This window comes from Heterodontus francisci, chromosome 11 (assembly GCF_036365525.1).
Source record: "Heterodontus francisci isolate sHetFra1 chromosome 11, sHetFra1.hap1, whole genome shotgun sequence".
In the NCBI taxonomy this organism is placed as follows: Eukaryota; Metazoa; Chordata; class Chondrichthyes; order Heterodontiformes; family Heterodontidae; genus Heterodontus; species Heterodontus francisci.
In genome coordinates, this window is record NC_090381.1 from 31,232,210 (window position 1) to 31,366,528 (window position 134,319).

At 43.6% G+C, this 134,319-nt stretch overlaps 1 protein-coding gene across 1 annotated transcript; it reads right to left on the minus strand.

The window, feature by feature from the left end:
- Positions 1-655: 655 nt before the first annotated feature.
- On the minus strand, positions 656-110,479 carry LOC137375008 (serotransferrin-1-like). The gene is made up of 28 exons (XM_068041632.1): positions 110,351-110,479; positions 104,395-104,552; positions 100,400-100,502; positions 96,330-96,512; positions 92,338-92,482; positions 78,744-78,799; positions 74,563-74,735; positions 70,917-71,094; positions 67,943-68,079; positions 66,366-66,462; positions 65,568-65,612; positions 62,414-62,578; positions 59,239-59,395; positions 57,754-57,818; positions 56,679-56,863; positions 54,540-54,732; positions 40,672-40,839; positions 39,772-39,785; positions 39,567-39,648; positions 35,549-35,685; positions 33,639-33,735; positions 32,467-32,511; positions 29,960-30,118; positions 25,062-25,215; positions 8,882-8,946; positions 4,098-4,282; positions 3,204-3,396; positions 656-923 (listed from the first exon to the last, which is right to left on the minus strand). The coding sequence occupies exons 1-28, from the start codon at positions 110,388-110,390 to the stop codon at positions 877-879; spliced, it is 3,426 nt and encodes a 1,141-aa protein (XP_067897733.1). The 5' UTR covers positions 110,391-110,479; the 3' UTR covers positions 656-876.
- Positions 110,480-134,319: the final 23,840 nt, after the last annotated feature.

Below are 134,319 nucleotides of genomic sequence, written 5' to 3' on the forward strand. Positions count from 1 at the left end.
AATTCTGACGTTCATAGCCTCATTAAAATATTTAAATTAGGGAACCACCCCTGGAGAGCAGGTAAGTCACCTGCCCCACAACACGCTTCCATTAAATACGGAATTAGTTGCGTTGGGAGCGGTTTTCCAATTTTTGAATATTTAACACCCTCCACACACATCCTTGGTGGGGGGAGAGTTGAAATACCTACAGTGTCTCTATCTACACTGCCCAGTATTTCTGCTCACCAACCAGTATAAATAAATATGTTCAAAACCTAAGCATTTACAAATTCACTGGCACTAATGCATAAGGGGAAATATTGAGGCCTGACTAATTGAACAGGTATCACTGTCCTGTTAACTCAAAAGTTATAAATGCTTGTGTAATGGAGGAACAGAAATTATGTATGCAACAAGTTCTCAATATGTGAAGGATTTCTCCATATGTTTTGCTGGTTCTTTTTGAAGCAGTTTAAAGGTACAGGAATGTGACTGAATCTAAACACAACTGCTGTCACCCAAAGGAGATTTCATTGTATCTGTCTGGGCTGGATTTGAATGCAGAGTGTAGCACTGAATAAGGATCAGCTATGTCCCCGTCCATCTGGTGTTACTGGGTATGCAGCTTCCCACAGTTGCTAAATTTCACAATTACAAAATGAGTAGACTGAAATTACCAATGGAGGTAGCGTTTATTTCATGATAGAGAGAAACAGAACGAGATCCATGTTGCAGCATGTCTGTTAATAGAAAGTTTAGTACATACAAACAATTCAGGCAGACACAGAGGGGATATCATTGTACTGAGACTGATATCGGCTGGAGAGAGTGAAGAATGATTATCCATGCTACATCGCGAATCGCTGGGTGGTCAATGTGGAAATCAAGGCTGACTCACTGTGGGGCCTGACAACGACCAAGGCGATAGATTTCGGGAAAATCTGCAATGAAAGAAGATTTCGAATGAGGCAGCAATAATTTGGCATTCTGGTGCTCCCAACCTCTATGCTCATCAGTCTGTGATTTCCACCCATTCATTATTAGAAAGGGAAATTCAGCGGCTGACAAGAGCTGAGCAAAACCTAGCCTCCGTATAATTCTTTCTTTCCATGGCCTTCCACCATCTGTGACCCACCCTGAACAGGAAGATGGAAACTGTGACACAATCCATGGCTCACCCTGAACAGGATGGTTAGTGGAAATCTGGAACATGTTCCCTTAAAATCCATTGATACTAGGGGTCAATTGAAAATGTTGAGACTGATAGGCTTGTGCTAGATAAGGCTGTAAAGGGTTAGGGAAGCAAGGTGGATAAATGGAGCTGAGACTTAGACAAACCATGATCTAATGGAATGGCAGAACAGGCTCGAGGAGATAAATGGCCTCCTCCTATTCCTATGTGTCTAAGATGAAACTGTGACACTACTCATTGGACCATTCACTCACTATGATTAGACAGCATTTTTTAAAATAGTGGTTGAGGGAGAATAGGGTCAGATACTGTCCTTCCACACTCTGGACTGGGTGGTACAGTGGGTCAGACACTATCCTTCCACACTCTGGGACTGAGTGGGACAGTGGGTCAGACACTATCCTTCCAAACTCTGGGGCTGGTTGGGACAATGGGTCAGACAATGTCCTTTAACACTCATGGACTGCGTGGTACAGTGGGTCAGACACTGTCCTTTCACACTCTGGGACTGGTTGGGACAGTGGGTCAGACAATGTCCTTTAACACTGTGGACTGGGTGGTACAGTGGGTCAGACACTGTCCTTTTACATTCTGGGACTGGGTGGTACAGTGGGTCAGACACTGTCCTTTCACACTCTGGGACTGGGTGGTACAGTGAGTCAGACACTGTCCTTTTAACACTCATGGACTGGGTGGTACAGTGGGTCAGACACTGTCCTTTCGCACTCTGGGACTGGGTGGTACAGTGGGTCAGTCACTGTCCTTTCACACTCTGGGACTGGGTGTTACAGTGGGTCAGACACTGTCTTTTTCAGATCCACACCAGGTTCTGCTAACCCATCATCCCTCTCTCCATTGACCTGCATTGACTCTTGTTCCTCAAGACCTCCAATCTAAAATTCTCATCCTCATATTTTAATCATGTCTGAAAAGGCAGAAACCGTCTGAACATTTGAAAAGTACTTGGATATGCAATTGCCGTAATCTACACAGCTGTAGGTCGAGAGCTGGAAACTGGGATTAGGCTGGATGGCTACTTGTCGACCAGCAGGGATGCAATGGGCCAAATGGCCTCCTTCCAAGCTGCAAACGTCTATGATTCTCTGATCCCTTTATGGATTTATCCCTCCCTATGTCCCTAACCTCCTAGAGCCCTACAACTCTCCAAGAACTCGGTGTTCCTCCAACTCGTAGACCTCCCACTTCTGCCTCATCGCTGGCAGCCGTGCCTTTGGCTGCTGAAGCTCTCTGCTCAGGAATTTCCTCCTTCAGCCCTCTGCCTTTCCATATTCCCCATCTCCTTTAAAACCCTACTGAAATCTGATCTCTGTGACCAAACTTCTCGTCACCCATCCTTCAAACTCCTTCTTTGGCTTGGTGTCCATTTTCTACATTACAGGTGCGGTATAATAAAGCCTGGCTACCCGACCCAAACCCGACTAGACCCGACTACATGTGCCGGGTTTGAGTCGGGTCAGTTCCGAGTACAGCATTTGGGCTCGGGTCGGGCTGGACAGCGCTGCCTCCGGGAACTCATGGTTTCAGGCTTACACATGATTCCCCACAACTCCATCTGCAGGAATAGCCTGCTGCCGGAACAGATGAACAATATTTGTGTCAGGTCGGGCGTGAAAAAAAATTAAAGCACCCGGGCCTGGGTCAGGTTTGGGTTGGCTGTGGACGGGTCGGGCCTGGGTCGGGTTTGGGTTGGCTGTGGACGGGTCGGGCCTGGGTCAGGTTTGGGTTGGCTGTGGACGGGTCGGGCCTGGGTTGGGTTTAAATTTTATTCCTGAGCCAGGCTTTACTGTATAAATGCAAGCTGTTGTTATTTCCTTCTATAATGTCCCTCTCATTCACTTCCTTCCAAGGCTGAAGATACTGAGTTATTCTAATAAGTATAACAGACTGTGAAAGAGGAAATAAACTGCTCCTTTTCCTCGTACTCTGTGATTCCAGGCTCCCACAATGTGATAGTTTACTTTGCGCAGTCGTTGCGATGAATTAAACTCGGAGTTTCAGTAATATTTACCAGGTGGTTCACAGGTGTAGAGGCCTTCCATTGCTGTGACATATCCTTCACCCAGGAATTGTGTGAAATTTGCAGTGGGCACTTCAATGAGACACTGAATCGAGTCTGAAAACAAGAGCCTCTTGTGGTGAAACTTGGTTGAATTGAACATTGCGAACTTGTCCTCCTCGGATCCACCACGGCCGTGTTTCAGCTGCATTAAGAAACAACCCGATTACCAGCGGTGGAAGAAAACATGCTCCCATGGTATGTAGCTGAATTATCTTCTACCACCAGGACCTCAATATCTAACATGCTTTAATTAACCTCGAGGGTTCTGCATGATGCACCACTGGGATGCACCATTGTTGGCTGGGGTTTCATCTTTCCACAGCAACTCTCTATCTCTCTCTCCAATTTTTAACAAGGTCTCTTTTCTGAGGATTGAGAATGCATATCACTGGGCAGTGTCACATTTAAATGAACCACACTGCAATATTCAGAGTTGGAGCTAAGGTAAGTTATTTGCTCCACCAGGTCAGGGATACCCCAAGTCAAGTACAGCATGGGTTAGATACAGAGTAAAGCTCCCTCTACACTGTCCCATCCAACACTCCATGGTCAGGTACAACATGGGTCAGATAAAAAGTAAAGCTTCCTCTATACTGTCCCACCAAACACCACACCAATCTGAAACACATACGTTGAGTAGAGTACAGGTCGTTCCTAAACACTCGGAATGAGTACAGGTGATTCCCAAAGACTCATAATGAATATAAGTCAATCCCAAACACTGAATGAGTACATGTTGATCCCAAACAGTGCCACTGATTACAAGCAAACACTAAACACTCACAATGTGTACATGCAAGCTCCAAAAATTGCAATGTGTGCAAGTAAACCCCAAATACTCACTTGTTGCTCCTTCAAAAATTGCAGGACTTGATCCCTGTTCTCTGCACGGGATGCAACAGTTCGAGCTGCTACTTGTGCCAAGTGACAAGTCTTGTAATCTGTAACAGCAGCCTGAGTGCCATCTATGCACAGTAGCCTGAAATCACTGGACCTGAGACCTCTAGCCCACTCCTCCTGTGAATTACCTTGAGGGTTAAACATTGATTGATTTAATATACAGAGCAGTTGCACACAGATTAAAAGCCTTGCCTTCATAGCAACTGACCTTGATATGTTCCAAGCCTACTATCACAACATGGTTTGATTCCCTTCCTGTCACATGGTACAGAACCACTCAGGAAAGGGGCTCCAAGTATTTGTGCCAAAACCTCTACAGGAAGGCCTCAGAATAGTTAATAAGAAAACATTTAGAGGTTACTGTTGACTTTTGAGAATAAATTGCAAGAGGAGTGAGTTTGAGACTGTATAAAACTCTTGTACTGGATCAGAAGATGTTTCTGGATCAGGAAGGCCTGATCAGTTCACATAGTTCACTCAAACCAGACTAAAAAGGCCTCCATCACCTCGTGCAGGTGAAATTTGTCTTGGTTAGCAAAACAGAATGTGTGATTGTGAATTAGCCCCTTTCTTTCACACTGCACCTGCTTTTCATTCCCAGTTACTTGACAAAGGAGAATTTTGTCCCTTTGTCTTTGAATGAGTCTAAAACTTTTGCCTTCAATAATCTCATCAGAACCATTCTTCTGTTAGTTCTGTTCCTAACCCTACTCCCTCAGTAGTGCATGAGAATGTTAGCTGAGAATCTCTTCAAGTGTTTGGAGTGGGATTTGAACTCACAATATTTGAACTCAGAGGCAAGAGTGCTACCACTGAGGCAATGCCTGAACTTATTCAGCCCTTAAGGGTGCTCATTTACTTACTTATATTTGTCCAATAGCTCTCCTTGAGCTTGTCACTGACAAATCCCAAGCTGCAGGAGGGAGGGCTTCAGTTTTCTGAGACATTGGGACCGGTTCTGGGGAAGGTGGAACCTGTACAAGCCGAACAGTCTGCGCCTGAACAGGACTGGCACAAATATCCTTGCAGGAAGGTTTGCTGGTGCAATTGGGGATGGTTTAAACTATCTTGGCAGGGGGATGGAACCTGAGTAAGTCCTAGACAGGACAATTTCAGGGCAGGGAACAGGAGGCAGAAAATTAGAGAGTGACTCTGAAAGACAGAAGAAGCAAAGGTGTGCAGCACAGAAATTTGGCAGTGTTATAGGGTATTTATTTAACTGCAAGGAGTATAGTACATAAAGCTGATGAGCTGAGAGCACAGATAGACAAATGGCAAAACAATATTGTTGCTGTAACAAAAACATGGTTTAAAGAGAGGCAAGAATGGCAACTGAACATCCCTGGATATAGAGTTTTCAGGCAGGATAGAGGGGAAAATAAAAAAGGAGAGGGTGTAGCATTATTAGTTAATGAATCGATAACAGCTTTGAGGAGGGATGATATGCTAAATGAATCATCAAATGAGGCCATATGGGTGGAGCTCAGAAATAAAAAAGGGGCAGCCCCATTACTGGGAGTGTACTAAAGACCCCCAAATAGTGAGAGGGAGGTAGAAGAACAAACATGTAGGCAAATTTCTGAGTGCAAAAACTATAGGGCAATAATAATTGGAGATTTCAACTACCCCAATATCAACTGGGATACAAACAGTGTGAAGGGCACAGAGGGGACAAAATTCTTGCGTTCAAGAGAACATTTTTAGCCAGCGCGTAACAAGCCCGATGAGAGGAGGCACAATTCTAGATTTAGTCTTTGGTAATGAAGCTGGGCAAGTGGATGAAGTAACAGTGGGTGACCATTTTGGAGCCAGTGACCGTAATTCAGTAGGTTTTAGCATAGTCATGGAAAAGGACAAATATAAAACAGGAATAAAAGTTCTCAAGTGGGGGGAAGGCAAATTTTAAGAAACTGAGAGGTGACCTGGTGCAAGTGGACTGGATACAGCTACTTGAAGGAAAATCAGTGGCAAACCAGTGGAAGGCATTCAAAAGCGCGATAATGCAGGCACAGTGTTGGCACTGCCAAATCTAGAGCCCCTTGGTTATCTAGAAGCTTACAGGGTAAGTTAAAGCAGAAAAAGAAAGCTTATGGTGATCATAAAAATCTTAATACTTTAGAAAGCCTAGAGGAGTATAGAAAGTGCAGGGGTAAAGTAAAAAAGGAAATTAGAAAAGCAAAAAGAGGACATGAAAAATTATTGGCAGGTAAAATCAAGAAAAACCCAAAGATGTTTTATCAGTACATTAAGAGCAAGAGGATAACTAAGGAAAGGGTAGGGCCTATCAGAGATGTACAAGGGAACTTATGCGTGGATGCAGAAGATGTGGGCAGGGTTCTTAATGAGTTTTTTCTGTCTTCACAAAGGAGAGGGTTGATATAGATATTGTAGTTAGAGAAGAGGAGTGTGAAATATTAGATTTGATAGAGGGTCTGACATCCTTGAAAGTGGATAAATTTCCAGGGCTGGATGGATTGCATCCCAGGTTATTAAAGGACGCCAGGAAGGAAATAGTTAATGTGCTGACGATCATCTTCAAATCCTCACTAGATACAGGAGAGGTACCAGACGATTGGAGGTCTGCAAACGTTGTGCCATTGTTTACAAAGGGTGCGAGGGATAGGCCAAATAATTACAGGTGGTCAGTCTGACCTTGGTGGTGGGTAAATTGTTAGAATCTATTCTGAGGGACAGGATAAACTTCCACTTAGAAAGGCATGGATTAATCAGGGATAGTCATCATGGTTTGTTAAGGAAAGCTCATGTCTTACTAACTTAATTGAATTTTTTGAGGAAATAACAAGAAGGCTTGATGAGGGTAGTGCAGTGGATGTGGTCTACATGGATTTTAGTAAGGCATTTGACAAGGTCCCACATGGCAGACTGGTCAGTAAAATGAAAACCCATTGAATACAGGGGAATGTGGCAGGTTGGATCCAGAATTGGCTCAGGGACAGGAAACAAAGGGTTGTAGTTGACGGATGTTTTTGTGAATGGAAAGCTGTTTCCAGTGACGTTCCACAGGGCTCAGTGTTGGGTCCCTTGCTATTTGTGGTATATATTAATAATTTGGACTTAAATGTGGGAGGCATGATTGGGAAATTTGCTGATGACACAAAAATTGTCTGTGTAGTTGATAGTGAAGAGGATAGCCGTAGACTCCAGAATGATATCAATGGTTTGGTTGAGTGAGCGGAAAAGTGGCAAATGGAATTCAATCCAGAGAAGTGTGAGGTATTGCATTTGGGGAGGGCAAATAAAGCGAGGGAATACAAAATAATGGGGAGGATATTGAGAGGGGTAGAAGAAGACCTTGGAGTGCATGTCCACAGGTTCCTGAAGGTGGCAGGACAGGTAGATGGAGTGGTGAAGAAGGCATATGGAATGCTTTCCTTTATTGGCCGAGGTATAGAATACAAAAGCAGGGATGTAATGCTGGAACTGTATAAAACACTGGTCAGGGCACAGTTGGAGTATTGCGTACAGTTCTGGTCATCACATTACTGAAAGGACATAATTGCTATGGACAGAGCGCAGAGGAGATTTACAAGGGCAGGTTGAGAAGGTGGTTAAGAAGGCATACAAAAACCTGGACTTTATAAATACAGGCATTGAGTACAAAAGCAAGGAAATTATGATGAACCTTTATAAAAGAATAGATTGGCCTCAACTGGAGTATTGTGTCCAATTCTTTTAGGAAGGATGTGACGGCTTTAGAGAGCGTGTAGAAGAAATTTGCAAAAATGGTTCCAGGGATGAGAGACTTCAGTTATTTAGTTAGATTGGAGAAAATTGGGTTATTCTTCTTAGAGAAAAGAAGGCTGACAGATTTAATAGAAGTGTTTCAAATAATGGGGGGTTTAGACAGAGTAGATGGGAGAAACGGTTCCCGTTGACAGAAGGGTTGAGAACCAGAGGACACTGATTTAAGGTGAATGGCAAATCAATGATGACACAAGGATAAGCTTTTTTACACAGCGAGCATTTAGGATCTGGAATGCACTGCCCGAGAGTGGTGAAGGTAGATTCAATTGTGGCTTTTAAGAGGGAATTGGATAATACCTGAAGAGAAAAAAATCGTTGGTCTACAGGGAAAGGACACAGGAGTTGCTGAGTTGCAGAGAGCTGGCACAGACATTATAGGCTGAATGGCCTCCTTCTGTGCTGTAACCATTGTATGATTCTATGACTCTATAAATTATGATGGCAGGTTGCATAAAGTTGTCTTGTATTCCCTCTATAGAAAATTAAGGGGTAATCTGATTAACATGCTTCAAATCTTAAAAGGATTCAGTAGGATACAGAGAAACTATTTCATTTGATGAGGGAATCAAGAACAAGGAGATATAAAATTAAAATTAGAGCGAGGGAAATCAGGAAGCACTTTATCACACAAAGAGTGGTGAATATCTCAAACTCTCTCCCCCAAAAGGTTGTGAATGCTGAGTCAATTGGAGCTTTCAAGATAAGCAGAATTTTGTTGGCTAAAGGAGATGAAGAAAAGTCAGGTTAAATGGAGTTCAGGGGCAGATCAGCCATGATAGGATAGCCTAGTGGAGCAGGTTAATCTACCTAAATAAAACTGGATCACCACACAGAAGGTTCATGCATTAAATCACCAGATAATTTGGTTTGTCTCTTTATTACCAATGCCCAGCCTGAGCTGGGTTATCACTGAAAGCTCTATCAGTTCAATCAGCATTGTAGGACCAGGAACTCACTCATACCATCAGTGTTCTCAAAGATAGTTGTTTGTCTGATGAAAGTAACATCGCCCGTCTCTGCCAGGCACCTGAAAGAAATTCCGATAAATAATTTTAAAAAAAGGTTTTTATTTATTCATGCAGACCCCCACCTGCCAAGAATGAGACATATTAATTTTGTCATATGAACATTGATTTTAAACTGTTGCTGGAGTGAAGAAATGACTTGTTAAGAGATCACCAGAACTTTGACTGGAAGCCATTTCCCTACTAAGAGATGGTGCTTGTGGAGACAAAGTACGATTCCTTGGTCCAATTAACCCAAATGGATTTTGATCACCAGACATTGAAGGTGTAAGGAAGCTCACGTTCCAGGGTCTGCTAAGATGATACAAGCCACAAACACAGGACTGGTTAAACCAGCTGGTCACATGACTAACTGGCTGATCCAGGCTTTTGAATGAGACACAGGACAGTTTGAATTCAGACTAGAGTTTTCACCTGAAGCTGGAACAAGAAAGGCTCTCGCCTGGTTGTCTCTCTCTCTCACTTTCTCACAAGCCACAAGACCCATGGAAGACATGGAATTGTTTGACCTGTAGTAACCTGGAGCTCGGACACTGGCCTGTGCTGGTAAAAACCAGTTTGAACTAATTACTTTATGGGACAAGACAAAGAACAGGACACAGGAAAAGGGCCTTATTTGGACACGGTGTGATACCGGGGTCTAAAAATACGTAATAGCGAAGTGGCCGCAATACGGAGCGTATGCTGGTCACACTAGTGATAAGGGAAAACCTGTAGCGGAAGCCCTTTGGAAGACTGCACAGGCAAAAATGTCAGCTAGGAAATTTAAAAAGATACAGAAGTTAGTAGCTATCGGCTGCTTACTTGAGGAATGGATAGAATGCCAACAGCAGGCTAAAAATGAGCAGAACAGGCTCGAGGAAGAGAATAAAAAACTCCGTGAGGAGGCAGCCCACCTTAGTGAAAAAGTAACTGATTTGCAGGGACAGAGAAGTGCGGATTTGATGCATGTGAACCAACATCAGTTACAGTGTGAAAAACTAGTTACGGAAAAAAGTAGGCGAGAGGGAGAAGCCCAAACAGCTAAAGCTGAGGTGGAAGGATGGAAGCAGCAATGTAGTGATTTAAAAACTGCCATGAATGTGATTCAGAGAGCAGCTCAGGAAAAGAGAAGTAGTTCAGGTGATCACACAAAGTGTCAAAAATACATAGCAAGACTGCAAGAGCAGCTAGCCACGCAGAGAGGTCTAATCTGTGCTTTTGCACCCGAACGAAGTGAGGAGAACGGTGAAGGGGGCATAGATTGGAATGAGTTAGTAGACAAAGCGGCTAGATACGGCCATGATGACGGAGACCCTCTACCCGAGGATCCTCCGCCAGCATATGAGCCAGAGCCAAAGGAGTCATCGGCCCCCATGGCCCCCCTTGTGACCACTAGGGCAGCGATAGGGGCAGATGGCCAGGTGGCAGTTGGCCCGCGGATGACATATTCCACTCCAATGGGGGGACAGCAATTGAGGGATATTGCGAAAGATATTGGGACGTGCGCACCCGGGGATGATCCGAGGGAGCTGTTCCAAGCGGTCAGTCAACAGAGAGGAATACACGGCTTAGATGATGCTGAAGAAAGAAAATTAATTATAATGTGCCTACACCCGCACATACACTCCGCCCTACCAGAGGAGCAAAAACTCAGTAGAGGCACAAATGAGGATTTAAAAGAACAAGTATTAAATGTCATGGGTGCTAATAGAGGGGACCCGGTGGAGGCGCTAACAAAATGTTATCAATGAAAAGGTGAACACCCTGTCGCATTTGCAGCTCGCATCTGGGTGGTGTTTCAAGGGGTATATGGTGCGAATCTAGATAGAGCCAATCCAACGCCAGAGATTAGAAACCAATGGCTGAGAACGTTGGTGTCACATGGCACTGAGGAGTCAAGAAGGGCACTAGATCAATTTGATCCCTCTGATAACACACACACAGAGGCTTGGGTACTCAGGAGGATGGTTAGAGCATGGGAGAAGGAAACAACAAAATTCTCCAAGGCCCCTGGGGGAAAGGTGATGCCTGTAAAAGATCAGACAATAACCTGGAGAAATGAAGGGAGGGGAACTACACAAGGGGCACCCCACCCAGTCTTTCAGACAGGAGGAAGGGGTAGAGGCATTGGGAGAGGATCCGTCCTAGGAACAGGGAGAACTCCGGGCGGGCCGACCCACTGCTATAACTGTGGCCAGGAGGGACATTTCAAAAGAGAATGCCCAAACCTGAGACGAGAAAATGTAGGTCGGGGAGGAGGCCAGAACAAACGCCAGAGCCTACCCGTGGAAGGACCAAATAGGTCAAATCCTCAATGTGATATACTAGAGATAGCACCTTCTTCGGGGTTGTACCCTGAACCACAATGACGGTTGCAGGCCTCTCCATTATGGGTGTGTGACACACGGTGGGATAACACAGGGAGACCCCTAGTGAATGGTAGGGTTGGAGGCCGCCCTGTTACGTTCCTTTGGGACACTGGAGGATCCCGAACCACCATAAACACCACCAATGTTAGTAAAGTAGATTGGGAAATTCAAAGTAAACTTGTTTTACGTGGATTGACAGGACATTCAGAAGCGGGATATGTGAGCGTACCATTGGAAGTCAGTGTGGGGGACGTAGCAATAGAGCACTCAGTGGTTCTCATTCAGTTACCGAGAGAACAAGAACATATATTAGGGTGTGATTACATGGCTAAAGCAGGACTCTGTTTTGATCCTGTTAATTGCGCGATTTGGCACATGCCCTTGGGCATGGGTAGTATAGATCACACATCCGTCCTGGTGGGGGAATACCAGGATAGGATATGTACGTTCAGGGAACTGTGGACAAGACCAGAAGAAATGAGTAGCGATAGTGAAGTACAACAAATCATCACACGGAATTCAGTAGTATTTGCTCGACATAAACATGATTGTGGGAAAATGACCGGGAGTGTGTGTATACAGGGCCCAGACCCCAAACCACAGAAGCAGTATGGTTTTCCGAAACAGGCAGAAGAGGAGGTAGGAAAGGTGATACAGAGTTTGTTGCTACAAGGGATATTAAGACCGGTAGCCTCCACTAACAACTCACCTATTTGGCCGGTGAGGAAACCGGATGGTAGTTGGCGACTAACGATAGACTATCGAGAATTAAATAAGGTAACCCCGTTAACGGCCCCTACCGTAGTAACTAGCCCAGAGACGGTAGTTAAACAAAATGAAGATGCACAGTGGTTTTAGACATAAGTAACGGTTTTTGGTCTATTCCACTGGAGAAGGAATGCCAATATAAATTTGCGTTTACCTTTCAAGGACCGCCCTGCCACAGGGATTTCAGAATTCCCCGTCTATATTTCACCAACGTTTAAGGGAAGGGTTAAAAAGGTTCTCAAAGCCTGAATGTCTGGTGCAGTATGTAGATGACTTACTGCTACAAACTGAAGCGGAACAGGAACATTACCAGCTACTAAGTGAATTACTACAATTGTTACATGAATTGGGACTAAAAGTAAACCCTAAAAAAGCGCAGGTTATGAAACAGAAGGTTAATTACTTGGGAATGATCTTGACACCAGGAAAGAGAGAAATCGACCAACAAAGGGTAGTAGCGGTTAGCAGACTCCCTGTCCCGAGGGATCTAAAAGGGTTGAGATCTTTCCTGGGTTTATTGGGATATTGCAGGGACCACATTGATGGATTTGCTACAAAAGCAGCCCCATTAATGGAACTATTGAGAAAGAATGTGGCGTGGGAGTGGAAAACTGAACACACACAGGCCATTTCAGATTTAAAGCAGGCACTAGCTGCTGCGCCTGCTCTGAAAACCCCAAATCCAACTGAGCCATTTTCATTGGAGGTAGCTACCACAGACACCACCCTCTCAGCAGTTCTGTTACAGGAGACACACGGGAAATTGAGACCAGTAGCGTATGCCTCGTGTATGCTTTCACCGGTAGAGCAGGGGTATACGACGTGCGAGAAACATTTGTTAGCAGTTTTTTGGGCAGTACAGTATTTTACTTACATAGTGGGACTGAATCCACTTAGAATATTGACAGAACATACCCCTGTACAGTTACTATTAGACGGTAGGATCAAAGATGGGTCAGTAAGTCAGAACCGAATTGCTAGGTGGACACTAAAATAAAAGCAAAATACTGCGGATGCTGGAAATCGTTTATAATCTGTGACTTTTCTAATATTTGTCAGTTCCGAAAATTTCAGAGCATGACAGCCCCCCACTTTACTTTCATTTTTAGTCATTTTTAGTTATTTTTTCTTCCTTTTTTTTTTGCATTCCTTTTTACATTTTTTACAATCTTTTTTTGCATTTATTTCATTTCATCTTAGTTTGTTCAGTTTGCTTACCCACTGTTTTTTTCAGGTTGTTTTTCTTCAGGTTTGCACTTGCTGATGTTCAATATTCAGTATATTCACACCTAATCTGTACTGATGCTTTGTCTTTCAACACACCATTAACATATTGTTTGCCTTTGCTCCGTGACCTTTTGGTCAGCTATGTGGCCTGGTCCAATCTGCACCTTCTCCTTTGTTATCTTTTGCCCAACCCCCACCTCACTTGTTTATAATCTGTGACTTTTCTAATATTTGTCAGTTCCGAAGAAGGGTCACTGACCCGAAACGTTAACTCTGCTTCTCTTTCCACAGATGCTGCCAGACCTGCTGAGTGAATCCAGCATTTCTTGTTTTTGTGCTAGGTGGACACTGTTGTTGCAGGGAAGAAACATAAGCGTGAAAGGAGTAAAAACTACCACTATGTTGGCAGACAACCTAGTGTATCAAGGAGAGAAACATGAGTGTCAAGTTATGATAGTAAATGATCCCAAGGGACCATTTGTATCAAAACAAAAAGGAAGGGGTAGGAGTGGATTAGAGAAAGCAATGGGGACAGAAAGTAAAGATGCAAGGGAACAAGAAGAACCCCACTTAAAAATTTTTGTGGATGGTTCCGCATCAGTTCCGGGTGGCGAGAGGAGGACAGGGTGCGGGATATATGTAGAAGCCGAACATGGTCAGGAAAAGTTTAGCGCAACCTTAAAATTGCCGAAAACCATGAGTGCACAGGTGGCAGAATTAGCAGCCGTCGCATATTTGGTTGGCCACCCGGAATACTTCCCGCCTGGATCAGTTATATATTCTGATAGCATGTTTGTCAGTAATAGCCTCACGGAACATTTGCCCTTATGGGAGGCGAGGGGCTTTGTTTCAGTGGATGGGAAGCCCCTTCCATCGGCCCCATTATTAAGATACATCTTTGAAGGAGCACAGGGGAAAGGATATGGGATCACGAAGGTAAAAGCTCATTCAAAACTTACTCTGGAAGGGAACAGGAAAGCGGATGAGCTAGCCAAACAAGGTGCTGTTAGTGGGCAGGAATGGCAGCCACCGATTGAGGACATTGGGGAACAGAAAGGAAAACAGGTTAAGGTAATGGATTTGATAGAGGAGCAGAAGAAAGATGGAGAATTGAAAAAACTGATAGGAGTAGCGTCAGATACATACAAAGAGTACAAGGGCATAAATATTCAGGACGGAGTAGTCTTATGTGAAGGAAAATTTGTAGTGCCAGAGGGGGGATGAAACCAAATAATCCACTGGTACCATGACTTATGGGGACATAAAGGGACAGAGAGTACCCTGGAAAGGATAAAGGAGGTTTGCTGGTGGCCTGGAATGAAAGGTGACGTGGAACACTACGTCAAGAATTGTTTGATCTGTGCACAACACAACCCCGATAGGAATGTCAAGAAAGGGGCCCTCCGACATACTAGACCAGTAGAAGGGCCTTGGACTAATTTACAGATAGACTATTTAGGACCCTTACCCCCCACTCCAGGAGGGTTTAAGTACATTCTAGTAATAGTAGATACGTTTACCAAATGGGTGGAAGCTTTCCCAACCAGAACAAATACAGCCAAAGTCACCGCGGAAATTCTGTTAGAAAGGGTATTCACTCGGTGGGGTTTACCCTGAAGTATAGAATCAGATCAGGGAACACATTTTACAGCCCAAGTAACGCAAAATGTAATGAACCTCTTTGGGGTCAAACAGAGATTCCACATACCCAATAGACCACAGTCTAGTGGAATTGTGGAAAGGATGAATCGGACATTGAAAAACATGATAGCTAAAATGGTACAGCAGCATAAGGCGACCTGGCAGGTTGTTTTGCCCTATGTGTTGATGGTAATTAGGAATACCATAGCTTCATCATCAGGTTATACTCCCTACAAACTCATGACGGGAAGGGACATGAGAGGAATGGAGGGGTTGGTAGGTTTGGACTTGTCCGAACTTGAGGTGGACAGTATTATATCAGAAAAATGGGTACAACAATTAGTAGAAACAGTGAGGGAAGCAAATTACGTAGCAGCTCACCAACAGGGAAAGAAGAGACAGCAAAGTAAGGCTTATTTCGATGCGAAAGCCAGCCCGATAGAGTTGGACCCTGGACAAAGGGTAATGATCAGAATATACCAGCCCATCTCATTTCTGAGTCCAAAGTTCGCCGGTCCCTATGAGATCGTAGATAAAGCTAGTCCATCTGTATACAAAGTATTGACGGCGCCAGATAAGAGTGGCTGGTATCACATTATTCAGTAAAAGTTAGTAGGAGAAAAACAAGACAATCACAGTTGGCATGTGATGCTTGATGCTACCGATGTTCCGATCGAAGGTCAGGGAGATCAAGAGCAGGATCAATTGCAGATCCAAGCGGAAGTGTTTGAAAGACAACCTGATGTTGTACATCCACATACAGAGGGAAATCGTGGGAAAAAACGAAAGAAAAATAAAGAAAACAGAGAAAGTAAGTGGGCTAGGAGAAATGGACGGTTAGAATCAGTAACAAATTGGGAACAAGATATAGACAGTCTGGCTCAGTGTATGGAGAGATGGATAAGAAAGAAACTGTAAATAAGAGCAGAAATTACACTTGTATATTACAGGTCCAGCCCACAATGAAGAGGGTGATACATTGCATTGCAATTGGATTGACCATATTTGGGACTATGGGTGAATCCGCATCGGAGCTGTCACGACGAATGAACGAGCCTGAAGCAGTGGCATCGTGGGAAGACTATCCCGTGGCCAGAAACAACTTTGCTCGGCAGATCAAGATAGTTCGAACCAACAAAGGACAGCGAGAAGATTTAAATTTGTATTATGCGGGAGTAGATGGGTTGGCGTGCGCGGGAAAAACATTGGGTATACTGGAGGGACACAATGTAGCCATTCACAATGTAACCTCGGACTTGGTTGTTGGTGGACAAGTCCTGCCTAAGCCAATAAAGAGGATAGTGATAAAGGAGAATCTTACGGTCCAGCGTACTGATACAGATCAAGAGGTACGGGAATATATTGCCACTGAATTGCCACCCATCCCACACCTAACAGCAGAATGGGCACAAATAGCAGAAGAGGCAAAAGAGATAATTCATCAATGGAATAAACACACTAAAACAATTAGAACTCATGCTGACAAGGCAAATGAACTGTTGCGTGACCCAGGATTTTGGAGTAAGTTTTGGAATTGGGGATCTAATGTTCAAATACATCCATGGGTCAGAATTGTATCACATATTGCTGTCATAGTGACTCTATGAGCGCTAATAATTGTTGTATTCAATGTATATCAGCTTAGACGGTGGAAAAATGAACTTTTGCGAAGATTGGATGATGGGACTATTGAAACAGAAGGAACAGTTATCAATATAAAAAAAAACTGAGAAAACCAACTGTATATACTAAGTTTTATAACGTATCTTTTTATATGTAACAGTATAGCACACTCATTGGGGGACAATGACGTTCTCAGGAATGGTTCACAGAGAAGGGAAACTTGATGATCCTAAGATAAGTATCTTTGGATCATGAAGGGGGAGATGTTGGCCAGGGGCTGCAAGAAACACAGAATCAGTTACAAACTGCTGGAATTGTTTGACCTGTAGTAACCTGGAGCTCGGACACTGGCCTGTGCTGGTAAAAACCAGTTTGAACTAATTACTTTATGGGACAAGACAAAGAACAGGACACAGGAAAAGGGCCTTATTTGGACATGGTGTGATACCGGGGTCTTTGGGCCTGGGCCAATTAAGAGAAGCTATGAACGAGGTGATCAAGCTTAAACCAACCGGAAAGACACAGCTCAGATTTGGAGAGATAAGCAATAGGATAAGAATAGAGCTTTTTGGGCATAGAGCCAGTGAAAACTCCGGAGATCAACCATTGTGGAAGCGGAAGACCCTGCGTGAGCGATGCGGCGACAACGTAGAAGAGAGAGCGAGAGAGAGAGAGAGAACGGAACGGAACGCCACGCCTGGCCAGCGTTAACTCTCCCTTTTTCGGGTAATATCCTTTGTATTCTGTGACTAGGACAGGGAAAGGTCAGAGAAACCTAGTGGGTGTGCTTATGAATTCTAGCTAGTTTTGTTATTAACTGTATAACTCAGGGGAGTTGTAGGTTTTTGTCTAACTAAGTGTATAAGCCTTATTCTTACATTGTACCACAACGTGAATAAAGTAAATTGACAGTTAAAGAAAGGACTGAGGTCCCCCTCTTTGTACTAAGCCAGTAACTGTAGCTGTGGACAAAGGGGATTTGACTCCGCTCCACTGTTAACAACCTCAAGAGAGAAAAGACTCCTACATCGAAACAAGTTGAAGCGTGCACTGGGCCCCAACAAACAGCAAGATTTACCAGCAACCAAAGACTCCATATTGAACTTAAAGGACTGTAACTATCATCCAGATATTGCCTCAAACTTTTCCCCTTTATTCTTTTTCTGTCTCTATCTGCGTGAGTGTTTATCTCATATGCATGCTAGCATGGTTGCGTGGCATATTCGTAGTTGTTAACCGGATTAGAATTTAAGATTAATAAATTTCCATCTTTCTTATTTAAATCTAAGAAAACTTGTCTAATTTCTTTGCCTTACAACTGGAAGGCAGTGAATGAGGATTCACTGAGGGGGAGCTAAAAACGCTGTGTTTTAAAATTAAACCCTCTTATGGTTAAACTAGGCAAAGGCTGACAGGGAACCCCTAGACCCCTGCTCATCTGGTCATAACAGAAATTTGAGGGCTCATCTGGGATTTGACCCACAGACAAATGAGAAATTGGAAGTGAGAAGCCAAACTGATCCCAATCAAACAGGAGAAAAGATTTCAATACAGGTTTTCTTGTGGTTGTGTGTGTTAGAATACTAACATGTCTGTCACTGAAGCTGGTAGCTCCCCAAGCCAGGGTGAAGTAACTTGGGATAAGTTAGAAGCACTGTCTATGGAGGAGTTGAGAAAAATGGCTCACTGGAGTTGAGGAAAATGGAGAGAGACAGAAAGAGCCTTCCAGAAGGAATGTGAAGAAAAAGAGAGAGACGAGAGAGAGAAAGCAAGAGAGGAGAAAAAAAGAGAGACATGAAAGAGAAAGAACCTTCCAGAAAGAATGCGACGAAAGAGAGCTGAGGCGGCTCGAGTTAACTAGGGGGTGACAGAGTATCCCAGTGAACGTATAGCCAATATGGAGGAGAGTAATTCAGGGCTGGGTACAAAATTGTTAAACTCTCCCAACTGATCCCAAAATTCAATGAGGGAGACATGGAAGCGTTTTTTGTGTCTTTTGAAAAACTGGCAAGGCAGTTAAAATGGCCAGCTGAGGCTTGGACTCTGTCAATACAGAGCAAATTAATAGGAAAAGCCCATGAGGTTTATTCCCTGTTGCCAGATGAGAGTTCATCAGGTTATGAACTGACAAAAAATTCTATCCTTGGGGCATATGAATTAGTACCTGAAGCCTATCGCCAAAAGTTTAGAACCCTCAAGAAGCAAGCTGATCAAACTTATCTGCAGTTTGAAAGAAATAAGCAGCTGGCTTTTGACCAGTGACTGAGGGCTCTTAAAGTACAGCTCAACTATGAAAATCTCAGAGAAGTAATTTTGTTAGAGGAATTTAAAAACTCTCTCTCACTCTCCATAAAGACACATGTGGAGGAACAGAAGGTTCATAGAGCCCAGCAGGCAGCAGTCCTGGCCAATGAATTTGCTCTCATTTATAAGTAAGTTTCCCAGGGGAAAACCTTTCCTAATCACCTTCACAAATCCGAAAAGGACAAAGGGTGGGAAGGTGATAGAAGCCCTAGCAGTCCTGGGAGGGAAAGAAAAGCAGGAGACACAGGGGGCCCTCCTCTAGCCAAAAAGGAAGGTACTGTAAGTACGAGTGAGACCTGGAGACCTGTGTGCTTCCATTGTAATAAGGCAGGGCATCTAAGCGCTGACTGCTGGAAACTAAAGGGAAAACCTGTAGGGTTTTCCTATAGGCCAGGTGGCAGATCTATCGGTGGGAGAGCATTTCGGTGATAGTGATCACAACTCCCTGACCTTTACTATAGTCATGGAGAGGGACAGGAGCAGACGGGATGGGAAAATATTTAATTGGGGGAGGGGGAATTACAATGCTATTAGGCAGGAACTGGGAGCATAAATTGGGAACAGATGTTCTCAGGGAAATGCACGACAAAAATGTGGAGGTTGTTTAGGGAGCACTTGCTGCGACTGCTGGATAGGTTTGTCCCGATGAGGCAGGGAAGGGATGGTAGGGTGAAGGAACCTTGGATGACAAGAGATGTGGAACAGCTAGTCAAGAGGAAGAAGGAAGCTTACTTAAGGTTGAGGAAGCAAGGATCAGACAGGGCTCTAGAGGGTTACAAGGTAGCCAGGAAGGAACTGAAGAATGGACTTAGGAGAGCTAGGAGGGGACATGAAAAAGTCTTGGCGGGTAGGATTAAGGAAAATCCCAAGGTGTTCTACACTTATGTGAGGAACAAGAGGATGGCCAGAGTGAGGGTAGGGCCGATCAGGGATAGTGGAGGGAACTTGTGCCTGGAGTCGGAGGAGGTAGGGGAGGTCCTAAATGAATACTTTGCTTCAGTATTCACTAGTGAGAGGGACCTGGTCGTTTGTGAGGACAGCGTGGAACAGGCTGATATGCTCGAACAGGTTGAGGTTAAGAGGGAGGATGTGCTGGAAATTTTGAATGATATAAGGACAGATAAGTCCCCTGGGTCAGACGGGATATACCCAAGGATATTATGGGAAGCAAGGGAAGAGATTGCTGCGCCTTTGGCGATGATCTTTGCATCTTCACTGCCCACTGGAGTAGTACAGGATGGTTGGAGGGTGGCAAATGTTGTTCCCTTGTTCAAGAAAGGGAACAGGGATAACCCTGGGAATTATAGACCAGTCAGTCTTATGTCGGTAGTGGACAAGTTATTGGAGAGGATCCTGAGAGACAGGATTTATGATTATTTGGAAAAGCATGGTTTGATTAGAGATAGTCAGCATGGCTTTGTGAGGGGCAGGTCATGCCTCAGAAGCCTTATTGAATTCTTTGAAGATGTGACAAAACACATTGATGAAGGAAGAGCAGTGGATGTGGTGTATATGGATTTTAGCAAGGCGTTTGATAAGGTTCCCCATGGTAGGCTCATTCAGAAAGTAAGGAGGCATGGGATTCAGGGAAAGTTGGCTGTCTGGATACAAAATTGGCTGGCCCATAGATGTCAGAGGGTGGTAGTAGATGGAAAGTATTCAGCATGGAGCTCGGTGACCAGTGGTGTTCCACAAGGATCTGTTCTGGGACCTCTGCTCTTTGTGATTTTTATAAATGACTTGGATGAGGAAGTGGAAGGCTGGGTTAGCAAGTTTGCCGATGACACGAAGGTTGCTGGAGTTGTGGATAGTGTGGAATGCTGTTGTAGGTTGCAACGGGACATTGACAGGATGCAGAGCAGGACTGAGAAGTGGCAGATGGAGTTCAACCTGGAAAAGTGTGAAGTGATTCATTTTGGAAGGTCGAATTTGAATGCGGAATACAGGCTTAAAGACAGGATTCTTGGCAGTGTGGAGGAACAGAGGGATCTTGGGGTCCATGTCTATAGATCGCTCAAAGTTGCCACCCAAGTTGATAGGGTTGTTAAGAAGGCGTATGGTGTGTTGGCTTTCATTAACGGGGGATTGAGTTTAAGAGCCGCGAGGTTATGCTGCAGCTCTATGAGGCCCTGGTTCGACCACACTTGGAATATTGTGTTCAGTTCTGGTCGCCTCATTATAGGAAGGATGTGGAAGCTTTAGAGAGGGTGCAGAGGAGATTTACCATGATGCTGCCTGGACTGGAGGGCATGTCCTACGAAGAAAGATTGAGGGAGCCAGGGCTTTTCTCATTGGAGCGAAGAAGGATGAGAGGTGACTTGATAGAGGGGTACAAGATGATGAGAGGCATAGATAGAGTGGATAGCCAGAGACTTTTTCCCAGGGTGGAAAGGGCTATCACCAGGGGGCATAATTTTAAGGTGATTGGAGGAAGGTTTTGGGGAGATGTCAGAGGTAGGTTCTTTACACAGAGAGTGGTGGGTGCGTGGAATGCGTTGCCAGCGGTTGTAGTAGAAGCAGATACATTAGGGGCATTTAAGCGACTCTTGGATAGGTACATGGATGATAGTAGAATGAAGGGTAGGTAGTTAGTTTGATCTTAGAGTAGGTTAAAGGTTCGGCACAACATCGTGGGCCGAAGGGCCTGTATTGTTCTATGTTCTATGTTAATCAGGGCACACCCGCTCAGTGAAGAAGAAGGGACCTTGATGGAAAGCACAGCAGAACAAGCTGTGGCTTTAACTGTTACAAGAGTGAGACCCAGGAAGCTTAATGTAGAAAGTGCAGGAAAATTTAATAGGATTCCTGAAGATTATCAGGGTTTTGTGTCTGTAGGGAGAGTAACCCCATACCTTTTGAGTGGGGCAAGCAAGCCCACAATAATTAGATTAGATTAGAGATACAGCACTGAAACAGGCCCTTCAGCCCACCGAGTCTGTGCCGAACATCAACCACCCATTTATACTAATCCTACACTAATCCCATATTCCTACCAAACATCCCCACCTGTCCCTATATTTCCCTACCACCTATCTATACTAGTGACAATTTATAATGGCCAATTTACCTATCAACCTGCAAGTCTTTTGGCTTGTGGGAGGAAACCGGAGCACCCGGAGGAAACCCACGCAGACACAGGGAGAACTTGCAAACTCCACACAGGCAGTACCCGGAATCGAACCCGGGTCCCTGGAGCTGAGAGGCTGCGGTGCTAACCACTGCACCACTGTGCCGCCCTCAATTCTCAGGGACACAGGGGCCACTAGGTCCCTTTCACTGGGAAAAAGCCTGACCTTGCCTCCAGAGAGTGCAGTAAACACCAGAATGGTGAATGGCATTGGAGAGCTGTGCATTCCTGTACTTTTACACCGGGTGCACTTGGTGTGTAACCTAATTTCGGGACCGGTGACCGTAGGGATTGTCCCTAGTTTGCCTGTGGACAGGGTTGACCTGTTCCTAGGTAATGATCTGGTGGGGACAAAGGTGGTAGACCCCCTCAGTAGTGAAAAAGAGTCTGTAAGAGATCAGAGAGACAGGGCAGTGGCAGAAGACAGTCCCCTGCAGTTTCTCTGAATGTACAGTGAATCAGGCCATGATCAAACCAGCTCCCCCAGAGGAGGCTGAATTGGCACTGCAGATGGATGACCATGAGGTCTGTCTGTCTGAAACTTTCTTTGGAAAGTTAGAAGACCCAGGGAATGAATTAAATGAATCTTCCATAGCTGAGGTTCAGCGAGCTGACCAAGTATTGAGAGAGTTAGCACAGGCTGCCCAGTCTGAAATGGAAGCATAGGGAGTCCCTGATTGCTACTATTTAAAGAATGAGGTACTGATGAGGAAATGGAGTTCTCCTCACAGACCTGAGAGCAAGGAGTGGACAGTGATTCACCAGTTTGCGGTGCCGCAGAGGTACTGGGGAGAAATATTAAGAATGACCCATGAGATTACAGTGGCTGTACATGTCGGTATATGAAAAACCAAAGCCTTCATAAGACAGCAGTTTGACTGGCCAAAACTCCACAAAGATGTGCTGGAGTACTGCAGGAGTTGCCACATGTGCCAGGTTGAGGGGAAAACCTAACCTACAGTGAAATCTGCACCCCTAAGTCCTGTATTGGTGTTTGGAGGACCCTCCAGCAGAGGGCTGGTGAACTGTAAGGGAACCCTGCCAAGAACAAAAAGGAACAGGCAGGCACACGGCTGGCAACAGGTTAGAAAGGAATGGGGGAAAAGGGACAAGAGGGCAGGTTAAAGGAAGTCCGAAAAGAATCCCAGATGAAAATCCTTACTGTCCGGTCAGCCAACCCTGAAATATTTGAAAAGTTAGACCTCACATCCTTCTATGTAAATGCAGACAATAGAAGAACCCCACCAGAGTTGCTAACAGCATTTACAGAAACTGGCAGAGACAAAGAAAGTCCTCAAGAGGGCAGAGAAACTGTGAGGATGATGCCTCACCTATTCAAAGTGTCAGACGGGAGTGCAGCAGAATGTGGGCAAATACCTGCAAGCAAGAGTGTCCCAGAGGACAAAGGGAAGATTAGCATCCCACAGTCAGGAAAAAAGGGAACAAACCATCCCCTAATGTGAAAAGCCCTTGCATGACTCATCAAAGCACTGAAAGAGAGTTCAGAGTGGTACCACCCACTGCTGCTGCCTCTGAGCAGAAATCTAACCGAAGACTAATTAAACCTAACCCTCCCCCTGCAGACCTCAACAAGAACAAAGACACCTTAGGCAGTCATGGAAATGTGCAAACTGGAAAAACCTCCCCAAAAAACACATGTTTATTGGGATGCCAAAAAGGGCAGTTTAAAGCAGCACTGCTACCAAGAAAAGACAGGCTGTAACAACTGTTAGGATTTCTGAATGAATGAGAGAGATGTACGTGTGTCTTCCTTTGTACTTATCTTCTCTCTAGTCCCTTTTAATGATATGCTCCTTTTAAAAAATCGCATTTCATTCCGCTGGGTGTGGAGGTGTCATGCAGACCCCCACCTGCCAAGAATGAGGCATATTAATTTCATATGAACATTCATTTTAAACTGTTGCTAGGGTAAAGAAATGACTTGTTAAAGAAATCAGGTACTAGGTTCTTACAGCCTGTGTGGATGAGAGCAGGGACTGCAGGGAGGATGAGCAAACTGACCACAACAACGTATTGCGGGGGCCATTCAAGTTGTGGAATGTAGTTTCTATCAGGGGACCATACAGTTCTGTACAGATACTATTCCCTGCAGCCGAGTGCATGAGTCCCGGAGGCTGTGTTGCCTGCCCAGTGCCAAGGTTACAGACATCTCCTCAGGGCTGGAGAGGAACTTGGAGTGGTAGGAAAAGGATCCAGTTGTCGTGGTTCACGTAGGTACCTATGACATATATTGGATTAAGAAAGAGATTCTGCTAATAGAGTATGAGCAGCTAGAGGCTAAATTATAAAGCAGAACCACAAAGGTAATAATCTCTGGATTACTACCTGAAGCACAAGCAAATGGGCATAGGGTAAATAAGAGCAGAGAGTTGAACACGTGGGTCAAAGATTGGTGTGGGAGAAATGGGTTTCAATTCATGGGACACTGGCACCGTATTGGGGAAAGAGGGAGCTGTTCCATTGGGATGGGTTTCACTTGAACTGAGCTTGGGACCAGTGCCCTGGCAAATTGAATAACTAGGGCTGTAGATAGGGCTTTCAACTAAACAGTTGGAAAGGGAAGGATTCAGGTGAGGAGAAATTTAGAAACTTTAAGAGAAAGGACAAGGCAAAAGTGCAGGGTAGCGATATGGGTAATGATAACCAGAGTATGACAGAAAGGTTCATGGAGACACTCGGTTGCTTCAATCAGCCTCAACAACCCTGAATCAAAGAGGACGAAAACAGCCAGAGACCTTGCTGCTGTTGAAATGTATGTATGGACACTGGGCAAGCACATGGTGTACATGTCTTGGATGGCGCCAAAATCCACCAGCCTGCTCATATTATTGACAATGGTCAGCTGGTCAATGGACGTTCTCAAATGTCTGAGCATCTGAACCTGTCAGCAAGAATTCTGTTAAAAAAAAATGATACATTGGCTAGATTGTGGTTTTGTGCAATTGCCTAAAATGGGAGCCAGCCCTTTTTACAGCTGTCCCAATTTTTGACTTCTAAATGCAAAAATACGCCCATTTTATACTATTGCACAAAGTGCTCAGAAGCAACTGTGGACCTGAAGGCTCCGCTGTAGCCGCCATATCGCTCATTGTCGTTGAAAGCACATTTGTCCTTTCCAGGTATGGTGGAATTCCCCTGGCCAGCACACAGAGAACAGAGTTTTGAATCAGGATATGACCCCGGAGCACAGCTTTCACTGAAATAGGTCGCTTTGTTGAGAAGGAAAGAAGAAATTGCTTTTAGTTTTCAGCAGCAGCAACAGGAAAACAGTAAATTAACTATTCACAGCAATTTAGGGAGAGGTTTGTGTCCACATTAGAAAAGGAACAGGTATGTTTACTGAATGGAATAGCATCAGGTGCGTTTACTGAATAGAATAGGAATAGGTGTGTTTACTGAATGGGATAGAAACAGGTGCGTTTACTGAATGGGATAGAAACAGGTGCGTTTACTGAATGGGACAGCAACAGGTGTGTTTACTGAATGGGACAGCAACAGGTGTGTTTACTGAATGGGATAGGAACAGGTGTGTTTACTGAATGGAATAGGAACAGGTGCGTTTACTGAGTGGAATAGCATCAGGTGTGTTCACTGAATGGGATAGAAACAGGTGTGTTCACTGAATGGGATAGGAACAGGTGTGTTTACTGAATGGGATAGGAACAGGTGTGTTTACTGAATGGAATAGGAACAGGTGTGTTTACTGAGTGGAATAGCATCAGGTGCGTTTACTGAATGGGATAGAAACAGGTGTGTTTACTGAATGGGATAGGAACAGGTGTGTTTACTGACTGGGATAGGAACAGGTGTGTTTACTTAATGGAATATGATCAGGTGTGTTTACTGAATGGGACAGCAACAGGTGTGTTTACTGAATGGGATAGGAACAGGTGTGTTTACTGAATGGGATAGGAACAGGTGTGTTTACTTAATGGGATAGGAACAGGTGTGTTTACTTAATGGAATATGATCAGGTGTGTTTACTGAATGGGATAGAAACAGGTGTGTTTACTGAGTGGAATAGGAACAGGTGTGTTTACTGAGTGGGATAGGAACAGGTGTGTTTACTGAGTGGAATAGGAACAGGTGTGTTTACTGACTGGGATAGGAAGAGGTGTGTTTACTGACTGGGATAGGAACAGGTGTGTTTACTGGGTGGAATAGGAACAGGTGTGTTTAATGAGTGGAATAAGAACAGGTGTGTTTACTGACTGGGATAGGAACAGGTGTGTTTACTGACTGGGATAGGAACAGGTGTGTTTAATGAGTGGAATAAGAACAGGTGTGTTTACTGAGTGGAATAGGAACAGGTGTGTTTAGAATTAGAATTAGAACATTACAGCGCAGTACAGGCCCTTCGGCCCTCGATGTTGCGCCGACCTGTGAAACCATCTGACCTACACTATTCCCTTTTCATCCATATGTCTATCCAATGACCACTTAAATGCCCTTAAAGTTGGCGAGTCTACTACTGCTGCAGGCAGGGCGTTCCACGCCCCTACTACTCTCTGAGTAAAGAAACTACCTCTGACATCTGTCCTATATCTATCACCCCTCAACTTAAAGCTATGTCCCCTCGTGTTTGCCATCACCATCCGAGGAAAAAGACTCTCACTATCCACCATATCTAACCCTCTGATTATCTTATGTCTCTATTAAGTCACCTCTCCTCCTCCTTCTCTCCAACGAAAACAACCTCAAGTCCCTCAGCCTTTCCTCGTAAGACCTTCCCTCCATACCAGGCAACATCCTAGTAAATCTCCTCTGCACCCTTTCCATAGCTTCCACATCCTTCCTATAATGCGGTGACCAGAACTGCACGCAATACTCCAGGTGCGGTCTCACCAGAGTTTTGTACAGCTGCAGCATGACCTCGTGTCTCCGAAACTCAATCCCCCTACTAATAAAAGCTAACACACCATATGCCTTCTTAACAGCCCTATTAACCTGGGTAGCAACCTTCAGGGATTTATGCACCTGGACACCAAGATCTCTCTGTTCATCTACACTACCAAGAATCTTCCCATTAGCCCAGTACTCTGCATTCCTGTTACTCCTTCCAAAGTGAATCACCTCGCACTTTTCCGCATTAAACTCCATTTGCCATCTCTCAGCCCAGCTCTGCAGCCTATCTATGTCCCTCTGTAACCTACAACATCCTTCGGCACTATCCACAACTCCACCGACCATAGTGTCATCCGCAAATTTACTAACCCACCCTTCTACACCCTCTTCCAGGTCATTTATAAAAATAACAAACAGCAGTGGCCCCAAAACAGATCCTTGCGGTACACCACTAGTAACTAAACTCCAGGATGAACATTTGCCATCAACCACCACCCTCTGTCTTCTTTCAGCTAGCCAATTTCTGATCCAAAGCTCTAAATCACCTTCAACCCCATACTTCCGTATTTTCTGCAATAGCCTACCATGGGGAACCTTATCAAACGCCTTACTGAAATCCATATACACCACATCCACTGCTTTAGCCTCATCCACCTGTTTGGTCACCTTCTCAAAAAACTCAATAAGGTTTGTGAGGCACGACCTACCCGTCACAAAACCGTGCTGTCTATCGCTAATGAACTTATTACTTTCAAGATGATTATAAATCCTGTCTCTTATAACCTTTTCCAACATTTTACCCACAACCGAAGTAAGGCTCACAGGTCTCTAATTACCAGGGCTGTCTCTACTCCCCTTCTTGAACAAGGGGACAACATTTGCTATCCTCCAGTCTTCCGGCACTATTCCTGTCGACAATGATGACATAAAGATCAAGGACAAAGGCTCTGCAATCTCCTCCCTAGCTTCCCAGAGAATCCTAGGATAAATCCCATCTGGCCCAGGGGACTTATCTATTTTCACACTTTCCAAAATTGATAACACCTCCTCCTTGTGAACCTCAATCCCATCTAGCCTAGTAGCCTGAATCTCAGTATTCTCCTCGACAACATTTTCTTTCTCTACTGTAAATACTGACGCAAAATATTCATTTAACACTTCCCCTACCTCCTCTGATTCCACACACAACTTCCCACTACTATCCTTGATTGGTCCTAATCTAACTCTAGTCATTCTTTTATTCCTGATATACCTATAGAAAGCCTTAGGATTTTCCCTGATCCTATCCGCCAATGACTTCTCGTGTCCTCTCCTTGCTCTTCTTAGCTCTCCCTTTAGATCCTTCCTGGCTAGCTTGTAACTCTCAAGCGCCCTAACTGAGCCTTCACATCTCATCCTAACATAAGCCTTCTTCTTCCTCTTGACAAGTGCTTCAACTTCTTTAGTAAACCACGGCTCCCTCGCTCGACAACTTCCTCCCTGCCTCACAGGTACATACTTATCAAGGACACGCAGTAGCTGCTCCTTGAATAAGCTCCACATTTCGATTGTTCCCATCCCTTGCAGTTTCCTTCCCCATCCTACGCATCCTAAATCTTGCCTAATCGCATCATAATTTCCATTCCCCCAGCTATAATTTTTGCCCTGCGGTATATACCTGTCCCTGCCCATCGCTAAGGTAAACCTAACCGAATTGTGATCACTATCACCAAAGTGCCCACCTACATCTAAATCTAACACCTGGCCAGGTTCATTACCCAGTACCAAATCCAATGTTTACTGATTAGAATAGGAAGTGGTACTGAACAAATTGTTGGCGCTGCAAGCTGTCAAGTCCCTAGTCCTGATGGACTTCATTCCAGGGTCTTAAAAGAAGTGGCCAGTGAAATAGTTGATGCGTTAGCTTTAATTTTCAAAATTGCCTCGATTCGGGGAGGGTTTTGTTAGACTGGGACGGCACTGTGGCGCACTGGTTAGCACCACAGCTTCACAAATCCAGCGACACGGGTTGAGTTCTGGGTACTGCATGTGTGAAATTTGCAAGTTCTCCCTGTGACTGCGAGGGTTTCCGCCAGTTGCTCCGGTTTCCTCCCACAGCCAAAGACTTGCAGGTTGACAGGTAAATTGGCCATTGTAAATTGCCCGTAGTGTTGGTTGGGGATGTGGTCGGGATTATGGGATTAATGTAGGGTTAGTATAAATGGGTGGTTGTTGGTCGGCACAGACTCGGTGGGCCGATGAGCTTGTTTCAGTGCTGTATCTCTCTATGACTCTAACTCTGTGCCATTCTTTCAGAACAGGAAGACATGTGTGCAGTGAATATAATAGGAATGCGAATGTGTACTGAATGAAATACTTTGAGGGAAGGCAAATATGTGGAGTATAGAGGGAGAGGGTAATGTGAAGGGAGGCGGAAGACTGAGGTGAAGATGAAGTTGATAGGCAAGGGTGGTAGGTGACGGCTGAAAAGAGAAGAAAGGGACAGGCAACAGGGGAAGGGTGAAGGACAAGCTGGGGAAATTGGAGGAAGTGAGATAGACAGGTCATAGAAGAAAGGACAAGGATGAAGAGAGAAAGGGAAAGCCATTGTACTGTAGGAATGAGAAGGGCACAACTCAATTTGTTTGAATGGTTCCATAATCCATCTCATTATTTTTAACATCAACAATAATCTTCCAACTTGAAGCTATATACTCCCCCTGGGTCATGGGAAGTAGCAGAACCCTGTGAGAACGAGCTGGCTAAATGTTTGGTGGAGGGTTCGGTGGTGGGGCAGACCAAAACTGTGGCAGCAGTTCAACGCATGGCCGAGAGGCAGGGTTCCTGACAGGGAATCCCTCTAATCAAGGCAAAGAAACCTAAAGGAATTAAATGATCTGTGAGCTTTGCCTGACGGAATGGAAAATCTCCATGACTGGCAAAGAGGATGAGGGAAAGTGGCCAGTAACCACTTCAATAGTTATAACAGTCATAACACTGCTAAATGGACATTCATAGGAACTAACTTCTGACTGACCACTGCCCAGATCAAAGGTATTTAATCCTCATGCAAATCAAATGTTGTCTAGTTACTCACACCTCCAATCAAACAGACTGACTTTCACTTACAGTTATAAAGGCTGCAGTTTTTGATTTTCTCCTGTGTGATCAGCAGCCCCATTGGGATATTCCAACCAGTTCGTCTCAGAGCTGTGTAACATGCCTTCTTGCCTTTCAGGGTGTCCCAGGTCAAAGTCTGATCCTTCACAACAGCCACTATATACGCAACTGGAACAAAACACAACAGCAGTCAGCATTGGTTTGTGATTTTCAAGATCATTCGCGAAACAGATCAGAAAGGAACAGGAGTGAAATGGTTAAATTATGAGAAGTTGCATTGACCAGGCTTGCATTCGTTTTAGAATTGAAGATTAAGGGTGCTCTAATTGATCTGTTTAAGATGATTAAGATGACTTGATGGTGTAGAAAAAGAAAAACTATTGGCTCTGGGTATAGGAGGCCAGAATCGACAGGGGAGAATCTTAAATTTAGAACTAGCTTTCAGGGGTGATGTCAGGAAGCAATTCTTCACACAAAGGGTAGTGGAAATCTGGAACTCTCTCCCTAAAAATGTTGTTGAGTCTAAGGTTCTATTGAAAATTTTAAAACTGAGAAAGGTAGATTTTTGTTAGGTAAGGATGTTAAGTGTTACAGAAGGGAATAACCCTCTCCTGTTCCTTGAACAATTTGCCTATTTTCAATACTCCTAAGTCAGGTACAGCATGGGCCATTTTGTTTTCTAGTTGTTTCTCAGGAACAGCTGAGAACAAAATCTGCATTCATTTTCCATCCCTGGTTGTCCTGCGAAGCTGGTAGTGAGCTACCTTTCCAGAATGATTAGTTTCTAATGCTGAGTGCTGAACCACTTCAGAGGGCACTGACTTAACAACACAGTCTAGGACAGAAGTCACATATTGTAGCGTAGTGTACAATATAATAGGGATAATAGCTTCCTAATACAGAAGCCAATATTAATATTTTTTGTGTTGTGATAATATATTCTATGTGATAGAAGCTGACACAGTTCAGATTAGGTCATTTGGATTGTGTTAGGGAATGTTCAGCAAGCAGGTAGTGTCAGGTTAATGCATGTTGAAGCACTGGTGTAGCAGCATATTACACAAAGATCACGTGACAATAACCACAGAATTGATAAGTTCAGACTAATTTATTTGACATTGTCCATCCGAGTGCAGGAATAGTCTTACTTTCAGAAATGCTTTGATTTTCATACTGAGAAATTGCCTGGATTGATTAGCATCCTTCATAACCCTGATGGATATCCTAATTGTAGGTATAGATATATATCTTGCTTGTATTTCCTGTCATTATTAATTAACCAAAAAGTTGATTTATTACTGGCATCTGAACCTATGTAATTTGCTTGGTTGCTCTAACACATCTAGACTAGATTAGCTAGGTGAGACCGGTTCCCTGAAGAACAATAATTAAACCACTTGGGATTTTACAAGTCTTTCATGGTGTTTTTTATGCCAATTCACAAATTTAATATTATATATTAGATTTAGAGTAAAGCTTGTGGAATGGGTATTTTATGCAAAGCCAATTCCCAGTCATTTGGCTCCTTTTGAACTTGCTGCCTCTGGCTGCTGAGTCTGATGGAGCTGGTCCAGTGTTTTTTGGTTGATCATCCAGTAATCCAAGAAATGCACTTGTGAGGTCCATCAGGCTCTCTGCTTTGTTTCTTCCAATTTTTGGGGATTTTATTTTGCTCCTTTAAGGGTAACCAGATTCTCTTTCACAGCAGTTGGGGCCAGAATGTAAGCCTTTGTGCCCCTGGACAGCAAGAATCCCCAAATGTCCACAATTCTGCAGTCACTGCATTGGATAGTGGGCAGTCAGCCTCATGCTCTGCATGACTGTGGAACCTTGTAAAAATACTCCATTAGTACCACAGACTCACAGTATCTCTAATAATTATTGATAGGAGAGATCCCACAGAATCTGCAGCATTAGAAGTCCAGCCTGCAAAGTGAAAAGTCCAGCACCAGTGAGCAGCTACAGCCCAATCCCAGTAAAGGAAGATCGTGTTGTAATGGTAATGTCACTGAACTAGTAATTCAGAAACCCAGGTTAATGCCCTGGGGACACAGATTCACATCCAACCATGGCAGCTGCTGAAGTTTAATTTCAATTCAATAAAAAAAATCTGGAATTGAAGGTTAGTCTCAGTAAGGTGCCATGAAACTATCATCGATTGTTGTAAAAACTTATCTGGTTCACTAATGCCTTTTAGCAAAGGAAATCTGCTGTCCTTACCTGGTCTGGCCTACACGTGACTCCAGACTCACAGCAATGTGATTGACTCTTAACTGCCCTCTGAAATTCCCTAGCAAACCACTCAGTTATCAAGGGAAATTAGGAATGGGCAACAAATACTGGCCTTGCCAGCAACACTCACACCCCAGGAAAGCTTAAAAAAAGGAGATACCACCCAGTCTCAATGAGGAGGGACAGCTCAGTCCCAGTGAGGGAATACAGTCCAGCTGCAGTGACTGCACCAAGTCTACACACTTCATTGGAATTCCTAAAAAAATATAACTTCTGAAACTCACATGGCTCTGCGCGTGCTGCTGAGTCCCTGCAGCATTCAAGATTCTCTGTAGACAAAAATACAGAATTTACAGAAGATTGACACTTCTTCAGATTGGAGATAGGGCCTCAAACTTCTTCTTTATCGAGCAAATGAGCGGTGACCTGGGAGCAGAGGGTGGTGTTGGTTTTGGAAGTGTGTCAGAGGGGGAGGGGTTTTCTAACCACCCAGAGATCCTGCCTGATACACGCCTGGTAACAAATAGTGACACATACGCCTCCAGGAAGCAGAATTGCTGCAACCGAGACAATGCTGACACCTGCTCCCATTGCTCTGTACCAATGCCATGGAGGTGCTGGTGAAATTTCTAGCTTTAGACTAATCTGTCTAGCAACTAATCAGTCATTTGCACCCAACTGTGGAGCTGTTTTTACAGATGTTAGAGCCTGAAATTTGCCCTTAGTGCAGAAATTAAGGACAAAGGTGACCATAACAACCACTGTCATAGCAGTGCACATGGCGGAGGACGATTCACAGTCACATTGCTGTGTACTTGCATCCTTTGTGAATAAAGCCTTGGACACAGTCACTGCTCCTTGATCAAATGCAGATAAGAGTCGTTCTGTCTGTACACTCTGGTGTGGGGTTCCTCTGGAGGGGGGTGGGGTGCCACGTGTCTGCGGTGCGGCCGAGCATCTCTCCACAGCTGCTTCCCTTCATCCAACTAGCAAATCCACTGTTCTCTCTCCTGAGTAGCAGCAGAGAAAGGTAACAGGCAGCCTTTGAGAAAATGGCACAAAAGCAGATGGTAAATTAGGTGGTAACAGTGGTTTAAAAATAACCAAAAACCTGGATAAAAGATTTGACCAATAACTGCATAACTTGACCCTTTGTTCTTGCATCTGCCTTCAGAGTAGTGCCAGACAAGGCTGGATGCCATTTTTGTACAGACATGATTGAGATTCAGCATTGATGAGGTGTAGGATGATTACCTCATTTACATGTGGCAGAAATGCCAGCAGAGCTTTGGGCGACAGTGGAGGGGACCAGGGATCTAGCAGAACAGTTGTTCAATCAATCAGCAGCCCAAGATGAGGCAGAAAGTGTGGAGAAATCACGAATATTAACATCCATGAACACAGGGAAAGGAAGATGAGTCTGTGAGTCAGAGCGGGGACATACACACATACCCACCTTTGTTGTAATACTCGCTCATGACTGGCACTAGGCCACACTTTCCTGCAACAATCATTGTTGAACTGTGAAGAACAACAGCATCAGCTTCAGCCAACTGCAAAACAAAAGGCTGTGTTAGCAAACTGTCCCACTTAAAGTTGCCAGCTGCTTATTTCAATCTGTTCAACCAGTTTGTTACATGTTGCTGGGCTCGTGATCACTGTCTCCTCAGTTGGCAATCTCCTCTATCTCTCTCTTCCCTTCTTCTTCCACTGATTACAACTGAGGACGCTCGCTCACCTTTGTCTCTGTCCTTTCCTCTCGCTTCCTTCCTTTCTCTGTGTCTCCTTCTCTGCCTCCCTTGCTAATTTGTCAGCTCTATATGTGTCTGTTGCAAACCCTTCCTTTTACTCTCATACTTTCTCCTGCCCACCTGTGTGTGTGTGTTTGTGTCTCTCTCTCACTCTTTCTCTTTGTCTCTCATTTTGTATTTCTATTTTTCTTCCTTTTTGTGCCCAGCTGTTGGTGCAGAGCTCTTTTACTTCAGCCAAGCAAAAGGCCCAGATGTTTTTACAAATGTGAAGAGGGAACAAAACTACCAGTTGTGTCAACCAGAGCAATTTGCATAACCTGAGCTGCTTGTGTACACCTCTTGGTATAGCGAGATTACGGATTGGCATCTGAGTAGACTTTGGAGGGTGGTGCCCATTCTCTTAGCTTACAGATATGCTTGTGTTTTGGCTAAGGTCAATGGGGAGGGGCAGGGTGGGTGTGGAATTGAGGAAACTATTGAATATACTTTTTTAACTAAATAATATGTTAAAAATCTTTCATTTCCATGCATTTCTTGCCATCATTTTCCTTCATCAATTTCTATGTCCATGTTTTAAATGGAAACAGCCTATGTAAAACTTGTTAAAAAAAACAATTAGAATTCTAGGTTTTAATCACAGGCGATATAGATGATAGAAGCCAAAAGTCAAGTGGCAATTGTGCGCTCCCTCCAGTGAAAGCACCACTGCCCCACCAGTTGTAGCAGTGTGTAATTACAATATGTCAAGTTTGGAGTAGCAGTTGCCATTATGAATGTAAACATAGGAATCTATAACGGATATCCAAATAAGAACAGAATGTTTGACTTTAAAACAGTTAAAACACATCTAAAGATGACAGTTGGCCTAGACTCTCCATGTGCAACACTATTGGAAAACAGCCAGCATTTGAAAAGAATTGTAATGTGTTGATTTGTTTTCGGAAAATATTGTATAGAAAGGAATATCCAATCCCAGGTGACTTCACACTAACTTTCCATTACCCTATATTTGTTGTACTGTCTTGACCTTAGTTTACTTCACTCTTAGTACAGAAACCGCCAGACCTCATTTGCTAGTTCACTGTGTGGTGGTGGACCTTGGTAGCAGTTCTCTGTGTGGTTCTATTTCCTTAATTAATTCTATCCCCTCAAATTCCAAATAGACTCCTTACATTCCAAATATTCCCCTCACATTCAAAATATTCCCCTCACATTCCGAATAAAACTTCTCAAATTCCAAATATACCCCCTCACAATCCAAGTACATCCCCCTACCTTCCAATATACTTCTCACATTCCTTTCCATCTGTCCCCATGGCCTAGTTTACATTATTCACGCTGACAACTCAACCCATTTCTTTATTTATTGCTCCCCTGGTAAAAGGTGGCCTTTCTTGTCCAAGTTGGGGACAAGAGCCTGATCCCTGGTCTTGGCCAAAGCCCCTCTGTAACTTAAAGGCCGGGGCTACACAAGACCAGCTGAGGTTCCTTCACCCTGTGCAAGTGCCTCAAACTCATTTGATGTCCAAACAACCCCTCAGAGATTGGCTGGACAAGATAATGCAGTTTTCTTTTGATACAGTGACGTGTTATTAAATATGCTGGTGACATTTACCGAAACCTTCTGGATACAGTCTTCCATGGAGCCAGCCTGGACGCAGCTGACTGATGTCCAGTTGTTGCATTTATTCTGTTCTTCTGCACTGATGGTGCACCAACGCAGCCTTTCAACAGGAGATGCAGTGACCTCACCTAGGGAACAGAAACACGTTGACTTCTGTTTCATCACTTTATTCCCCAATGTTTATAACTTGTATTTTCAACACACTCCACCATAACATAGGAATCCCTGATTTGAGACTCAGGTAACAAGAGGTGTGGAAGAGCTTGTGCAGTCATTGTGCTTTGTTTCTTACTGTTCCTGTGTGTCGGAAAGCTGCTGCTCTTCTCACCAAGCTCCCTCTGATATATCAAGATTCTGCCCTCTTCTTGTTAATTACCTCAACAGAAGAAGTAGTTTCTTTGTAACTACCTACAAACATACAAATTAGGAGCAGGAGTAGGCCACTCGGCCCCTCAAGCCTACTCCGCCATTCAACAAGATCATGGCTGATTTGATTGTGACCTCAACTCCACATTCCTGCCTACCCCCGATAACCTTCCCCCCCACCCCCCAGCCCACCCCCCTTGCTTATTAAGAATCTATCTACCTCTGCCTCAAAAATATTCAAAGAATCTGCTTCCACCATCTTTTGATAAAGTGAATTACAAAGACTGACGACCCTCTGACAGAAAAAATTTCACTTATCGCTGTCTTAAATGGGTGACCCCTTATTTTTAAACAGTGACCCCTAGTTCTTGATTCTCCCACAAGAGGAAGCGTCCTTTCCACATCCACCCTGTTAAGACCCCTCAGGATCTTATATGTTCCAAGCAATTCACCTCTTACTCTTTTAAACTTCTGCAGATACAAGCCTAGCCCGTCCAACCATTCCTCGTAAGACAACCCACCCATTCCAGGTATTAGTCTAGTAAACCTTCTCTGAACTGCTTCCAATGCATTTGCATCCTTCCTTAAATAAGGAAACCAATACTGTTCACAGTACTCCAGATGTGATCTCACCAATGCCCTGTATAGCTGAAGCATAACCTCCCTACTTTTGTATTCAATTCCCCTCACAATAAACAATAACATTCTATTAGCTTTCCTAATTACTTGCTGTACCTACACACTAACCTTCTGTGATTCATGTACTAGCACACCCAGGTCACTCTGCATCTCAGAGCTGTGCAATCTCTCACCATTTAGATAATATGCTTTTTTATTCTTCCTGCCAAAATGGACAATTTCACCATTTTCCACATTATACTCCATTTGCCAGATCTTTGCCCACTTGCTTAACCAATCTATACCCCTTTGTGGCCTCCTTGTGTTCTCTTCACAACTTATTTTCCTCCCTATCTGTGTGTCATCAGCAAATTTAGCAAACATACCTTCGGTCCATTCATCCAAGTCATTTATATAAATTATAAAAGGTTGAGGCCCCAGCACACCACTCATTACATTTTATTTATAGAGATGCAGCACTGAAACAGGCCCTTCGGCCCACCGAGTCTGTGCTGACCAACAACCACCCATTTATACTAACCCTACATTAACCCCATATTCTCTACCACATCCCCACCATTCTCCTACCACCTACCTACACTAGGGGCAATTTACAATGGCCAATTTACCTATCAACCTGCAAGTCATTGGAGGTTGAAGGAAACCGGAGCACCTGGCGGAAACCCACGCAGACATAGGGAGAACTTGCAAACTCCGCACAGGCAGTGCCCAGAACTGAACCTGGGTTGCTGGAGTTGTGACGCTGCGGTGCTAACCACTGCGCCACTGTGCCGCCCATCTTGGGGACCAGCAAATACTCTCTGTTTCCTGTTAGATAGCAATCTTGTATCCATGCCAATATGTTTCCCCCTACACCATGAGCTTTTATTTTCCACATTAACATTTAATGTGGCACCTTATCAAATGCCTTCTGGAAATCTAAGGACAGTACATCCTTCAGTTCCCCTTTATCCGCAGCACATGCTATTACTTCAGAGAACTCCAATAAATTGGTTAAACATGATTTCCCTTTCACAAAACCATGTTGACTTTGCCTGATTACCTTGAATTTTTCTAAGTGCCCTGCTATAACGTCTTTAATAATAGCTTCTAACATTTTCCCTACGACAGATGTTAAGCTAACTGGCCTGTAGTTTCCTGCTTTCTGTCTCCCTCCCTTCTTGAATAAAGGAATTACATAAGCTATTTTCCAATCTAATGGAACCTTCCCCGAATCTAGGGAATTTTAGAAAATTTAAAACAAACCCATCAACTATCTCACTAGCCACTTCTTTTAAGACCCTAGGATGAAGTCCCTCAGGACCTGGGGACTTGTCAGCCCGCAGCTCCAACAATTTGCTCAGTACCACTTCCCTGGTGATTGTAATTTTCTTGCATTCCTCCCTCCGTTCCATTTACTGATTTACAGCTATTTCTGGGATGTTACTTGTATCCTCTATAGTGAAGACCGATGCAAAATACCTGTTCAATTCATTTGTCATCTCCTTATTTTCCATTATTAATTCCCCAGACTCACTTTCTAGAGGCACAACACTCACTTTGTTAACTCATTTCTTTTTAAAATATCTATAGAAACTCTTACTGTCTGTTTTTTTATATTTCTATCTAGTTTTCTCTCATGCTCTAATTTTTCCCTCCTTATTAATCTTTTAGTCATTCTTTGCTGTTTTTATATTCTGTCCAATCTTCTGACTTGCCACGCATCTTTGCGCAATTATATGCTTTTTCTTTAAGTTTAATATGATCTTTAACAGTTTTAGTTAACCATCGATGGTGGGTCCTCCCCTTGGAATTTTTCTTTCTCATTGGAATGTATCTATTCTGTGTATTCTGAAATATCCCCTTAAATGTCTACCACTGCGGCTCTATTGACCTATCCCTTAACCTAATTTGCCAGTTCACTTTAGCTATCTCTGCTTTCATGCCCTCATAATTGCCCTTATTTAAGTTTAAAATACTAGTCTTAGACCAATTCTTCTCTCCCTTAAACCGAATGTAAAATTCAATCATATTATGATTGCTGCTGCCTAGAGGCACCTTCACTATGAGGTCATTAATTAATCCTCTCTTGTTGCACAATACCAGGTCCAGCATAGCCTGCTCTCTGGTTGGCCTCAGAGTATGCTGTTCTAAAGAACTAACCCGAAAACATTCCAAGAATTCCTCATCTAGGCTATCTTTGCCCATCTGGTTTTTCCAATCTGTATGTAGAATAAAATCCTCCATGATCATCGTGGTACCTTTCTGATAAGCTTCCATTATTTCTACCTTTATACCCCACTCTACCATGTGGTTACTGTTACGGGGCCTGTACACCACTCCCATAATATAATTCTTGCCTTTATCTTTTCACATCTCGACCCAAACTGTTTCGACATCCTGGTTTCCTGAACTTAAGTCATCCCTCTCGATTGTGTTAATACCATAATTTATTAACAGAACTTCCCCTCCATCTTTTCCTAGCTTCCTGTCCTTCCTAAATGTCATGTACCTTTCTGTATTCAGGTCAGAATCTATGTCATCCTGCAGACATGTCTCTGTAATGGCTATCAGATCATACTTATTTATTTCTATTTGCGCTCTCAGTTCATTTGTTTTGTTTTGAATGCTTCGTGCACAGGCACACCAGATATACCTGTACTGTGGTACACAGATACACACATAGTTCCTGTACTGGGATACCTGTTCCTGCACTGGGGCACACAGGTACACAAAAAATATTTACATGGGATACATAGATATAGCTTAAACTGAAAAAAATAGTTAATTATCAACTTTTGCATTTGTAAAGAGCGAGTCAGGTGATGTTTGTTTTCCTTTGTGCTATTGCACTTGATAATTAAAAATTAAAATGCCTTCCCCATGAATGGACATTTCCCCTCTTAAGCAAAAATCTGCACAGTATTCCTAACGTGTTAACTTGAGCCATTCAGGATGAACAGGCACCAAACTGTGAGCACCCAATAAAAATAAACTTAATTATAAAAGAAAGAAAATAACTTACAAATAATTCCCAAGACCAAAGCTATGAACAGCAGCCTCATCCTGCCCCACATGTTCAAAGATTGGTGAAATTGAGAAACAGTCTGTCGCTAGCAGCTCTGAGGAGGTCTCGATTCTCTAACTTCCCTTTTAAAGAGCTCAGAAATGGCAGGAACACTGATGACCAACACTGATCTCTGTTATCTGAGTGTTTCACAAGAACTTACCAGAACTAACCAACCTTTGAAATTCAAACAAATGCTTTATTCAGGAATTCAGAATGATTTTGCTTTAACATTACTAGTTTTCTTATTTCCAAACACATCGTCAATTTAATCTTGGCCAATACAGAAATGTTTTATAAAGTATGTGCTCAGGAACTGATTTCCAAACTTTTACCTTTCCCAACACTTCCCTTGAATGATGAACCTTTTATTATCTTTCCAATAAATCTTATCCCTGCTTGTCCTGATCTTAGCCCAGTCACCAGTAGGGGCTCCAGAATTAGTTGCATTGGGCTGGGGAAGGGAAAAATCCTTGTGAATGCTGTTGCTTGTCCACTTGAGGACGGATTGAAGCCCACACAGCTCAGCCCATTACCTGAAGCAGCTGACCTGTCAGTGCTGGACAGCAGAGAAATCAGTCACTGCTCCTGCTCTTTATGCCGGCTCTGATGTGTGAACCTCAAGTAAGGACAGGTTTGGGCTCAGTTGTGACGACCCCCATGACTGACTGGACGGTTGACATTCACTGTCCGGCCTCACATTTGTAAAATGGCCACTTGTGTGAGATAATGTAGCAAGAAATCAGAATTCAGGAGGGAGCCAAAATATTGGAGGGAAATAAATTCTCCAATAGTTTGATTTTATTTTTATCCTTGGAGCAGATAGAAGTTTCCAGAATGAAAAGGTTCTTCCAATAAATGAGTCTGCTACCATTTTTTTGCTGTTTGCCCCTACTTCAGCTTGTCTGCTGTCAAAGCCCTCATTCATGTATTTACCATCTTCAGATTTTATTATTCAATACTTTCCTAGCCGGCCTCCTTTCTACCGCCTTCCACAAACTTCAGCTCATCCTGTCCCGCACCGCATCCCACTCGTATATCATCCTTGTTCTTCCTGACCTACTTTGGCTCCCTGCCATCTCATGTTTAAAATTCTCATTCTTGTGTTTCAGTCCCTGTGTGCCTTCACCTTCTCTCTCTTTGTAACCTCCTCCAGTGATGCAAGCCTCCCATCCCTGAACTCTCTGTTTCTTTGATTCTTTTCTCTTGTTCATCCCTTGCTCCCTTGGTCCTAGAATTAACATACAGATCCCACTCTCTGGAATTCACTCTAAGTCCCTCTGCTTCTCCAGCAGCTTTTAAGACCTTTCTTAAATGGACCTCAATGACAACGATTTTGGTTGCTGTTCTTAGTAAAAATCTGGAAATTCCATGCTATAAGAATTGACTTTGTGTCAGCTTGGCTCAATTGGTGGTATTTTCACCTCTGAATCAGAGGTTCAAGTGTCATATTTGTCCCCTGTGAAGTGGCTTACGTGGTGTTAGCCTTAGTTCAGTAGCAGCACTCTTGCCTCTCAGACAGTTGTGGGTTCAAATCCCATCCTGAAAATAGAGCACAGATTCTAGGCTGGTATTTCTCTGCAGTACTGAGGGATTCCTGCACTGTCAGAGATGCCAGGTTTCAGATGATTTGCCAAACCAAGGCTGCATGTGCTTTCTCAGGTGGATGTAAAAGATCCCAGGACACAATGTCAAAGAAGAGCAAGGGAGTTTTCCTTTGTGTCTTTATTAATATTTATTCCTTAACCAACATCACCCAAACAACATCAGGTCACGATCAAATTGCTGTTTGTGGGACCTTGCTGTGTGAAAAATAACTGCTGCATATTCCTACATTCAACAGCGACTACATTTAAAGTATTTCATTTGCAGTAAAGCACTTTGGAACATCCTGAGGTTGTGAAAGGCACTATATAAATGCAAATGTTTCATGGGGCATTTTTCCAAGTTAAATAAATACAAGTTGTTGTTGTTTGTTGATAGCCAGTTCTCCTTTCATTCACCATCTGAGTGAAGTTTTGTTGTAAAGATTGTACCAGTTACTGTATCTTAGGTCTGAAGAAATCTCAATACAACAACTTGCATTTACATAATGCATTTAGTGTAGGAAAGCATCCCAGGAACTTTACAGGACCAAAAGGAGAAAAATAATGAACACAGAGCCAAAGAAGGAGATATTTGGAGAGGTAACCAAAAGTCAAACAGGTGGGTTTTAAGATTGGTCTTAAAGAATGAGGAAGTGGTGGAGGAAGTTAAGGAGGAAACTCAAGAGAGTGACATAGGCAGCTGAAAACATGGCTGCCATTGGTGGGCTGAAGGGTGAGGTGGCTCAAAACATAGGAATGGAGAGTTAAAAGGGGAATATAACAGAGATGTGGTGGGGTGAGTTCATGGATGGATTTTTAAACACAATGATGAGAATTTTGTATTTGAGATATTGGGCACCAGGAGCCAATGTAGTTAAGTGAGAATAGAGTGATTGGCCAATGGAATTTAGTGCAGGTTTGGACAGAGGCAGCAGAGATTTGGATAAGTTTATGTTTATGGAGGTGCAGAATGGTTGTCCAGCCAAGAAAGCTTTAGAGTAATTAAATGTTGGTTTCAGCTGCGGGTGCTGGTAGAGGTGAAAGTAGCTGGTGTCTGTGATGGACAGAAGGTATTTTTGGAAGTTTCGTTGAGGTGATGAACAGTTTGATTTAGTCTGAGACAATGGACAGGGAGGGAAGTGGTGGTGAGAGTACGGAATTTGTATCAGGGCTGAAAACAAGTGCTTCAGTCTTCCCAGTGCCTTAGTTTGGAGGAAGTTATAACTCATCCAAAACTGTAAAGTGAGCACCTCACCTGACATCAATTGGATGATTGAACCACTGCCAAGAAATGTTCCTTTGTCACAACACACAATGAATTCATTCAACTCCTTGACAATATTGTATGTCTTGGGCAACAGGTTTTGAGATTGAGTACTTTTCCAGTTTGTGAAATATTGGACTGTAACACTGGGCACCCAGGTGCACTTGTGTATTGCTTACTGTAACTTATATTGTGGTCTGGAGTTGAAGTATCTGTCTGATGTTTCTCTGACTTAACCTCTTTATGTTGATATAAGTCTTTATTTTCCAAAATTTCCCTCTTTCTTTCTTGAAGGTACATTTCTATAAGAACGTAAGGAATAGGAACAGGAATAGACCATGCAGCCTCTCAAGTCTGCTCTACCATTCAATAAGATCATGGCTGATGTTAACCTTAACTCCGCTTTCCCGCACAATCTCCATATCCCTTGTGTTTGGATAAATACTTTTATACAGTTTGGCTTGTCATACACATGTAACCTCTGATGTCATGATATGTAGAAGCTTTTGGCAGAAGCCATTTTATACATTACATGAAACATGGTGTGAGAAATGAGTCCCCAAAATTTGAGAAGATTTTGATAGCTGTATGACAGACAGCAGATGTGCAAAACATCAGAGTTTAAAACAACACCTGTCTGCAACTTTGCACAGGACATCAACAGCTGGGTAAGTCATTATGGCTTAGAACTTTCCTGTACCTGCTCCTATGTACATGAAGGGAGATTTGAGAGGGAATTGACAATTCTTCCAGGCTCAACGGCAAAATTATGACATTGCAACAGATTTGGACAAGAAACCTGAAACAGATAAGAATAACAACTCTGTCATCATTGATGGGGAAGTAGTGTTACAAGCTGTTTTGCACCCTTGATCTCACTGAGGAGAAGAAAAGCAAGACTTGGGAGTTTTTGGAGCTTTTGAAGACCCACTTTGAACCCTCTACTAATGTAATTTATGAATGCTGTGTGTTTAACACTAGGCTTCAGGAAGAGAGGGAGATATTGATCAGTATGTGATTTGTTGTGCCTAATACGCAGTTACTCATAAAGAATCTACGGAATCCGATTGGTGAAAGGTATATCAATATTTTATTCACAGACTATATCATCAAATACAAGCTCTCACTACTTACACAGAATCAAACTCATCAAAGTACAAGCTCTCACTACTTGCACAGTATACTACCCGTCAAGGCACGAGGTGATCAGTCTTGGACTTGTGGCTGCTTTTCTGTTCTCTGAGCCCCTGGCTCAGGGGTATCTTCTCAAGTGTTCTTCCCCAGGGTTCTCGTACCTTCCCTAGTTTCAGTCAGGGGTTAAATCTTGTTTCCAAGACCCGCCCCTCTTACTTACTCATAGGGATCTGGTATAATAGTATAATGATAATTTCTTATTTGGCTCAGTGAGAACCTGTTCAAAACTTCACAGTTTCCCATTGTCTATTATGAGTCTAATCATATCTGGTGTCCATGATGACTCCCTTTATCTGCTACGTGCAAGGACAGTGTCTGGGATCATCAATATGTCTTATCTATACTGTCTACAATTCCTCGGCCATCTGTGTGCTGTGGCCCCTTTCTACCCATCCTCCCTATGCTTTAACACACTGTTCATTGTTGTGTGACTAGCCCCTTTGTTTTAACTAAGTTCTTATGTGTTTTTGCGATATGTGTTTTTACTGTATGTGTTTTTACAATATGTGTTTTTACTGGGTCTACAAATTGCACTGAAACATCTAGCAAGGGGGTGAAAGGTTATCGAGGGTAGGTAGTAATGTGGAGTGATTAGTTCAGCTATAAACTTATTGAATGGCGGAGCTGGCTCGAGGGGCCGAGTGACCTACTCCTGCTCCTAATTCGTATGTTTGTATGTCTTGTGAGTTTGGGCAACTGAAAGATGATCTCATTGGAGACACGATTGTCTTAGGAACAAGAGATCCCACTGTGAAAGCACATCTGCTGAGAGAAGCAAAGCTTACTCTCAAGAAAGCTATTGACATGTGCAAAAGATCTGAGGTTGCTAATCAACAGCTAAAGGGAAAACTGATGAGGCTGTGCACGAAGCTGAGAGGCAGCTCAAGTTTGCCAAGCTATTATAAAAGTGCTTCTTTTTTTTTGAGGACTCATATTTAAATTGTGGAAATGGATTTATTTTGGAAGGCTGAAGATTTCATAGATACTGGACTTTGTTTTAGAGTCATAGAGAGATGCAACACCGAAACAAGCTCTTCGGCCCACTGAGTCCACGCTGACCATCAACCATCCATTTATACTAAGCCTACATTAATCCCATTTTTCCTCTCACATCCCCACAATTCTCCTCCCACCTACCTACACTAGGGGCAACTTTTTTTACAATGGCCAATTTACCTATCAACTCAAGTCTTTGGCATGTGGGAGTAAACCAGAACACCTGGAGGAAACCCACACAGTCACAGGAAGAACTTGCAAACTCCACACAGGCAGTACCCAGAACTGAACCCAGGTCGCTGGAGTTGTGAGGCTGCGGTGCTAACCACTGTGCCACTTTTGTTAGTGAAAGGTCATTAACAGGGCATGTGAGATGTTGTGTTTAAAAACAACTTTTACTGGATATCACATGCCTTAAGATAAATCAACAGAAACCTTGGTGACTTAGGGGAAATGTTTACAGAGAAGTGACATATCAAGATTTATGAGGGTTAGGAGTTGGTTTGGCTTCTGAGAAATTGTTTTGGTTCAGCTGGGGTGTGGACAGTGTTGAAAAGTAGTTGGATATCATCCCGCCAAGAGAAAACTACCCAGCTCATCTCTTTCCTCCTGTCTGTGTAAAACCCTACAAAAATCCAGTGTGTGAGTGCTTAAAAAAAAAACCCTGATGCCGCATTTCTCTTGAGAAGCTGGAAAGCCTGCCAGATTAATCTTCAATGCTGCCTGAAAAGAACTGCTCCAGAAAAGATCCCAGTGGCTCGTCAAAGTGTACTCGGACATCAGACTAAATGCCATTTTGAAACACAAAGTATCTCAACCATTTTCTTCAAGAATGCACAAGTATTTGGTCAAAGTAATTTTTTGGCTTTTTTTACTCCTACACAAAGCTATGCTATGGTGTGAAGTCTTCTCCAAACATTTTCCAAGCTACAATGGATAAGATTATGCAAGGAGTGCGGCTTGCTTGTGTAATCAGGATCAACTGACCCAAGGCCGAAATTAGATATCTGGGGTCTGAGGAGAGGGAGAGCTGCCAACTACTCAGTGCTCTCCTTTCAAATGTAGGTTTAATGGGCCTTTCAGTGTTACCCCAAAGCCGCCCTACATTTTTCCCCACAATGCAGTACAAACTGTATGAAGCAAACTATGCTTGTGTTTCATTATAATGTGAGACTATTCCAAAGATGCCCGAATTTTATTTCAATGAAACTTCTTGGCATTTAACCTTAATGGCGGTAAAGTAACTTAAGCTTTAAACTTAGCAGATCCTTAGATTCAGATGAACCAGAGAGATCTGCCTCATGATTTTAAACAGTATACACCAAACCATTTTACAGACTGTCTTCCTGTCAATGATTTTCTTGAGCATAAATTTAGGACTTTGACTTAAGAGACAATTGCTCTGGTCAGAAATGATGTCCAAAGGAGGAGATTTTTCTGTTTCCAACAGGATTTAGGAAACATCCCATCTCGAAGATAGTTTTATCATCGTCTGCACAAGGTGCAAGAACAAGAGACACGTTGCTTGGATCTTTGAGATACACCACATCAAGCTTAAGTCGAGCATGTTCCTCACCTTCAGATAGTCAATCTATATTCTCAAGAGACCCAAGCAGAAATTCTTCTTCCATCCTTCGAGAAATTCTTCTCAATCCACACCCGGAGTTTGAACATTCTTGTACTGCAAACAAATGATTTTCTGTTTCAAGGAAAAATCTCTATCACTATCCTCCTCACATCGGGCTAGAGTTTGTTATCAGCCTGACGTCAGGTTTCGTGGTGGGGTTGGCCGGAGAATCGGAATGGCAGTGGCGGCCATGGAGACGGAGGCGGGGATTTCCGGGCCCTATCTTCCCAGTGGCAGCGAGGCTCCGTGACAGCATCTCCACCACTCAGCAACGGGATACCATTTTAAATATTTAAATTATCTCTCTGCATCAATTTAAATTTTATGTCCGCAATCTTGCCTTCAGTTCCCAATCTTGAGCATGTCCTATGGTACTCACGCGCTTTCATTTTCCCATTCAGGAGAAGCTGGTGTCACCAAGGTGGGGAAGGGGACAACTCTGCATGATTTGTATGGGGAAGGGGGGAAGGGGTCAACTCTGCATGATTTGTATGGGGAAGGGGTCAACTCTGCATGGTTTGTATGGGGAAGGGGGTGGAAGGGTTCAACTCTGCAAGATCTGTATGGGGAAGGGGTCAACTCTGCATGATTTGTATGGGGAAGGGGATAGGGGTCAACTCTGCATGATTTATATTGGGAAAGGGGGAAGGGGTCATCTCTGCACGATTTGTATGGGGAAGTTGGGGAAGGGGTCAACTCTGCATGATTTCTTATGGGGAAGGTGGGGAGGGGGTCAACTCTGCATGTTATGTATGGGGAAGGGGGGAAATGGGTCAACTCTTCATGATTTGTATGGGGAAGGGGGAAGGGGTCAACTCTGCATGATTTGTATGGGGAATGGGGGAAGGATGTAACTCTGCATGATTTGTATGGGGAAGGGGGAAGGGGTCAACTCTGTTTGATTTGTGTGGGAAAGGGGGGAGAAGGGTTGATATCTGCATGATTTGTATGGGGAAAGGGGGAAGGGTTCAACTCTGCATGATTTGTATGGGGAAGGGGGAAAGGGGTCAACTCTGCATGATTTGTATGGGGAAGTGGGGAAAGGGGTCAACTCTACTTAATTTGTATGGCGACGGGGGGGGAAGGGGTCAACTCTACATGATTTGTGTGGGGAAGGGGGAAGGGGTCAACTCTGCATGATTTGTGTGGGGAAGGGGGAAGGGGCCAACTCTGCATGATTTGTATGGGGAATGGGGGAAGGATGTAATGCTGCATGATTTGTATGGGGAAGGGGGGAAGTGGTCACCTCTGCATGATTTGTATGGGGAAGTGGGTAATGGGCCAACTCTGCTAGATTTGTATGGGGAAGGGGGGAAGGTGTCAACTCTGCATTATGTTGAACTGTTTGCAGGGTTGGCAGCCTTAGGAAAATGTTGCCAGCACTTGCTCCTGCATTAGATGATGCCTTGAACAGCGTCACCAATGCCGCCCCGGCCATATGATTGGGAAGGCGTCTGCTGTCAATGTGTTAAGTGGCCACCCACCGCGTAATTGTGGCAGCATGGCAGTGCAATTCCCATGCGTGCATCCACCTCCTTTCCTGGAGGCAGGACAGCCCATAATTACCATAGCAAATGATACTATCATTCCTGAACTGTAACCAGAATTGCACACAATACTCCAGATAGAAAAGTACCAATGGCCTGCATTGGGATAATATCAAACCTGTGACTTGTACTCTATTCCACACATTTTACAATCCAAGATCCCATTTGCTTTATTTATAGCTGCTGCACACTGTGCAAATGGTTTTTAATGATCTGTCTGCCAATGCCCAGCTCCTCTTCCTATGCTGTATCCTGTTGACTAACTCCACATAATTTATAGGTGCAATGTTTATTCTTTTTCCCTAGTCATCACTTTATACTTATTAGTATTGAATATCAGTTGCTATATTTAACTCCAGCTTCTCAGTCTAACCCTATCCCTCTGCACCTTATTTTTAAAATTTTATTCATGGAATGTCATTTTAGATTCCAAAGGGCTGGGCACGCCTAATAGAATTCTACATAAGTGGCCTAACCAGTGGTGCTTAAAGGCTGCTCCGAAAACATGAAGGTAATTTGGTTTATTGATGCCTCTGACTCCTGAAAGGAGTATAAGTGCCCTTCTTGGCTGCACAGAAATCATCCTGCCTGTAGCCAGACCCTTCGTCCTGTCCCACCCCCATCAGAAAATTCTGGCTTGGCTCCACGAACAAGCTGCCAGATTCCCTTCCCCTGGATCAACCAGCTTTCTTTGTCTAAGAACTAAGCTGATCCTTTTATAAATTACTTTTTAAAAAGGGGGTTTCCTTTCAGGATTGTTAACTGTTGATTCTGTTCAAACTCTCTCTTGGTTGCTTTTCTGAAATTTTTAAACGGCTCCTGCCAACTTCTCCCTTTCTAGAAATAACTTGGGAAAGAGCAATTGAGACTGCATGCCGAGTTATTCAAACAAACTCTCAGTCAAATGCAAACTGAACCAATCATAATCTCTGTATATATTTGAAAACAGTGTGTTCGGCTCCCTTTTCAGTGCGTTACCCTGTCACCATGGAGAATGTAATAACACAATTATTGCTACAGGTTTGATGCAAGACTTTGGCGTGAGCTGGCTGTTAAATTGCTTCTGCGCAATGGCCTAGTTTTAAAATTGCAAACTAAAACCTAGATAAAATACATACATTTAGTCACAACTGTGTACTAACAGTAAGGAATCACCCAGAACAAGCAATCTTCTAATGTTGGATCCTTTGTAGCCACCTTTCAACAGATGTGAGAAATAAGTAAATATGTAGAAAGGGGAGAAAGGAGAAACACCTTTTTAAAAAAACACTTGTCCTGACAGTTAAGTAGTTAACAGCACACTGAGGGTGGTCTTTGCTTACACATTCACGACAGTAAAAACTCTTTCTTGTGCTTTACATCATCTCAGACCTTTGACTTGCGTTGGAAAGAGTGCAAATGGGAATATTGGGAATGGACAGAATCCAGCTCAGCTCTGATATCTCCTGCTGCAAATTATAGATATGGGAATATTATCTCCCTGCATTAAAATATTCCATGGATACTTTCACAGTCTGGGACCAGACGTGAGGTCACTTGGTTGAGATAGCACGGGGAATCTGTGCCCACGGAGCTGTGCTCCAGCAGGGGTAAGAAACCTCGTTGGAAAGAACTATTTTCAAGAAGTGAAATAAATTGTATCATTGCTAAATTATTGATCAAGTCGAGATACTGTCACTGTTATAAAAATAGCCCAGAAAGCCTGAAATTACAATGTGTACTTTATTTTGTGTTACAGAAACAAAATCAACTTCCTTTTTGATAGCACTGTGATATGTAGCTCATCATATCTACAGATAATCTATTAAGTGCAGAAAACTATTTAGGCAGGTGTACAAAGATATCATTGTAATTGGACAGGCATCAGTGGAGAGAATAGAAGAATTCCAGGACAAGGTGTGGAAGTCCTGGTTAGGTCATCACTGTGGGGTTCAGCAGTTTTCAAAGGAACAAGCTTCCACGAGCTCTGGAATAGAGAGGAACAGATACTTAGAATATGGCTGCAAAGGTTCTAACTGTAAGCGTCTTCTGTAGCAATGGAGTTTTTACATTTATGTAGTTTCTTTTGTGAATTTTTGTGCTTTTCCAGCTGAGGAATATTAGTGGTGAGGAATGGAGTACTTAGATTTCAGGCATCCATGTTAATATCAAATACTCCCAGGTCAAGTACACCCTAAGTTAGATACAGAGTAAACCCGCAGCCCCATCCAACTACACTGCCCCATCAAGAACTATCAGGTTAGGTATCGTATGATTTAAATACACATTAATGCCCCTTCTACACTGTTTCAACACAACTCAGCTCCAAACTTAGAGGAACACTTCCTAATACAGCATTGTAACATTTTAACATTTCTTGCATCAGCCAACCAATGCCCTCTCTCAGTGAGATTGTCATCTTTTACCATGTTTGGACAGCTTTCTACTGGGGACCCAAGCTGGCAGGAACTAGGTTCCTAGGTTCCAACAATCCCCAATTCCCAATCCCATGGCTGTCGGATGACTGGCAGGCCCCAGACTCCCAGATCTCAGCTACTAAGAACCACAGAGATATAAAGGCTGCATTCAGTGAAGCTACAAAGATCTTGGGAGTGAGACTTGGATCCCAGAAAGTGGATCTCATATCCACAACACACACCAAAATATAATAGGCCACTGATAATCATACATTGAATGAACCACGTTGCACACAAACTCCATCGTTCTGGCAATTCTTCTTTTGATAGTGGGCTTGACATTCACAAGGGACATGACTGACCCCACCATCCCCTCTGTCCCAGTAGGGCTCAAAGAATGATGAGAAGATACCTGCATCCAACATTCCAGCCAAGCACCATTACTGCTTGTCTCAGAGTGTAGCAAGACCTGGGAGAAGTTGATCTGAACTGAGGCATTCCCTGCTATACAGCCCCAACAAAAATCCAACAATCTAAAGAAAACACAAATTTTCAAATCCTCTGAGGCCACAGGAGAGGTACCAGAGGACTGGAAGACAGCGAATGTGGTACCATTATTCAAGAAGGGTAGCAGGGATAAACCAGGTAATTACAGGCCAGTGAGTCTAGCATCAGTGGTAGGGAAACTATTGGAAAAAATTCTGAGGGACAGGATTAATCTCCACTTGGAGAGGCAGGGATTAATCAGGGATAGTCTGCATAGCTTTGTCAGGGGGAGATCGTGTCTAACTAACTTGATTGAATTTTTCAAGGAGGTGACTAGATGTGTAGATGAGGGTAAAGCAGTTGAGAAAGGCTTTTGATAAAGTCCTGCATGAGAGATTGGTCAAGAAGGTAAGAGCCCCTGGGATCCAGGGCAATTTGGCAAATTGGATCCAAAATTGGCTAAGTGGCAGGAGGCAGAGGGTGATGGGCGAGGGTTGGTTTTGCAAGTGGAAGCCTGTGACCAATGGTGTACCACAGAGATCGGTGCTGGGACCCTTGCTGTATGTAGTGTACATTAATTATTTAGCCGTGAATATAGGAGGCATGATCAGTAAGTTCACAGATGACACGAAAATTGGTGGTGTCGTAAACAGTGAGGAAGAAAGCCTTAGATTACAGGACGATATAGGTGGGCTGGTAAGATGGGTAGAGCAGTGGCAAATGGAGTTTAATCCTGAGAAGTGTGTGGTGATGCATTTTGGGAGGACTAACAAGGCAAGGGAATATACAATGGATGGTAGGACCCTAGGAAGTACAGAGGGTCAGAGGGACCTTGGTGTACTTGTCCATAGATCACTGAAGGCAGCAGCACAGATCGATAAGGTGGTTAGGAAGACATATGGGATAATTGCCTTTATTAGCCGAGGCATAGAATATAAGAGCAGGGAGGTGGAGCTGTATAAAACGCTAGTTAGCCCACAGCTGGAGTACTGTGTACAGTTCTGGTCACCACACTATAGGAAGGATGTGATTGCACTGGAGAGGGTGCAGAGGAGATTCACCAGGATGTTGCCTCAGCTGGAGCATTCCAGCTATGAAGAGAGACTGGATAGCTCAGGTTTGTTTTCCTTAGAGCAGAGAAGGCTGAGGGGGGACCTGATTGAGGTATACAAAATTATGAGGGGCATTGATAGAAACATAGAAACATAAAAAATAGGAGCAGGAGTAGGCCATTTGGCCCTTCGAGCCTGCTCCGCCATTCATTATGATCATGGCTGATCATCCAACTCAGTAGCCTGTTCCGGCTTTCGCCCCATACCCTTTGATCCCTTTAGACCCAACAGCTATCTCCAACTCCTTCTTGAAAACATTCAATGTTTCGGCCTCAACTGCTTTCTGTGGTAGTGAATTCCGAAGGCTCACAACTCTCTGGGTGAAGAAATTTCTCCTCATCTCAGTCCTGAATGGTTTACCCCCTATCCTTAGTCTATGACCCCTGGTTCTGGACTCCCCCACCATCGGGAACATCCTTCCTGCATCTACCCTGTCAAGTCCTGTTAGAATTTTATAGGTTTCTATGAGATCCTCCCTCACTCTTCTGAACTCCAGCGAATATAATCCTAACCGACTCAATCTCTTCTCATATGTCAGTCCCACCATCCCAGGAATCAGTCTGGTAAATCTTTGCTGCATTCCCTCTATAGCAAGAACACCCTTCCTCAGATAAGGAGACCAAAACTGCACACAATATTCCAGGTGTGACCTCACCAAGGCCCTGTATAATTGCAGCAAGACATCCCTGCTTCTGTACTCGAATCCTCTCGCTATGAAGGCCAACATACCACTTGCCTTTTTTACCGCCTGTTGCACCTGCATGCTTACCTTCCGCGACTGGTGTACGAGACGACCCAGGCCTCGCTGCATATTCCCCTCTCTCAGTTTATAGCCATTCAGATAATAATCTGCCTTCCTGTTTTTGCTACCAAAGTGGATAACCTCACATTTATCCACATTATACTGCATCTGCCATGCATTATCCCACTCACTCAACTTGTCCAAATCACCCTGAAGCCTCTCTGCATCCTCCTCACAACTCACCCTCCCACCCAGTTTTGTGTCATCTGCAAATTTGGAGATATTACATTTAGTTCCCTCATCTAAATCATTAATGTATATTGTAAATAGCTGGGATCCTAGCACCGACCCCTGCGGTACGCCATTCGACACTGCCTGCCATTCGGAAAAAGACCCATTTATCCCTACTCTTTGTTTCCTATCCGCCAACCAATTTTTTAATCCATCGCAATACACTGCATTCAATCCCCTGTGCTTTAATTTTACATGCTAATCTCTTATGTGAGACTTTGTCAAAAGCCTTCTGAAAGTCCAAATAAACCACATCCACTGGCTCCCCCTCATCAACTCTACTAATTACATCCTTGAAGTATTCCAGTAAATTTGTCAAGCATGATTTCCCTTTCGTATGCCTCTCCCTTGGAATTAATGCTATCTCTAATTTCCCTTGTAAGCCATGGTTTGGCGACCTTTCCTATTTTACTTTTGCGCCAGACAGGGATAAACAATTGTTGCAGTTCATCCATACGCTCTTTAAATGTTTGCCATTGCCTATCCGCCATCATCCCTTTAAGTAACGTTTCCCAATCCATCATAGCCAACTCGCGCCTCATACCTTTGTAGTTTCCTTTACTAAGATTCAGGACCCTTGTCTCAGAATCAATTACATCACTCTCCATCTTGATGAAGAATTCTATCATATTATGGTTGCTTGAACCCAAGGGGTCTCGCACAACTAGATTGTCAATTATTCCTCTCTCATTACACAATACCCAGTCTAGGATGGCCTGTTCTCTAATTGGTTCCTCAATGTATTGGTCCAGAAAACCATCCCGTATACACTCCAAGAATTCCTCCTCAATGGTATTGTGACTAATTTGATTTGCCCAATCTATATGCAGATTAAAGTCACCCATAATTTCAGATGTTCCTTTATCACATGAACTTCTAATTTCCTGTTTAATGCCATTCCCAACATCACCACTACAGTATGGGTGTCTATATACAACCCCCACTAACATTTTTTGCCCCTTCATGTTTCTCAGCTCTACCCATACAGATTCCACATCATCAGAGCTAATATCTTTCCTCACTATTGCGTTAATTTCCTCTTTAACCAGCAATGCAACTCCACCGCCTTTTGGTTTTTGTCTGTCTTTCCTAAATACTGAATATCCCTGGATGGTCATTTCCCATCCCGGTCATCTTGCAGCCATGTCTCCGTAATCCCGACTATATCATACCCATTTACATCTATTTGCGCGATTAATTCATCCACTTTATTGCGAATGCTCCGCGCGTTAAGGCACAAAGCCTTAAGGCTTGTCTTTTTAACATTACTTGCCCTCTTCCCAATATTTTTCACTGTGTCAAGATAGATCGGAAGAAACTTTTTCCCTTAGCGGAGGGATCAATAACCAGGAGGCATAGATTTAAGGTAAGGGGCAGGCGGTTTACAGGGGATTTGGGGGAAAATGTTTTCACCTAGAGGGTGGTTGGAATCTGGAACACACTACCTGAAGGGGTGGTAGAGGCAGGAACCCTCACAACATTTAAGTAGTATTTAGATGTGCATTTGAAACTCCATAGCATACAAAGTTATGGGCCAAGTGCTGGAAAATGGGATTAGAATAGATAGGTGCTTGATGGCCAGCACAAACACAATGGGCTGAAGGGCCTGTTACTGTGCTGTATAACTCTATGACTGCATGACTCTAAAAAGAACCACATTGATTGAAGTCCATAATTTACTCATATTTACCAGGACGTTCACAAGACTGGAGTCCTTCCAAAGTACTGATGTACTTCTCACCCAGGAAGCTTTTGTAATCAGTGACAGTGGCTTCAATGAGGCACTGAGTGGAGTCCTTAAAAAGAAGGTCCTTCCCTGAAAATGATGCCGAGCTGAACATTGCGAAGCTGCTTTCCTTGGATCCACCACGACCATGTTTCAGCTGGAATAAGAAACAAACCTGTCAATGGTGGTGACAGCATAATGGTCTGAATGTGAATTATATTTGGAACCAGAAAACAGGTGTCATGCTCACAATAATTGCAGCGATTGAAAACATAAGAACTCAACCTGAAAAGTTTTCAAAAATGGACTTTTCTTTTAAAAATGGCCACTGAAGTTCAAAAGACCTGACCTTGTATATTCAAACTGTCGTCTGTCTGGCAAGGGCAAAAGGATACATTCCAAATCTAAGAGGTGTCAATTACACCCATCCTGAAACCATCAAGAGATATTTTTGAATTGAATGGGTTCTTCTGAAACAATGGGCCACATCTGGGCCATTGTTTTTCACCACAGGGAACCAGATCCATGTCTCCCAACAGAGGCGACTTGTGATAGACTTTTTGCTTTAAATAAAGCTTTCTGGAGAGAGAGGGGAGACTGTGGAAGAAGCATCACCAAAGCTTGTCCAGCTGAGAGCTGGGAGAAAATCCAGAAAGCCAAAAAGGAAGGTGTCCTGCTGTGAATTCAATATTTCTACTTGTGCAGCAGAGAATTGGAAGTGGTTCCCTGTCTTTAAACTGAACTTTCAACCAACAGAGAAATTTACAAACACTCCAGGCATGAAACTAAAGAGAAATTTACCTCTGAGAGAAGTCAACAAGTTTACTGTGAACCCTGAGACCCTACCCTACTTCAAACCACTTACCCCTTTTCCTCTCTATTTGTCTCTTGTGTGTGTGCACGTATGTGCGAGTGAGTGGGTGCAATTGCAACAATTTCAGGATAAGGCATATTGATCTATAAATAATTAATCTTCTATTTTTAAACCCACAAGAATCCCTGTCGCTGTCTGTTTATTTGACAAATAAAACACAAAGGGGTCAAAACCCTAATAACAAAAACACTTGCTGCAGTCAGTTGGGAGTTGAACACTGGGAACCACCCACACCCGTCACCATGTGGCTGTAACACAGGAAATGCCCATTCAGCCCCTTGAGCCTGCACCCCCCACCTTTCAACTGAATTATAGTTGACCTATACTTCAACTCCATTTATTTGCCTTTGCGTAACATCCCCTGACAGCGTTATCTGACAAAAATCTATCAAACTCAATCTTAAAAACTCCAATTGTTCCAGCATCTACAGCATTTTGAAGGAGAGAGTTCCAGATTGCAACTATGCTTTTTGTGAAAATGTGTTTCTTGATTTCACTCCTGAGTGGCGTACATTATCACAAGGGTGCATAGGAATGTTGACATTCATTAATGTCTAACACACACTGAGTTACCTGGAGAATCCCCCAACTTCTATATTTGTATGTTGTTTGTGTTTTGACCTTTCTGCAACACCTCTCTATCTTCAAGGATGTCTCCTTTGTGAGGCTGGAGAACTAACAAGGCTGGGAACATTACTGAGCTGGTGTGAGCTTTTAACTGACTCCATTTGTAACAGAAGGAAATATAATACATTTCAATGCTTGCTTCTCTTCTGTAGGGACATGCAGAACTGAAGTGGAGATACCATCTTTTAATTCCCAAATTCAAGTGGTGCCCTGAAAATGATAGTCAATGACTTATCACCCTGTTGCCATAGAACTGTTCACCAGGCCCAATCACCGGATAGCTAAAGTAGGCCCTGGAGTCAGCTGGTAGATCCAGTTCAATAAGAAATTTGGAATCATTTATGTCAATAGGGCATTAATTGCCTTTGGCTAGAACCAGGCAGAATGTCCTGGACCTTGGCTGCTCCAACCAGTATCAGCCAGCAGCCCAACCAAAGAGAATCCTGAAGCAAAGTTCCCCTTTCCTTTTGTGCGGAAGGGATGAACTGTGAACCGTCATTTGGAGGAATTGACCTCTGGTGGTTTCTGACTTGCTACAAATCACTAATGAAGTTTGGAATGGCCCATTTGCATTTTCTAAAGCTGAACAAAAAAATACTCACCTGTTCACTTTTCAGTAATTCGAGAACCTTTGCTCTCTTGTCTGGTCGTGTTACAACAGCATGCGCTGGAACATCAGCCAAGTGGCAGTTCATGAACTGGTCAATTGGAGCTGTGGTGCCATCTTTGCACAAGAGGTAATAATTAGAAGAGGCCAGATTCCAGTTCCAGTCAAACGTTCCATTACCTAAGAATGAAAATGATTCCAATAATTATCTTCTCATACCATCTGTCTGATTTCCTATCAAACCTTTTGTGAGATATCTCATCAAAGTCTTTCGGAAAATGCATGCACACTACACTTACTGCATTCCCTTTATCTACCCAATTACTTCCGGAAAATGTATTTAAATCTGTTAAACACAATTTGTCTTTCACAAATCCAAATTGTTATCCTTAATTCGCCCATGCTGTTCTAAATGCTGACTAAATTTATTTCAAATTACAGCATTTCCTTCTCCATCTGGGTGATGATCTGGTGGAGCAGATCCCCACTTGTTGTAGAATGCACCCGATTTTCATCCCGTTCAAATAAAGGTATAACCTTCAAATAACCTCTTTCAACCACCTAAAGTACATGCCATCAAGGCCTAGTTACTTATTCACCTTGCATTCTGTTCATTAGTTCAGAACCAATTCTTTTTCCACAGTTAATTATCAATGGTTGTTTGATATCCTCATTCAGTAGACCTGCATTCTCAGTGCCATAAACATTTGTAAAAATATTTAATATCTCCCTCATACCTTTAAACTCCATAATTAAACTCTGCCATTCATTCCTAGGGGATCCTACCCACTCCAACTATTCTTTTTCTTTATAAATGCTTATAAAATCTCTTTCTATTTCCTTTAATATTATCTGCTAGCTGTTGTTTGTATTTCCTTTTAGGATCTCTAATCTCTCTCTCTCTCTCCACCTCCAAACCACAATTTCTTTATCACTCTATATCTTTAGCTCAGGGACTGATACTCCAGTTGAAATCAGCTAGCTCAGCACAAGCCAGAAATTGAAGTTGGAAACTTTGATGTGTGTGGTTCAGAGTGCATCAACTCAAGGTCTCTGAGAATATCACATACCGTCAGTGTTCTCAGGCACAGTGGTATGTTTAATGAAAGCAACGTCTCCCGTTTCCACCAGGCACCTGAAGGAGATTTAGGCAAGTTCATTCAGAAATCAGAATTACAAAAATAACTGCGTTCAATATTTCCTTTCTTCTCCAATTTTCTCCCCTCCACCCGCAGCCCTCTGGTGTCCCATCCGAGTGGCCTTCCTTAAATTGTGAGTATAGAAAATTAGTGGGCAATTTTAACCTAGCTCAGCCGGTGGGAAACACATGGGATCCGGTGGAACACTAATTTTACACCTGTAAAATATTATTTGGTGGATTCAATGAAGAACAATAATGGTTTGAGTGGAAAACCAACATTGCACCCTAACCCATCAGTCTCCCACCAGCCAAGTTAGGTTAAAATTGCCCCCTGAGCATCAGCAGGCGATTTGACCCTGCTGAATGTTACGGCCAAGTTGAATCCTGTCCGTAGTCCTAACCACAACCATACTTTCCAGCAGCAGTCACTGGCTGTCAATCAGGAGATCGTGATGTCCCCTCTCAATTGTACCAACATTTTTCACCCAGCCCAGCTTTCAGCTGCATGCTGAACTCCTCTCGTGTCATTGCTTCTGACATTTAATTTCTTTGTTCCACTATTTTGTTGGTGGGTCATTCTAATCAATACTCATCCTTTCACGCCCATATTTCTGAGTCAGGAGGTTCTGGGTTCAAGTCCCACTCCAGGGGCTTGAGCACAAAATCTTGGCTGACACTTCAATGCAGTACTCAGGGAGTGCTGCACTATTGGAGGTGCTGTCTTTCAGAGAAGACATTGAACCAAGACTCCATCTGCCCTCTCACGTGGGCCTAAAAGATCCACGCAAAGGGTGACAGAAATTTGGAACTCTCTTCCGCAAATAGCAATTGATGTTAGATCAATTGTTAATTTTAAAACTGAGTTTGATAGATTTTCATTAGCCCAATGTATTGAAGGAAACAAAAGCAAAATACTGCAAATGATGGAAATCTGAAATAGAAGCAGAAAATGCTGGAAATACTCAGCAGGTCAGGCAGCATCTGTGGAGAGAGAAACAGAGTCAATATTTCAGGTCAATGATTTCTCATCAGATAAGGAATGTGGCACAAAGGAATATGGAGCTAGGTCATAGATAAGCCATGACTTCATTGAATGGCAGAACAGACTCATGGGGCTAAATGGGTTACTCCTGTTCCTATTTTCCTGTGTTCATATCCAATGCCACTAGTTTGAAGAAAAGTAGAGGAGTTTGCTACCGTGTCCTGGCCAAGATTTATCCCTCAACCAACATCACTAAAACTGATAATCTGGTCATTATCTCATTGCTATTTGTGGGACCTTGTGCTGCACAAATTGACTACCACATTTCTTATATTACAGTTGTGACCACACTTCAAAAGTACTTCATTAGCTATAAACCGCTTTGGGAGTTTATGAAAGGTGATGTGTAAATGTAAGTCTTTCTTTTATTACCTGAAGGCTCCGCTGTAGCTGAAGTATCTCTCATTGCTGTTGGCCACACATTTGTCTGTTGGTGACATTGTACCTTGACTACCAATACACAGAGAGCACAGTTTGGGGTGTAGGGCAGCATTCGCTCCAGGTGCACAGCTTTCACTGAAAAATGTTGCTTAAAAGAAAAGAGATGTTAATTTAATTGCCAGATTCTCTCTGGACTGTGATACTAAAGGAAGTTTATAATATTGCTGATTGGTATGTCATATCGTGCAGTTACTCTGGATCAGTCTGAGTCCATGCCAATTGTCGCCACCATGAACGAATCAGATAATTGGAAAAAATACTTCAAACATTTTGCTGATCACGTTAATGCCTAGTAACACCCTCCATTAATCATCTACCCATTTAACCCAGTCTGCTTAGCAGCTGCTCTCTACCAGAAACCTCTCCCAGCCTCTGCTCCTGTGCCATTCTGAGTGCTGCAGCTCTGTTCTCCCCTTCTGGGGAAGTGTCCCACTTCCCACAGTTCCAGGCCCTGCTGCTCTTCTTCTTCCAGTCCTGCTCTCCAGGTCAGAAGCATAGTTAGATGCTTCTGCAGGGCAGAGGGTACATTTTGAGCAGCTGAACAGGCTGGATCAAGTTTGGGTCTGGCATATGTTGAGTGGTGCTCCTGCTCCGCTAAAGGTTAAAGCAGAGAAGCAGAAGGATTATAACTTGGGAAATCAGCAGCCCTGCTGGTCCCAGCATGAAGTGAGCCTGTGAACCCTCTTAAACCTCATGTTCTAGATCCACAGCAGCATCCTATTGTGCCTCCATTAGAATTCAACATGGGCAAGTGTGAGGCCATCCACTTTGAACCCAAGAAAGGTAGATTGGAGTTTTAACTAAACGGTGATCAACTAGGAATTGTAGATGAGCAAAGAGATTTTGGAACTAAGTGCACAAATCATTGAAAGCTAGCAGACGGTTTCATAAAGCAATCAAAATCGCTAATGGAATGTTGTGCTTTACCTCACGGTGGCTGGATTACCAATGGGAGAAAGTTATGCTTCAGTTGTAGAGTGTTTGTCACATCCCATCTGGAATACTGTGTGTGTTTTCAGTGCCATACCTCAGGATCGACACATTGGCCTTGAAGGGGATACAACTTAGATTCACCAGACTTGGGAATTAGAGGATTAAGTTATGAGGACAGGTTGCATAGATTAGGCTTGTGTTCCCTTGAGTATAAAAGATTGAGGGGTGATCCAATTGAGGTGTTTAAAATGATTAAAAGATTTGATAGGATAGATTGAGGGGTGTTTTGGTCAAGATGATGAAAATGTTAAAAGAATTCAATTGAGTAGATACGTAAAGATTATTTCCTGTCATGGGAATATAGAATAAGGGGGCATGATCTTAAAAGTAGAGCATTCATGAACAAAATCAGGCCAGATCACCAACCCCTAGTTTCTCACAATAGTAAATATTTGTAGCTCCTCTGGGATAGCCTTGTCCTCGCCTAGTTCTGGCCTACCTGGCCCAGATCCCCAACCTCTGACCAGGTGCATTTTGACTTTCACCTTAGTCCATGCCCTAGGTCTTCAAATAATAAAAGATACAGATTCAGTAGAGCAGCATATAAGAGATGCAGACAGTAGGAAACATACAATCGAGAGAGGATAACAAAAATGAAAACTTACATAGTGTTACGACCTGGTGAGAAAGGGGTCCAGGGTTCCCTCTCAGCCTTCACCTGGTCTTACTGTAACAGAGTTTTATTTTTAAAAACAAACTGTGTTTTTAGCTCCCCCTTGGTGAATCCTCCTTCACCTCTTTCCAATTATAAGGCAAAGAAACCAGCACAAACAGGTTTTCTTAGGTTGAAAGAAGAAAGGTTGAAATTTATTAAGGTTAAACTTAAACTCTTACTCGCTTAACGCCTACGTATACATGACGTGCCCACGCTAGCATGCATATGTGATACACACATGCAAATAGAGACAGAAAAGAGCAGAAGAAAATGAAGTGGAAAAGTTTGAGGCAATCTCTGAAGAGAGTTTTTGTTACGGTTCTTTGAGCTCACTGTAGAGTCCTTGATTGTTGGTAGATCTTGCTTTTCATTGGGGCCCAGTATTCTCAAATCTTGTTCGCTGTAGGAGACTTTTCTCTCTTGGGGTTCATGTGTCTTCAGTGGATTTGGAGTTCTGTGAGAAAGAGATGGAAAGCCAGACAGGAAAGGCTGTGGCGAGCCAGCCAGTCCAGGAGCAAACAGACACTTTCTGAGTTCAAACTGTTTGTACAATTCGGAAAAACCGGGTTACCAAGCAGGCTAGTCACGTGACCAGCTGGTCTGACCACGCCTGTTTGTGGATTCTCTGGTCTTAGCCAAACCTGGAATGACTCTTCTTACATACAATACCTGGTGAACAAAGTCCATTGTGGGTTAAATTGGATAAGGGAAATAACACCTTTGTCTCCACAAGCACTGTCTGTTAATATGCAAATATCTTTCCAGCCAAGGACTTGGTGATTTTTTTAAACAAGTCCTTTCTTCAGTTCAGCAACAGTTTTCAAATCAATATTCATATGACAAAATTAATATGCCTCATTCTTGGCAGGTGGGGGGGTTTAGCACGACAATAGTGTTAAAGGAATCAAAGAGAAACATTCTTCAGCATCACCTCCCAAGCCCACGGCTTGCACTACCCAGAAGAACAAGGACAGCAGGTACATGGGAACACCACCACCTGCAAGTTCCCTTCCAAGCCACACACTATCCTGACTTCGACATAGTCACCATCCATTAATCGTCACTGGGTCAAAATGATGCAATTTTCTCCCTAATAGCACAGTGGGAGTACCTTCACTAGACAGACAGCAGCAATTCAAAAAGGCGCCTCACCAACACCTTCTCTAGGGCAATTAGGGATGAGCACTAAATGTTGGCCTATATACCAATAATGAATAATGATAAAAAATATGCAAATTACAGGGAATGAATATGTGCGATAAGCACACAGAGAGGAAAAGAAAAGACAAAAAGAAAGACAGACTAAAAGACAGGAAAAATTGGAGAGCAAGAGACAGACACTCATAAGAAAAGAGAATGTTTAATTTTAACTTTACTCTAGAACAATTTAACAGGAGAAGCATTAGCTCGATCAGTTAAACATTTCACAAGGGGAGAGAAATGTGGAATCACACTTACAGTTATAAACGTCACAAGGACCGATTTTTTCCTCTTTAATCAGGAATCCCATGGGAACGTTCCACCCAGCAGTACGCCCGACAGCTGTGTGACAGGACGTCTTGCCTCTCAGCTTCTCCCAGTTCAGCAGCGGATCCTTTACAACGGCCACAGCGTAGTAAGAGGCTGTGAGAAAAATACAAGAAATGTAACATTTACAGGGGAAAAGAGGCTAAATATTTGTAGCAGAGCAGGATTCAGGGCAGTGGGAAGACACCAGGGCAATGGATTGGTTTTAGATTGCTCTAGCACAGACACAATGAGCCAAATAGCCTCTGAAGGAGAGGGGCGGGCTGGGGGGGAGGGTGGGGGCGGTCAAGCCCCACTCAAGGATCTGAACACAGATTAAGCCCAATCTTAACTGTACAACTGGATGGGTTTTGAATGAGTTAAAATCTCACCCATATTGTTTGTTCACCCACCAGTGTAGTAGTCAGAGGGCTAGATGATCTGTTTTGTAGAATTAGGTTACATCATAACCACAGTGACACCTCTGCTCAGCATAAGGACTCCCTGCCCCTGCCTGTCTTCCTGACTCTAACTTGGAGTAATTTAAGTAATTTTGATGATTTTGACTTAGAGTGCGTGTCCTGGAGAAGCAGAATGTGATGTGGAGCAGAGACTGGAGTCTCAAAGAAGGGCACTGCACCAGCAAAGAGTGGGACAGGTGACAATGCCTTGAGGAGGTCCCAGAGGTCTCGGTGCTGCAGGGAAAACATTTTACAAGATTGTTCACATTTTCAAAATTGGTGCAGGCTTTTTGGGCCTCTGAAATGCTAATCCCATTTTCTCCACCTATAGCAACACTGGGTACCAGATGTGCCTAAAATTCAACATTGCTATGATTCAACTGATGGGAAATAAGTTGGATGCCATTTATTGGTTACTTAGATATTAAAATATACTTGTGTGCATGAGGACATATCATTTGTCACCTCCCACTTCTGCTGGTAAATTGAAGGAATGCAAAAATGACCCTGAACTGGCAGAACAACGGCAGGTTCACGACACATTTCCCACATCCTTCCATCTGAGTGCCACCATAAAATCAGTGAAGGAAGGGTGGAAAATCTATGCCTATGAATGGTGCATTGTTGGAGGTGGTATCCTTTGATTGAGATATTTAACTGTGGCCTTGTCTGCCTATTCTGGACACCACTGAAGATCTCTTGGTAAAGAAGAGCTCTAGGTTGTGAATAAGTTCGGGCTTGCTCTGGTGCCTTGACCAAAGTTCCTCTCTCAAATGCACACACTAAAAATGGGTTTACCAATCATTCACCGAACTGCTATTTGTGGCATCTTCCTTTGTGCAAAATGGTTGCCTATATGAAAACCGTGACTGCACATCAAAGTACATGGAGCATTTTCCAAGAGTTGTGATGAGGTGCTATTAAATGCAAGTTCCTTTTTTCTCTCCTCAGCACAGAGGGGGAAATAAATCTGGAACCTTCTGTTTTGTCCAATACAACACCATAGCAGGTGGGTCTTTAACCATTTAGCCATCAGAGATCTGGCAAGACTATTGTTAACACTTGTTGTGTTCCTTCTATTGTTCAAACACAACTTCACCAATCACTCAGGTAGAACTGGTAAACTAAACTGTGAGTTGTTTATTCGAAGATTACAGTCGTACATACACAATGATGAAGAGCTCTTACTAGCACATCGTCCTTGGTTAACTAACACATGACAGATGACATTATATCCTGACTGGTATACAGGTTTATGGACATACCCACTTAAAGACATACTACAACAACACTGGTTTGTCTAAAGAACATTGAACCATGATCCCGCCATTAGATTTTAGTCTCTATCCAACATACTCTGCCTCATTTTGTTCCCACAACCCAGAGGAAGTGTGATGTTGACCTCCACCCCATTTGCTTGTCCCGAAGGACCTTGATGCAAGTCTACCTTTAGGAGATTTAATGTAACACTCTGCATTTAGTATGAGCCTTCACAAGCATGAAAAGATGTTCTGTTCAATTGCATTTCCAGTATTGGACCAAGATTGCATTATTCTAAAGGACCTCATTGCCCGGTAGCACTGATTTGATGTGGAAATGTGTGTGGAGCTCATTGGCAGCTAAGTGTGTGACAATTGTCATGAAGACCCCCACTTGCCAGGAATGAGGCATATTAATTTCATCATATGAACATTAATTTTAAACTGTTGCTGGAGTGAAGAAATGACATGTTTTGGCTGGAGGACATTTGCATACTAAGAGACAGTGCCTGGAGAGACAAAAGAATTGCTCACTGATTCATTTAACAGAGATTGGGCTGGGCAATGGTGATCCACATCTTGTTGGGGTAAGAGACAGCCCTACACCCCCCACCACACCCCCCCCCCCACCCCACCGAGAGCTTTGGAATCCACAAACACAGGAGTGGTTAAACCAGCTGATCACATGACTAACCTGCTGGTCCAGACTTTTTGAACTAGACACAGGACAGTTTGAAGTCAGACTGCAGACTACAACTGAACCTGGAACAAGAAAGCCTCTCTCCTGGCTGGCACTCTCGCTTTCTCACAAACCACCGGACTCACTGATGTCACTCAAACCTCAAGAGAGAGAAGACTCCTACATCGAAACAAGCATGCACTGGGCCCCAATGAACAGCAAGACTTATCGTCAACCAAAGAATCCACATTGAACTCAAAGGACCGTAAATAACTACCAGATATTACCTCAAACTTTTCCCCTTTATTCTTTCTACTTTTTCTGTCTCTAGCTGCATGTGTGTTTATCGCATATGCATGCTTGTGTGGTCGTGTCACATATTCGTAGTCATGAACCGAATTAGAGTTTAAGATTAATAAACTTCCACCTTTCTTGTTTAGATCTAAGAAAACCTGTCTGATTTGATTTCTTTGCCTTGCAATTGGAAAGCAGTGAACAAGGCTTCACTGAGGGGAAGCTAAAAACACAGTGTTTTAAAAAATTAAACCCTGTTACGGTTAAACCAGACAAAGGCTGAGAGGGAACCTCTAGACCTCTACTCACCTGGTCGTAACACAATGCTTTAAGTGGGGTGGAGTGGAGCTCGTCAATAGTAATCACATACAGTCAGTAAGATTTGTCTGAAAACTAAAGGTTTTAACACTTACGTATCTTGGTGTTCACTGCTGTGGGTTTGCATGGTTCAAGATCAGCTTAGGAAGAAAGGCAGAAAATTGATTTTCAACACTGATTATATCTTTACATCCTTCATACCTAAAGAGGCAGAAAAAGAACTTCAATGCACAATTTTGACATCTGCTCCACCCATGGAATCCAATGTGATCCAGGAAAGACCCTAACCATTAGACTTCTGGATCAAATCAATTTTAGATAAATCCTTTGAGCTTTCGAATAAATTATGATTTGTAGAATATGGGGGTGTGGTGGGAAGGTGGGGAGAGGGGTTTCTGAAGCTCCATTGAAACAGGGCACCAGAACTGTTTCATAGAAGTAGGCTACAGGAAACGTCTGTGAAACACCATGGACATTGTGGAACATTCAGGAATTCTATGGCAAAAAAGGATTACTATGCAAACCTTTCAGCCTTAAGCTTGTTGCAAAGAGTGCACAATGAGGACAAAGAGTGTTGTACGAGGTGGAAGTCCCTGCTGAAGAGTTTGATGACTAAGGCCAGGCCCAATGTTCCAGAATATCAGGAGAGGCTGGCGCTGTGCCACAGGCCACATTCCTGCCACTTCAAGAAGCCGGACTGAAATTCAACGTGCGTACATGGAACCATTTACTCCTTGTATAATGCAATGGATTCTCATGGGGAGTGAGCTTGAGTTGGGCCAGCTGAGCTCAGATCCCAGTGACTTGTACACAAGGATTCATTCTATATGCTGCTTAAACCCCAAATTCATGCAATGCTCAGAGCAATTTAAAATATTGTGAATGACACTTACTTTTGTTATAATACTCTGACATGACTGGAACGAGGCCACACTTTCCTGCAACATAGACCTCTCCTCCATCAAGACTTGCTGCATCGGCATCTCCAAACTGCAACCACAGAACTTAATTAGTATCTCTCTCTCTCGCTCCTTCTTTTCCTCCAGAGAATAAACTCATAAGTTTCTCTCCACACTTTAAGTTACTCATTCAGTATGCACAGGCAGGAAAGTTTCTACCTCTCCCTCCTGCTCTAGATGTAGCCAGGGATCACGACTTTATAGAATTGCCAAGAGGTTTCTTGATTTTTTTCCCCTAGCTATTCATTGCTATCAGCTGCTGAGACTCTTCTGAACCATACATGAGGTAGAGGCTTCAGGAGTACTGTTACCATGCATAAGATCCTTGTGTATCAAACCAAAGATAATTGAACAAGTTAAGGTTAGGGACCCTCTTGGAAACTGTAACCATAACATAACTGAGTTTGGTATCGGTCTCACCATGAGTAAGGAGACTAGGACATGTGGTTATTAATTTTAAGAAGATGGACTTTGGAGGAGTGAGGAAGAAGTTAATGAAGGTTGGATTAGAAAAGATTGTTAGAAGAACAAAGCTCTAAGGAGTGGTATACTCTGAAATACACAACGTAGGGATTATAAAATAAATTTATCCACTGGGTATGTTTACTTTATTCTTGGATTAGAGGTGGCATTGCCAAGACTGCAATTATTGTCCATCCCTAGTTACCCTGAAAAAGTGAGTCTTCTCCTTGAAACACTTGCACCGCTTGTTGCGATGAAACTCTAATGATGGTGTTAGGTAATAAATTCCAACATATTGACCCAACGATGAAGGAGGAACAGCAATATATGTCCAAATCAGAATGGTGTGTGACTTGGAGATGTTGGTGTTACCATGACATTATCGCTTTTCTTATCAGTTGTAGAAGTTGTCAGTGAGGGAAGTGCTGTCAAAGTAACCTTAGTAAGTTTCTGTGGTGTATTCTGTAGATTGCACATATTGCAGCCACAGTATACCAGTGGCAGAGGGGTTGGATATTGAGCTCAGTGATATGACAATCAGTCAAATAAAATGCTTATCTTGAATGGTATTGAAATTCTGGAAGCGATATTGCAGGAATTGGTGAGTATACCATTACAGATGTAGATAATGGCAAGGTTTTAAGGAGTTAGGAGGTGTGCCTGTCGTTGCAGAGTACCCAGCCTGTGCCCTGTTCTTGTAGCCATGGTGTTAATATGGCTCGTCCGGTTAGGCTTCTATCTATTGAACTCTGACAAACGGTCATGGACCTGAAACATTAACCCTACTTATTTCTGTCTACCAATGCTACCTGACCTGCTGAAGGTGTCCAGCATTTTCTGTTTTTATTTCAGATTTCCAGCATCTGCAGTATTTTGCTTTCTCTGCTTGATGGGACTGCACAGATAGAATTTTACTGTGTCTCTAACCTGAGCTGCGCTCAACCCCAGGATCCCAGTGGAAGAATGTTCCAGTTGTTAACGTTAATTTTATAAACACAACTTTCAATCAGGCCCTTACAAAAGTGTTGTAAAACATTAATGTCATTTACCATGATCTTTTTGATGCAGTCCTCAGTGTTGAGGCCCATAATGCAACTCACTGTTCCCCAGCTGTTACATTTCTGTTGTTCAAGATGACCAATGGTACACCAGCGTATCTTGCCAGGATTGAAGGTACTGCTCTTCTCTGAAACACAAACATTTTGAATGGGTTGTTATCCTTCTATAGTAAATTGTACTTTACAAACTGGAGCAGCCTTTCCATCTGTGAGTCCTTGTATAAACAGTCTGGTAATACTGCACAAATCGACAGCCTCAGAGCCCCATCATCCTACAACACAGTGAAGGAACAGGAAACTTCATTGTCTCTCAATAGCCCCATTGGTAAAAGTTATAGTGAAACTAGTTGTTTTTTTATTCATTCCTGGGTTGTGGGCATCACTGGCTAGGCCAGCATTTATTGCCCATCCCTAATTGCCCTTGAGAAGGTGGTGGTGAGCTGCCTTCCTAACCTCTGCAGTCCATGTGGGATAGGTACACCCACAGTGCTGTTAGGAAGGGAGTTCTAGGATTTTGACCCAGCGACAGTGGAGGAACGGCGATATAGTTCCAAGTCAGGATGGTGCGTGGCTTGGAGGGGAAATTGCAGCTGGTGGTGTTCTAATGCGTCTACTGCCCTTGTCCTTCTAGGGGTAGAGGTCACGGGTTTGGAAGATGCTATCTAAGGAACATAAGAACATAAGAAATAGGAGTAGGAGTAGGCCATTCAGCCCCTCAAGCCTGCCCCGCCGTTCAATAAGGTCATGGTTGATCTGTCCCAGGCCTCAATTCCTCTTTCGGGCCTGCTCCGCATAACCCTCGACTCCCCGAGATTTCAAAAACCTATCTACCTCCTCCTTAAATATATTTAGTGACCTAGCCTCCACAACTCTCTGAGGTAGAGAATTCCAGAGATTCACCACCCTCTGAGAGAAGAAATTGCTTCGCATCTCAGTTTAAAATGTGTGACCCCTTATTCTGTAACTATGTTCCCTAGTTCGAGATTCCCCCACCAGTGGAAAAATATTCTCAACATCTACACTGTCAAGCCCCCTTAAAATCTTATATAGAGTCATAGAGAGATACAGCACAGAAACAGGCCCTTCGGCCCAACGAGTCCGTGCCGACTATTTTCCCTCTCATATCCCAACCTTCCCTCAATTCTCCTACCACCTACCTACACTAGGGGCAATTTTTTTTTACAATGGCCTATTTACCTATCAACACGCAAGTCTTTGGCATGTGGGAGGGAACTGGAGCACCCGGAGGAAATCCGCGTGGTCACAGGGAGAACTTGCAAACTCCGCACAGACAGTACCCAGAACCGAATGTTTCAATAAGATCACCTCTCATTCTTCTAAACTCCAATGAATAAAGGTCTAACCTATTTAGCCATTCTTGATAAGACAACCCCTTCATCCCAGTGATCAGCCGAGTGAACCTTTTGTGAACTGCCTCCAATGCTAGTATATCCTTGGACCCCAAAACTGTATGCAGTACTCCAGGTGTGGCCTCACCAACACCCTGTACAGTTGTACCAAGACTTTCCTATTTTTAAACTCTAACCCCCTAGCAATAAAGGCCAAAATTCCATTTGCCTTCATAATTACTTGCTGCACCTGCATGCTAACGTTTTGTTTTTCATGTACAGGAGCCTTGGTGCGTTGCTGCAGTGCATCTTGTAGATGGTACACACTGCTGCCACTGTGCGTCGGTGGTGGAGAGAGTGAATGTTTGTAGATGGGGTGTCAATCAAGTGGGCTGCTTTTTCCTGGATGATGTCGAGCTTCTTGAGTATTGTTGGAGCTGCACCCATCCAGGCAAGTGGAGAATATTCCATCAGACTCCTGACTTGTGCCTTGTAGATGGTGGACAGGCTTTGGGGAGTCAGAAAGTGAGTGAATTGCCACAGGATTTCTCGCCTCTCAACTGCTCTTGTAGCTATGGTATTTATATGGGTACTCCAGTTCAGTTTCTGGTCAATAGTAACCCCCAGGATTTTGATAGTGGGGGATTCAGCAATCATAATGCCAAGGAGAGATGGTTAGATTCTCTCTTGTTGGAGATGATCATTGCCTGTTACTTGTGTGGTGCGAATGTTACTTGCCCAAGCCTGGATATTGTCTTGCTGCATTTCTGCACAGACTGCTTCAGTGTCTGAAGAGTCACGACTAGTGCTGAACATTCAAGGTAGAAGGTCCTTGATTTCACTATGTGGAGTTAGGAACATAGGAATTGCTAACAGAATAAGGTCCATCTGGTTTGCCATCTACTAGCCTGGTAATCAGATGATCCAACAATAATGGAGTTGTTGACTAATCATGGCAATCAATCTCTATCAATTAGACTAAAATAGACCCAAACATGAGGCATGGCAAACCTCAGTGGTGGGGAGCTTTGGGAACCAGAAGTCCAAAGTCACCTATTCTTCCTACGCATACTCCACATACCACATCATGTCTCAAATTATTCATATGCTGTACTCCTAAATGTTTTGATGTTCCTAAATGTTCCTATCTTGATGTTTCTTTACCTGCTTAAAATCTAATTGAGTTCAGAGCACACACTTGCACTACTGCAGCCAGTAGTTTGTCTCTGTTAATGTGAGCACTGTATGTGCAGCAGGCAATGTGTCTGTGCTGATGTCAGCACTGTACATGCAGTGGGGAGTATGTCTGTGTTGATGTCGGCACTGTACATGCAGCCAGCAGTGCGTGGTGTGTGCGTTGATGTCAGCACTGTATGTGCAGTGGGCAAGGTGTGTGTGCTGATGGCCAGCTATGCTCATGGTTCTGGGGAGGCCCCAGCACACTACAGCCCACCCAAAATCCCCAAAATGTGGCAGTCCTCACCACATTGTAGAACCTTCCCCGACCCTTGGTTATGTGGTGGATGCTACATGCTGGCACTTGCACTAAGAGATCACCCCGTGGATTCCCAAGGCTAGGATGTTTACTATTAATCTTTATCAAAGCAAAGGCCTACCTTTTTTAAGATTCTGTATAGCATTTGCATATTCACTGCCGAGATACAGAAAGGAATCTATCCCTGTGGGGAGGTGAATGAGGTTTTGTGTTGAATCTTTGAACATCAAGTCTTTTTGTCCATATTTTGTTGAATTGAAGAGATTGAAAGGCATATTACTCTGTAGCCCAAATAATTCCTGAAAAACACATTTGAAAATTCAGTAGTGCTTGTATGAAACCTCTTAAAACTCAAGCATTAAAATGTTTTTTAAACTCTAATAGGAATACGTCACCCTGCAACATTTTCAATGCTAATATATTGCAGCAATGCTTAGAGGCATCTGATGCGCTGCTGAGCCCCTTCTGCAAACTAGGCCCAGTACCAAGAGTCAAACGTTCCCCTGGCTGTCAACAAAAATTCCAACCCGTAGTAAACGATAAAAGTATAGAAGCTGGAAATTTGAAACAAGGAAACAGAAAATGTTGGAAACTGACAACAGGTCAGTCAGCAATTGTGGAGAGAACAAACTGAGTCAGAACCTCAGGTGAGGCGCCTTCATCAAAACTTGTGCCACTTTGAGAAGAGTACATTTGGACATCTGAAGCTGGTCCTCGTCTATGGTCACAAAATGCAACTTGTCCAATATTGTCTCAATGCTCTCATCCCATCCCAGGACAAAAAACTTGCATTTAGATAGCGCCTTTAACATGTCCCGCTTACTTAACACCCTTGTCCTTGTTAACCTTCATGACTGGCATCTCCCAACTCATTGATTTCAAAATCCTCATCCTCCTTTAAAATTTGCCTTATAGCCCTGCCCTTCCCCACCACCACAACCTCCTTCAGCTCTATGTTCCAGCAACACTCTTCACTCTTTGCCATTTCTCCCCTGCCCATGTAGTGGTACAGCCTTGAGCTGTTTTGTTCCCATGCTGTTGAATGCTCTTCCTAAACTCACCTGCCTTACACCTTGTCTGCTCCTTCAAACAGAACCTCCTTCTTTGATCCTGCTTCCAGCCACTACCCCTGTCCTTCTCTCACCTCCCATAACCTGTCAGCCACCGTTACTTGACATCTGGTTATTTTTTTTTAAGTTTTACCTCTGTGAACAGCTCTGGTGACTACATTACAGAAAGGATGTGTTCGCACTAGAGAGGGTACAGAGGAGATTTACAAGGATATTACCAGGAATGGAGAACTTCAGCTATTTGGAAAGATTGGATAGGCTGGGGTTGTTTTCTTTGGAACATAGGAGACTGAGAGGAGGTTTAATTAATGTGCATAAAATTATGAGGGGCTGAATAGAGTAGATAGGAAGGATCTATTTACCTTAGCAGAGAGGTCAGTAACCAGGGGTATAGACTTAAAGCGATATTCAAGGGGGTAAAGGATTATAGGGGGCAGCAGGAAAGTGGAGTTAAGGCTACAATCAGATCAGCCATGATCTAATTGAATAGTGGAGTAGGCTCGAGGGGTCAAATGGCCCCCTGCTGCTCCTATTTCTAAAATAAAAGACTAGAGGGGTGTTGAGGCAAAATTCTTTCACCCAGAGTATTGTGGCAGTCTGTAATTCACTGCTTGAAAGGATGGTAAAGGCAGAAAGGCTCATCGCATTTTAAAAAATATTGGGTATGAACTTGAGGTGTTGTAACCTACAGACAAACAAACCAAGAGCTGCAAAGTAGGATTAGGCTGGATAGCTCTTTATCAGCCAGCATAGACACAATGGGATGAATGACCTTCTTCTGTGCCCTAAATTTTCTATGCTTCTGTGTGAACCATTAACCACACTGGGGAAGGTGCCACTGTCTGCAGTGATGCAACAGGGCTGACCATCTCTCTGATGCCCAAGAGGAGCAGCTAGAGACCTGGTTGAAGGTAATAGGTAAATAGCCCTTCTCTTCTCGTTCAGTGTCAGGCATATTTATTATTTGATTCCTCAGTGGTGGGGCTCATGTGTGCCTGAGAATGTTACCTACATCGGCACTCCACAGACATGGTTACTGCTAGGCTGATTAGAGATGAGGAATGCCCCGAATATGCATCCCATACAACTGTTGGGATGCAAGGGTAAGGTAGGCAGAAGCAGCACAAAACTAGCATGGAGAGACAGCGCCTTGGTTAAAGTCTCTACTGAAGGATGACACCTCCAATTTGCAGCAATCTCTCAATGCTGTACTGAAATATCAGCCTAGATTATGTGCTCAACTCCTGAGGTGGAACTTGAACCAATAAAATCAATGTTAGCATTGAGTTAAGACAGGAATGCAAGATTATAGCTCTGAAGAAAGGACTGAAGATTTTTAATTGCAGCAGACACCATTGAGGGACATAGAATCTGACAACACAGAAGGAGACCATTTGACCCATAATCCCTGTGTCAGCTTTGAAAGAGCTATCCAATTCATCCCACTCCCTCCAACTTTTCCCATAGCCCTGCAAATTTTCCCTTTTCAAGTATTTATCCAATTTCCTTTTCAGAAGTTATTATTGAATCTGCTTCTACTAACCTTTCAGGCGGTACATGCCAGATGACAACAACTAGCTGCCTCTGGTTCTTTTGTCAATTATCTTAAATCTATGTCCTCTGGTTGCCAACCTTTCTGCCACTGGCAACAGTTTCTCCTTAGCTGCTCTATCAAAACCCTTATAATTCTGAACACTTCGATTAAATCCTTCTTTAACCTCTCTGATCTCAGGAGAAGAATCCCAGCCTGTCTAGTGTCTCCACATAATTTCAGTCCCTCAGATTTGGTAGCATTTTGAGAAATCTCCTCTGTCAGGGACATCACAGGTTTTCAGGCAGATTTTCAAAGGTCAATTCTGAAAAAATTACTTTCTCCAATTAGTGAATCAGGAGCAAGAGAGCACAGAGTGAGAATTATCATTGGAAAAAGAAAAGGACACGTTAAAAGAAATGCTTTTACACAGAGGGTTATTAGAACAAGGTTTGTTTTACTACAAGGGGCTACTGAGGCACAGGCTGTAACATCAATTAAAAGGGAATTGGATAAGTATCTGAAAAGGCAGCATATTAAAACTGAGAGGAAAATTAAATGGAAATAGATTAGAGTAGGACACCAGTTGAAGACTTCAATGGATGCGATAGACCTCCTTCTGTGTAGGAATCTCTATGATTTTGTGAACCAAGAAATTCAGTCACCTTATTCCAGAATATTCTTACAAGTTGTATTTAGTGTCTGTCTACAACTCCAGCACTCTTTAGTCAATGACAAATCATGTGGTCTGAATTTAAGAGTTTGTATAAGATCAGAGCAAGGTAATATTGGAGGGATGTAGCACAGTGTAGAGCACTCTATGCATGATGCCTCTGCTTCAATATATCTCCAATCACATTTCCAAGTGGCTATGAAGTCAAGTTAATCACATTTCGGAGCAAATGTAAAAAAAAATTAGAAATTACAGAAAAGAGAAAGGAAATGGGATTAGCATAAATAATTCTGCTATGCAGTTAACACTGGCACAGACACAATGGGCTGAAGTTGCTACAATTTTATGATCGATATCAAAGGCTTTTTTGAAAGTCCAGCTACACAATACTGTGCATATAAGTCATTCTTTCTTTTCAGAGTTACCAGCACTGGATCTGAGCGAAGACAGGGGCTGACACTGAAGGACAAGTTCAAGAATCCAGCTTGCAAACCTGAGCTTTCGAAAGGAATCTCCAAATCGCCTCATTCTTCTCATCATCAGCAGCACCACTTCTCGCCACCACTGCATGAGATGGCACTCTTGCCCAGTGACATTCCTTATAATTTTCAATGGGCTTTCGGGTACCATCTAAGCACAGAATCTCATAGTTTTGCCTCTCAGCAGCTGTGAACAACAATGCAAAAAAATACATTACCAGAGGTTTGTGCCCTCCTCCCTGTCCCTCGTCCCAGTCCCAGCTCAGGCAATACAAGTTATATATCAGCCTGAGGTAAAATGAGAGTGTCAATGTAAATATAAACAAATAGGGTGGTGGCACAGTGAATCAGATGCTGAACATTCCAGCACAGTCACAAACACAACACAACGACACAGTCACAAACAGAACATCTTGATACAGTCACAAACACAACATACAGAAACAGTCTCAGACCCAGCAAACTGGCACAGTTACAAACACAACATACTGACACAGTCACAGACCCAGCAAACTGACACAGTTACAAACACAACATACTGACAGAGACACAGACCCAGCAAACTGACACAGTTACAAACACAACATACTGACAGAGACACAGACCCAGCGCACTGACACAGTCACAGACCCGACACACTGACACAGTTACAAACACAACATACTGACACAGTCACAGACCCAGCAAACTGACACAGTTACAAACACAACATACTGACACAGTTACAAACACAACATACTGACACAGTCACAGACCCAGCAAACTGACACAGTTACAAACACAACATACTGACACAGTCACAGACCCAGCAAACTGACACAGTTCCAAACACAACATACTGACAGTCACAGACCCGGCGCACTAACACAGTCACACACCCGACACACTGACACAGTTACAAACACAACATACTGACAGAGTCACAGACCCAGCAAACTGACACAGTTACAAACACAACATACTGACACAGTCACAGACTCAGCAAACTGACACAGTTACAAACACAACATACTGACACAGTCTCAGACCCAGCAAACTGACACAGTTACAAACACAACATACTGACAGAGTCTCAGACCCGGCAGACTGACACAGTCACACACCCGACACACTGACACAGTTACAAACACAACATACTGACAGAGTCAGAGACCCGGCGCACTGACACAGTCACAGACCCGACACGCTGACACAGTTACAAACACAACATACTGACACAGTCACAGACCCGACACACACACACAGTTACAAACACAACATACTGACACAGTCACAGACCCAGCAAACTGACACAGTTACAAACACAACATACTGACACAGTCTCAGACCCAGCAAACTGACACAGTTACAAACACAACATACTGACACAGTCACAGACCCAGCAAACTGACACAGTTACAAACACAACATACTGACACAGTCTCAGACCCAGCAAACTGACACAGTTACAAACACAACATACTGACACAGTCACAGACCCGGCGCACTGACACTATCACAGACACAACTCACTGACACAATCACAGAGCTAAGATACTGACACAGTCACTGTGCCAAAATACTGACAGAGTCAGAGCCAAAGCACTGACACAGTCACAGACCCAATGCAGTGACACAGTCACACAGCCAAGATACTGACACAGTGACAGACACAATGCACTGACAGTCACAGGCCCAACACACTGACACAGTCACAGAGTCAACATACTGACACAGTCACAAACACAACATACTGACACAGCCACAGATCCAGCACCCTGACACAGTCACAGAGTCAACACAATGTCACAATCACAGACACAACACACTGACAGTCACAGGCACAACGCACTGACACAGTCACAGAGTTAACACACTGACACATTCACAGAGTCAGCTCACTGACACTGTCACAGACCCAACAGACTGACACAGTAACAGACCCAATGTACTGACCCAGTCACAGAGCCAACACACTCGATTATGGACAGATAAATTAGTGAGGACGAGGTCAAGTAGGTTTTCCCTCTTGTTGGTTCCCTCACCACGTGCTGAAAACCCAGTCTAGCAGCTATGCCCTTTAGGACTCGGCCGGCTTGGTCAGTAGTGATGCTACCGAGCCACTCTTGGTGCTGGAAATTGAAGTCCCCACCCAAAGTATATTTTGTGCCCTTGCTGCCCTCAGTGCTTCTTCCAATTGGTGTTCAACATGGAGAAGCACTGATTCTTCAGCCGAGGGGGAAAGACAATAGGTGGTAATCAGCAGGAGGTTTCCTTGCCCATGTTTGGCCTGATGCCATAAGATTTCATGGGATCCAGAGTCAATGCTGAGGACTCCCAGGGCAACGCCCTACTGATTGTAGACAACTGTTCTGCCAGTGGGAGAGGACAGTATTGGTAGGAGTGACCACTGCACAGTCCTTGTGGAGATGCAGTCCCCCGTTTTCACATTGAGGATATCCACCATCGTATTGTGTGGCACTACCATTGTGCTAAATGGGATTCGAATAGATCAGCAATTCAAAACTGGGCATCCATGAGGCGCTGTGGGCCATCAGCAACAGCAGAATTGTATTCAACCATAATTGGTAACCTCATGGCCCGGCATATCCCCCACTCTGCCATTACCATCAAGCCGGGGGACCAACCCTGGTTCAATGAAGTGTGCAGGAGGGCATGCCAGGAGCAGCACCAGGTATACCTACAAATGAGGTGTCAGCCTGGTGAAGCTACAACACAGGACTACTTGCATACCAAACAGTGGAAGCAGCATGCAATGGACAAAGCTAAACAATCTCGCAACCAACGGATCAGGTCTAAGCTCTGCAGTCCCGCCACACCCAGGGATGGTGATGGTGGTGTCTAGGACATTGTGAGGTATGTTTTCATGAGCATGACCATGTCAGGCTGTTGCTTGACTAGTCTGTGGGACACCTCTCCCAATTTTGGCACAAGCCCCCAGAGGGGTACAGGGCTGGGTTTGCCATTGTCATTTCCAGTGCCTAGCTTAATGCTGGGTGATCTGTCCAGCTTCATTCCTTTTCTTAGGTTTTGAAGTAGTTTGATACAACTGAGTGGCTTGCCATGACATTTCAGAGGGTAGTTAAGAGTCAACCACATTGTTGTGGGTCTGGAGTCACATGTAGGCCAGACCAGGTAAGGATGACAGATTTCCTTCCCGAAAGGAAATTAGTGAACCAAATGGGTTTTTACAACAATTGACAATGGTTTCATGGTTAATTCCAAATTTATTATTTGAATTCAAATTTCACCATCTGCCATGGTGGATTTGAACCCATGTCCCCAGAGTATTAGCCTGGGCTCTGGATTACTATTCTAGTGACATTACCACTACACCACCACCTCCCCTCCTTACTCTTGCATTTTATGCCTCTATTAATAAAGTCGAGGATGCTGTATGCTTTATTAACCGCTCTCTCAGCCTGCCCTGCCACCTTCAATGACTTAAGCACATATACACCCAGGTCCCTCTACTCCTGCATTCCCTTTAAAGTTGTATCCTTTATCTTATATTGTCTGTCCATGTTCTTCCTTCCAAAATGAATCACTTCACATTTCTCCACATTGAACTTCATCTGCCATCTGTCAGGCAATTCCACCAACTTGTCTATGTCCTTTAGAAGTTCTACACTATCCTCCTCACAGTTCACAATGTTTCCAAGTTTCATTCAACAAGGCCAATAAATAGCTGTAATCTATGGGTGGAAGGGCCATCACTCCCAGAGCACTGCTGTTAAACAGGGGCTTTGTGCGGTGTAATTTTGTGCCAGCAACACACACAAGAGCATCCTTAGCCTGAGGTCCCTTCGTTAATGTATTGCAGGTATACAATTTGTGTGGCTGGCTCAGAGTACAGAGGCGGCAAGGGATGCATGACAGATCCTCATTTTTGCCTTCGTGGCTACCCCGGCCTACCTCAGTGACTTTCTTCAGCCACTTGTGCACCCTTCATTCTCCCATTCTCTTTCCCCCCTATCAGCAGTCACTCCTTCAGCCTTCTCGAAACACCATGTCTTGGCAACACCCACTTGTTACCACCACAATCCTCACTGTCACAGACTTCCTACATACCTTTCCTCATGCTCTCCCCACTCACCTCTCCTTCCAGCTTAGTGTCTTTTTTGGCCACCAATTGTAAAGCACTCTTTGCCTAAGAGATGAGCTCCAGAAATGTGTGTTATACAGATTCACCTACCTGGCACTGTGGTATGTTTCACAAAGGCCACTTCTCCAGCATCATCCTTCAAACATCTAGAAAGATATAACCACACCAATCAGTTTACCATTAAGAGCCAGTCTCATCTCTGACTCAGAGTGCTACAAGGGCTTTCTGACATGGTAAATCATTTTCACAAGTCTCTAGCAGGTTTGAACCTGTAACAACATGCAATCAAGGGATGTTAATTGTTACATGTTATGTATTTAATTATGGAGAAATAGCAAAATGTAATGATAAAAGCCCATAACATTGGCAGACACTGTGATGTACACTGAACAGATTTCCTCATGACTATCAACATACCTCTGCTGCACCAGAGACAAGCCTCCATTGCACCATAAACAACATAGCCCCATACTATTGACAAGCAACACAACGTCCCCACCTACCCTCATACTGACTGCCAGATCAGGTGCAACATTGGTTAAGTGCAGAGGAAGGCTCCCACCACTGTCTTCCAGCAAGTAATCCCAGGTTGGGTACAAAATAACTTGCATTTAAGTAGTGACTTTCAGTAGAAAAATGTCCTAAGAAATTTCACAGATTGGTGAGGAGAAAAATGGATGCTGAGCCAAAAAAGGAGAGATCGGGGAGTGGGGGGGCTGACCAAAAGCTTTATCAAAGAGATGGATTTTAACTCGTTCTTAAAGCGGGTGGGACAGATAAAGAGGTGAATGATTTTTGGGAGAGGATTCCAGAATGGCATCCATGCAGCTGAATAGTGGGAGAAGGTAGGGGCAGTGGGGAAGGGTGAAGGCAAAAACTCCGAAGAATGGAAGGTTTGGGGGGTTGGGAGTTGATTGTAGGGCTACTGAAAGTGACAGAATTGGGGAGGGGTGAAGCCATGAATGGATTTAAACACAAGGATATGATGTTTTAGGGACTGGGTACCAATGTAGGTCGATGAGGACAGAGTGTTGAGCAAGTTGAGATAGGACACAGGTGTAGAGTTTTGGATGAACTGAACTTTACAGAGGATAACAAACTGACCAGGAGATGAAGGATAACAAAGGTATGCATGAAGATTTCAACGGCAGATGGGGTGAGGTAAGGCAGAGATACAGGGCACAGTAAATACAAAGAGGTGTCTTCCTGACTCTGCTTCAGCAATCCTGTAATGTGGCTCCGTCCCATCCCAGACATTGCCACTATTGCACGGGGATGACATTTTACCATTTCCCGTGGCTGCAATCAGATTGGAATGCTCCAGTCAGCCTCAAACTCCTAGGCTATGGAGGGGCAGGTCATCCAGGACTTCTGTTCCTTAGCATTATATTGCTACCCTATGGGTCTTGCTAGCAAGGCCATCCCTAATTGCCTTGAGAAGGTGGTGGTGAGACCACTTCTTGAACCACTGCAGTCTGTGTGGTGAAGGCATTCCCACAGTGCTGATTGGTAGGGAGTTCCACTATTTTGATGATAAAGCAGCAGGGTTATATGTTCAAGTCAGAATGGTGTGTGACTTGGCAGGGAACTTAGAGCATGTTCCCATGCACCTGCTGCTCTTGTCATTTTAGGTAGTCTTGCTCACGGGTTTGGGAGGTGAAGTCAAAGGAGACTTGGTGAGTTTCTGCAGTGAATCACGTAGTGGGCACTTACCTTGTGCCAGTGATCATTCCTTCTGGTCTCCTGGTGGCAGCCTCCTGCCTCTTGATTTTAATAGAGCCAGGTAGCCACTTCCTGCTGTCTGCCTAGCTGTTTAGAGCAGAAAGCAATATGCTAATGAGGCCAATAAATGGTTGTAATCTATGGGATGGAAATGTCATCACTCCCAGAGCACTGCTGTTAAACGGGGGTTTTGTGTGGTGTAAATCCCATCAATACTACACATTGCAGCCACAATGCACCCGTGGTGAAGGCAACGAATGTTTGAGCTCATGAACAAGTTTCCAATCAAGCAGACTGCTGTGTCCTGGATGGTGCCAAGTTTCTTGAGTGTTGTTGGAGCTGCACTCATCCAGGTAACTGGAGAGTATTCCATCACACATGCCTTGTAGCTCATGGAGAGGCTACGGGGAGCCAGGAAGTGAACCACTCACTACAGAAAATCCAGCCTGCTCCAACACCTACAGCATTTATATGGATTGTCTAGTTGAGCTTCTGGCCAATGGTTACCCCAAGTATGTTGATGGAGGAAAGGTCAGTGAAGAAGCAGCTGAAGGTGGTTCGACACTAGGATGCTTTTCTGAGGAACACTGGCAGTGATGTATTGAGACTGAGATGATTGGCCTCCAACAACAATCATCTTCCTTTGTGCAAGGTGTGACTCCAGCCATGGGGGAGTTTTGCCCATCATGCTCTAAATACCATTAAAATACAAGGTGAGCAACCCTGCTTTAAAAACTCCCCTAAAATACAGGGTGAATAGTCTACCATTTAACCATCTCCTCTTTTCCACTCAATCACTACAGAATCATTTGATTTAATCTCTCTCTCTCTCTTAAACACACACATACTTTTCCCTACATCCCACCCTTCATTACATTGCTTTTTAAATGCTGTGTGTCTGTAATTTTGTGCAGTTCTGTTGAAGGGTTAACAACTGAAACATTAAACCATCCATTGTCTCCACATATGCTGAATCACGGGCTAAGTATTTCTAACATTTTTTGTTTTTGAATAGTATCTCATATGGGTTAAAAAACAAAATTAAACGCTGGCAGGTCGAAGAACACCTTTACCTAATTGTCAATGGATATATTTAGTTCATTTGCAGGTTTTTGCAGGATTGTTATTAAATCTGCTGATGGGGAAAGGGTGGGGTAGTGAGACTAGCTGAGTTAGTTTTGCATCGCGTGGACACAGTGGGGCTGACTGTCCTCCTTCTCTGCTGAAACCTTTCAATGAATCTATGATTATGAGGGTGATGCTGTTGTTGTTTGGCAAACTGAACGCCAACTCTCTGCGTCGCCTCCCACTGCCCCCCAGACCACAGTCCCACTAGCGAACATCAAGCCATTGTTTCCAAAACTGCCACTGGCATCATCTTCTCTGGGGATCTTCCTTCCATGACTTTCAACCTCATAGTTCCCCAACACTGCATAGCCTGCTTTTACCCTTGCCAAGATCCACTAACAAAACTGCCCTGAAAAACCCATCATTTCAGCCTGTGTTGCAAGTGAACCTGTATGAGTCCGAGCTACACCCAGCTTTTGGTGTGATATGTGAAACATTCTTTGTTCCAATCTTACTCAAGTCCCCTTTCTCACCTCTTTTTCTAGTACATTGAGGACTATATCCGTGCTGCTTCCTAGTCTCATCCTGAACTGGAAAATTTCATCAACTTTGCTTCCATTTTTAAATTCTTACATGGGATGTGGGCATTGCTGGCAAGGCCAGCATTTATTGCCCATCCCTAATTGCCCTTGAGAAGGTGATGGTGAGCTGCTTTCTTGAACCGCTGCAGTTTGGGCCGATATATTTGGGCCGTTTAAAATAACTTGCCTTTCATTGCAGCAGCTTTTTCGGGAGCAGAGAGTGCGAGCGAGTGAGCAGCTGGGAAGGTCAGTTTAAAGTAAACTTAATTTCATTTTGTTTTCGGCGGAGACCAGGGGGCTGCTGGGTAAGTAAAACCCTATTTTCTTTTTAGATTAGATTAGATTAGATTAGAGATACAGCACTGAAACAGGCCCTTCGGCCCACCGAGTCTGTGCCGAACATCAACCACCCATTTATACTAATCCTACACTAATCCCATATTGCTACCAAACATCCCCACCTGTCCCTATATTTCCCTACCACCTACCTACATAAGTGACAATTTATAATGGCCAATTTACCTATCAACCTGCAAGTCTTTTGGCTTGTGGGAGGAAACCGGAGCACCCGGAGAAAACCCACGCAGACACAGGGAGAACTTGCAAACTCCACACAGGCAGTACCTGGAATCGAACCCGGGTCCCTGGAGCTGTGAGGCTGCGGTGCTAACCACTGCGCCACTGTGCCGCCCTGAGTGAGCAGCGAGTGAGCAGCTGGGAAGGTCAGTTTAAAGTAAACTTAATTTCATTTTGTTTACGGCGGAGACCAGGGGGCTGCTGGGTAAGTAAAACCCTATATATTTGGGCCGTTTCTGTACCTGAGACACTACACCTGTAGTGTATCCCACCCACCCTCCTCCTCTAACCAAAAAAAAGGACTCAGTGGTGTGTAGATAAGGTAAGGCTTTTTCTATTTCTTTTTTTTTATCGTGTGATTGGTTAAAAACTTTTTGTTCCTTTTTCATTTAACTAAGTTTAAGCTTAAGATTAAAAATGGCAGGAGATCTCAGACCCGTGACATGCTCTTCTTGCTCAATGTGGGAGCTCAGGGACATGGCTGATGTCCCTGACTCCTTCACGTGCAGGAAGTGTGTCCAGCTGCAGCTCTTGTTAGACCGCATGACGGCTCTGGAGCTGCGGATGGACTCACTTTGGAGCATCCGCGATGCTGAGGAGGTAGTGGATAGCACGTTTAGCGAATTGGTCACACCACAGATTAGGATTGCTGAGGGAGAAAGGGAATGGGTGACCAAAAGGCAGAGAAAGAGCAGGAAGGCAGCGCAGGTGTCCCCTGCGGTCATCTCCCTCCACAACAGGTATACCATTTTGGATACTGTTGAGGGAGATGGCTCACCAGGGGAAGACAGCAGTAGCCAGGTTCATGGCACCGTGGCTGGCTCTGCTGTTCAGAAGGGAGGGAAAAAGAGTGGAAGGGCTATAGTCATAGGGGATTCGATTGTAAGGGGAGTAGATAGGCGGTTCTGTGGTCGAAAACGAGACTCCCGAATGGTATGTTGCCTCCCAGGTGCACGGGTCAGGGATGTCTCAGATCGGCTGCAGAACATTCTGAAGGGGGAGGGTGAACAGCCAGTTGTCGTTGTGCACATAGGCACCAATGATAGAGGTAAAAAACGGGATGAGGTCCTACAAGCAGAATTTAGGGAGTTAGGAGCCAAGTTAAAAAGTAGGACCTCAGAGGTAGTAATCTCAGGATTGCTACCAGTGCCACGTGATAGTCAGAGTAGAAATGAAAGAATAGTCAGGATGAATGCGTGGCTTGAGAGATGGTGCAGGAGGGAGGGGTTCAGATTTTTGGGACATTGGGGCCGGTTCTGGGGGAGGGGGGACTATTACAAATTGGACGGTCTACACCTGGGCCGGACTGGAACCAATGTCCTTGGGGGTGCTTTTGCTAATGCTGTTGGGGAGGGTTTAAACTAATGTGGCAGGGGGATGGGAACCAAATGAGGTCAGTGGAGAGTAAGGATGTAGTAACTAAAGCCTGTAAGGAACTAGATAATGAAGTCAGCGTGACTAAGGGAAAGAGTAGACAGGGAGCAGATGATGAAAGCAAAGGGACTGGTGGTCTGAGGTGTATTTGTTTTAATGCAAGAAGTGTAGTAGGTAAGGCAGATGAATTTAGGGCTTGGATTGGTACCTGGGAGTATGATGTTATTGCTATTACTGAGACTTGGTTAAGGGAAGGGCATGATTGGCCACTAAATATCCCAGGATACCGATGCTTCAGGCGGGATAGAGAGGGAGGTAGAAGGGGTGGAGGAGTTGCATTACTGGTCAAAGAGGATATCACAGCTATGCTGAAGGAAGGCACTATGGAGGACTCGAGCTGTGAGGCAATATGGGCAGAACTCAGAAATAGGAAGGGTGCGGTAACAATGTTGGGGCTGTACTACAGGCCTCCCAACAGCGAGCGTGAGATAGAGGTACAAATATGTGAACAGATTATGGAAAGATGTAGGAGCAACAGGGTGGTGGTGATAGGAGATTTTAATTTTCCCAACATTGACTGGGATTCACTTAGTGTTAGAGGTCTAGATGGAGCAGAATTTGTAAGGAGCATCCAGGAGGGTTTTCTCGAGCAGTATGTAAATAGTCCAACTCGGGAAGGGGCCATACTGGACCTGGTGTTGGAGAATGAGCCGGGCCAGGTGGTTGACGTTTCAGTAGGGGACTACTTTGGGAATAGTGATCCCAATTCCGTAAGTTTTAGAATACTCATGGACAAAGACGAGAGTGGTCCTAAAGGAAGAGTGCTAAATTGGGGGAAGGCCAACTATACCAAAATTCGGCAGGAGCTAGGGAATGTAGATTGAGAGCAGCTGTTTGAAGGTAAATCCACATTTGACATGTGGGAGGCTTTTAAAGAGAGGTTGATTAGCGTGCAGGAGAGACATGTTCCTGTGAAAATGAGGGGTAGAAATGGCAAGATTAGGGAACCATGGATGACAGGTGAAATTGTGAGACTAGCTAAGAGGAAAAAGGAAGCATACATAAGGTCTAGGCGGCTGAAGAAAGACGAAGCTTTGAAAGAATATCGGGATTGTAGGCGCAATTTGAAACGAGGAATTAAGAGGCCAGTTGGATTAAGAATTGGCTAACTGATAGAAGGCAGAGAGTGGTCTTAGATGGTAAATACTCAGCCTGGAGCCCAGTTACCAGTGGCGTGCCACAGGGATCAGTTCTGGGTCCTCTCCTGTTTGTGATTTTTATTAACGACTTGGATGAGGAAGTCGAAGGGTGGGTCAGTAAATTTGCAGATGATACAAAGGTTGGTGGAGTTGTGGATACCGAGGAGGGCTATTGTCGTCTGCAAAGGGACTTGGATAGGTTGCAGTGCTGGGCTGAAAAGTGGCAGATGGAGTTTAACCCTGAAAAGTGTGAGGTCGTCCATTTTGGAAGGACAAACACGAATGCAAAATACTGGGTTAACGGTAGGGTTCTTGGGCATGTGGAGGAGCAGAGAGACCTTGGGGTCTATGTGCATAGATCGTTGAAAGTTGCAACTCAAGTGGATAGGGCTGTGAAGAAGGCATATGGGGTGTTAGCGTTCATTAGCAGAGGGATTGAATTTAAGAGCCGTGAGGTGATGATGCAGCTGTACAGGACCTTGGTAAGGCCTCATTTGGAGTACTGTGTGCAGTTCTGGTCGCCTCATTTTAGGAAGGATGTGGAAGCCTTGGAGAGGGTGCAGAGGAGATTTACCAGGATGTTGCCTGGAATGGAGAATAAGTCTTACGAGGAAAGGCTGAACATTCTAGGCCTCTTCTCATTAGAACGGAGAAGGATGAGGGGTGACATGATAGAGGTTTATAAGATGATCAGGGGAATAGATAGGGTAGACAGTCAGAAACTTTTTCCCCGGGTGGAGCAAAGCGTTACAAGGGGTCATAAATTTAAGGTGAAGGGTGGGAGATATAAGGGGGATGTCAGGGGAAGGTTCTTTACCCAGAGAGTGGTCGGGGCATGGAATGCCTTGCCTGGGGAAGTTGTTGAGTCAGAAACTTTAGGGACTTTCAAACGGCTTTTAGATAGGTATATGGATAAAGGAGAATGATGGGGTATAGATTAAATTGTCCTTGACAGAGGACAAAGGATCGGCACAACATCGTGGGCCGAAGGGCCTGTTCTGTGCTGTATTTTTCTATGTTCTATGTTCTATGTTCTAAAAGGGGTCATGAAATATCTTTAGCAAACAGGGTTAAGGAAAATCCCAAAGCCTTTTATTCATATATAAGGAGCAAGAGGGTAACTAGAGAAAGGATTGGCCCACTCAAGGACAAAGGAGGAAAGTTATGCGTGGAGTCAGAGAAAATGGGTGAGATTCTAAACGAGTACTTTGCATCGGTATTCACCGAGGAGAGGGACATGACAGATGTTGAGGTTAGGGACAGATGTTTGATTACTCTAGGTCAAGTCGGCATAAGGAGGGAGGAAGTGTTGGGTATTCTAAAAGGCATTAAGGTGGACAAGTCCCCAGGTCCGGATGGGATCTATCCCAGGTTACTGTGGGAAGCGAGAGAGGAAATAGTTGGGGCCTTAACAGATATCTTTGCAACATCCTTAAACACGGGTGAGCTCCCGGAGAACTGGAGAACTGCTAATGTTGTCCCCTTGTTTAAGAAGGGTAGCAGGGATAATCCAGGTAATTATAGACCGGTGAGCCTGACGTCAGTGGTAGGGAAGCTGCTGGAGAAGATACTGAGGGATAGGATCTATTCCCATTTGGAAGAAAATGGGCTTATCAGTGATAGGCAACATGGTTTTGTGCAGGGAAGGTCATGTCTTACCAACTTAATAGAATTCTTTGAGGAAGTGACAAAGTTGATTGATGAGGGAAGGGCTGTAGATGTCGTATACATGGACTTCAGTAAGGCGTTTGATAAGGTTCCCCATGGTAGGCTGATGGAGAAAGTGAAGGCGCATGGGGTCCAAGGTGTACTAGCTAGATGGATAAAGAACTGGCTGGGCAACAGGAGACAGAGAGTAGCAGTGGAAGGGAGTTTCTCAAAATGGAGATGTGTGACCAGTGGTGTTCCACAGGGATCCGTGCTGGGACCACTGTTGTTTGTGATATACATAAATGATTTGGAGGAAAGTATAGGTGTTCTAATTAGCAAGTTTGCAGACGACACTAAGATTGGTGGAGTAGCAGATAGTGAAGGGGACTGTCAGAGAATACAGCAGAATATAGATAGACTGGAGAGTTGGGCAGAGAAATGGCAGATGGAGTTCAATCAGGGCAAATGCGAGGTGATGCATTTTGGAAGATCCAATTCAAGAGTGAACTATACAGTAAATGGAAAAGTCCTGGGGAAAATTGATGTACAGAGAGATTTGGGTGTTCAGGTCCATTGTTCCCTGAAGGTGGCAACGCAGGTCAATAGAGTGGTCAAGAAGGCATATGGCATGCTTTCCTTCATCGGACGGGGTACAAGAGTACAAGAGTTGGCAGGTCATGTTACAGTTGTATAGGACTTTGGTTCGGCCACATTTGGAATACTGCGTGCAGTTCTGGTCGCCACATTACCAAAAGGATGTGGATGCTTTGGAGAGGGTGCAGAGGAGGTTCACCAGGATGTTGCCTGGTATGGAGGGCGCTAGCTATGAAGAGAGGTTGAGTAGATTAGGATTATTTTCATTAGAAAGACGGAGGTTGAGGGGGGACCTGATTGAGGTGAACAAAATCATGAGAGGTATCGACAGGGTGGATAGCAAGAAGCTTTTTCCCAGAGTGGGGCATTCAATTGCAAGGGGACATGAGTTCAAAGTGAAAGGGGAAAAGTTTAGGGGGGATATGCGTGGAAAGTTCTTTACGCAGAGGATGGTGGGTGCCTGGAACACATTGCCAGTGGAGGTGGTAGACGCGGGCACGATAGCGTCTTTTAAGATGTATCTAGACAGATACATGAATGGGCAGGAAGTAAAGAGATACAGACCCTTAGAAAATAGGCGACAGGTTTAGATAGAGGATCTGGATCGGCGCAGGCTTGGAGGGCCGAAGGGCCTGTTCCTGTGCTGTAATTTTCTTTGTTCTTCTTTGTTCTTTAGTTCATCTGGTGTAGGCACACCCATAGTGCTGTAAGGAAGGGAGCTTCAGGTTTTGACCCAGCAACAGTGAAGGAAAGGTGATGTAGTTCCAAGTCAAGATGATATGTGACTTGGAGCAGAAATTGCAGTTGATGGTGTTTCTATGCGTCTGCTGCCCTTGCCCTTCTAAGTGGTACAGATCATGAGTTTGGAAGCTACTGTTGAAGGAAGTTTGGCAAGTTGCTGCAGTGCATCTTGTATATGGTACACACTGCAGCCAGTGTGCACTGGTGGTGGAGGGAGTGAATGTTTAAGGTGGTGTATAGGACACCAATCAAGCAGCCTGCTTTGTCCTGGAGAGTGTCAAGATTCTTCAGTTTTAACATTGAGTAAGACTATTTTACAGTTTTACACATGAATTTGCTCTGAAAAGAGCAGTTGTTTCCATAAAAAAAGAGTTCTTAGAAGAACTGGCAGGCTTCACCATTTCTGGCCATATAATCTACCCTTCACCTGGAGAAATAACTGGAATGCGTGGAAACAGTGGGTTTATATGTGGTGGAGAATGGGAATGTGGGTGGGATCTTACTGCTGATAGGTCATTACATGTTCTTGTTCTTGCTGCTTTTGGTCAGCTAATTCTGTTCTGTGATAGGTCAGTACATGCTGTTGTTCTTGCTGCGGATTGGTCAGCAAGTCGATACATACTATTCTTCTTGTCAGGGTCTGTGGGTGCACGGCAGGTGGTGATGACACATTCATCAAATAGGAACATGATACAAGAGATCCTCATAATTTTCTACAACATCTGAATAACATCAATTTCGTCATGGAGACAGTACAACAATTTTCCATACCATTTCTTGATGTTATTATCAAGTCTTATTGTGGCATACCAGTGTACCAAGTCTACTCCAAGCTCACTCATGCTGATATATTCCTGAACTACCATTCTTTTCACCATCCCTCCATTCTTCAATCGGTCTCCAATGCCCTCATCAGAAGATCCTACTCCATTAGCGATATGAAACATCTACAACAAGAACTGCACCATATCAAGTTTACACTTCAACCCAATGGATTTCTTTCCCATAAGATCAACACACGTCCACCTGTTACTCGCACTGCAACATCCACCTCAACAAAAACAAGAGTCAGCCTCCCATACATCAGCACCACCTCACATAGATTACAACGCATTTTCAAATCAGAGGATGAAGAAGTCGAACATAAATCATCCAAGAAGCTCCACTCCATCCTTCATACCCACAAAGACAAGAAACCATCTCCGCGGCACAGTGGCGCAGTGGTTAGCACCGCAGCCTCACAGCTCCAGCGACCCGGGTTCGATTTTGGGCACTGCCTGTGTGGAGTTTGCAAGTTCTCCCTGTGACTGTGTGCGTTTTCGCCAGGTGCTCCGGTTTCCTCCCATAGCCAAAGACTTGCAGGTTGATAGGTAAATTGGCCATTGTAAGTTGCCCCTAGTATAGGTAGGTGGTAGGGGATATGGGATTACTGCAGGGTTAGTATAAATGGGTGGTTGTTGGTCGGCACAGACTTGGTGGGCCAAAGGACCTGTTTCAGTGCTGTATCTCTAAATACAAAAAAACAGGAATTTACAGCATTCCATGCGACCGCTGACTCATCTACATCGAAAACAGGCCGCAGTCTACACGCCAGTCTCAAGGAGCACCAAGCCTGCTACAAACACAATGAATGGGACAAGTCAACCATCGTCAAGCATGCTCAGCTCAATAACCACCGCATCGAATAATCCAATTCCAAACTTACCTCATCCATTACGCGCTGGCATACAAGACTTGTCAGGGAGGCTATGGAGATCTCTCAACATCACACAGCCCCCAAGACAGTGACTTGCTCATTAGGAATATCTGGCTTCCCCTACTCAAGAAACACATCACCACCTGCTCTGCAGCCAACATACCCCAACAAGAAGAATAATATGTATCGACTTACCATGAGATACAATAACTGACCAATCGGCAGCAAGAATAGCATATATCGACCTATCATAGAACACAATTAACCGACCAATAGCAGCAAAAACAAGAACTTGTAATGACCTATCAGCAGTAAGTTCCCACCCACATTCCCATTCTCCACCACATATAAACCCACTATTTCCACCTATTCCTCCAGATGGTAGGTAGAGTATATGGTCTGAAATGTTGAGACTTACCAGTTTGTTGAAGAATTTTTTTTTAAAGGAAGCAGCTGCTCTTTTCTGAGGAAATCTGTGTGGTGTACAATTGTCTTACTCAATGTTGATGCTGTTGCTGTGAAAACCTTCAAACAACTTAGTGTTACTGAAACTGCACTCATCCAGGCAAGTGGAGAGTATTCCATTGCACTCTTGACTTGTGCCTTGAAGATGGTGGACAGGCTTTGGGGAGTCAAGAGGTGAGTTACTTGCAGAATTCTGAGCTTCTGACCTGCTCTTGTAATGACTGTATTTATATGGCTGAGTTAAATTTCTAGTCAATGGTAACCCCCCAGGATGTTGGTGGGACATTTAATGATGGTAATGCTGTTAAATGTCAAGGAGAGATGTTAGATTCTTAGTTGAGATGGTTGTTTAGCACTTATGTGGTGTGAATGTTACTTGTGACTTATTGACCTAAGCCTGACTTGTCCAGGTCTTGCTGCATGTGGACATGGAGTGCTTCAGTATCTGAGGGGTTGTAAATGGCACTGAATATTGTGTAATCCTCAGTGAACATCCCCATTTCTGACCTAATGATGGAGGGTAGGTCATTGATGAAGCAGCTGAAGATGATTGGGCCTAGGACCTTTCAAATTCCCTTCTCTCACCTCCACATAATCTATCTCTAACTCTTCCTTCCTTGACTTCTGTCTCCATTTCTGTGGAGCTTGGATATTGAGTGACCAATATGTACTATATGTCCACTGACTCCCTTAGCAACTTTGACTACACTTCCTCCTATCCTACTCCCTGTAAGGGTTCTATTCCATTCTCAATTGCTCTGTCTCTGTCCCTGCTGTTCTGATGCAATTTTCCATACAAGTGCCTTTTGATATATCTCCTTTTTTTCCTCAACCAAAGATTCCCTTCCAATGTAGTTGACAGGGCACTTGATCATGTATGTTCCATTTCCTGCAATTCTGCTCTTACCATTCCCCCCTCTTTCCCAGATGATAGGGTTCCCCTTTTCCTCATCTTCCACCCCACCAACCTCTACATTCAATTGAAAATCCTCCACAACTTCTTCCACTCCAGTGTGATGCCACCACTGAATACATCTTCCCTTTCCCTCTTCTTTGGGCATTCCAAAGGGACTGGTCCCTTCTTGATGCTTTGGTTTGTTTCTCAATCACCCAATGCTCTCCCCCTCCCATGGCAATTTCCCATGCAAGCATAAGAGTTTCAGCACTTGCCCTTTTATCTTCCTTTCCACTGTCCAGGGCCCCTATAACTCCTTCCAGGTGAAACAATGATTTACTTGTACTACTTTCAATTTGGTATACTGTAGTCACTGCTCAAGATGTGATCTCCTCTACACTGGGAGATCCAATGCAGATTGTGTGACTGCTTTGCTGAACACCTCTGTTCAGTCTGCAGGCCTGACCTTCTGATCCCTTTATTTTAATTCTCTGCCCCACTCTGATCTTTGTCCTCTGTCTCTTACACATTTCTGATGAAGCTCAATGGAAGCTTGAACAGTTTCATCCTTCAGTTAGACACTTTACAGCCTTCTGGGCTCAACACAGTTCAACAATTTCAGACTGTAACCTTTGTCCACATTTTTTCAGACAGTAGCTGTTAGTAATTCTGCTATTCCAATTTACACCTCTATGCATCTTTTATTCCTTTTACTTGTCCCATTACCATCCTGTTTTGCTTTGCACCATTATCCATTTTACCCTTTAATCTCTCCTGCACTCCACCCTATCAGACCTTTTTCCTTTTTTTGTTTTTTCCTCTCCCTTTTCCTGACTGCTTAACCTGTTACATCCCTACCTTTTTTCCAGTTCTGATGAAAAGTTAACTCTATTTACATCTCTGTAGATGCTGCCTGACATGCTGTGTATTTCCAGCATTCTGTTTTTATTTCAGATTTCCAGCGCCCATGATATTTTACTTTTGGCATACATTTTGCTCAACAAGTCTGATACCAACCAATTAAAAAGGAAGGGATTTGAATTGTTTTGACTATGCTACACCCTGTAACCAGAGGAATGGGAAGGTTTGATGACTCCTGCATCCTGAAATGAGGAATACCTACTGAAAAGCTCCTGAATAACTGTAGTAGGGCTCAACATGTGATTGCTTGCAGTGGTTCTCAGCTGTTCCATTGCACAGTGCACACAGTTTAGGGAAAGCTGAACTCGCACCTGGGACACAGCTGGAGGCGAAGAAATCTTCTACAACTGAAACAAAATGGAAACAAATGTGATAAGTGAGGGATTGGCCTCCTTGCTTCTGAGCAAAAACCTGAATAGGAATTGAAAGAATAAAGGGGAAAGTCATTTAGCAAAGTAAACAAGAGCTTTAATGACTGGGTTTCTGGTGTATAGTGCCCAACTATTTCAAAAAATATACTTTTATTCATAAAAATTTGCAAAAATACATTACAAAACAACTCCAATTGGACATTTCATAAAGTGCAATAAAGATCAGTTTCTTTAAATACAGTACGCAAGATGCCTCTCTATCCTTGCCATTCCAGGTTATATTTACAGTGTGCACTTGCATTACTTGAAAACATTCTCTGGTGCACAACCCAAAGGGTGTTAGTTTCCAGGCACTTGTTCACTATAGCCAGAGGACCTTACACAATGGTCTTTTCCCCCATTTGAGCTTTTGTGGTGGCTGCCCCAAGCTTTAGTGTCACTTCGCATGTTGTCCTGACCTTAATGTGCCAGTCTGCAACACTCAGTCAGTTCTTTGCACTGGAAGACCAGCAAGTTTTGGGCGGACCAAAGTGTCTTTCACTGAATTGATGGTCCCCCAGCAACAGTTGATTATGTCTGTGTGCATCCCTGGGAACAGCCCATACAGTGTGGAGTCCTGCAATAGAGCTGTTTGGGATGAACCTGAACAAAAACCTGAACAAAAACCACTGCATTTCTTTCCAGATTTTCTTTGCAAAGGCACATTCCAGAAAGAGGTGGATGACCATCTCTTTCCCCACTGCAGCTGCCTTGAGGGCAGTGTGGAGGCAGTGAGACTTCAGGCGTGCAGGAAATATCTGATTGGATCCCTTCTCACCACCAGCCAAGCTCTGGTGCTTGCTTGAAAGTTCTGGTGATGAGGCATTCTGCCAAATGAGTTTGACTTGGAGATTCTATACCTGCAGGGCCTCAAAGATGTTACTTGTGGACCACTGCCTGATGAACTTGTGGTCATAGGTGTTTTTCTGCACAAACATTTCCATGAGGGACAGATTTTAGATTTAGATATACAGCACTGAAACAGGCCCTTCGGCCCACCAAGTCTGTGCTGACCATCAACCACCCATTTATACTAATCCTACACTAATTCTATATTCCTACCACATCCCCACCTGTCCCTATATTTCCCTACCACCTACCTATACAAGGGGCAATTTATAATGGCCAATTTAGCTATCAACATGCAAGTCTTTGGCATGTGGGAGGAAACTGGAGCACCCAGAGGAAACCCACTCAGACACAGGGAGAACTTGCAAACTCCACACAGGCAGTACCCAGAATTGAACCCGGGTTGCTGGAGCTGTGAGGCTGCGGTGCGAACCACTGCGCCACTGGTACAGGATGATCCAACTAACCCCTCCAGACTCTCTCTCTCTGCTGCAGTGATGGCCCAGCCTAATTCCTGCTCTTCATGGTGAGCTGATTCCATCAGAGCTGCTTCTGGTTCTTCAGACACCCACTCCCTCAAGAAGAAATGAGCATAGAGACAAGTAAGGAATGGGGAAAGGGAAGCAACAGATGCAGAAGAGGGCGAGATAGAGGTGAAGCAGATGGCCAAAAGCAGAGTGATCCAACACAAGAAAAAGTGAGTTAGTACCAATCAGCAAAAGATGGTTAGAGAAAACCAGGAGAGGAAGAGAAACAAAGAAAAAAAACTAAAGGGCAAAGGAGAAAGTGACAAGAGGAGGGGAAGAAGGGTGGATCTGGAAAACAGGAGGAAAGTGGAAGATGATAGCCAAACATCTACAAGATGTATGATGGTCCTTCACCAAGGATTCTTTGACAGCACCTCCCAAACCCAAACTTCTGCCACCTTGCCTTGAGCAGTTGTATGGGAACACCACCATCTTCCAGCTTTCCTCCAGGTCACACACCATCTTGACTTAGAACTATATTGCTGTTCCTTCATCACTGGGTCTAAAACCAGGAACTCCCTTCCTAACATCATGGGAGCATCTACACCACATGGACTGTAACTGTTCAAGAAGACAGGTCACCCCCACCTTCACAAGGCAATTAGGGATAGATAACGAATACTGGCCTTGCCAGTGACACCCACATTACATTAAAAAAAAAATAAAGGGAGTCGGGAAAAAAAATAAAGGGAGTCGGGGGGGAAAAAAAGAGGAAAGAAAGCAGAGTTAGAGAGAGTGAAAGGAAGTGGGAGATGGAAAGGAGGAGAGAAACAGAAGGCTAGAGAGAAAATGGGGATGGAGCAAGAGGAAAAGGGAGAAGGGGCAGAAAAGAGGAGACAGATATAAAAAATGCACGACGAAAGGAAGGAAAGATGAAAGGAATGAGATGAGTAGTTCACTTGTGTCTTTCCTTTTCTTCTGAACCTATGTAAAAAGTAAGATGAGAAGCATAAAGGAAAGTTATGCCAAAGGGATGAAGATAGTGAGAGATAATGAGAAACTATTTTTCTGAATGTAAATTAGTTACTTCCGACAGACCAGCATTAGCAATCTCTCGAAGGATGTGAGAAGTTGAGTCTTTTGATGGAACCAATTGCAAAAGATTTTAGGAAACATTGGGCTAGATTTTGTATTTGGATAACCGTTTATGGGTAAAATGGAACAGCAACTTCAAGTGAGGCAGAAGTGAAATTAAACTCCAATATCCAAAAGTTGCAGCCTGAGTTGTGCCACTCCACCATTAGCCTTGTGAAAAAAAATGTCTGCCTCACCATTGAAATGCATTAAATGGTGTAAAGTTGGTGTGTTTGCACGGTAGATACAAATTATACTGAACAAAAAGTTAAGTGTTTTCATGACCAGCTTAAGTACCCTTTTTAACACTGATAAGTGCTAATTACTGTCTATCAACCTTGCTGGCACTGAATGAACTTTTTCAAACGTGGACTCAGTCCTTCAGGCATTAATTGGTTTTGGAGATTTTTAAACATTTCAAAGTTAAAATTTTTATTTATTTTTTACTTTTTATTTTGTCTCATTTCTCCCTCTTTTGATCCAATCTTTCTTTCTCTGTTTATTTCTATTTCTGTATCTGATTTGACATTGAATTCACCAATTCTAGCTTGCACTTCTTTCTTAGTTGTGCTATTTATTTCTCAATCTTATAACCAGATTGTTTAAGATGCTTGCCCTCTTCAGTCAGGTCCCAGACATCCTGTTTCCTTTATGGCATTATCAGCTCTCTCTTAGCAACTTGGTGCTCAAAAATGTTTTGAGCTGAAAAGTGCAGTAAATGACCAATGTCATTAGATGCCTGTCTACAGCAAAATCTGTCCCATTGAATCAGACTGTTTTTATTTGTATATCCCAAAGGATTGTTTGAGCTGCAAGAGTGTTGAATTTTAAAAATACAGATGTTATAAGTTTACTGTGAGGGGATTCCCACCCAATAGAAGCAGATGTGAGGAAATCAGGCACACGCTGTCTGCAATTCACTGGTCATTACAGTCAGAATTATGGACATTTTGCACTCTAATTTCTGACATCCTCTGTCAGTGAGGCTCCTTATTGCTGCAGTTTGTAAAATTATCCCTGTACTGTGTTTTTTTCCATGTAACACAATTCTATTAGCTTTACCATTGCTCCGCCATATCATCAACAAATTGCCGATGACAGGCATACTGTTCCAGGTCTCTTTCTGCATCTGCTTTTGCTAATTCCATTCATGTACTTGTGGCATATCTTTACCCAACATGTAACACTTCACAGTTGTCAGAATTAAATGAAATCTGTCTTCCACCCATTTGCATGAGTGATCTGAATCCCTCCAGTTAAATTTACCACATCTACTATCTTGACTTTCTCCACATTGAGAAAGTTTTAGACAAAAGAAAGAGGCAACATTTTACCTTTCTCAACAGGGATCACTCCATCCCATGATGTTAGGCTGTATTTCAGAATGGCTCCAATTGGGATGATCCAGCCAGCATATTTACCTATGCCAGTGTGGCAGGACTTTTTGCCTTGCAGATTTTGGAAACCAAAGTCACTCCCTCTCTTTACCACTGCTACAGCGTAATAGCAGGAGTTCCCTGTAACATACAATGCATTCAGTCATATCGGAACCATTGTTCCCAGCTGCTGTATTTACATTTTTGTACATGTGCTGGAGATGGAATGAGGTTCTTGTGGAAATTTTAAAAGTTCTGCAAACAAATCTGAAGTGATAATATTGCTCAAATGTCTTGGTAAGGGGATTGAGAATCATTAAAGAGGGGTCTTGTATAGGTTATTGAGATTACTGTAGAGAGGGGTCTATCTCAGATTAAGTCTGGTTAGTGGGGGTTGTATATAGACCCCCAAACTGTAGTGGTGATGATGGGAATGGCATTAAACAGGAAATTAGAGATGCATGTGATCAAGGAACATCTGTAATTATGGTTGACATTAATCTGCATATAGATTGGGCAAATCAAATTAGTCAATACCGTACAGGAGGAATTCTTGGTGTGTATACGGGATGGTTTTCTGGACCAAAACATTGAGGAACCAACTAGAGAACAGGCCGATAAATAGACTGGGTATTGTGAAATGAGAGGAATAATTGACCATCTAGTTGAGACTGCTTGGGGATGAGTGACCATAATAGAATTGTTCAAGATGGAGAGTGACCTAGTTGATTGAGTCTAGGGTCCTGAATCTTAGTAAAGGAAACTATGAAGGCATGAGGTGCGAGTTGGCCATGACTGAGAAATGTTACATAAAGGGATGATGGTGGATAGGCAATGGCATCCATTCAGAGTGCATGGATGAACTGCAACAATTGTTTGTCCCTGTCTGGTGCAAAAGTAAAATGGGAAAGGTAGCCAAATGATGGCTTACAAGGGAAATTGGATATAGCATTAGATCAAGAAAGAGGCCTATAAATTTGCCAGAAAACAACAGACCTGAGGATTGGGAGCAGGTTCGAATTCTCCAAAGGAGGACCAAGGGATTGATTAAGAAGGGGAAAATAGAGTATGAGAGCAAGCTTATGGGGAACATAAAAACTGACTGTAAAAGTTTCTATAGGTATGTGAAAAGAAAAAGATTGGTGAAGACACATGTAGGTCCCTTACAGTCAAACAAGGGAATTTATTATGGGGAACAAATATAGCTGACCAACTAAATGCATACTTTGGTTCTGTCTTCAGAGGAGGACACAAATATCATACCAGAAATGTTGGGGAACACAGGGCTTAGTGAGTAACTGAAGGAAATCTGTATTAGTAGAGAAATGGTGTTGGGGAAATTGATGGGATTCAAGGCTGATAAATCCCCAGGGACTGATGGTATGCACCCCAGAGTATTTAATGAAGTTGCACTAGAAATAGTGGATGCATTGGTGGTCATCTTCCAAGATGCTATAGACTCTGGAACAGTTCCTACAGATTGGAGGGTAGCTAATGTAACCCCACTATTTAAAAAGGGAGGTAGAGAGAAAGCAGTGAATTATAGACCAGTCAGCCTGACTTCAGTAGTGGGGAAAATTCTAGTTTATTAGATTTTATAGCGGAGCACTTGGAGAACAGTGGTAGAATTGGACAGTCAGCATGGATTTACGAAAGGGAAATCATGTTTGACAAATCTACTAGAATTATTTGAGGATGTAACTAGTAAGGTTGATGGCGGGGGAGGGGGTGAGAGAGCCAGTGGATGTGGTTTATTTGGACTTTCAGAAGGCTTTTGACAAAGTCCCACATAAGAGATTAGTGTGTAAAATTAAAGTAGTGTATTGCGATGGATAGAAAATTGGTTGGCAGACAGGAAACCAAGAAGGGATAAATGGCCATTTTTCCAAATGGCAGGCAGTGATAGTGGGGTACTGCAGGGGTCAGTGCTAGGACCCCAGCTATTCACAATATATATTAATTGTTTAGATGAGGGAACTAAATGTAATATCTCCAAATTTGCAGTTGAGACAAAACTGGGTGGGAGGGTGAATTATGAGGAGGATGCAGAGAGGCTTCAGGGTGATTTCAACAAGTGAGTGGGCTAATGCATGGCAGATGCAGTATAATGTGGATAAATAAGGTTATCCACTTTGGTATCAAAAACAGGAAGGCAGATTATTTGGCTATAAACAGGGGAATATGCAGTGAGACCTGGGTGTTCAGACACCAGTCACTGAAGGTAAGCATGCAGGTGCAACAGATGGTTAAAAAAGGCAAATGGTATGTTGGCCTTCATAGTGAGAGGATTTGAGTACAGGAGCAGGAATGTCTTGCTGCAATTATACAGGGCCTTGGTGAGGCCACACCTGGAATATTGTGTGCAGTTTTGGTCTCCTTATCTGAGGAAGGATGTTCTTGCTACAGACGGAGTGCAGCGAAGGTTTACCAGACTGATTCCTGGGATGGTGGGACTGACGATGAGGAGAGATTGAGTCAGTTAGGATTATATTCACTGGAGTTCAGAAGAGTGAGGGGGAACTCATAACCTATAAAATTCTAACAGGACTTGACAAGGTAGATGCAGGAAGGATGTTCCCGATGGTGGGGAGTCCAGAACCAGGGGTCATAGTCCAAGGATACGGGGTAAATCTTTCAGGACTGAGATGAGGAGAAATTTCTTCACTCAGTGGTCAGCCTATGGAATTTACTACCACAGAAAGCAGTTGAGGCCAGAACATTGTATGTTTTCAAGGAGTTAGATCTAGCTCTTGGGACTAAAGGGACCAAAGGGTATGGGGTGAAAGCAGGAACAGGCTATTGAGTTGGATGATCAGCCATGATCATGAATGGTGGTGCAGGCTCGAAGGGCTGAATGGCCTACTCCTATTTTCTATGTTAAAACTACCAGCTGTTAAGGATCTTTGGGGAAAGGGGCTATGACTGACTTTCATGTTAATATGCTTTGTATACAGATGCTTTAGTCTTGTAGTCGTACGAAAGCTAAGTGTTTAACAATTAGTGTACGCATGGTCAGTTTGATCTCTTGGACCAGTTTTGATCACCTGAAGGGGTCAGTGAGGAATGTTCTGGATTTTGATTTCATCAATTGACAAAGTTTTTCTGTGCTTTTTGCCTTTCCCAGGAAGCTGGACAGTAAGAAGTCTCATTATGATGATCCAGCCATCATGATGGATGAACTGGTCTTTTCCTGCCATGATTTTTATCTATTCGTATGCATCCTGCATGCAATTGGTGGTCGTCTAATCAATTTGGAAATTGTTTATTCATCCAGGCTGTGCTCTGCAGCATATGTTTGCAATCCTACCACCAATATCATGAGTGACACCAGCATCCTTATTTTATGCACAAAGTGGGACTTGGGCCTCCACCCATTCCTCAATGAGAGCCTCAGAAATAGACTGTCAGATCAAAATCCTGCTCTTTTCAAGATACTTGTTGAATTCCTTAGATTGGCCACAGCCAGGAACCCATCAGTTGGCTTCAAACTGAAAGTCAATGTTGGAGGAATGAACTAATCACTATTCTAAGTACAAGGGCACATGTTTGCAAGATCGTGGAAATGATTTTGGGTTTCATAGGAAGGATCTGTCTACCTCACCCAGGCTCATCAATGACAGTTCTCAACAAAGAGGGTAATTGTTGGAAAGGGAAGAATGCATGCAGTTCACAACCTGGAGCCTGCTGGATTTTTTAACAGAGCATTTCTGAGTAGCAGGTTTCATCATTACAACATGTAGTAACTGTTGTACACTAAATGGTGGACATTCCATTAAAAATGCCATGAATTGGAATCTCATTTACAGACAAAACTTTGGTCTCGAAATATCTCAAATCTCATCTGATTGGGCAGTGACAGTGTGTTGAGCTCTGCCAGGGCAATATATAAGACAGATCCAGGTGGCAGACTCCGTGTGGATGAGCAGTGGGTACTATTGAGCAACTGCAGGTGTCAAACCCATTATATGTAAAGTGCAAGCGCTACATTTTTTGAATAGTTTTGCTGTTTGTATTTGCTAAGTGATTACCTGTGGTATTTTCAGCTACAATTGGTTTCAGGTGTGGTTCAGGCAAGAGGCCTCCTTGGTATATATCTCCTCCATCTACTGTTATAGCATCTGCTTCTCCAGTCTGAGAATGAGGAACATCTATATTAATAGAAAGCAGCTCCCTTCTTGCCAATCAATGCAATTACTGAGGACATCACCTGTCTTTCCCTCTAATTGTATTTTCTCTTCTCCTGAAATCATGAATGAGCTATCTAGGAATATAGAAATATTAGGAGCATAAGTAAACCATTCAACCTCAGGCCCATTCTATTTGATCATGTTGATCAGTAGCTCAACTTCATTTACCCCCATGTTCCATATCCCTCAATACCATCGCCTAACAAAAATCCATCTCAGTCTTGAATGCTCTAATTGACCCACATCCACAGGTTTTCAGAGCAGGGAGTTACAAACTTCTATTGCCCTCTAGCTCGAGTTTTAAGATTATGTACTGTTGTGGCTCCAATGAAACACGCACTCCAATCTGACATGTTAATATGTCAAAAATTTCCAACTTTTTAGATGTAAACACTTTAGGGGTCAATTTTAATCCCCAAAATGGTTGGGTTGGTTGGGCTGCTAAAACTTTTAAAATTTCAAACCCAATCCCAACCTGCCTGGTTTTAACAGAGGCAGGACACGGGGCAGGCTAGCAATCTACTCCAGTAGACAGGTTGGCCATTCAAATATTATAGTGAGGCTGCATGCTTCATATTTAACCTGTCTACCAGGTTCATCCCTGGTCAACTGGGTTTCTTCAGACCCAGGAAACCCAACAGCTAAAGAGAAGTGTTTGTTTCCTGGAAAAGGTAAGTGCCTTTATAGTACTGCTTGTAGGCCAAGAGGAATAAAGTGGCAGTAAAGTGCTGTGGGAGACCCTGAAGTCATGAAATGACATTTATTGACTTCATTGAGTCAATGAAGCACTTCTGAAATGTAGTACACAGAAGCCAGCAGAAAGAGAAGATCCTGCATGACAAACCTCCTTGATATTTTTGAGAAAGTGGCATCCCATGTGGACCATGGAAAGCTCCATGATGTGTACCTGGACTTAAAAAAAAGCATTTCACATCCCTCATACAAGACTATATAAATGCAAGTTTTTTTTAATCATACAGACAATCTTCCAGTTTACTCCTAATTGATTCCATATTTAATCCAATGTAAGTAAGAGTAATGGACTTGGATTAAAAACAAGAAATGCTGGAACCACTCAGCAGGTCTGGCAGCATCCGTGGAAAGAGAAGCAGAGTTAACATTTCGGGTCAGTGACCCTTCATCGGACTTGGACTTGCCTTTATCTGCTTTGTTCTTATTTTTGATTTTTTAATCTGCAGAGTTCCCAGCATTTGAACCCCTCATAATCAATTGTTTATGCCTGTCTAGCATTTTCATTTTACTTAGATTGAAGTTCTTCATTCTGTTTGGGTTATCTGTCAAGTTGCTCAGATCTTCCCTACTTGACTACTTGAAGAGTAATCATTTAGTATATTAAACACCTTGTGCTCATTCTAAATTTTTAAAAATCTTTTGTAGAATATGGGCATCAATGGCAAAGCCAGCATTTACCGCCCACTCTTATTTGTCCTTGAGTTGAAGTTGGCTGTCTTCTTGAACCCTGTCATCCATACGGTGAAGGATCCATATGGTGAGGGTGCTCTCAGTGCTATTAGGGAAGTCCAGGATTTTGAACCAGGGCCCATCCAGTTTAATTCTTTTGTTCCTTTCCCAGCAATTTGATCCAACAGTGTAGCTGGCCCACTTCAGAGGGCAGTTAAGAGTCAAACCAGGCTAATGTGAGACTGCAGTCAGATATTGGCCAGGAAATGGGTTTCTTCCCCTAAATAATAGTGAGCTAGTTGGGTTTTGAGGACAATCTAACAGCTTCATAATCACTTTCACTGATTCAGTTATTTTTAAACTGAAGTCAAATTCTCAAACTGCTCGAGTGGGATTTGAACCCAGGCTACTTTCAAGCTTCTGGATTACTAGATCTGCTGGGTCTTTAGCATACCCTTGTGTCAGCTTTGACTTTTTCACATTAATGATTTCTAATCAAAGTTTTACTCTGACTCATTTGAACCCAGCATCCTGTAGTGTTGTCTATAGGGGAGTGTGCAACCTGTATCTGTGTAGTGGTACATAACTGCTGCAGGCCACCAAGGAAAGCATGGCCACTGCACCAACTCTGCAGCAAGTGTTCCATTGGTTGAGATCTTAACCTCTGGTTTAGCTTCCATCATAAGTGCTTTCACTGGTTTTCCAAATATCTTGTGCCCTAATCTACAATAATCTATCATGATTGGTTCTCTGGTGTGGTGAATCCAAATTATTATGCAGTGGTTCATTGTTGCCCAATAGTTTGTTCCCACACACATTTAGTCATGCTAAAGGTGCATCTAGCAGCTGGGCAATAGCATGAGTTGGCTTAGATGATGGAGGTTTGCAGTGACACCAGATCTATAACACCTACCATCCCAATCACTATGCATGTGTCATCTAGTGTACAAGGCTAGCAGACAATTTATCATTTGCAGGGCTATCTATTGATCTATCACAAGGAGTTATTGGACCATCTTGGAGTATTGTATACAGTTCTGGTCACTTTATAAAAAGGATCTGGAGAGGGTGCAAAAAAGATTTACAAGGAGGAGGCCACAGCTGCAAGGCATAATATAGGAAAGGATTAACAAGCTAGGTCTCTTGAAGAGGCTGAGGGATGACCTAATAGAGGTCTTTAAAATTATGAAAGGCTTTGATAAAGTACAGTTTTTTCACTTATGGAGAAGAGCAAAACTATCAATATAAAATAGTCATCAAGAAATCAAATGAGGAATTCAGAAGGAACTTTTTTAACCAGAGATTGGTGAGAATGTGGAACTTACTACCACAGATTGTTGAAATAAATGGTATAGATGCATTTGAGGGGAAACTAGAGAAGATTACAAGGAAGGGAATAAAGGGTTATGCTGATAGTTAGATGAGGAATGGGTGGATGTTTGAGTGTAGTTAAATGTCAGCATGGACTGGCTGTGCCGAATGATTGATTTTTCTGTCATATATTTGATGTAATTCTATAATCTCTGACCCTAGATCAGACACATGGCAACTATCCACCTCACTCCCTCCTACTAGGAAACACTTAAAAGGAACATAAGGTTATTGATTAAAAGTCATACATTGCCAGAAAAGGGAAAGAAAACTCATTGAGTGCACAGGTACCATGTGCTGCTCAGGTGATTTAAGTTAATTTTGGTTTCAGTGGTTCTACAATGTATCTTAACAGTTCAGTTGGGATGGGGAGGAATAAACTGGAGAAGATCTGTGAAATTCATGGGTGGATGTAAGTTCAGTGTCCATTTCCTGTGCAAAGAAGGCACCAACTGATCAGAGCGCACAGCTTTCAGCAGGCAACAGGCTTATCTTGAGAGCAATGCACCACAAGGTATGTATCTGGGCATATGGCCTCTCCATATCAGCCCCATGGCCTTCAGGAACAGAAAGAACATGTGGTACCTAACCATAGAAACATCAGAATGTTAGTGGCCATTAGCCACCACTGTGCCATTATGAATAATGAGTCCACTTGTCTGTCAGCACCTCATTGCACTACGCCCCCACCACAACTGTTCTAACAAACTACAGTATTTTAAGAGCTGCTGTCTTACTGGAATTCTCCCTCATATATTGCTGTCCTTATTTTCTCCTGTATAATTACTGCTCTCTATCTCCTTTAGTCAAGTATACACTAGGCCATGCTCTCTAAGCAGGTTTTTCCTGTACCAGTAGCCCATTCAAATTATAGGTAGGATCTACAAGCAATGGTGTACTTGTTCTATGGGAGTAATCATTTTGCTGGGATTGTAAAATTTGAGCTATTGCTTCTATTAATTTGCTGTTCTGATTCAGATAGCAACCCTGTAACAAAATGATTGGACTTTAATCTTGTGCCCAAGTCTAAATAAAATCCCTACCTTGATGGCAGTTAAACAGGTTCCAGCAGTGTCATTCATTATACATTGGAAGTTGAAGTGCTCGCCCATCATTGCATCTTTCAAATCATTGCACTTTGATAATTCTGCTTTGGAGACTGTACACCATGTAATATTTGGGTCACCGGCAAATGAAAGGGCTGCAAAAAAAAGTCAGGGAGCAATTATACAATAGAGAGAAATAGCAGAAATTATACAAAAGACAAAAAGATAGAATAATGTGGATTGTATATGGCTAAGAGCACAGTGGTTATATGGGGACAATGAGAGCACGATGCTTATACAGGATATACACCACATTAATTGCAAAGGAGAAAAGTGTGGATAACAGTTAAATAGGAGGAGAAGAAAAAGAAACACAGCAGTCATACTAGAAAGTGACAGAACAATTAGACAGGAGATAGAAAGGGCAGTGATTATACAATGGAGAGGTATAATGCACAGCTTTATATGGTGGAGAGTGAAGAGAAAAAAAGTAAAAAAAAAACTTACATTTATATAGCACCTTTTCAGGACCTCAGGATGTCCCAATGCACATTGTTACAAGATTGTTTCTATTTCTTTTGTAAAATGTGTTTTACAAACTTATAGTTTATTTATGGACACTGATTCAGCTGGAATGTTGAAGAAATTGCTGAACTTTGTGGGTTTTTTTGAAAAAGTCACCAGAAAATTCCTGGATTTGGCTAGTAAACAGATCTACTGGAAGGCAATGGTCTGTGGATAATCACCCAACAGAAGTTGTTTTTGACTTGGAGATGTTTAAAAAGTAACAGGCCAAGATTTATAGATGTCAGGAGGCTTGACTTCTGGATGGTATTCGTTTCAGTTTGAACTGTTACAACAGAGCTGGGTTTTGCCTGCCAGAAGAACAGCTCCATGCTCTCTCTTGATTCCTATTTACTGCTGGATTTGAAGAAACCCTGCATGTTTGAAGAAACTTTGTTGCTGCACTTCTGCTGTAAGACCTATTTGAAGTCTCTGTAGCTGCATCTCTTGGAAAGCCTACCCAAGCTGATCTTCAACACTGCCTGAAAGAACTGTTCTAGGAAGATCCCATTGACAGCTGTCGACATGCATTTGGGACACCAAACCAAAACAAAGGACATCGTTCCATAACTTTTTTTGTCTTTGAGTATGATCACTTATTCAGCCCAACTGATTTTGCTTTCTGATCTTTTTCAACACTTTGGCCAAAAGCCCCTTTTGATTTTCTGGTTAACCTGTGTGTGTGACTAAGATAAATAAGGGGCTTTTTAATATTTCAATTTGTGTGTATTTTACTTTGTTATTGGTTAAAACTTTGTTTATAAACAAACTGAAACACCAAGCAGATTTCTTAACTAATTTTGTTGTTTGTTATTTCGGGGGAAAATAAAGTGTATCAGTAAGTGGGAAAATTTAAATATATTGTGACCTGTGAAGAAGTGAGCCGAATAAAGTGTACTCCTCCTGCTGCAGTTGTAACAACATTACATTGAAATGCATAGGAAATGTGGCAACCAATTGTGCACAGCAAGATCCCTCAAACAGCAATGTGGTACTGACCAGATAATCTGTCTGTTTTTTGATGTGATTGCTGACTTTTGCACTCTAATAGAGAGGGCAATGATAATACAGCAAGAGTAAGAAGGTAGTGAGTAAAGTAAATATGCAGGGGACAGTGAGCATAGCAATTTTGGGGGGGAGGGCACGAAGGGTGAAAGTGGTCACAACAGATAGGAGCAGGAGAGAGAAGTAATTATATAGGAAAGAGGTAGTATAGTCATACTGTAAATAGAGTCTTGGGTAAAAAAGTAACTTTAAAGGAGATAGAAGGCAGTAATTACACAGCAGTAAACAAGGACAGCAATATATAGGAGAGAAAGAAAGGACAGCAATATACAGGCGTTAGAACAGTGATTACACAGAAAAGGAAGAGACAACACTTATATAGCAGAGAGATGGCATTATACACAACAGCAATAGAGAAAATCAGAGAAATAACATGATTATTCAGATCAAAAAAAGAGAGAATTTACATTTATATAGCACCTTACATAACCTCGGAACATTGCAAAGCATTTCTTAGCAAATGAAGTATTTTTGAATTGTAATCACTTTTGTAATGTAAAGAAACACAGAAGCCAATTTGCGCATAGCAATGTCCCATTAACAGCAGTGAAACAAGTGGCCAGATAATCTTTCAGGTCACTGACCCGAAACGTTAACTCTGCTTCTCTTTTCACAGATGCTGCCAGGCCTGCTGAGTGGTTCCAGCATTTCTTGTTTTTATTTCAGATTTCCAGCATCCGCAGTATTTTGCTTTTATATTATTATGGCCAGATAATCTGTTTGTTCTGTGATGCTGGTTGAAGGATAAATATTAGCCAGGACACAAGGAGAATGGCACTGGGTTTTTTTTTTATTTAGAGATACAGCACTGAAACAGGCCCTTCAGCCCACCAAGTCTGTGCCAACCAACAACCACCCATTTATACTAATCCTACATTAACCTCATATTCTCTACCACATCCCCACCATTCTCCTACCACCTACCTCTACTAGGGGCAATTTACAATGGCCAATTTATCTATCAACCTGCAAATCTTTGGTTGTGGGAGGAACCCCACGCAGCTTGTAAACTCCACACAGGCAGTACCCAGAACTGAACCCGGGTCGCTGGAGCTGTGAGGCTGTAGTGCTTGCCACTGTGCTGCCCGTTCTTCAAATGTTTACATCCACCTGAGGGGACAGACAGGGCTTCAATTTAACATCTCATCTGAAAGATGCATCTTCAAAGTGTAGCACGCTTTCAGTACTGCACTGGAGTGTCAGCTAAGGTTATGTGCTCAAGTGTCTGCAATGGGGGCCTGCACCTATGACTTTTTGACTAAGGGATGAGAGTCCTACCACTGAGCCACAGCTGACACTGAAGATAAAAATGACAGTTTAAATGACAAAGGAGAGCTAAAGGGAAACAGTTATACAATATAGAGAAAGGGCAGTGAAAGGAGATAGGTAACAGTGGTTTAAAGCAATGGGAGGGAAACATGGATGGAACTTATACTCCAGAGATGGCAGAGATATACAGGAGAGAGTAAAGACAGAGGATGATTCTATGAGAGATGACAGAAAATACACAGGACAGGATAGCAATCATACGAGACAGCATATATGAGAGTGAGGAGCAACAATGATATGCAGCGGCAGCAGAGCAATTATACAGGGGAGAAAGAGAGGGGAGTAATATCCAAGAGAGAGAGAGAGAGAGGACCGTAATATCCAAGAGGGAAAGAAAACCATATAAGAGGGGAGAGAGAGGACAAAAATATACAAGAGACGGACAGACAGAAAACAGTAATTATGCAGTGAACAGAGAAAGTGAGATTGTGTGTGCAAGAGAGACAAAGCAGCACTTATATAGAAAAGACAGACAGAGATAGGACAGAAGTTATACAACTAAGGGGCAACAACAATATGTAGGAGGGACAGAGCTAATTATACATGGGAGAGAGAGAACAGCGATTAAACAAGGGAGTGATAGAGAACAGGAAAGCAAGGACACTGATTATAAAAGAATGAGATGACAGCCAAAGACTTGCAGCTTGATAGGTAAATTGGCCATTCTAAAATTGCCCTAGTATAGGTAGGTAGGAATATGGGATTAATGTAGGATTAGTACAAATGGGTGGTTGACAGTCGGCACAGACTTGGTGGGCCGAAGGGCCTGTTTCAGTGCTGTATCTTTCAATAAATAAATAAATAACTATACAGAGACGAGACGGCTTATAGAGCAGTCAAATAATACTGTCTTTATATAGGATAAAGAGCGAGAGAGAGAAAGCAATAAATTAAAGTGATTAACAAGTTTTGTTAAGGTGCAGGTTTACCCTGTGAACTATTAAATTTTAAACTAAGGAGCATATGAAGATGGTATCATGTGGTGATGTCACCATGTATCCAATTCTGTTGATGTTTAAAATGTATTTAATATGATGGGCTTTGAGTGACATTTTTGGATTAGGTTGTTTCTGGAAATTAGGTGCAGTGAGACACAAACATCATCCCATTAACTTAAAGCTCTACTTTGCAGTTTTAGAATCCAATAGCTCTTAGTGACTCATTTGGGGTGTCTGCTAACATTTCTTACACTGCACTTGTTGCTTGTGTCGGAACGTTTGTAGTGACTTATATCCTCGTTGTGCAATTGGAACCCAGTGTTGTTGCTCTTCAAATAGATGCCGCAATAAGTTCAAGCAGTAAAATGATCATGTGACCCACAGCCTGAAAGTTCTGCTCTCGAATCATAGAATTATAGAATGATGTAGCACAGGAGGAGACTATTCACTTGGCCTGCCTGTGCCAGTTCTTTGGTAGAGCTATCCAATTAGTCCCATTTCCTAGATCTATTTCCACAGCCCTGTACTTTGTTTCCCTTCAAGTATTTACCCAAATCCCTTTTGAAAGTTATTGCTGAATCTGCTTTCACCACCCTTTCAGACAATGCATTCCAGACCACGACAATGTGTTCCAGATCACAACACTGCATAAAAATACTTTTCCTCATGTGGCCTCTAGTTCATTTGTCAAGCATCTTAAATCTGTGTCCTCTTGTCACTGACCCTTCTGCCACTGAACAGTTTCTCCTTATTGACTCTGTCAAGACCTTTTGTGATTTTGAACACCTCTATCAAATCTCCTCCTAATCTTCCCTGTCTCTCCACAGAACTGAAGTCAAATGCAGGGCCAAATGTGGAATGAAAACATCAATTTACAACGGCTTAATCTGTAAAACTAATCTATGCCGATTAGAAATTCATTTTGGTAGCGCAAAATTGACAAGTTAAAAAATATTTAATTTGTTCATTTTCCTCTGTCTCTCTTGTATGTGTGTGTCTAAAACTGTACATGTGTATTGGTAAATCGAGCTCTGTCGCTCTCAGTCTTTTCATTTTCGATAGAAATTACACAGCAGATGAATATGTAATAAAATCAAGAAATGCAGGAAATACTCAGAAGGTCTGGCAGCATCTGTGGAGAGAGAAGCAGAGTTAACGTTTCAGGTCAGTGACCCTTCTTCAGAACTTCTTCAGGTTCTGAAGAAGGGTCACTGACCTGAAACGTTAACTCTGCTTCTCTCTCCACAGATGCTGCCAGACCTGAGTATTTCCAGCATTTCTTGTTTTTATTTCAGATTTCCAGCATCCGCAGTATTTTGCTTTTATTTTAGATGAATATGTAACACATTTGTATGATATTCCGTTACTATTTTAATAGAGGTATTAAACTGTTAAACACCATATACAAGATGTCACAGCAGTGTTGCCCATTATTATCACCAAAAACATTTTTTAACCTTTCTATGTATCTTTCTGTCTATCCCCCATTCTTTGTCTCTTTTGCATGATTTATAACTGTGCATCGGTCTGAAATTGTCTCCTAGGTTTTCAAACCCCACACCACAAACCCACGCACTCCCGACAACCCACCCCGCCCCCGCAACATTGATCGGAATGCATCATTTACATAGTGCCTTTCACAACCTCAAGATGTTCCAAAGCACTTTACAGCCAATGAAGTACTTTTTGAAGTGTAGTTGCTGATGTAATGTAGGAAACGTGGCAGCCAATTTGAACACAGCAAGCTCCCGCAAACAGTGATGAGATAATGACCAGATAATCTGTTTTAGTGATGTTGGTTGAGGGATGAATTTTGGCCAGGACACCTGGGAGAATTCCCCTGCTCTTCTTTGAATAGCACCAATTGAGAGGTCCTTGGTTTAATTGTTATAAAAAAACCTGTATGGTATTGATCCGTGCTATTGCAGCAGTGGCTTTTTAGTTCAATTAAAGAACTGAAAGTTAAAAGATAAATAAAAATATATTGGCAATGAATAACACATTTGGAAAAATATTTTCCGATAAGTGCCCATAAAACAAATAATTTTAATACTCACAAAAAATTCCTGAGAGTATAGGAGCATAGAGTAGTATCATCTTGCCAAACTGTGGATTGAAGGAACAGAGAACAGCTTCTGTCGCCACCAGTTGTGCAGCAGGCTTGTGATGAGACTTCTGTGCTCCCTCTCTCCTTTATAAAGTCTAGAAATGATAAAGTTGGCAGAAAGAGACATAAAACTGACCCTTGACCTGTTTGGCTTATATTTCACAGGTGCACTTAACCGAAACTCAGCCTACTTGTGAAACATTCAAATAAATCTTTGTTTAAGCCTCAAGGAATGCAGAGAAAGAACAGAGTGTATTCCCAGAGGAGGGTGAAGGGGATTTCCCATTAATTCTTGAATTCGTCAGGTTAGTTGGTAGATAAAGAGAGTATTGTCTGGGTATTGAGAAATTCCATTTTTTTTCACTTTCCTTTCTTTCACAATTTCTTTTGTGGTTATCTTTATCCCACTATTTCCACATTGCCTTTATTTTTCTCTCCTTTCTGAGCCTATGTTTTTGGCTTTTGTTTCCTTCTCTGGTTTGGTTCTTTCTTGAAATTGTCCACTCATGCTGGCAAAAGAATACAGCACTCTTTTTATAATGGGAATCCCAAAGCCATTGTCTTCAGCCCACACAAAAAAATCCCATTTCCAACTGCATCTACTTGTTCAGCCACTACCTCAGGCTGAGCCCGACTGCTTGCAACCTCAGCCTTCTGTTCAATTCCAAGCTGAGGTTCTGACCCTATCGCCACCTTCTTCCACCTCCATAATATTGAACTACCACAGCCCTCATATTGGCTGAAATCCTCAGCAATACCTTTGTTGCCTCTGTAATGGGATGACCTAAAGAAGGGACCACCTTAAGAGCTGTACGTGGAGATCACCAGAGGAAGTGATGGTGTGTCACACATGACCAGGTTGTTGTGGGTGGAGCTGACATAGAAGACATGTATTGGTGTGCTCCTGCAGTATGTATATAAGGCCTGTGCATCTTACAATAGTTTATATGCCAAAGGAGTAAGTAATATTACAGTCTCCAGACTTGAAAACTCATTTATCTGCAATAGCATTCATCTTCTGTAAACTCAGCTCATCCAAAGCTTGGCTACCCATGCATTATCTCACACAAATCCTGATCACCTGTAACCCCTGTCCTCACTAACCTACATTGGCTCCCAGTTGCCCGTCAACTCAAATTTTAAATTCTCACTCATTTAGTCCCTGCTTATCTCTAAGCTCCTGAGGTGTTATCCCCAAACTCTCCATTTCACTTCACTTTGGCCTCTGTGCTTGACCCCGCCCCCCCCACCCCCCCCCCCCCCCCCCCCCAACCCCCGCTTCGTTTTGGCCCACTATTGGCAGCAGCACCTGTATTGTGGTAGTGTTTTGAAATTGCAATTGTCTTGTGCATTGTGTACTCTAGAGGCTGGGTAGAACATACATGCTAGCAAAGTGAAAGTGAAATGAAGACAGAAAAATAAAGGAGAAGCCTTTATGTTCAGCTGCTGCAGTGTTTGTTGCTTTATCTTTGCCTCATATCCTATAGCAAACTCAGCTAAACCTCACTCACAGCACCCTCAGCCACCTAGGCCCTCCATGTTCTGGAATTCCTTCCCTAAAGACCTTTTCCTCTCCGCCTTCCTATTTTCCTTTCAGAACCTCACTGAAATTCACCTTCTTAATTAAGCTTTTGGCCACCCCTCCTAATATTGCCTTCATTAGCTCGATGTCCTTTTTTTCTTTGCACCTTTGCACCTTGGGTATTTTTTCTACATTAAAGGCACTATATAAATGCAGGTGATTCTTGTTTTGGAAAACTAAATGTCTCTACGTTTGAAACTGTGCGTGTCAACATTGATTCCTGCAGGCCAGGTACAGAGTAAAGTTTCTTCTACATTGACCCATCAAGCATTCTCAGTTCAGGTACAGCATGAGTTAGATAGAGTAAAGATGCATTTACTCGACAAGTTTTTAAAAAATCAGTACTAACTAGTTTTCAAGTCGCACTGGGAAATTAGACTTCATTTGTTCTGTAACTGTAGCATTAGTGCAAAACAAAATTATTTCACATCAACAGTGCTGCTGTACTGTAAACATTTTCTAGAGAATCCTGGGGTCAATTAATGGGACGGTAAAGGAGTCAAAATTAGGTTGATGGCCTTACTGCACTGAATGGCTCCTGCGATGCCTCTGATGCCACTTTAAAATGGCCCTGCCATCAGGTGGCCAAACATCTGTCTCAATCAGGTGATAAGCCTCATTTAAAATGGAAATTAGGATCCTGTGGCCTAAATAACACCCAGATTGCCATTTTGGATAGGAACTGGTGATAGCCTGTGCAGTGCAGGCGCCAATCAGTTCCATGGGCGATGGAAGAGCAGAGACCCAGCAAAGGTAAGTCTTGGATTGTTATTGTGGGCATCTGAAGCTCTCAAAAGTAATCTGGACTGCTACAGTCCCTGGCCCTCCACTCTCTACGATTGCAATCCTCTTCTCCCCACTATCCCCAACCCCAGCAAGTTACTGTCCCACCGGCAGCTCCAGCTGTTTTCCTTTGCCAAATCAGGTGAGCTGTGTCAGGGTGTCTGTTTGGAATTCTGCAGCTTGTCTGGTGAATGTATATGAGGCCAAAGCCACAAAATCATGGGAGCCATTCGCTGCTGAGATGTGTGATCAACCAGCACATTTCACCAATCACTCACCCAGAAGTCAAAATCCAATCCCCTCTGTTATTTCTCATTGTGTTGTATAATAGCTACAACTGCAGGAAAGCACTCCCCAAACACACCAGGCTGATATTTTCCACTTTCAATGGCCTCTCTGAGTGACAAAAAATTAGCCTGGACCAGTTAGCGCTGCACTAGGGTCTGTTTATGTTGTGGACTGACATCTGCAAGGAAATAGTTTTGGACTATCCCAAGGTAATTTGTGGTGTTGCCAACTCATAAATTTATTAATCGCCTATTGTTTTTGCCTGACTGTTTTGCTGTCACAAGGAAAGAAAAAGGGAGAATTAATTGTGCAAAATCAACAAACTGTTCACAAAACCCCAGTCATTGCAGGTGCTGCATTTCACAATGGGTCCATAAAGTAATTAGAGGGAGAGCTACATTGGATCAATATCTAGGTCATAAGGCAGAATGGATAATGTTCTCACTGACCGGCCTATCCAATGCACCCCTAACAAAGTGATGACTGTCCACCTAAAGCTGTAACAAAAAAACAGCTACACACCTTCAATTCAAATCAGGAACTCAGCCTCAGGTTATGGGTCTGCAAGAAGAGTGTTGAAGCCTTGAGCTTTCATCCAAGTAACTTGTGATGAAAGAGAAAAGATGATTTCCATGAGGTGGGAATCAGAGGAAATAGTTCTGAAGGGCATAGCTGCATGATGTAAAACTTAACTGTACCTACAGCAGAACTATTGGGCAGAAAGGTGTGAAAGTAGCTCCAAAGAGAACTGCTAAAAATACAAAGTACAAATGCAGAGAGGTAATGCTATACAAAAGCAAAATATTGTGGATGCTGGAAATCCAAAATAAAGACAGGAAATACTGAGCAAGTCAGGCAAAATATAATGCTGTACATGTATAACCCATTGGTTACACTACAATGGGCTAAATGTATGTCGTCTGTACCTGGGTTTCAATTTGGCCTACCCATTTATTTTTATATCCCACCCAATTTTCAGTCCATTGATTTCAGTAGAATGTTCATCAGGTGGGTTCTACAAAGTATGGGATATTCGTTCCACTAGATCACTGCCTAGGTGGAAATATATAACAAGAAGAAGAAGAACTTTTACTTATTTAGTCTTTTATGTAATAAAACGTCCCAAGGCACTTCACAACAGAATTATAAAACAATAGGACACCGAGCCACAAAAGGAAATATTGGCCAGAGTTTTACGCCCCGCCCCCCCCCCCCCCGCAGAAGAGGGCTGGAGGTGGGGGGCGGGGCAGGTGTAAAATTGTGTGGGAGGTGGGAGGCCAATTATGGCTTTTAACTGGCCAATTAATTGCCAATTAAGGGCCTCCTCCCGCTGCTGCTGGCATATTACCAGCGGTGGGCGGACAGCTCAGGACACCCAGGAGGCTGTCCAGTAAAACCTAACGGCATCCATGCGGGCTGAGAGGGGGGCACTCCTGATTGCACAAGCTGCCCCCCACTGCACTACATTTCCCCCCCAACACCCACAGAACCGACCCCCCCCCTCCCCTTGCCTCGCCAGGGCCCGGCCAATTGTCCCTGGAGAGTCCCCACACACTTACCTTCATTCCAGGGCTGGCATCCCTCTTGTTCTTCTGGCTGGGTGCAGTCCCAGCAGTGGCCACTGCTCCAGTGACGCTGCTGGGACTGAGAGCTTTGGGCCCTCTAATTGGTCAGCAGCTGTTGGAGGTGGTACTTCCTGCCTGAGGCCAATTAAGGATCTGGGCTATGTAAAATCACAGCATGGCTTCCAGGCCCGACAGAGGCGGACACGCCCTGACTTTTTGGACAGTGGGCGGGGCCTCCAGCCCAGCGCAAACCTCCGGCCAATAAGTCAGATGGCCAAACGCTTGGTCAAAGAGGTAGGTTTTAAGGAGTGTCTTCAAGGAGGAAAATGAGATAGAGAGGCAGAGAGGTGTACGGAGAGTATCCAGGGCTTGGGACCTGGGTAACTGAAGGTGCGACCACCAATAGAGCAGCGATTAAAATCAGGGATGCACAAGAGGCCAGAATTAGAGCAGTGCAGATATTTTGGAAGGTTGTGGGGCTGGAGGAGATTACAGAGATAGGGAGGGGGCGAGGTCATAGAGGAATTTGAAAACAAGGATGAGAATTTTAAAAGCAATATGGCTCCCAGTCAAGCAACAATGTCGATCAGCGAGCACAGGGGTGATAGGTGAATAGGATTTGGTGTGAGTTAAGACATGAGCAGCAGAGCTTTGGATGAAGTCAAGTTTACAGGGAGTAGAATATGGGAGACCATCCTGGAGTGCATTAGAATAGTCCAGTCTAAAGGTAACCAGGTATGAATGAGCATTTCAGCAGCAGCTGAGTTGAGACAAAGGCAAAGTTGGACAATGTTATGGAGATGGAAATAGGCAGTCTTAGTGATAGCACGAATATGAGGTCAGAAGCTCATCTCAGTGCCAAATGTGACACCAAGGTTGTGAACAGATTGTATTAACCTCAGACGGTTGCCAGGGAGAGGGGTGGAATCAGTAGTTAGGGAACAGAGTTTGGAGTGATGGCTTCAGTCTTCCCAATATTTAATTGGCTGAAATTTCTGCTCCTCCAGTACTGGATGTCAGATAAGCAGTCTTATAATTTAGCAACAGTGGAGAAGTCGAGAGATGTGGTGGTGAGGTAGAGCCGTGTGTTGTCAGCCTACATATAAAAACTAATGCTGTGGCGCAACTGCTTCCAGTTTTGGATGCCTTACTTTACTGAGGAAGTGAAGGCCATGGATAGGGTGCAAGAGAGATTTACTATAATGATTGCTGGTAATAGAGGAATTAGTTATGAGTGGATACTAGAAAAACCAAGCTCTTTTCATTATAAGAATGAAAGTTAACGAGTAATCTAATGTAAGTATTCAAAATTATGAAAGCTTTTGACAAAGTGAATGTCTTACCAGAAACAGGGATGGAAGTAAAATCAGTAATGGGTAAATGTGAAAATATCTGCAAAAGGAAAATTGAAATGTATAGGGAGAAAGAGCAGGGGAACAGGAAAGGCTTGTCCAGAGAGTCAGCACCAGAATGATGGGCCTCCATCTGTGCTGCAAAATGTTACAATTCTCTGATAATTAATATTATCCCCCATTATAGTCTCTGGTAACTTACTGCCAATCTTGGATCTATTCTTGTCCCTTCTTGTAACATTGGCAACCATGCTTTGGCAAAACTTCCGTATCCAAGAATGTTTGAAGAATTTGGATCAGGATCTCATGATTTCCCTCACCATTCTAGGATGTTTTTCTTTGAATGCCACTACTGGTACAACACCTGAAAACAATAAATTTAGTATCAGTCTACAGAGTGTTAAACCAATCTTGTGCACATTAAGAAGCAACAGGACTTCTGGATGAAACAGTATTGACTTTCATTGCGCAATGTTGCACATAAATGAGGCAAACTTTCAGTCCACCCAAGAAGTTTGGAGCTCCAGTCAGTCGTAAAACCTATGTTGGCGTTTTTCAGACCTTAAGGGAGAGAAATTGATATATTTTCCAACCCTTTCTCAGGCAAAAAATGAATGTAACATACTCATTGTTGGATGCAAGATCCTACAACAGGTTTGCTGACATGGCTACTGGCATATTGGTCCTGGCTGTTTTTATGTGGCTCGGACAGTTGCCTGATACCAGCATTAATCCAACGAAAATATACAGATTAGGGACCTACACCTGTCTCAGGACTCTCGTGCCAAAAAAATTGCATGCTCTAACTAGGTTTTCTGGTTCTACCACCGCCTAATCAGTGGCAGCCGCAGTAAAATGGGTCAGTAACTTTTGTTTTAACTTGTAATTATGTGGAGTCATAGGGAGCAACTGGACTACAATGGGCCACTGCTGGCCTGTGAATGCCACCTGAACAACCCCCAGCTCCCACCCCTCCAATACTTAATGCTGCCAGCAAGGCAGATGGCTCAAGATTTTTCCACATGGAGTGGCGAGCCACCTGTGGAAATGCAACAGGCCCTGGCACCGCATCACCATTGTTAAGATAAGGCCCAAGTGGCAATTTCAGGATATCTTTGTGCTGACCTGTCCATGTGCACACTGTAGAAGTGCTGCCTGTTTCATGCTGGTAGTCAGGCAATAAACAACTTTTATCCTAAACAATTCAAAGGCTTCTGATCTTTGACTTGTCATCTCAGGTTATTGTCATCTTAGATATTGAATATCAGGCTAATAAGCAGGTGCTGACACAATTGCCCAGGTCTGACATAACTGGTAATGATTGGACTATATATAACTTATTTAGCTGCCAGAACAAAGCCTTGACACCCTGACTAAATTTCCAAATCAACTTCTGCCCGGATCCCGAGACGATTTCTCTCTGACTTGCATTTTTCATTTTGATAAGGAAACAGATGGGAATTTTAACGACCAAGAACAAGTGGGCTGTGGGCAGGTGGGTGGTTAAAATAATTGATGTGACCACAACTCCACTCCAACACACCTAATTCCAGCTTTAATGAAGGAATGTTTGGATGCCTGCGAGTAACCTACTTGCTGCAGACAAGACCTTTATTAGTGAAGGTGGGCGGGTAGTTATTGCAGCAATTAATGTCCATGTGAAACCTTTATTAGATCTTAAATTAAATTTCACTGAATTTAAATTTATAGTATCCAGCACAGTTTTCCTGGAACTCATGAATCTCAGCAGCGAAATGAAGGCGAGATTGAGCCACGGTTCATGTGGATATTTAAGTTGTGATTTCCCCATTTGAATAAAAGCTCAATCATTACAGCTGCTGTTTCATTTCCGTCTGGCAAACATTTGGCACAGAGTTCTTGTGTTGTTTTTTTCCCAAACTTTGGAGCTTTCAAACTGGCATGATCAGGATGGGAGGCACATTGGCTGTGTTTGACAGCATATCAAAAGAAGACCATCAACATCCATGGCAGTGATGATGGGCTGTGGTGCAATCAGCATGTGAACATGAGGGAGGTGCACAGGAGAGGGGTTGAAGTCATAGGAGACACTATCCATGTAACAGGGTTTATAGACAGAGGCTCAGCTTCCTTGATTTCTCAGAAGAGCATTGCTTCTGCAGGCTGAGGTTGTTACATCATCGGTCACAGGCATCTGCAACCTCCTAGAAAAAGACCTACTACCTGCTGGACTTGGCAGCCATGCATTACCAGTGACTGTAAAAGTCAAGATCACTCTCGATTCCTTTGCTTCTGGTTCCTTCCAGAGCACTACCAGGAACATATTAAGGGACTCGCAGTCCATTGAACATAAATACATAAGGCAGGTGACAGATGGATTATTTGCCAGGATTGAGAGTTATGTTACCTACCAGTGTGATGACAAGAGCCAGAATGGATTCACCCCTCTGTCTGGATTCCCTCAGGTACAGGGTAGCATTGATTGCCCACATATAGAAATCTGAGCAACACCACAGTGACCAGGGGTTTTCATCAACCACAAGTGATTCTTCCATCAATGTACAGCTAGTATCCAACTAAAAGATGGTTATGCAAGAGTGCAGCAGTCCAACATCCCAGACCTTTTCATTCCAGGAAACAGACTTGAGGGTTGGTTCGTAAAAGACAAGATACTCACTTCAAACTTAGCTCATGACACCGGTGAGGAATTTCACCAATGAGACTTCCGAATGCTAAAACAAAAGCCATATGACCTCCAGGTGTGTCATCAAGCAAGCCATTGGAATGTTGAAGATGCCTTTCAGATAACGTGGTAAGTCTGGAGGTACCCTTCAGTACTCACCAATGAGTGTCCAGACTAATCATGGTGCCTGTATCCTGCACAACATTGCACAGCAGAGGGGATTGCAGGTGAAGGAGGATGAAGAGGCTCATTGCTTATCTTTGGAGGCAGATTCCTCAGGTCATTGCTCTGACTTCTGAGATGTTTTTAGTCTAAGCCCCCTGGATTTCGGAACCCCTGAGGACCCGGCCAGAGACTGCTCTACCTGTACCTGTGCAGGGGCAGACTCAGCTATCAGGAGACAAGGCAGCATGTCAGGTACTAATTGAGTGATGGGGGTTCCCACTTTCATGTCCCTTTTGCCATCATTACTTTCCTGGGTCAGTGCCATATCACTCCTCCCACTCTGCTGCAGAGCAGCTTGGTGGAGATCAGTGATGCATTGTAAGGAAACGGGTAAGGTATCTGTTATCCTGTATAAACAACAGATATGTTGGCATCCAAAGCCTCCACAGCCTGCATGGACTCACTTGAGAGTTCTACTTGAAGCTCCATGGAGGTGGCCACTCTCTCCATGGCAGACACTCCCTCAATTTCCTGCGTCACCAGTCCACTTATGACCAAGTTGGTCTCCTCCATCCTCTCTGCTATTGTGAAGAGAGTGCGTGGCACATCTATTGCTATCTGGCTGAGTTGCTGATGCACCTTTAGCACAACACTCCTGCTGCTCACCACCTCAGCTACTTCCAACCATGCCTTCTTGATGAAAGCTGCAAGTTACTGTAGCATAGTTTAATAAGGGTTGTTACTGGGCAGACTATGTAAATAGACTCTGAGCATCATCACAGGAGGTGATGTAATACAATCTGCACAGAACCATGTGAAAGAGTTGTAGTGGAAGCCTTAGATGCAAGATGTGTGCAAACAAACTCCGTTACTTTGACTCTCAGACTCATATTGCATACTAAGTCTATTGTTACCATAATATAACAGTTTCTTCCACCTATCGCTGGAGAAAAGCATGTCCCTCCAGATCCTGGCTGCACCCAATAGTAATTGAATGATGCACCATTAAATCTGGGTGCTGGCCTTACACTATGCGTAGCATCCTTTCTGAGTACCTCCTGATTCCTCCAATTTCCATTTATACATAGTCTTTTTAAATCGAGTTCTGATGTGATCATGTGAATCACTCCCACTGTGCAGTTTAAGATGTGAAACCTCAAGTCAAAATTTGTTGTTTCCATTTGGTTGTGATCACAGATTCCAACTACTGACTTTACTTGCGGGGTTTCACCCATGCAATTCCACCTGCCTCTACTTAAAAGGCACCTTCATATTAATATTGGGGCAAGCCAAACTCTGTTGGACCTGGAAGCCACGCCATGGTTTTATGTGGCCCACGTCCTTAATTGGTCTCGGCAAGACAGCCGCCCCTCTGAGGCAGGAAGTCCTGCCTCCATGGAGCTGTTATCCAATCAGCAGAATGGCAGCTCTTCAGTCCCAGCAGCACCACCAGGAACAGTGGCCACTGCTGGGACTGCACCCAGCGAGAGTAACAGCAATGGAGGAGGCCCTGGAATTAAGGTAGGTGTATGGGGCCTTGCTGGGCCCTGGTGAGGTGGAGGGTGGGGTGAGGGGTGGGGGGTGGAGTTCAGTCGTGGGGAGGGAGGGGCAGGTGCTCCAGCAGGGGCCGCTTGTGCCATGGGGGATCCCTCCGTAGGGCACAGGGTGCCTGATCAGGAGGTACCACCTACCCCCAACCCAAGCCTATAGTGGCAGAGGGCCCACTCGCTGCCGGTAAAATGCCAGCGGCAGTGGGAGGAGGCCCTTAAGTGGCAATTAATTGGCCACTTAAGGGTCTTTATTGGCCTGGGGCGTGCAGTCCATTTGTCACCTCCCCCGCTACTTGTAAAATTGCAGCAGGAGCGGGAATGTGACAGGAACAGCAGCCTCCGCCCACACTCAAACTTGCGCCCTCCCTGCCTCCAGCCCACTCCTGCGGGGAGCGTACAATTCCAGCCATTAACTCATTTTCTCTCCCCACAGATGTTGCCAGACCTGCTGAGTATTTCCAGCATTTTCTGTTTTCGCTTTCAAATGTCTTCCAGCAGTAAGTAGAATTTCCTTAATTTTTTAAACTTGTGCTTATAAGCTTCAGGTGTTAAATCATAAACACCAAGAACAGCACGTTTGACAAACTGGACATGAGAAGATAAAGGAAGAAAGGGAAGATCTGCACTTATTTATTGCCCTTCATGACCTCAGGATGTCCCACAGCTTTACAGCCAATGAACCACTTTTGAAGTGTAATCACTGTTAAAATGTAGGAAAAACGGTAGCGAATTTGTAGACAGAAAGCTCCCTCAAACAGCAATGTCATAATGACCAGATAATCTGTTTGTTCTTAGTGATGATTGAGGGATAAATATCGTCCAGAACACACAGCACAGCTCCCCTGCTTTTCTTTGAAATAGTGTCATGGGATCTTTACATTCTCCTGGGAGAAAAGACAGAGCCTCAGTTTAATATCTCACCCAAAAGATGGCACCTCCAACCTCCCTAAATACCGTACTGGAGTACCAGCTTAGATTGCTTTTTGTACTCAATTCTTCAGAGTGGGACTTGAACCAAAACCTTCTGACTCAGAGGCAAGAGTGTTGCCAACCGAGCCACAGCTGACACAAAAATGCCCCAACTGCTTTTATTGCTAAGTAATGTTGTGAGACAAGTTGCCCATATTGCTGATTCTACTTGTGCTGGGAAGCTAATGACACCCAAATAAAACTATCAGTGTTGCCTCCTTCTTTAAAATGTAGAACCACATTCAATTTAACAAAGCTACAGGCAATGTTACCAGACTCGATGTTATGTGTTTCCCCGCCTGTTGAAAGAGTACAATAATGCTCATTCTGCTGCTCAGCTTCCTTTCGGTACTGTCACCTCTTGTTGGCATCAACCTCCTTGCTCTCAAGAACATAACTAGAAGCAGGGGTAGGCAATTCAGCCCTTCAAGCCTGCTCTCTCATTCAATGAGATCACAGCTGATCTTCTACTTCAACACCATTTTCCTACACTAGCCCCCTATCCTTTGATGTTTTTAATATTTAGAAATCTATCGATCTCAGTCTTGAACATACTCAACAACTGAGATTCACCACCCTCTGAGGAAAGAAATTCCTCCTCATCTCAGTCCTAAATGGCCTGTCCCTTATTCTGAGGTTGTAACCCCAGCCAGGGGAAACATACTTCCTGCATCTACCCTGCCGAGCACTGTACGAATTGTGTATGTTTGAATGAGATCATCTTTCATTCTTTTAAACTCCAGCAGATAAAAGCCCATTCTATTCTGTCCTGTCTGTTGTTTTTAAATGTGGTTGGAACTTTTGCTCTTTTGCTTTTCCTCTACAGTCAGATGGACTAACTCAACCCCTTTGTCTTAATCCTATAGATCTTAAACAGTGCTGACTATCTATGCAGGCTCCAGTGCCCTGCTCTGACCTCCAACAGTTTACATTGACTTACTGAATTGAGGTCATTAATGCAAATTAGAAACAGGACTGATACCAACACTAATTCCTGAGATACGACAATGCTTCCTTCATCTCAATTTCCCTCCCTTAATCAGTCTCTAGTGATTTCTGCCCTTCAGCTAATTTCTTATCTATTCCCAGAGTTTACCTTAAATTCCCATTGTTTTAAGTACATCCTTCATGCAGAATTTCGTTGAAGAGTTTTTGGAAGCTTAAATATATCATAATTTCCACGATTCATTCAGGATGTCACTTCCTCAAAAAAAGCCTAGAAGATTAGTCAAGGATTCTCATGCTCTACAAATGTGTCGGATAGTATTTCCTTCTATAATATAAAACAAGTTCATTCCAGATGCATTGGGGTCAATTTTTATTGCCCAAAATGGATGTGTTTGGGTTGGGTGGGAAGTAAAAATGTAATAAATCTCAAACCCGAACCTAACATGCCTCAACCCCACACGTTTCTAGTTTTAATGGAGGCAGGACAGGCAGTGAGTGACCAACCAGCTCTCGGGAAGTGGGTCTTTCATTTAAATATTTTGCTAAGGCTGCGTACTTCAGATTTTGTTTCTGTTCCAGCTTTAATGATGACTACCATAGAAAGCGAAGACTTTCCCCACTATGCTGAGCAGGGAGATTCCATGGGAGTTGTTGCAGTCACCACGGTCACCCTTGTTCTTATAGAGGGTGATGATATTGGCATTGCGCATGTCCTGTGGTATTGCTCCCTCATCCCAGCACAAGCAAAGCAGTTCATGGAGTGCTGAGAGTATAGCAGGCTTGGCACACTTGATTATTTCAGGGGTAATGCCGTCCGTTCCAGGGGCTTTTCCGCTGGCTAGAGAATCGATGGCATCACTGAGGTCTGATTTTGTTGGCTGTTCGTCCAGCTCGTCCATGACTGGCAGAGACTGGGCTGCATTGAGGGCGGTCTCAGTGACATAGTTTTCCCTAGAGTACAGTTCTAGGTAGTGCTCCACCCAGTGGTCCATTTGTTTGCATTGGTCAGTGATTGTTATCCCTGATGTAGACTTGAGGGAGTGATCTTCTTGATGGTTGGCCCAAAAGCTGTCTTAATGCCGTCATAAATTCCTCTGATGTTTGCAGTGTTGGAGGCCAGCTGAATACAACTGCATTGGTGTTGCCAGTAGTCGTTTGCACAGCGCCTGGCTGTTCTTTGCGCAGTGCTTCTGGCTGCTTTAAGTGCTATGGATGTTAACTCACTGGGGGCTTTCTTATAGTTCAGCAGTGCAATGCACATGGCAGCTATGACTGGTTCCATCTAGTCAAAGTGAGACTGAAACCAGTCTGCATTCTGCTTCTCACGTTTGCCAAAGGTGGTCATTGCTGAGTCATAGATGGTGTCTCTGATGTGGGCTCACTTTGTCTCTGTATCCCTGTAGGAGTGTTTTGAAGGGCTTTTTCAAGAGAATTGAGAAATTTTTGTGACAGCTATGGGTAAGAAATTCTATTGGTGTTGATGCGCAGACAGCCACTCTGCTTGGAGTGATGTAACTTCTTTGGTTCTAACTTTGCTGCACACCAGGGAGTGATCGGTGTTGCAGTCCGCACTGTGGAAGCTGCGTGTGATTTGAACACTGTTTATGGAAGCTTGCCTTGTGAGGATGAGGTCCAGCCGATGCCAACAACGTGATCTTGGGTGTCTCCATGAAATCTGGTGACAGGATTTAGTTTGAAAGAACGAGTTGGTGATGCAGAGGTTCTGATAGGCACACAACTCAAGCAGTCTCTGTCCATTCTCATTCATCCTTCCAATGCCATAGCATCCGAGGCAGGAGGGCCATGAGCCATAGTTGCCCCCAACCCTGACGTTAAAGTCCCCCAGCAGGAACAAATGTTCGGTATTAGGAATGCTACTAATGATATTATGGAGTTCCTCGTAGAACTGGTCTTTAACTTCAGGTGGGGAGCAGAGGGTTGGAGCATGGATGCTGAGTAGGTGTACTGGACCAGAGGCGGTGAGCAGTCGGATGGACAGTATGCCTTACGAGCCATTTGTAGGTGGCTCTATCAGGCTGAGCAAAGAGTTTCTGATGGTAAAGCCCAATCCATGCTGTCTTGGTTCTTCTGGATTCTTACCCTGCCAGTCGAAGGTGTAGTCTTGCTCCTTTAGTGATCCACTCGCAGGGAGGCGTGTCTCCTAAAGTGCTGCAATGTCCACATTGAGTCTACTGAGCTTGTGTTAATGATGGCGGTCTTCCAAGAGTTGTCGATTTGTGTAAGATTTTCCGACAGGCCAGGACACACAGTTCTGACATTCCAGCTTGCAAAACGAAGGGCTGGTACCTTCTTTCCTTTTTTTGTCATGCTGTTTGGTGCGGTGTTACAGTCCACTTGTCAGGTAATGACCCTGAGCTCCAAGCACCCATTGAAGCAGGGGGTCTGTGGTGGGACAGAACCTTTCTAACCGGGGGCTGACCGTTTTGAGGTGGGTGGTAGCTGTCCAATGAGAAGACGACCTCTCCCACCGACAAAGGCAACCCGTGGCGCCCAATCTCTGCACCAATTGAACTGGACTTAAAGCCTTAAAGCCCATAACTGCTGCCTTCTGTGTTCTTTTGGTCGCTGTGAGGCGACGAAGGAGTGACCTCTACATGGCGCATGCCTGGGCGGATGTATGGAGGTTGTGAGTTGCCCAAGCATAAAAAACCCCTCTCGGCCTTCCTAGTGGGGTCCAAAGGAGTGCAGAGCATGACGTTTGGCACCAGTTTGGCTGCAGGAACTGCTTAGGGGCAGTTTAGGGGATTTTCTGTTAGGGTTTACTCCCTTAGCCTTAATCTCTCCTGAGACGCCCACAAGGCAGTGGGGTTGTTAGTTCGTATCCCCGAGCAGGGGCCCTAACAAGTAGAGGACACACTCTATGCTGAGATACCCGCCACCATCCACAATAGTCGTAGCAAAAGCCCCGAATATCTGCGGCTGCTCGCCCCATCGAGTCCGATGCTATCCCCCCCCCCCAGTCATAATTCAAGGCAAATGAGTGCCGAATGAAGAGAATCCACCTTCACCCAGAGACATTTCCCCTGCAAAGCTGCACCCCAGCTCTCCAAGCTCTCGAAACGTGACTCCCAGACCAGCCCCAGACTCAGTCACACTGGAAGCCAATAGGGCTCTACAAATAAAATGTATAAATACAATTTCAGTAAAAACAGAAAAAGTCACATTAGGTGTAATGTCCAGTGGGCTCCAGCCTCCGAGCAGCAGCAGCAGCAGGTGAGAGGAGCAGGGTTTGAAGCAGCTTCACTTTGGCGGAGAGCGCAGCCCAGTGCAGATGGACCTGGGTATTTTCACTGTAAACATGGGCGTCAGCAGCTTCTTCCTGGGGCTCGGGCTCTTGGTCACCTGGTTCCGCGGCTCTGCAGCTCCTGAGCTGAGCACCCGGCCCGACGGGCTAGTGTTTGAGATCGTGCTGCCGCCGGAGATTTTCAAGTGCAGTTTGTGGGGTAAACTCCTGACCCAGGCCAGTTCACTGCTCCGCACAGAGCACCCCCTGCCCTGCTCACAGCTTGGCGCCGGCTGCTGCTCCCTCCGGGTGTGGAGCCCTGCCAGCCGGATGTGGGAGAGAGGCAGGGGTCCGGAGCGGCAGTGTGCGGTGACCTGGGGCTTGGGGAAATGAGGCACAAATCCCCCAATACTGCCTGCATTGACAGACTCCAGAAGTTGGCTGAGTGTGTCTACCCTGAGGCACAGTGCGGCATTCGAGCAGAGATCCACCATTGACATGCTGTTCTTCCTTCACCAGCTACAGGAGAAATGCCGTGAACAATTGATGCCCCTCTACGTTGCCTTCATAGATCTCACCAAAGCCTTTGACCTCGTCAGCAGACGTGGTCTCTTCAGACTACTAGCAAAGATTGGATGCCCACCAAAGCTACTAAATACCATCACCTCATTCCATGACCATATGAAAGGCACAATTCAGCATAGCGGCACCTCATCAGGCCCCTTTCCTATCCTGAGAGGTGTGAAACAGGGCTGTGTTCTCGCACCGACACTGTTTGGGATTTTCTTCTCCCTGCTGCTTTCACATGCATTCAAGTCTTCAGAAGAAGGAATTTTCCTCCACACACGATCAGGTGGCAGGTTGTTCAACCTTGCCCATCTAAGAGCGAAGACCAAAGTACGGAAGGTCCTCATCAGAGAACTCCTCTTTGCTGATGAAGCTGCATTAACATCCCACACAGAAGAGTGTCTGCAGAGACTCATCAACAGGCTTGGGGTTGCCTGCAACGAATTTGGCCTAACCATTAGCCTGAAGAAAACGAACATCATGGGACAGGACGTCAGAAATGCTCCATCCATCAATATCGGTGACACACTCTGGAAGTGGTCAAGAGTTCACCTACCTAGGCTCAACTATCACCAGTGACCTGTCTCTCGATGCAGAAATCAACAAGCGCAGGAAAAGGCATCTGCTGCTATGTCAAGACTGGCCAAGAGAGTGTCGGAAAATGGCGCACTGACACAGAACACAAAAGTCCGAGTGTTTCAAGCCTGTGTCCTCAGTACCTTGCTCAATGGCAGCGAAGCCTGGACAACGTACGTCAGCCAAGAGCGACGTCTAAATTCATTCCATCTTCGCTACCTCCGGAGAATCCTTGGCATCAGGTGTCAGGACCGTATCTCCAACGCAGAAGTTCTCGAGGCGGCCAACATCCCCAGCATGTATGCCCTACTGAGCCAGCAGTGCTTGAGATGGCTTGGCCATGTGAGCCGCATGGAAGATGGCAGGATCCCCAAGGATGCATTGTACAGCGAGCTCGTCACTGGTACCAGACCCAACGGCTGTCCATGTCTCTGCTTTAAAGACTTCTGCAAACGTGACATGAAGTCCTGTGACATCGACCACAAGTTGTGGGAGCCAGTTGCCAGCGATCGCCAAATCTGGCAGACAGCTTTAAAGGCAGGGCTGCAGAGTGGAGTCGAAGAAACTCGGCAATTGGCAGGAAAAGAGACAGAAGTGTAAGGAGAGAGCCAACTGTGTAACAACTCCGATAACCAACTTGACCTGCAGCGCCTGTGGAAGAGTCTGTCACTCTAGAATTGGCCTTTATAGCCACTCCAGGCGCTGCTCTACAAACCACTGACCATCTCTAGGCACTTACCCTTTGTCTCTCGAGACAAGGAAGCAAAAAAGAACCATAGAACCACTGAAATATTACAGCGCAGAAGGAGGCCATTCAGCACAGTGTCTGTGCCAGCCGAAGAAAACTAATCTCACCTTCCAGCACTTGGTCCATAGCCTTGCAGGTTACAGCACTTCAGGTACATGTCCAGGTACCTTTTAAAAGAATTGAGGGTTTCTGCCTTCACCACCATTCCTGGCAGTGAATTCCAGACACCCACCACCCTCTGGTGGAAAAAGTTTTTTTTTCCTCATGTCCTCTCTAATCCTTCTACCTTAAATCTGTGCCCGTTGGTAATTGACCTCTCCACTAGGGGAAACAGGTCCTTCCTGTCTACTCTATCTAGGCACCTTATAATTTTGTATACCTCAAATAAGTTGCAGCACAGTGGCACGGTGGTTAGCACTGCAGCCTCACAGCTCCAGTGACCCTCGTTTGGTTCTGGGTACTGCCTGTGCGGAGTTTGCAAGTTCTCCCTGTGACCGCGTGGGTTTCTGCTGGGTGCTCCGGTTTCCTCCCACAGCCAAAGACTTTTTTAAAAATTCATTCATGGGATGTGGGCATCACTGGCTATGCCAGCATTTATTGCCCATCCCTAACTGCCCTTGAGAAGGTGGTGGTGAGCTGCCTTCTTGAACTGCTGCAGTCCATTTGGGGTAGGTACACCCACAGTGCTGTTAGGAAGGGAGTTCCAGGATTTTGACCCAGTGATAGTGAAGGAACGGTGATATAGTTCCAAGTCAGGATGGTGTGTGACTTGGAGGGGAACTTGCAGGTGGTGGTTTTCCCATGTATTTGCTGCCCTTGTCCTTCTAGTTGGTGGAGGTCGCGGGTTTGGAAGGTGCTGTCTAAGGAGCCGTGGTGCATTGCTGCAGTGCATCTTGGAGATGGTACACACTGCTGCTACTGTGCGTCGGTGGTGGAGGGAGTGAATGTTTGTCGATGGGATGCCAATCAAGCGGGCATGGATTTTTTTTTTCTCTAAAGACTGTGGAGTGGGGCTTAAATCCACAACTTTCTAACCCAGAGGCAAGAGTGCTATTATGGAGCCACAGCTATCTCCTCAGGAAGCTGTCTTTGTCACCAAAACACAAAATGAAGGGCAGAAAAATATTGTATACAAGACCAGACCAAGATAATCTGGAAATTATTTGGGATCCTTCTTCTAGGTGTAAATTAGATTATGTGCAATCACAATATTACCATACTGGGACAATGCGTGAGCATCCTTTCGTATCATGATTAACAATGCAATGAAATGGTATATTGCATATCAGAACTGACAAGTTTAACTTCAGTTGCTTTTGGATGATATTTTGCAGCAGGTAATTTTACAGAAGCCATAAATAAAATCAAATAATTTCACACTTAGAAAGATAAAGACAATGCAGTCTATTTAGTGGGTTCACAAAGTCAAGAATCAACTGAGTCTTTATTTTTTTTTCTAAATTCATTGACATTAAGACACGACAGTTTTCCAGATAACAATACCATACAACCTTATTGGGGACAGAACTTAGAACCAAGAGCCAAGGGTTCTGAGTTGAAGGGCTTAATAAAAGAATGGTGAATGAGAGGTTTACTACGATGATACCAGGGATATAGGCTTGGTTATATAGGACAGCCGAGAATAACTGGGCCTATTTTCACAAGCGAAGTTAAAAGGAGATAAGTTTTCATATTTACTAATGGTTCTAATCAGATAAATAGTGTAAAACTATTTCCACTGATCGGTATAAATTTAAGATCAACAACAAAAAGAACAAAAGGAGAGTTGAGAGATGTGTAATTACATGGAGAGTTGCCAGGACAAAAAAAAACCCCAACAGGAAAAGTGGTGGAAACAGAAAGTGGATAAATATTTTGAGAAGAAAACTGTAAACGGGTATTTGAAAAGGGCAAGATAACAAGTCTGTGGGAACTCATTCAGAGAGGCACTGCTGGTAAAGGGAGCTGAATGGCCTCCTTCTTTTCTGTAAAAATCTATGATTCAATCTTGCTGTGTCTCATTGTTTATGTGTACTTAACCTGTAAATACATCTATTAATTGTGGCCTGTACATACTGATCTGATGGTGTGGGATGTTCCATCTCTGTAGAGATCTGGAGAATGTTTTGGCCATCCCACATGATCTCCAATGTTTGATATCACAGTTAAGGGCTAATTGTTCAACTTGAGCCTGCTACCCCTTCACCACATGTGTAGAGGTATTGGCTTCAGTCCATAGGACACTTTTGTCTGCTCACAGGAAACACATTTTTCTGTGAACACAAGGGAGTTGAGAGAACATCCAAACCTGTAACACCTTTCCTGCCAACACATAGTTCGAGGTTGGGTTCCTGCTTTTGAGGTCAAGGTGTGTAGCTGGTTTCTTGTTACAGCTTCGGGTGAACAGTCATTACTTTGTTCGGAGTGCACAGGTTGGACCAGTGACTGAGAACATTATATTTTCTACTCTATGACATGGTTATTGATCCTTCTCAGCCTTCTTTCTCTAATACTTCATGGACTCATTGTAAAATACACCATCTGCACCTTTATAATTTTGTGAACAGTTTGTTGATTAACTCTTCCTACTTCTATTCTTGTGGTTCTGTTTTGAAACAGTCACACAAAATCAACACATTGCAACTGAAATTGTGAGTTGAAAACACTGGAAATGAGCTTTCAATGGTCCCAAATGATTTCCTTGTACGTGCCAGCCCACAAAACAAACAGAGCCGTTTTAAAATTCATTTCATGGGATGTGGGCATCGCTGGCCAGGCCAGCATTTAGGAACATAGAAAAAAACAATAGGAGCAGGAGTAGACCATTCGGCCCTTTGAGCCTGCTCTACCATTCAATACGATCATGGCTGATCATCCAAACTCAGTAACCTGTTCCTGCTTTCTCCCCATATCCCTTGATCCCATTAGCCCTAAGAACTATACCTAACGCTTTCTTGAATATATTTAATGATTTGGCCTCAACTGCTTTCTGTGGTAGAGAATTCCACTGGTTCACCACTCTCTGGTTGAAGAAATCCCTCCTCATCTCAGTCCTAAATAGCTTACCCCTTATCCTTAGACTGTGACCCCTGGTCCTGGACTCCCCCGCCATCGGGAATATCCTTCCTGTATCTAGTCTGTCTAGTCCTGTTAGAATTTTTGGGTTTCAATGAGATCCCCTCTCATTCTTCTAAAATCTAGTGAATACAAGCTTAATTAACCCAATCTCTCTTCATATGTCAGTCCTGCCATCCCAGAAATCAGTCTGGTAAACCTTCGCTGCACTCCCTCCATAGCAAGAACATCCTTCCTCAGATAAGGAGACCAAAACTGCACACAATACTCCCGATGGGCTCTCACCAAGGCCTTGTATAATTGCAGCAAGACATCCTTGCTCCTATACTCGAATCCTCTCGCTATGAAGGCCAACATACCATTTGCCTTCTGAACTGCCTGCTGCACCTGCATGCTTACTTTCAGCAACTGGTGCACAAGGACACCCAGGTCTCGCTGCGACTTCCCCTTTCCCAATCTATTGCCATTCAGATAACCTGCCCTTCTGTTTTTGCCACCAAAGTGGATAACCTCATAGTTATCCACGCTATACAGCATCTGCCATATATTTACCCATCCCTAATTGTCCATGAGAAGGTGGTGGTGAGCCTCCTGCAGCACTAACTGGCTCAAGTTAATTCTGTCTCTCAGAAAGGCCAATGGAAGTGGGAAATAGCACACTGGTGCAGCATAAGGTGCTTTTTCTGCAGTTGTGGTTAAAGCACATTTATAGTCCATCTCAGTCCTAACAGTGCTGCATCTGACCTGGGGGTGCTTGATGGGACAATGCACAGGATGCTTTGTTCTTATCTGTAAGAGTATGCTATACCTGACCTGTAAACTTTACTCTATCTAACTGAAGTGTTGTTGGTCAGAAAGTGCTTAATTGAACAGTATAGCATGAGCTTTATTCAGCATCCACCAGACGTTCCTCAAAGTAAGGTGCCAACCTGGTGAAGAAACAACCCAAGACTACGTGCTTGCTAAATATACAGAAACAGCATGCTATAGGCAGAACTAAACAACGAAGGAGAGAAAGGCTCTGCAGTCCTGCCACGTGAAGTTGCAAATGGAGGTGGAGAATTAAGCAATTACGTGGAGGAGGAGACTCCATGAACAATGGTGGCAAAGCCAAGCACATGAGTGCAAGACACAAGGCTGAAACAACAACTTGCATTTAAATAGTGCAGTTAATATAGTAAAACATCCTCATGTGTTTAACAAGAGTGATATTAATAAAAACATTTTTGACACCATGCCATAGAAGGAGAAATCAGAACAGATGATCAAAACTTGATGAAAGAGAAGAGAGAGATAGAGAGGCAGGGAGGTTTAGGGAGGGAATTTCAGAGCTTAGTACCAAGGCAGCTGAAAGCACAGCCACCAATGGTGGAGCAATTAAAATCAGGAGTCCAGATTTGAAGGAGCACAAGGATCTCAAAGGCTTGTAGGGCTGAAGGAGATTACAGAGGTAGGGAGGGGAGTGAGGCCATGGAAGGATTTGAAAACAAGGATGAGAATTTTTAAATTGAGATAGTCAGATGAGGAACCAGTGAAGGTCAGCAAGCACAAGGGTGATAGATGAAAGGGATTTGGAGCAAGTTAAGATATAGGCAACTGAGTATTGGATGAGCATAAGTTTATGTAGGGTGAAAGATGGGAGGCCAGGCAAAGCAACAGTGGAATAGTCAAGTCTAGAGGTAACAAAGGCATGGATGAGGGTTTCAGTAGCAGATGAACTGAGGCAGGGTCAGAGTCAAGAAATGTTATGGAGGTGGAAGTAGGTATTGGTGATGGTGCAGGTAGGTGGTTGGAAACTTATCTCAGAGTCAAATGCAACACCAAGGTTGCAAACGGTCTTTCTCAGCTTCAGTCAGTTGCTAGGGATGGAAAATGGTGGACAAGGAACAGAATTTGTGGCAGAGACCAAGGATAATGCCTTCAGCTTCCCAATATTTAGCTGGAGGAAATTTCTGCTCATCTAATGTTGGATGTCGGACAAGCAGAGACAGTGGAGGGGTCCAAGGAGGTGGTGGTGATGTAGAGCTGAGTATCTTTGACGTACACATCAAATCTGATGCGTCTTCAGGTTATATTGCTGAGCAGTAGCATGTAGGTGAGAAATAGAAGGGGGCCAAGAATATATCCTTGGAGAAATCCAGAAGTAACAGAGTGAGAGTGGGAAGAGAAGCATTGCAGAGGATTCATTGCCTATGAATAGATAGATAAGAATGGAACCAAGCTTGGACAGTTCCACCCAGCTGAACGATGAAGGAGAGGCATTGGAGGAGGATGGTGTAGTCAACTATTTTGAAGGCTAAAGATAAATCAAGAAGAATGAAAAGGATAGTTTATCATGATCACAGTCAGAAGGAATGTCATTTGCAATGTGAACAAGGGCTATTTCAATACTGTGGCCAGGCTGGAAACCTTATTGGCGGGACTCAAACATGGATTTGCGAGACAGATGGGCATGGATTTGAGCAGTGACAACACGTTCAAGGACTTTGGAGAGGAAAGGGTGGTTCGAAATGGAGCGTAGCTTACAGGTGAAGAGGGGTCAAGAGCAGGTTTTTTGAGGGGAGGAGTGATGAATCTCGAGAAAGATGTGAATTCGAGGCTAGGGTAGCAGGAAACCTTTGGGGACATTTATCCCGAAGGGCTAGGGGAAGGGATGGAAGTGACAGAGGTCTGAATCTTTGTGACAAAAACATCCATGAGCTCCTCACACTTATTGTCAGAGGCGATGGTGGAGGAGGCAAGGGAGGATTGTTTATGAAGATGGTTTGTAGTAAAGAAAAGCTGTGGATTATCTTTGCATTCCTAGTTGATCTTTGAATGGTGAGCAGTTTTAGTGATGGAGAGCATTGCTCGATATTGCTTTAAGTGGTCTATCCAGATCTGGTGATGAATGGTTAAACTTATTGTTAAAGACAAAGACATTCAAATCTGCTTCCTTTGGACTTAGACGAATGGAGATGAGAAGTATACCGGGGAATGATTAGGGTGAGAAAGAGTAATAGTTCTAGGGGGGGCAAAGGCACTAAAGGTGTTGGAGAGGGTGTGATTTACCAAATCAATAGCTGCAGAAATGTTATGATGAATCATAGACCAAAGGCTAAATAATTAGGAATTTGAAAGTGCAGTAGTAAGTGACTTGAGGGAGAGTTTTTCCAGGGATGGACACAAAAAGAAATGGGTTGGGAGGAGGAAAGAGAATGTGGGTAGAGTGATACAAGGAGGTGATCAAGAGATTGTCTCAGAAGCTGCTCATCCACACTCAGTTTGAGTTCCACCAGAACCACTCGACTTCAGACCTCATTAGAGTCTTGAGTCAAATATGGACTCGAGTTGAATTCCAGAAATAAGGTGAGAGTGACTACCCTTGGCATCAAGGCAGCATTGGACTGTCTGACACCAAAGAACCCTTATTAAAACTGAAGTCAATGGGGATCAGGCATAAAATGCTCCAGTGGCTGGAGTCGTAACTGAAACGAAGGAAGATGGTTGTGGTAGTTGGAGGCCAATCATCTCAGCCCCAGGACATCGCTGCAGGAGTTCCTCAGAGCAGCATCCCAATGGTCAATTGTAAGGTAAATGGCCAATTTACCTATCAACCTGCAAGTCTTTGGCATATGGGAGGAAACTGGAGCACCCGGAGGAAACCCACGCAGACACAGGGAGAACTTGCAAACTCCACACAAGCAGTACCCAGAATTGAACCCGGGTCGCTGGAGCTGTGAGGCTGCGGTGCTAACCACTGCGCCACTGTGCCGCCCTGTTCTCTTTCCTTAACTCTGTCTTCCTGCTTCAAATGGATATTTACCCTTTCCTTAAAAGGTGCAATGGTGTCTGCCTCAACTATT

What these genes read in the sequence shown, in the direction of transcription:
- LOC137375008 (XM_068041632.1), bottom strand. Translation starts at nt 110,390, where the DNA reads ATGATACTACTCTATGCTCCTATACTCTCAGGAATTTTTT. An exon ending in GAAACATACCACAGTGCCAG is followed by an intron (nt 74,736 to 78,743) that starts GTAGGTGAATCT and finishes TGTTGTTCACAG; the next exon opens with CTGCTGAGAGGCAAAACTAT. An exon ending in GAGCGAGTATTACAACAAAG is followed by an intron (nt 32,512 to 33,638) that starts GTGGGTATGTGT and finishes TTTTGTCTACAG; the next exon opens with AGAATCTTGAATGCTGCAGG.